Source organism: Dreissena polymorpha, chromosome 3 (genome assembly GCF_020536995.1).
Source record: "Dreissena polymorpha isolate Duluth1 chromosome 3, UMN_Dpol_1.0, whole genome shotgun sequence".
Taxonomy (NCBI): Eukaryota; Metazoa; Mollusca; class Bivalvia; order Myida; family Dreissenidae; genus Dreissena; species Dreissena polymorpha.
The window spans coordinates 38,285,159-38,429,337 of NC_068357.1; the positions used below are offsets into that span (position 1 = coordinate 38,285,159).

General features: G+C 36.0%; 3 protein-coding genes across 7 annotated transcripts; 2 read left to right on the forward strand and 1 right to left on the reverse strand.

Annotated features, from left to right (window-relative positions):
- The first annotated feature begins 5,332 nt into the window (after positions 1–5,332).
- On the forward strand, positions 5,333–9,765 carry LOC127873708 (uncharacterized). The gene has a single exon (XM_052417662.1). It carries the CDS (start codon positions 5,774–5,776, stop codon positions 7,841–7,843), a length of 2,070 nt encoding a protein of 689 aa, XP_052273622.1. The 5' UTR covers positions 5,333–5,773; the 3' UTR covers positions 7,844–9,765.
- A 4,313-nt stretch (positions 9,766–14,078) lies between these two features.
- On the reverse strand, positions 14,079–40,276 carry LOC127873699 (protein expanded-like). 5 transcript variants are annotated; one of them, XR_008046335.1, is made up of 14 exons: positions 39,972–40,264; positions 37,696–37,851; positions 36,546–36,636; positions 36,331–36,410; positions 34,546–34,625; positions 33,245–33,431; positions 29,305–29,529; positions 26,909–26,980; positions 26,432–26,603; positions 25,858–26,061; positions 24,837–24,926; positions 23,512–24,344; positions 19,357–21,005; positions 14,079–19,211 (listed from the first exon to the last, which is right to left on the reverse strand). XR_008046335.1 is itself a non-coding variant. In XM_052417644.1 (13 exons), the coding sequence occupies exons 2-13, from the start codon at positions 37,786–37,788 to the stop codon at positions 20,361–20,363; spliced, it is 2,772 nt and encodes a 923-aa protein (XP_052273604.1). In that variant the 5' UTR covers positions 37,789–37,851; positions 40,176–40,276; the 3' UTR covers positions 14,079–20,360. The 5 variants fall into 5 exon arrangements, 3 of the variants coding, with proteins under 3 accessions (XP_052273604.1, XP_052273605.1, XP_052273603.1); XR_008046336.1 differs by having other exon boundaries at positions 14,079–18,789; positions 19,080–21,005; XM_052417644.1 differs by having other exon boundaries at positions 14,079–21,005; positions 40,176–40,276.
- A 94-nt stretch (positions 40,277–40,370) lies between these two features.
- LOC127873693 (thyroid adenoma-associated protein homolog) lies at positions 40,371–94,075 on the forward strand. Its single transcript, XM_052417624.1, has 35 exons — positions 40,371–40,523; positions 42,085–42,167; positions 44,694–44,868; positions 45,204–45,315; positions 46,212–46,372; positions 48,390–48,521; positions 49,511–49,634; positions 54,087–54,673; positions 55,874–55,983; positions 56,549–56,626; positions 57,013–57,208; positions 59,328–59,421; positions 60,351–60,527; positions 60,833–60,997; positions 64,573–64,676; positions 70,276–70,454; positions 71,216–71,412; positions 72,855–73,013; positions 74,479–74,615; positions 75,609–75,734; positions 76,428–76,532; positions 77,023–77,133; positions 78,564–78,804; positions 79,877–80,120; positions 80,742–80,972; positions 84,438–84,624; positions 85,173–85,367; positions 87,846–88,096; positions 89,129–89,278; positions 89,843–89,948; positions 91,133–91,165; positions 91,381–91,587; positions 92,221–92,344; positions 93,212–93,345; positions 93,743–94,075. The coding sequence occupies exons 1-35, from the start codon at positions 40,521–40,523 to the stop codon at positions 93,800–93,802; spliced, it is 5,478 nt and encodes a 1,825-aa protein (XP_052273584.1). The 5' UTR covers positions 40,371–40,520; the 3' UTR covers positions 93,803–94,075.
- The last annotated feature ends 50,104 nt before the right edge of the window (positions 94,076–144,179 follow it).

Below are 144,179 nucleotides of genomic sequence, written 5' to 3' on the forward strand. Positions count from 1 at the left end.
CTAGTGAATAAAAGACATATTTTTAAGCTGCTTATGGCAATGTGAAATACATCAGCATTACTTTATTTAGTAAGTATGTGTTCTTGTTAAAAAATTCCATATATACTGCACGATTTTGCTTCACGCAACGTGAACTTTTGTCACCGATTTCAGACGTATTCAATGATTTATTCTTATACATTAAAATATCGGCATAAACTGCAAGTTAAACTGTCTTTTATGCACTAACGATGTTCGCAAATGTATTTCAATAACTTGAGATATTTGCAAAAACAATAAAGTGCGAAATGGCTGTTCAGCCCGTGTGTAAATCCCTGAAAACCCCGTAGAACTCCACCCTGTATACATGTCCATTTTAATGTTGGATTTTGCAATGTTAATCTTAAAATTCCACTTATCGCAATAGGTTTCTAAATTGTTTAAAGTGAGGTTATGGGCATGTTTCACTGTTGAATTGAGCTGAAAAGAATTAACAGGTCAAACGAATTAGTTAAAATATGGTAACTGTCCAATTATCTACAACTCATCTTGCTGCCAGTTTCTTAAATATATATATATATTATTTTCGATATCTTACATGACTCACCCAGTCCTCTAAGCCGAAATGATCCGTAAAACAAAATTGTGTCTTTGTGTCGTATGAACGAATCTGCATGAAAACTACATTTAGACATGTACATTCACATCTTACATCGAATCATTTCTGTTGTCAGTTGTCAAAACAAAAGTACGGTTGATATTCAAATGGATTATATTTCTCTTTCCGTGATATTATTTTAGTATGTTGATGCTGCATTAACCAATATAAGTGTATATGGAGTGAAAACACCCAAAATAAACAACGGTTGCGATAGACACCTATGTACTGTAAGATGCCCATAATATCACTTTAATGATTCTTCGAGAAACTCACGAGTTCCAGAAGTAAAGCCGCACCGTCAGCGAATAATAATAGATATAGCGATATTTGATCTGGTGTAATTCCGGCGTTTATTCCATTTGCAAATCGAATTCGATTTCGGTAATATAAAAGAGAGAAAACAATATGGGCGAGGTTATCTCCACCTTGAAAAAGGCCGACGTTACTACTGAATACGTCTGATAATTTACCAATGTATTTAACCTGTTATTTAACTTAATAGGACATTGATATAATAACTGTTCAGAGTTTATCGATGTCCACATTTATAATTGCAGGGCCGTCGTCGGACTTTTGAAAGTGGTCAGGCTCTAAGTGCCAGAGGCCTGCATGCCCCCTCCCCGTAAAATTTGTTGAAACATAAAGGCTAAATCGTGACATCTGGGAGGTTTTGAGGCCAAAGTGCACGATATTACTAAGTTACACGGCGCCGCACCAGGCTCCATATTTTCAAATGCGATAAACTAGGGAAAATAGTTTGAAAACAGTTTGTTAATTTGCTAAGTTGCAGTGCTGTAACGCCTTTAAGATTTTCCAAATACACAGCTGCGCCTTTCTCCTTGAGCAACGAACTCCTATTCAATTTTAGTAAAGAGCGTCCGTTCTTTGCTTATGAACGTGCAAAGTCATAAGGTTGTTGAGTCTAGTTTAGGACATTGTGCATCTCCGATATGTCTTAATTCTCCGAAGCGCAGAGAACGTCCTCTCGCTTGTAGCATTTGTGGCTGGCATTGTCAGTAAGATTCGTATAAGTGCCGCAACATCTGAGTAGATCACCCGCAATGTAGGTGGAAGCTTGCGCATATAGTCAAGTACGTGTGACAGTCGGATCTTGTAATTGTGTTGTTAAGAAAAGTGTGTTTTCAAGGTCTCCAATTGAACTTTCAGCGTGTCCTTGTTTACGTCATATGAATACAATTCAGTCACAAAGAGAAAGTATCCGGGCTCCCTACGCTGTAGTTGCACCGAATTTCACTAGATGATATAGATCTTAACTTATTTAGCCTCTTTAATTATTTTGTTTGATATCCCATGAAAAGTTATTGGCCGAATAAATCCTTCAGCTTTGTTGAAGTATTTTCGTGTATGTTTATTCTTGGATTTGCAAAAGAAAATAATGAATACCACAGATTGCAGACCGACGTTGGCCCAACGTCGGCATCTCGTTTGCATGATGTTGGCGTTGGCATGCTAACGTTGGGCCAACGTTGGCAACATATCGGTTGACCAACTTAGGTTGGCAACTTCTGTGGTAATATCTGCCAATATTGGGATTCATAATTTGCAGTATAAAATCATATTAATGCTTAGTAGAAATGAGCAGATTGGATTTATGAAAAGATATGAAAGTCACGAATTTGTTTCCGTAGTTTTATATTTTGTGCAGAGGGACACCATGATATAGCCCCTTTTTTCGTTATTTTTAATTTGAAGAGACAGTGTCAAAGGATTTTAATACAAGACGATCTGTCTCAGAAATCAACATCTGCACAAGCATTGCCGTCCTAGTTACGGTAAAATATTACATTGCTTAGGTTCGGCTATAAGTAAGGGTTTCTTAGACTATTCATTTCCTTCAATATGTGAACGAATGGCATATAGCATTTATCGTGTATTTTTATTATTGCAACATAGCGATGGTTATTATTTTACTCACTTTGATGTCTTTCCTCGTTTCTTGGAAAAAATGGTCTGCATCTTCCGGTATAAACATCCGTGAAAATGGAGTGTACGGTGGCTCGTTTTAACCATCGGAAAACAACGAAGTTAGAAAACGGATAGAAATACAGCGATTTTATCACTTTTGCAACAGCATCAGTGTTGTGTTGAAAATCGGCGTTTTTTTTAAATAAGGAAGCATGATAAAATATATCTGATCCAGAGGAGATTACGCAATTCATCTCCAAGCTCAGCCTTCTTTTCTCTTTTATTTTTTTTGTCAAAAAGTGGTCAGGCTATAGAATGACCGGCCGACGGCCCACGACGGCCCTGAATTGTACTCCATAATCGACCGCGATGACGTCATATGCCTTCCGGTAGTGTTTTCCTATAAGGGCATAACTAAGCAATATTGCATGGACCGTGCTACAGTTTTGATTAAAGCCGAATTGTGCATCCGTGAGAATGCCATTTGTTTCTACCAACTGTTTAAGACGTTCATTTAATATGATTGTAAACAATTTTGCAAAATAACTTAATAAAGTAATTCCGCGATAGTTATTTGGGTTTTATATGTCTCCACGTTTACATATTAGTATTATAATTCCGGATGCCCAGCTGCGGGGAAACCGCTTTTTTTTATCAAGTATGCAGTTAAACAATATTTCTTACGGCCTGACGATTGCATGGATTGTTTCAGACAATACTCATAAACAATAATGTCACGCGCACGAGCTTTATTTATTTCAACCGTCTTGTTGCCCTTATAATTTCTTCTGTCGATATAGGATAATCAAGTAAGGGGTACGAAGGTTCTGTATTTAGCCTATTATCAAATTCGTGTAAGAATGTATTGACATTAAGCGAATTTATATTTACGTCACTTTCGTGCGCTAATTTACAAAAATAATCCTGAAATTCGATTATCGGTATCGTATCTGAGTTTCGCCAAGTAGTTTTTATTTAAATGATTTCCAAAAAATGACTATTAATTAACCAGATGCATACATTAATTGTTCAATTTTGATATTAAATCAATATTCGAAAGCTCTAAGTTTGAATGGCTAATTTAAATATTCTTTAACACATACTGTTCACAGGCAAACATATTGCTGTGTGTTTCTTTGAAAGAAAAACCTGTACAACCCAGATATCTCATTTAAAGTAATTGTCTGTATGAACCCTTTGATCTAAGGACAAGCAATCGCGTGTTGTTTCAATCACAGTGAACATTTCCAAGAAAACAAATGTTTGCAACAACTACCGGTAATTGGTTTTCTAAATAAAAGAAACCAATTTCTAAGCGCAGCAAAGTTTAATAATAAACGATTTTCCGTACGATATATGTAGTTCTTACCGATGTCAATTTTTTTAGCGAGCACATTCCGGCATGCTCGTCGTTTCTTTTCAAAATATATGTTAGAGAATACAGCAACATTTCGACAGGATGTCTTTCATGTAAACTATTGGACTGCAATTCTAACATTAATATTGATTAATAATATTATTAAACCGACCCGCGTTTGATTTGACCAAAGTTGATATTAAAAACTTTCAGATCGGGTACAATATCCAATGGATTAAAAGTAATTTAACGTTGGAATTGCATGAAGGCCTTTTTTACATTAGATGTCCGGCCTATATAACAATCAAATGAAATCTACTATTCATAAACTTGAAGCAAACCTTTTGAATGCATGCCAAACACCATCAAAGTGCTGTTAAAACATCAAAGTTTACCCAAATTGCATGCGAACCTCTTGACGCTAGCGTCACATCTAGATCTTTAATGTGTATGCCATTGCAATCATCAATTACTTTCAATCCGTGTTTACATCCTTCAGAAAAATAATCTCACGTCAAATATGTGTTTGTCATTACGATTGACATCTGAAATAATTAGTCATATTGAAACGTGTGTAATAATATGTTGCAGAAAGTAGTATAGGAAAGAAGTCACACAAGTGTTCATATGTAATAATGATAACAGTGACCTTGAAACGAAGACAAATTTTCCACATTAGGGTCACAGGTACTTAAAAAACAATATTTGGTCCTTATATATATAACACATTTTTTTCAGGTACCTGTGGATAGGGCTGCTTCTAATTAAACAAATCTTACAAAATATGTTTAATTAATGACTGATTTTATCAGTAAAATATTCCATGTATGGATAAACTTATGTTTTGTTGTATATAAATAATTACGTTGTGTTGTAAGGCTTAAAGTTTTTAAAAATTGCCATATATTCACTGAGAAACTTTGAAACAGTTTTGCAAACGTATTATTATTTCCCTATCGGTGTTGCGCACCATGGACTGGGTTTTCTATCGCTTTCGTTAGTCCGTCAATCCGTCCGCACGAAATGGATCATGCAATAAAGAGTTAAGCATATTTCATTTATTTTTCATTGAAAATTTAACTGAAATATTCTGAATTTCACTTGTTGTTAAATATATCTTGTTTCACCAACAGAGACAGGAAATCAAAGTGATAGCTGGCCTTTCGGAAAAAAACATTAATGTAATATAAATTAATGTAAGCACATATATTCGGAAATTGATGTGAAAAGGTGTGTATGATTTTCCCTTTGAATAATTGAAATATATATATCACGTGGAATGCGCGTAATTCAAGAATGCACAACCTACATGTAACACATAGGTCCCTGCATGAAAGGCACGGTTTAAAATGTCGACAAAAGCCCACTTTTGAAAACTGAATACAGTAAGGTGGGTTATTTTGCAGCGTGTCTACTTCCGTTGAAATGTCAAAACACAAACATAATATTATATGAAAAACAATAAATTATTCAAAACATATGCATCAAATGAACAAAGATAAATTTATCGATTCGCACAAATGCAGCATGATATCAATTACATGTGTTGCAACAGTGGAGTCGTGTAAAGATGTCATAAATATGGATAATGTAGTTATAAACATTTTAACAATGACTGCATAGTTGTTAACATGGTTAATGCAGAATTTATGCCCGTAGCAGTGTGTGGTTTCAAGCAGTGTTAAAAGCTAAAGGAGGATGGAGGAAGGCATTACATACAATTATTTGCATTCATTTTAAAAACTAAATCGGAAGCTTTGTGGAAGATTATTGAAAGTCTGCAGAAAAGCACTGACATTTTTTTTTTCAAATTCAATATGGTTTATAGTATTGTCAAATAAACCAACATTATGGCAAAGTATATGAAAGCAGAAAAGAAACAGTTTTCTAAAAGTACTCAGGATTACATTATTAAGCCTCTGCTAAGGCAGAGAGAGACAGGTGAACTTTGTGATGTTGAATTAAAACTTAACGGAAGGACTTTTTATGCTCACAGAGCGATTTTAGCTTTGTGGAGCCCATATTTCCTCTCCATGTTTACATGTGATATGCGTGAAAAGCAAACATCAGCGATAGATTTGTCAGAATCACTCATTGTTGAAAATGATGATGCCTTTGAACAGACATTGAACTATATGTACACAGGAAATATCGTACTGAATATTTCCAATGTTGAAGACATGGTCAGGGTATCAGACTTTCTGTTAATGGATGATTTGAAAGATTACTGCAGTCAGTTTTACCTTGAGCTTGGAAATCTTGATCTTACAAACTGTCTTCGTTTAAAATACTTGTCTGAGAATCACAATTTACCAAACGTGGCTTCTGCCTGTGAAGCCATGATCAGAGCAAGATTTCATGACTATCTAATCTATCATGATGAGATTATTGAATTACCAGTGGTGTATTTGTTTCCACTATTGGAGGACCCATTTGTAATTCGTCATTGTAAGTATACCCAATTGAGAAAGCTTGTCCAGAGATGGATTGAGGCGGACAAAGACTCCAGACTTAAGTACAGTGCAGACTTGAATTCTTGCATTAAATTGTGGATTTGTGAACATATGTGGGATGTTCCTGTACATTCTAAATGCTCAACCAGCGTGATAATGCAACCCACTTCACAGATGAGAACAGCCTGTCGAGAGAGCATGTCTGCAAGTGTTGCCCTTATGGACAACTGTGACATGTTTGCCAAACCCAAAACAAGCAGTTTACCTGCAAAGTTGCCAGTCTTGTATTCAGTTGTGTGTAATCAAGGACTTAAATTTGTTAAAGTTATGGTTTACAACATCACTCATCAAACTTGGTTGCATTTTCCATTGGCCAGTGAAAAGATCATTCAGATAATGCCAGCCAGACAAACAATTGGAAACATGATATCACACAAAAATAATCTGTACATGTATCTGTGTTCCTCATTCCCATATCCCACTGACATGATGAAAATCAACATCCTCGTTGTTGACACCTTAAAGGTTCAGTCATCTTTGTACAGTTTCAAAACAGTGGATTTTTACAATCCTTGTTACAGAACAACATTGACCAACTGTCGTTCAGTGCCACCAGCGATGGTTTACTGCAATCAAAATTTGTACATTATAGGCAACAAGGAAGGAACTGGGCATTTATTTTTATGCAATCTTCACACCCAGGAGTACAAGTGTTACCAAATCCCAGGTACAAGGTTTATAAGCCTTGCCAGGGCCACGGTCAAGTCGGACCGATACATTTTTCTGTGGTACAGATATAGAACAGGGCCATCAGAAGAATTCTGCATTAAGAAATCTGTAGGATTTGCAATGTTCGATGTGAAAAGCAAGATTTTCAATACATGGGACATTGCTCCTCCTGAAGTCTCGTATGAAGATTTTGCAAATCCGTATACACTGTGTTGCAGGGATGACACCATTCTAATTTACTATCCTGGCAAGCCTACACTCTTACTTGACGAGATACGCTACAAGTGGCTGACGTCCTTGAGAAAAATGCCCGCTCCAAATCACATGACCAAGGTGAATTCGGAGTCTATTGAACCGGATTTCTCACGTTTCCAGTTGCAAGCTGCAACAGAGAGCAGCATTTTCATACTGAACAATGATGCCCCTTATACCACCTCAATGTTCGAAGTGAGTGAAAATTACCCAGAGGCTATTGCCCACACACCTCCACCAATCGATAACATTTCCATGGTGACCAGTGGTCACATGACACCTGTCCTCCTGGCTGACCTGCAGAAGTTTGATCAGTATGACGATGTGTATGCCGGGACATTGCATGTCCCCATGCGAGTGTCTGATCCTGAAACGGAAGATAGCGGGGGAACATCGAATTCTGAAAGGGAATCTGACAATGATTTTGAATATGATGAAGATATTTATGACTATGATTATGATTTAGATGCAGAGTTTGCATTTTAGTGTTGGTACATGTATGTTCATCCTTTTATTGTGCAATAGACTTGATGCAAATTTTCATAGGGCAAAGAGACGACATTTTTAGGTCAAATCTAATCTTAGTATTTTGGCTGTAAGTCATACTTACAACTGCCACATTGATTTGTTTCAGATTTTCTTATAAAATGACATTTTGAGCTATTGGAAAGTATCAAATACATTTTGGGCTATAAGAAAGGTTCCAAATAAGTTGTCAATTCATATGATTTTAGCAAATTTAGTTAATCAAAGCCTGTGTTTACATATTGTTTGTAGTTTATACAAGTATAGCATGACATGCGTTATTTATTCATGTATAAAATTACTCATAAAATGCTTACCATCATAAAAACAATAATTACTGTACTAATACCTCAGTCACAAATAGAGGCCGATCACTGTCCATCACGACATATTTTTACGCTCATTGGTCTGGTGATTAATTTTAACTCTCACTTAAAATTTTACCTGCCGTCTGGCCTGGGGAGGATTCTAGTTGAGATCAAAAAAATATAGGTCAATCAACGCCCAGCCCGACATCTGATTCATTGTACATTTGTATGTGTATTGGCAAAAATCAAGGTATTTCCCAGGGACATATACATCGGTCAGTGACCGTCTGATGGCCAGAGGGCCTCCGCGCGATGACTGATGGACGCCAGACGGAGCTTGTCATGATACACATACCATGAATCCGATGTCATGCGATAACCGTGTGTTGATTGTCTGATCTTTTTTCGATCTCAACTCCAATTCTTCCCGAAACCAACATCGGGTAAAATTTTAAGTGAGACTTAAAATTAATCCGCATGCCGCCTGATGCTACAAAATGACCTGGTGACTGCAAATCATCGGCCAGGCGCCCGCCTGATGATCGGAAAAATACGTTGTCTGCTGATCGGTCTCTATTTGTGACTGATGTATTAAAACTGAGTCACCCAGTGGACGGCGGACGGCTCCAACGTGTCTTGTCTTCCAGATGCCTGGAGATCTGACACATCGGCTGGCGACCAGATTATTTGTGACTGAGGCATAAAGGAGGTGAAAATGTATTTCAAACATGTGTGAATGAAAGATAAAAAAATAATTATTTCAACAATTGTTTTGCACCAGTTTTCTATAAAAATGTATAGTTTGAACGAATTAAACAAAGTATTTTGGAATGATACATTTTCCAATAACAGCTTTCAGAGCATATCAATATTTTGCAATCAACATTAACATGTTTGTTTGTTTCCGTATAATAAACAAATTGTATAAAAAGCAGTTTTCTTGTGTGCAATATTGTATATATTAAATGACATTTGTTAAGAATAAAGAAAAAATAGTTTAGAATTTGATATTTTGTCGACTGTTGCAAGTAGACTCATTTTTAGATAAGACTTAATTATATATTTTATAGCTTCAAGCATGTATATTGTCATCATTATATCTACACATGTATATATATTAGTGCTTTGTGCAATATGGTAGAGGATGACCGCTATTTGAAGTATTGTATTCATATCAAGATGTGCTTATGGTAAAATAATTCTGAGGTGTGTGTTTTTATGTATTTGTTACATTTGTTACAAGTTCTAACAATTCCTTGCCATAACACTACTCTTGTTAACATTACCAAAACTATCACCATCTTTTAAGAAATACTAATAATCTACTCATTTTTGAAAACAATTTTGAGAAAACTATAAAAAGTATTGCAAATATTATTAAATGTTATAAATATAAATGAATCACTTAAAAGTTGCCACTTTTTCAGGTTTGGATTCAAACATTCTCACTCAATCGTGTGCAATATAGAATATTTATGTGCAAATACAAATGTCTTATCTGTTAGTTGATATGTGTTGTTGATGGATATTTTATTCAAACTGTCTCAAAAGTATTTTATATTAAAACTTGGTTTTTACTTGCAAATAAAATTTGTGTTTTACATGTAGATGTATTATTTGTTTCCAAGCACAAGGTAAGCCTTCGAAACAACTAATGTGTTCAATGCCAGATGCCCCGGGACAAGTTAAGATTGATTTGATAAAGTAATGTGTGACCTGAAGTACTTACTTGTGTTTGTCAGAAACACAATGCCCCCTATTGCGCTGCTTTGAAGCCATATAATTGACCTTTGACCTTGAAGGATGACGACCTTCACCTTTCACCACTCAAAACGTGCAGCTCCATGTGATACACATGCATGCCAAATATCAATTTGCTATGTTCAATATTGCAAAAGTTATGACCAATGTTAAAATTTTGGGACACACAAATACAATAAATGAATGACTTGACAGACAGACAGATTGGCAAAAAACAATATACCCCCGATCGTTTGATCCAGGATAAAAAACAAGAGGGCCAAGATGACCCTAGTTCGCTCACCTGAGAGGAGTCGGTTCATTCAATCTTTACCAAATGTCAAACTTGACCTAGATATTGTCCAGACAAACATCCTGGTCAAGTTTCATCATTATTTCATCTGCGAGTCATGATCAATGTACCTATGAAGTTTCATGATCCTAGGCGTAAGCATTCTTGAGTTATCATCCGGAAACCATTTTTCAAAGTTGAGTCATCGTGACCTTGACAGCCATTGTGTGAATACGTTTTTTGGCACTGTGACCTTGACCTAGTTACCTGATAATCAATAGGGGTCATCTGCGAGTCATGATCAATATACCTATGAAGTTTCATGAACCTAGGCATAATCGTTCTTGAGTAATCATCCTGAAACCATTTTACTATTTCAGGTCACCGTGACCTTTGACCTAGTGACCTGAAAATCAATAGGGGTCATCTGCGAGTCATGATCATTGTACCTATGAAGTTTCATGATCCTAGGCATAAGCGTTCTTTAGTTATCATCCAGAAACCATTTTACTATTTCAGGTCACCGTGACCTTTGACCTAGTGACCTGAAAATCAATAGGGGTCATCGATGAGTCATGATCAATGTACCTATGATCCTAGGCATAAGCGTTCTTGAGTTATCATCTGGAAACCATTTTACTATTTCAGGTCACCTTGACCTTTGACCTAGTGACCTGAAAATCAATAGGGGTCATCTTCGAGTCATGATCAATGTACCTATGAAGTTTCATGATCCTAGGCAAAAGTGTTCTTGAGTTATCATCCAGAAACCATTTTACTATTTCAGGTCACCATGACCTTGATCTTTGACCTAGTGACCTGAAAATCAATAGGGGTCATCTTCGAGTCATGAATAATGTACCTATGAAGTTTCATGATCCTAGGCCTAAGCGTTCTTGAGTTATCATCCGGAAACCATTTTACTATTTTGGGTCATTGTGACCTTGACCTTTGACCTAGTGACCTGAAAATCAATAGGGGTCATCTACGAGTTATGATCAATGTACCTATGAAGTTTCATGATCCTAGGCCTAAGCGTTCTTGAGTAATCATCCGGAAACCATTTTACTATTTCGGGTCATCCTGACCTTTGAACTAGTGACCTGAAAATCAATAGGTGTTATCTGCGAGTCATTATCAATGTATCTATGAAGTTTCATGATCCTAGGCATAAGCGTTCTTGAGTTATCGTCCGGAAACCATTTTACTGCTTAGGGTCACCTTGACCTTTGACCTAGTGACCTGAAAATGAATAGGGGTCATCTGCGAGTCATGATCAATATATCTATGAAGTTTCATGATCCTAGGCATAAGTGTTCTGGAGTTACATGTATCATCCGGAAACCATTTTACTATTTAGGGTCATCATGACCTTGACCTAGTGACCTGAAAATCAATAAATCAGTAGGGATCATCTGTGAGTCATGATCAATGTACCTATGAAGCTTCATGATCCTTGGCATAAGCGCTCTTGAGTTATCATCCGGAAACCATCTGGTGGACGGACGGACCGACATGAGCAAAACAATATACCCCTTTTCTTCAAAAGGGTGGGGGGGGGGGGGGGGGCATAATGAGAAAACTGCCCCGCTCCCAGCAGCCATGTAATTCAACTGACACCGGAACCATTTTTCAACTCAAAATCTCGTATCAAGGAAACAAATGTTCTGAGCAAATTTCATGAAAATTGGGCCAAAAATGTGACTTCTACCGTGTTAACATGTTTTCACTATATACATATAGAGAAAAATGCCCCGCCCACTGGCGGCCATGTTTTTTCACCGATCTCGACTATTTTCGAACTCGTCGGAGACATCAATTGAACCAATGTTTTGACCAACTTTCATGATGATTGGGCAAAAATTGTGACTTCTAGAGTGTTTACAAGGTTTCTCAATAGCCAAATAAGGAAAACTGCCCCGCCCACTGGCGGCCATGTTTTTCAACGGATCGGAACCACTTTTAAACTCAACCAAGATATCATTAAGACAAACATTTTCACAAAGTTACATGAAGATTGGGCATGAAATGTGACTTCTACAGTGTTCACAATGTTTTTCTTTTTTTTGACCTAGTGACCTAGTTTTTGACCCGGCACAACCCACTGACTCGGCCGAGATTTCATTGGGACAAAGCTTCTGACCAAGTTTCATGAAGATGGGACAAGAAATGTGGCCTCTAGTGTTTACGAGCGAATGTTAACAGACGGACGGACATACGACGGACAAAGACCGGTCACAAAAGCTCAGGTGAGCTAAAAATAACGAAAGACTTATTTCACTAAAATTCCACAAAGTTCTGATTTTGTCTCAATATTTTATCATGATCCCCTAAAATCCTTTTTGGACAGTAACTAACCAGAAAAAAAAAGATTACCTTAAAGATCAAATGTATTGTTTTTATGCCCCCCTTCGAAGAAGAGGGGGTATATTGTTTTGCACATGTCGGTCCGTATGTCCGTCCACCAGATGGTTTCCGGATGATAACTCAAGAACGCTTAGGCCTAGGATCATGAAACTTCATAGGTACATTGATCATGACTCGCAGATGACCCCTATTGATTTTGAGGTCACTAGGTCAAAGGTCACGGTGACCCGAAATAGTAAAATGGTTTCCGGATGGTAACTCAAGAACGCTTATGCCTAGGATCATGAAACTTCATAGGTACATTGATCATGACTCGCAGATGAACCCTTTTGATTTTCAGGTCAAAGGTCAAGGTCACGGTGACCCGAAATAGTAAAATGGTTTCCGGATGATAACTCAAGAATGCTTATGCCTAGGATCCTGAAACTTCATAGGTACATTGATCATTACTTGCAGATGACCCCTATTGATTTTCAGGTCACTAGGTCAAGGTCACCCGAAATAGTAAAATGGTTTCCGGATGATAACTCAACAACGCTTATGCCTAGGATCCTGAAACTTCATAGGTACATTGATCATGACTCGCAGATGACCCCTATTGATTTTCAGGTCACTAGGTCAAGGTCATTTGAAAAAAAAGTTATGAGCTATTGTCATCACCTTGGCGTCAGCGTCTGGTTAAGTTTTGTGTTTAGGTCCACTTTTCTCATTAAGTATCAAAGCTATTGCATTCAAACTTGGTACACTTACTTACTATCGTGAGGGGACTGGGCAGGCAAAGTGAGATAACTTTTGCGTGCATTTTGACAGAATTATGTGCCCTTTTTATACTAAGAAAATTAAAAATTTGGTTAAGAAAAAAGTATTCTTTTTGCAATTGGGAATATAGCCGAATTTCGGCTATAAAATCGGGCCCCAAAAAAAACCTGTCTAGAATCATGAAACTTCATAGGTACATTGATCATGACTGGCAGATGACCCCTATTGGTTTTCAGGTCACTAGGTCAAAGATCAAGGTCACAGTGACTCGAAACAGTAAAACCGTTTCCGGGTGATAACTCAAGAATACTAATGCCTAGGATCATGAAACTTCATAGGTAGATGACCCCTATTGATTTTCAGGTCACTAGGTCAAAGGTCAAGGTCACAGTGACAAAAAACGTATTCACACAATGGCTGCCACTACAACTGACAGCCCATATGAGGGGCATGCATGTTTTACAAACAGCCCTTGTTTAATTTATTGATGCACTGGTTAAGGTTTATTGGTTCAGGCTGAAAAATGCTATTGTGAGGACAGCATAGTTTTATAATACAAAAAACTTTGAAATATTATTTTTAAGAGCTCATTCGAGAAGAAACTGCACTATTGAACTAGGTGAATTCCCAAATGTCATTGAGTGATTGAATTGCTATCCAATAGTTATTTGTTATGGTTAAAGAGAATATGAAATGGTAAGGTTCAATGTCATAATTTAAACACAATGCGCGAAAATAATATATTTATTGGGAGTATTTGGTTATATAAGATATATATTTTATATGTGTGTGGACCCCACCAAGTCCCTATACATATCACTAGTGGGTCTATATACATACTAGGCATCTCAAATCTAAGATTTTTTTCTGTTTCCTCTTAACAGCAAGCATAATTATACCTACAAACAATGCGTAAAAACAAATGAGCCTTGCTCTGGAAAAACAGGGCTTAATGCATGTGCGAAAGTGTCGTCCCAATTAGCCTTTGCAGTTACCACAGGCTAATCAGGGACAACACTTGGATTTTAAAGTATTTTTTGTTTAAAGGAAGTCTCTTCTTAGGGAAAATCCTGTTTAGGAAAAAAGTGGCAGATGCATTAAGCCCAGTATTCCAAAAACAAGGCTCAATTAAGTATGTGTATTAAAATTCAGAACTGATGTGTCAAAACATAAACATAAATGAATTATTCTAAAGATATTTTGATAAAACATTCCGCAAAGCATTTCACCTTTATCAAAACTATGGTAAAAACACCTTGCAGATAAAACTACAATGGCACAATAGAATGAGCAAAAAGATAATGTGATAAATGTAAAATGTGTTATAAAATAATATCATTTAGCAAGATATATTGGGTATCTTGTTTTCATTAACACACATGAACAAATAAAAAAACGTCATAATCCAGCAGTATACAGACAAAATGGTTACAAAAAAATAAAATCAACATCTATGACTCTAATAAAAATACCTGAACTGAAATGCCAATGGAAGAACAGATTATACAAAAAGGGTTTATAAATTCACGTATCCAAAGGGCACTGGTGTCACCCACAATCCGCTTTTGTCGCAAAACTTATTTCGCAAACAAATGTTTATCATGGTTAAACAAGAGTTTGCATTTAAAGTAATGAGACAGGTTTTACTCACAATATGCAGTCTACTCCAGGGCTCGAAATTAACACTCGCACACTCACAAAATGCGAGTGAAAAATACCGATTACGAGTTAAGTTTTAAGCCACTAGAATTTTTTGCGAGTGAAGAAATAGTGAAAAAAAAGAGTTATATTGCTAAATGCGCTCGACGTTGTGAACGCTAAACCGCAGGTCAATTAATAGAACCTACGAATACCCATATGCAGAAGCTCGCACCTTGTATGTAGACTGGTATACTTATAGTACATATATGCGGATGGTATTGGTACAAAGAACATGAAACAGTCGATTATCCACACATGTTCACTATAAAAGACAAAATACCTTAACAGTCATGTCATCGAAGCGAAAAATAACAAGTTTCTTTTTGCCCAAAGATTGAAATAACAATACGAAATATAAAGCAAAGTTAACCGTTGAGTTGAGAGAAAAAAAACGGAAATTAAATTCTTCCACGAAAACAGTAAAAAGTGGGAAAAAGAACTTCATAACCAAAACTTGTGGTTGATGTCATATTTTATTTAGTTTTAATAGTACTAATATAATGTCCAAACTTGCTTTTATTTATGTTTCCAGCAAATTTTGCGAGAATGTTTTTGATTTTGCAAGCTGGTATTTAAGCTGCTTACAATGTTTTGCTAGTAGAAAGAAAAGTTTAATTCGAGCCCTGTACTCATTATTGTCAAGAAATGTAAGTTATTTATTAATTGCATGAAGAATGACAAGGTTAGAGCCTGGGAACGCAGTTTTATGGCAAAATTTGACCTTTGAACTATAAGACCTTGACCTTCGAGTTAAAGAGACAAGAGTAACAAGGTCATCTTATGCTGGATAGCATTTTTGTCATGTTTATTTAAAATCCAATAATATTAGTATACGGAAAAGTTATGCATGAGAAAGCAGCTTTCAAGTTATTTTACGCCAAGTTGGACCTTTTACCTTTCTTTTTGACCTTGATTTTTCAGATAGGGGGACAGATATTACAAAAAATAGGTTGGTTGTCTTATTATGGTGGACACTGGTAACAAGTTATATAAAAATCCATCCATATATGGCACAGTAAAGGCTGACACAGCAAACTTTGCACCCACAGACTGACAGAGCAACTGCTATATCCTGCCTTATAAAAAGGGAGGCATACAAACTGGCATAAAACACATGGACGTCGGCCATGTAAAGCTTCAACACAACAGTTTGAACACTGATAATAAAAGTGTTTACAAAATTAGTACAGATACAAATAATAAACATGTGCAAGCATCATATTATTTTGCTGTCCTGTACCAGCTAGACAACCCTTTGTTACACATTCAAAAGTTAGTATACCTATCATGGGAGTTGTAGTGTGTTCTTTCTTCATTTAAAAGACACAAAATATATAAATTGTTATCCTTCCTTCATTACAAACTTCAACTTGAGGTAAGCTTTGATAGTTATATATGCAGGTCATACCAAAACAAAGCAAAATTACAAAACAGAATTTCAGAAACCAAGACCCACCAGAAATATGTTATTCAGAATGTATGCTACATTTAAGTATAGTTGTGTTATAACTTAAGGGTTCAGTAGGTATCATTTAAAAACACATTACAAGTTGTGTTCTACATTTAACCCATTGCTTGATCTGGCCTTAATCAAATTAAGTTGACACATTTTGATAAAAAATCATAGAAAACAAACCGCTGCTGCAACAGAAGGACCCAGGATCTTGCAAAACTGGATATAATGCAGCAAGCACAGCTACTGGCAAACCTGTGCACCCGAAGGAGCTACCCTATCAACTAGTCACACAAGGTTTCGTGGTCTCTTTAGCGGACAGGGTAGCTCCTAACCTGTTTGCTCGGATGAACACGTGGACTGGAGCTACTCTGGCCACTTCAGCACGAGACCCATTTTGCAGGATGCTCATCAATACAGCAATAGAGTAAATTAACTGTCTTTGTTTAAAATAACATGCAAATAATAGGTTCAATTTTCTACGTATATAAGAAATCTGCAGTCACAAAATATAGGGTTCTTGTTTTTGAAATCATGCACCAATTGATCATATTTTGACAAAACACATGATCAAGAGTGCTCAAGAAAATGGTTATATTTGTATGCACTAGATCTATCAAACAGCTACAAATTTAACTCTACTTTCCAAAAGCTAAACAAAGAAGAACATACATGTAAACCTATTGAAAATGATAATCTTTTGCAACATTTAATTACAATTGCATACAAGTTTTTTGGCCATTCTCAAAAAGTATTTACTCAACATACGAAAAACAATCCTTGGAAATAGATATATATATATAATTTCTGCTATGAATATAAACACTCTTTGTACAAATATACTATTTATATACTGTATAGAATATTGCACTATGAACTATACATAAGTGTATATGTACAACATGTCTGATGTTTAAAATGCATGAAAACTTCATGAACTTGAATATATGTGTCTTGTTCTGAGAAATCTGGGCTTAATTCATGTGCGTAAAGTGTCGTTCCAGATTAGCCTGTGCAGTCCGCACAGGCTAATCAGGGACGACACTTTCCGCTTTTATGGTATTTTTAGTTTCAAGGAAGTCCGTCCTTACCGAAAATCAAGCTTAGGCGGAAAGTGTCATCCCTGATTAGCCTGTGTGGACTGCACAGGCTCATCTGGGACGTCACTTTACGCACATGTATTATGCCCAGTTTTCTCAGAACAAGACACATATATAAGACAATAAAAATAGAAAAATTCAATCAGTTTCCCCCCAAAAGCATTTTTTTTATATCTTAGTTAGATAATGTTGAACATAATGTTTAGTATAACAGTTTTTGTTAATCTTGAGTAAAAATTGACTTCAATTTAAAACACTCTGGTATTTTGTCACAGGTGTGTGGAAATCCACGCAGTTCCAAACCAGGTATACAAATAAGTTGTGTTCTGAGAAAACTGGGCATAATGTATGAGCGTAAAGTGACGTCCCAGATTAGCCTGTGCACACCACACAGGCTAATCAGGGACAACACTTTCCACCTAAATTGGTTATTTGCTATGAAGAGACTTCATTTAAACCAAAAATGTCATAAAAGGGGAAAGTGTCGTCCCTGATTAGCCTGTGCGGACCACATGCATTATGCCCAGTTTTCTCAGAACACAACTCAAATGTATAAAATGTAAGAAAATTAAAAAACAACTGATGTAGCTAACCAAACTCATAAGCATGTCCGTATATTAAAATATCTGGAGGATATCTGCAAGAGAAGCCTCCACAAAGTGTGTATTGCTGTTGATATAAAATAAACTTACCATATAAAAATATGTACATGTGTTTGTAAAAAATGTAAACAACATTATCAAAGAACAATAATACAACTACAATTTTGATTGGCAAAGACTGGACAATAAATACAACTGTTCTGAATTTATGAATATCACATTAACCAAATCTCTGATCTTCATGCAGCAACAGAACCAAAACATAGCATACAAAGGCTGAATACAACTTTTCTCCTATCCATAAAGACAGAACCCAATAAGTATTGCAAAAAACATTGCAAAAACACAAGACATAATTTCTGGATATCATTACACTGGTATTCTATTTTCCACAGAAGTAATACAATCAAAAAGCAATTAAAGACGTCTACACATGTTTTTGGGCAGAAAAATCACACCAAAATGACAGAATTAAGAAAAACAAGGGCTGTTTGTAAAACATGCATGCCCCCCATATGGGCTTTCTGTTGTAGTGGCAGCCATTGTGTGAATACTATTTTTGTCACTGTGACCTTGACCTTTGACCTAGTGACCTAAAAATCAATATGGGTCATCTGCGAGTCACGATCAATGTACCTATGAAGTGTCATGATCCTAGGCAAAAGCGTTCTTGAGTTATCATCCAAAAATCATTTTACTATTTTGGGTCACTGTGACCTTGACCTTTGACCTTGTGACCTCAAAATCAATATTGGTCATCTGCGAGTCATGATCTATCTACCTATGAAAATTCATGATCCTAGGCGTACGCGTTCTTGAGTTATCATCCGAAAACCATTTTACTATTTCGGGTCACCGTGACCTTGACATTTGACCTAGTGACCGCAAAATCAATAGGGGTCATCTGCAAGTCATTATCAATCTACCCATGAAGTTTCATGATCCTAGGCGTATGCGTTCTTGAGTTATCATCCGGAAACCATTTTACTATTTCGGGTCACCGTGACCTTGACCTTTGACCTAGTGACCTCAAAATCAATAGGGGTCATCGGCGAGTCATGATCAATCTACCCATGAAGTTTCATGATCCTAGGCGTATGCATTCTTGAGTTATCATCCGGAAACCATTTTACTATTTCGGGTCACCGTGACCTTGACCTTTGACCTAGTGACCTCAAAATCAATAGGGGTCATCTGCAAGTCATGATCAATGTACCTATGAAGTTTCATGATCCTACCCCCAAGCGTTCTTGAGTTATCATCCGGAAACCACCTGGTGGACGGACCGACCGACCGACAGACCTACCGACCGACCGACATGTGCAAAGCAATATACCCCCTCTTCTTCGAAATGGGGCATAAAAATCACTGTCACAATAAACACTCATTTTAATCGTCTACAGACTGTTTTATGTAAACTTGTATTGGTAATTCCAAATACTGGAGTTACTCTTCAGTGTTTGGATACTTAAATATAATTTAATTTTCGTTACGATATTCCAAAAATTATCTGAAAATTAAGAGACAAAATGACATTAAATGGGTTGTCTTGACGTTCCTATATTCCTGTGTGCAACAATATCTGCCTGTTGATAACCATTAGTATGAATGTTATATTATTGAACAAAAATAAAATGCATACATTATGATACTTTTTTTTTATTGAATCATCTTAAACATCTTCAAATATGGCAAAATTCAATTGCAGCATATTTGTCACACTCACTTTTTTTCACAGAACATTTTGCATTAGATAACTGAATTTATAAAGTAGCAATCAGATCATCATAAAAGACTCTACTTTATATTATGCAGAAAATGATACAAAGCCAAACCTTGAACTCATTTTTTCTTAATACAATCATTCAGTTTAACCTATGGCTCTCAAAGTTTCATAAACAAAGATCAAGATTTAAGATCACATTTGATAATTTTAGAAGTGTATGCAAATTTAGAAGAATTTATTATAGGGGAAAATCTTGAAGTCTGAATAATAAGAACTTAAAATTAATTATTAAAGCTAAAAAAGAGATTGCTTAAAAACTTAAAGAGAAATTACAGCACTATTTGGACTAATTCAATGTACAATCAAGTACTTAAAAAAATAAATTAATAAATGGCCAGGTATCCTATCTTTTGGTTCTGTTGAAGAATTATCATGCTATTCCCACATTTTCCTTCAATAGCGACTTGTGTCTAATGTTGGCGTCTTGTGCATTATGCCCACCGCTCGTCAATTTAGGCGGAATCATGAGCTGCGATGCAATCAGTTCGGGCGAGTACCGTTCCTGGCTGGATGGAATGGCGTACGCGAATGTATTCGCCCAGGAAGTGTCAGAGCTGTACAAACTCTGCGGAACACTGCGATGGTTCTCTGACAACGGCTGACTGCCGCCAGTCAGGTTAGCCAACTGGGCATCAAGATCAAAGTTTTCACTGTGCCAGCTGAATGGCCGGTGAGAGTTGAACGAGCTATGGCCATTTTGCAGCAATCCAGTGGGGTAACCGGATATGGACAGTCTACGACCGTCGGTGTCGTGTGAGATTCTAGATATCCGAGAGTCTGTGGATCTGATGGAAGACATGTCATATGAGCCTGCTATGCTGCCTGATCGACTGTGTACAGACTGCAGGGTCTTATCAGCGATCAGTGCGGATATGAAGGGCAGGGAGAAAGCATGTGACTTGCCCCTGATCTCCTCAATCTCTGGATGTAGGACCTCCTTCTTGTTGTTCACGCTGATGTGGGTAAGCTTCTTCTCCAGGCTGCCTCCACTGTCCTCCTCACCTTCATCTGATACCTGCACAATGGAAGAAGCATCATAGGAAAAATGAGTGAAGAATCCATTAAACACAAGGAAAAAAATTGTATATTTTATTAACAGTAACCTTGAACATACTGACTAATTACAATAACAAGATAGGGTTTCATAAAAGCAACTTTTATAAATATTCAAACAATTTCAGCACAATACCGCTATTCAAACTTATGTTTTTGAGCAGAAAGAGTTTTTCTATTTTTAGTAACAGTGAAATAGGCAGACTAGCCCCAAATGCGATCCCTAGCAAGGTCTGTATGAAAGCATCCTCATCTAAAGTTAAAAACAATATTTCAAATGGATTAATTGATAGCAAATTCTTTGCCATACCCCAATTTTATAACCAGGATTTTCAACTTCATAGAAAAAGCGAATATATCAATGGTAATTAAAAGCACATGGTTCAGTAGCCAAACAATGCAGTTAAAATCCAGCAGAAAGGTGGCTCTGATCCACATTTGTGCAACTGGTCGACTGCTCACATTTCATAACACAAAAAGAGCTTGACATTGACCAGGGGTTGTATTGGACTTGAAGTCCCAATCCTGAAAATCAGCCGGGGTCCAGGGGCTGAAAGCCCCGGCAGGGTCTAGGGGTGGAACCCCTTGTAGTGGGTTCAGGGGGGCGAAGCCCCGCGAAGCAAAATAATTTTGAGCCTTTGAGGACTTCAAAAGTGCATCCTTGCTATGTCATATTGTGTTTTATTGTTAAGGTAAATGTATTGACTGACAGACTAAAAACTCTGCCGGGCAAGTACTTAGAAAATCTACTTGCCCTCAACGTAAAGCCACTTGCCCAAACATGAAATATCACATTAACTGTAAGCCTCTTTTTTTTTTATAAAGATCAAAATGATACACCACAAAACCTTTTTTTATTTTTGCTGATTTAACAAAATGATAACAGCAATTAAAGTCTATTTTAAGTCTAAATGTAGATTTGCCAATGTGCTAATTTTTGACTTACAGTTACTTGTAAAGCCGAAGCTAAATAAACTAGACATTTCTCGTCTGCTAACAGTACTGTAAACAACACCTGAACCGTAACAAAAATGTGAATTGACGTAAAGCAAAAGATTGTTGAAAATGTATGTCGCAAAATATGAAATATATATATACGGAAGCTAGATCTATATAATTTTAGTAGTTTTCTGCGTGACTGAAAACACCAACGATGTTATTTGTAACTGAAAAGTAAAGAAAAAGATAAACACAATTGCATTTGAAAGCCGATGTTTGGAATCCCAAGCCATTTACGGCGTTTCTAAAAATAGGTTTGGAAATCCATGCGCACCATGCGTAGTTAGTTTTGACTTCCGCAAACAACAAACCCCGAGGTAAATTTGTGCATTAGGCAAATCGTCCGTGATTATTTGTACTATTTAACCACATAAACACAAGATTTTCGTTGTTCTTTTTTGCACTTGATTTAGCAGAATACTTTTAAACAAAAGAAGCTCCGGAAATAACTGGCCAATCAATTTATTGCTTTAAGACATACGGTATAATACCAATAGTAACGCATGCAAACGATTGGCAGCCAGACATTTACGTTTCTGCCGAATTCGACACGGTCCGGATTAATCGCAAGTGCCTGGATTTCGCGGTTCGTCACCAAAATACTTTGTACAGAGACTTTTTTGCACCCAAATCCCCTTACCCCCCTGAAAAAAACTCCTCAGATTTACGCCGATCTCAAAACTGGTCCAGGAGCCTCCAAATCCGGATTTCCGGATTATTCCGGAATTTTACAACCCCTGATTGACAGTGATCTATGCATATCATTATCCCATACCCTGACCTATGTGGAATAACTTATAACATTTATCATCAATCTCTTTGAAAATGCCTAATGTATTCAATACCGATATTGATCCCAAGGAATAGGCTGTCATATGCCACTGGAGTGATATAAAAACACAAAAAACAAATTTTGTTTAATTGATATCCCTTGACAAATAAACTGTGTTTATGGGTAGTTGCAAATCCCTTAATATATGGTATTATCATACAAATAATTAAGTGTGAAGAAATTGCTTTCATGCATTGCAATTCTCCTCGCTGATATTTATACACCCATGAAGTTTCATGTTGAAATCTTGTAGCATATCTAGCCATTTATTTCCAAAATCCTTCTTCCATTAAGCTTTTACTGTGCAGATTCATATCAGTTGTTTTCTTCAAAGTTTATGAAAGCACAAACAGCTGTTTTTCATACTTTTTTGTGTTATTTAAAATGATTGCTAGCAAGCCCGCTTTATTTCAACAAACTCAATGATTAATTTAGAAGAATTGTCTTGTAAAAAAATGGAGTTTTGAACTGGGTATCAAATAAATGTAAAATTTTATTGTTCATCAATAAAACCCACAACATGCAATTTTAAGGCAACAAGAGTAGAAAATGGTTTGGCTCAATAAAGTCGGAGCCATTTTGTAAGCCCTGTAGTACAGTTAAAGCATTCAAATCCCCAATTAACAACAAGACCTACCTGTAGATCCACATATTCATGAACCCTATCATCCTCAGGCAGGTGTGCTACTGCCAGCTCCGTCTCGGACTGGCTGTGAAGGTGGAAGTGCTCGGCAGGTATGTCCTGCAGGGCCTTACCATCCACAAACTGCATGGGCACCAGGGACACTTCTGCCTCCTGAAGCCTTGCATCCTCCAGAACAAAAGCCTTTGAAGAATTGTGTGGCAGCATGATGACGTTCTCGTAGTCATGCGAGGTGACCGTGCTGACACTGGTGTGATGTGAGGAGTGGGACATGTCACTGCTGTAAGACTTGTTTCCACGCTGGTCAGAGGACCCCGACAGAGACAGAGGCCTGCCCATCATGGAGTCCAGATCTTCCATGTGAAATGACGCCATATTGCTCAGTGGGGGCGAGTCTGTGTAGTGAGGATGCTGGTTCATTGCTTGAAAGCTGTTTGGGTTTTGATGAGCGCGAATTTCTGATAAAATGTCTTTAAAGCTGTCTTTTCTGCTGCTGTGTGAGTGCCTACCCAACTTTTCCCTTGCACCGGTTTCAGATTGCATAGGCGAGTACAAGGGAAACAGTGTGGTATACACGCTCGAGGTGGTCTGAGGAGACTTGAAGCGTTTCCTGTAGCTGCCGCTGCTACCACTGCTCTCCAGGGAGATTCCTTCTGACTGGCCGCTGCGGTCGGAGGTGACACTTCCTGAGCTGACGTTGTTCTGGTTGGTGAGGCGGGAGTGTGGCGTGTGAGAGGTGGGGAAGGTGTAGGTGCTGTAGTGACTGTGGGAGCCATGCTCCAGGACTGGGCTCCTGTTGGAACCAGATAAGGGGGATGGCTTGTAACCTGCAAGCAGAACAAAAGTCTTAAAAATCTTTGGGTAAAATCTTCATAGCAGTTCATGTACATATGTTATGGCCCTAGTCTTTAACCAAATCAAAACTTCAAAGTTCAAATGTTTACGAATCAGAATGACCACATTTGAGCATTGATATTCTTTGCATGAGTGTTTCACATTTAAACTACTGTACGAAAAAGCTTAACAATTTTTGCAGTCAAGGGTCTTGTGATTCTTCTGCAATTAAAGGCAGCAATCCGAAACTTTAAAAATACAATTATTACATTTCCCTTAGGCTTATTGGAAATTAAAATTAAATTAGCATTACAATTAAAATAGTTTAGTCAGTTTTGAATATGTGATACACAGGTAACATATTTTCACTTTTCATGTGTACCAGATGGTTTATAGGCTTTGTGTAATTTACAAAATAAATCATGTAGTTATTACAAATAAAGAGGATGAAATAAATAGTGTAGAAAACTCTTTGTATCAAATACCTGGTAAAGTGGAAACAAGAGATGACCTGGTTTGACTAGGAGTATTCAGCAACATGGGAGGTCCATCAATAATAATCTCTTTACTGGCATCTGTAACAAACAAGCTTTTATCTATGAAATATTGAATACATGTCCATTTAGGAGAATCAAATAAATTATTTGTATAATGCATTATCTGATTACCATCAAACAAATCACAAATGATAGGAAATCTTAAATTGAGCTTCCAAAGAATTATGAGTATTTTAAAATATCAAAATGGCCAAAATTGTGTACATGGATTTTTTCCTGAAACGCAATATAAATACTTCAGTTGATGGACCAGTTCCGGAAAAATAAATTGTCTATTGTAAATTCACCAATTGCTATTTACATGTAGAAGATATATCTAATGAGTTCATATAAAGGATACATCATTAAGCAACAACTCTGACCCAGATTTGGGGTCGTATTCACCAAACAATTCTTAGACTTAAATCTAAGAATAAAGAATATTCTTTAAATTGATATATTCAATAATTTCTTGAATTTTAAGTAAAACTTAATATTAAACACCGCTATCTATGGCATTCTTCATGTAGAACAATTTGCTATTGACATAATTACCAGTGGAGGCATCTACATATTCAAACACTGAATGCCTTTTTCTTGGTTCCAAGTATTTTTTTTATTCTTAAGTCTAAGAATGGCTTGGTGAATATGGGCCCCGATCAAATTTCTAGGGTCAATAATTAGATCAATGTTGACAAAAATGTGTGCCTAATTATAACATATCCATCACATAAAGTTTTGGGTTTAAAAAGAGACTTGAAATAGTGGATTTAAAAATAGACTTGAAATAGTCTTTATGTGTCAAAATCTGATAGATTATCAATTTATGTTTTTACTGTTAAGGTGCTTTCAAATAGGCCAAAACGTGATAATAACCTATCAAAGGTGTTTCCGGGTATTCATCCTGAATTAATATTCTTTTTAATGTATTATATTTAGAGAGAACAAATTAATCAGCTCCGTTCCTTACCGTCGTTTTCCTCAAAACTGACCGTCATCTTGTCACTGGCAATGCCCGACGTGGTGTTAGAGCTGGCATCACTGACCACAGAGTAGCGGTTACCGAGCCCCATCTTCACTGCCAGGGGAGATTTGTTCATCCTATAGGAGCCCGGGGTACCAACAGTGTCCCTTGGGTCACTCGACACGTAGGATTCTCTGTACCGTCTTTTGTCTAAAAAGGAACATTTAATTTGTTTGTAAAGAATTTAAACAAAAATAAACGCTCAAATGGAAAGTCAGATATTAAATAACAAGGTAAAATCAATATTCATAAGCCCCAAATTTGATTATAAATCTGCGTCTGCGTAAAATTACAAATTATCTTCTTTTGGATGTCAAATTGTAACAAATTGTAACAAATTGTAACAGAAACAAAACGAGTTCCTGACATAATATAAAGACATAATGTATAAACTTTGTGATTCATTATAATAGCATTTCAGCTTTCCCTACCATGTCTCCTGACTCTTACACACAAATAACAAAGGTCAAGGTCCCAGTCACATACAGCAGGAACAATCAAAGTTGCAGCAACTTCTTACCTTCTTCCTCTAAATGTCTGATCTCCATCAGTTTTGGTTGTATTGCCATTTGGAACATGTGTGTATTTCTAGAAAAGGTTAGCAGGTATTTTGATTTCACGTCCGACTCTGTATAGTAGGTGAACTTGCGTCCAGCTGGCATCCCCACAGATCTAATCTCAAACTTCTTTTTCTGGAAGAGAACATTACAATTTCATTTTCAGCAAAATGTAAATGGCCCTGACTTGTATAAGAGGAATGAAATTTTTAAGAACACAACAAACATATATATACCTTTTTTATTTACTGTAAGGTTAAATCCAATTTTTATAAGTAAATTGTGTATTATTCATAATATAAAACAAACACTTATCACAAATAAGAGTCGCATGAAAATCAAATCATTCTCTAAAGTATTATATTATGTATTCAGTTGATAATATAAGAAAACTGAAATTTATACATTCTGGGATATAAAAATATTAAAATAATTCTTACATCAAATGTAAGTTTTCCAATATCTGGCCACAGAAATGTTGATATCAAGTTTTTAAATCCATCATCCATATCCTGTAAAACAACAACATACAATAGGTCATTACGAAGAAAACATTTAATATTTGAATTAATCTTACAGTGTAAACTTTAACTGAAAAATACAAGTATTATGAATTGATATGAAAAATTAATTGTTGGTATGAAACACGAGTGCATTTGTCATAAAGATAAGCCCGTAAGTACAAAAATTTAATTTGAGACTATTTTAATTCATTTATCTTCTTTTACTTTCAACTTTAAATAGTGACCTTGATCATCAACCTTAGGACTTGTTAACTGTGTGCAGATGTGCGCATCTCAGTATGCTTTGTATCTATTGAAAACATACTTAAAATTCTATATTTGCTCTATACTATGCCCTGTGCTTTTTCGCCCTTTTACCATGATTAGTGTTGCTGACATTTTACTTAATGACCTTGTTCTTGCATGTGACTTTCCACTATATCATGACTTATGCAAAGTTATTTGAAAATCCACTAATGCTGCACAAGGGTAAGCTCCAAACAAAGTGTCCAGTACAACTTTACCTTGAGGCATGATCCCAGAGCTCCAGATAAGGGCCGTACAGCCGTAAATACGCCTTTTTCATGAAGATTTACGCATTTATTTTTATAAACTGGACGTACAATTACGACATTAATATCCATTTTACGCATTTACGAAAAAAATCTGGCCGTACCGATACGTCTGCGTCAGCAAGGCGTGATTTGTTGGTCTCTAACCTAACGGCGCTTTTCGTTAATTTAAATTACCGAAAAGTTGTAGACTGGGTTTATATATTAATGTCTATTCTGTCGCGTGATTTCCTGTAACTTGTAAATCCGTCAAAAACAAAATGTCTGCGCGCAATGCTGGCTTAACTGAAAGCGGTTCAAAACAACACTTTGTTGTCATATAATGACTACATACGGTGTCGTCTAACCATCCTGACATTAAATCTGTAAACCCAGAAAAAGACATTGTCGCCCCGATATTAAACGATTTGATTGCATCGGTGGCTTAAAACGTTAGAAAACACGATGGGAAACGGATGAGACAGTGAAATAAGTGTTTATTTACTTAGCTTACTAGTTTGCTTGTGTTTTCTTGTCAAGAAAAATGAAGAAATAGTATTAGTCATGAGTTTTAATGTGTAGTTGTATTTGCATCATAATTCGGAATGGAAAACCTAATACAGTAACTGTTTAAGAAGCTACATATACTTATTATAATTGCTGCAAATGTTTCTGTAGTCAGTTATACACCCTACAATATCCAAGAACACGGGTAGTAAAGTACTACCTGTATTTTTGGATATGGTAGTACAGGTACTAATTGATTTTAAGCGTTACTCCTTTTCTTTCTGTCAGTGGCAGTACCTTTACTAATTTCACAAATCCTTATCTGAAGCTCTGATGATCCTTACATTCTACATCATGTGTTAATGTGTGACCAAATTTAACGAATGACTTTCTATTGTACCCTTAAACTTGGACCTTCTGATCATGCTGATCCCTTCTGCTAAGTTATTTGAAAATCCATCCATAATGACAAACTTATGCTCCAGACAAAATGCCAAGTAAAAATTTCTTAATTGGACTTTATTCCTTGAATTGTGACATGTACAGTTGAACATCGGACCTTATTCTTGCATGAGACATTTAGTTTCATCATGCCAATGGTATTCCTTATGGTATATATATGAAAATACATCCTTCTGGACAAATAATTTCTCTGGAAAAGTACTATTTTCCTAAACTTGACCTCTGACCCAGAATTGTGACCTTGACATTGGACTTAAGGACCTGGTTTTCATCGGGAAACTCCTTCCTATACTGTTAATTCCTATTGCAAGTGACTTGACCTTGCTGGACAAATATATCATTGACAAATATTTCCCGTTGCCCACTACCAGCATGGATATTTGCATAACACCACATTTTTTTATTGTTGTCAAATGAGGAACAACAACTGATTTAATTGCAATTAAAACAAGAGATGTGTTTGTCAGAAACACAATGCCTCCTATTACGCCGCTTTGAAATAATATTTCAATATATCATTTGGGACAGAATTTAACCAAGGTTAAAGTTTTGGGACAGAATGACAGACAGACAGTCCAAAAACAATATGCCCCCGATCATTCGATACGGGGGCATAATAAAAAGCTCAGGCTTAAGCTGATTTCTGAAATATATCTGCTATTTGGCTACCAATACTAGAATATCCTAAATGGTTGAATTTTCTCTGCATAAAGAACATAAATGCATCTTTAAATCAAATAATTAATCTAAATATTAAAAACAATCATGAAAGTCAGTACATAGGCATGGTGATCCACGAAAGCTGCAACCCACCTCATAAATTTCAATGCCTTTGGCACAGACCCCAAGCCAGGCGTTCCACGTCTTGTCTGTCTTTTTCTTCCTCAGCCGGTAGAAGTGGAGGTTGTGTGCAGCGGGGGGCTGGGACGTCTCCTTGATGAAGCGCCACTCTGCCTCGCTCTTTGACACGTTGTGGAGGTCCTTGTGAACCACCGGGGTGTTGTTCACAATGTAGTCCTCACCATGGGCCTGCACCATCTGATATGACAGCAAATATGTTCATGTCCGGCTTGAATAGATTCTTTGAAGAAGGCAACTGCTTTTCTTATAAGCTAGTCATTTACAATCTTTGATAATCTTTCTGTACCAGTAATAATTTATGCCTGAATGAACAAGTGACTTTGATAAACAAAAAACTGTCGGAGACGGATGATGCTCCCCAAAGTTTTTTTTTGTCACAATATTGCACTATATATTCAGATAAAAGGAAACGTCTAGTAGTTGGGGGGACAAGAATTGCGCTATATGTACAGTTTATAGAAAATTTCAAAGGGCCATAACTCTGTGAAAAATCATCCGACCAGAACCGGCTGATAATATGCACATCTCCTCTTGGTAGTGAAGCTTCCCATAAAGTTTAATTGAATTCTGGTCATTCATTGCCGAGAAATAGCCCAGACAAAAATTGTGCACGGACAGACGGACACACACACGGACAGACGAAGCGGCAACTATATGCTCCCCCCAAAAATTTTGGGGGAACATAAAAAAGTAAAACCCTGAAATTTATCATGACATTTGGTGCAAGTGTTGTATTTCGTACTGTTCAAACTGCTTGACTCTGAAAACATATATTTTAAATAGCATGGTTATTTTGTTACACATAAAAAATAGTATTCCCTATTAAAAGAGATGCATTCAAGCTTGTGGATGCGACCACTTAAATTAAGCAAGCTTTGAAATTGTCTTATGCAACAACTTTGAAATGTTCGGGAGCGTTCTCTCACTATTTTGTTATTGTATTTAACCACTTTGGTCTTACATGACATGCGACCACTGATTTTCAAGTATTTTGATGTCCAAATCTTGAATTTAGTGACCACTTGGGGGTATCATTAAGGAAAATCTGTTGACCATTCTTAAAACACATTTATTGTTTAAAAAATGGCACCAGTGTTTTGTTGGATTATTACTAGTTATACAACTGCAAGGTAATGAATTTTTACCTACACTAATATCTAAATAATTTTATATAATTTTAAAAATTAACTAGTTAGTTGTCTCACAGAATTAGTCTATGAACTTGATACTGACGATGATTTTACTTTTTTTTCCAGATATGTCTTTTCTTTTAATAACCATTTTATTAAGAGAACCACTTTTGGTATTCCCTTTGACAGTGTCTCTTCTAGCAATCTAGAGGGAGGGGGATTCCCCTCACTCATTTTACTTTTGATGATTAATTGTTTTACCCTCAACATTATTACATACTATCAGGTCAGTGAAATACTATACAGTGGAACCCCTCTAAACCGGACGCCTCCGGGATCGAGAGGAAATTCTGGTTTAGAGAGGATTCTGGTTTAGAGAGGACATTGACTTTTTTTCTTACTTTTGGAAGGTCAATTACGTAGCCTAATGTGCAAATAAAACACTTTCAGCAAATTTGCATAGTTTATTTATAAATAACATTCATTCATATTGCATCATATAAGAAAAACATGCTTAATCTGTTGATTTGAAAGCAATATCAATCACAACATAGATCAAACAGTGCACCCCGAAAAACACACAATTTTATACATGCATGCATGTGTTAGGTGAATTTAGTTTCTTTTCACACTGAAAAACATGTACGCCGACTTTTTTGCACGATATCCCCGATCGTCGACTTTCCTATTCGATATTTCTCTGACAGCATCTTGAGTGTAGGTTTTGGCAACATCTCTGACTCTTTTATCAGTTTGATTTTGTCTTCTAGAGACATTTCCACGCGCCATCGCTGAGAAGGAGGTTTGGACATTTTTAGTCTTAGTTATCTTAATTACCAATTTGAAAATCTAAATGAATATCTTAATGCAACTGCTTCAAGACCTCTGCAAATCAACATTTTATATGGCACTAAATTAGCAATTGTAATAAACAACACAAAATCAAATAGCATAAAGATTATTTAAATTTAGCACGGCTTCCTATATCAAAAACAAAACACACTAAAGAACTCTTTAAAAGAATGTTTGTTTTCAGTAATTATAATCAGTATTATAACATCTATTGAGCGATATGTACATCACATGACAAGTGTCTTTTAATTGTTTTGCGATGTTAACAGTTTGGAAATTTTTCGACCACCTTTATTAATTTCACGCGGCTTTAATCCGCTATTCACAACTTTTTGACACTAGGTCTGAGGTGCAATAAACCGACCCTGAGCGGTTTACAGAGGTACAATTACGTATGGAATTACCCAATTTTGATCCACAGCATGACCGGTATTCGGAATTGAGGGGATTCCGGTCTTGAGGAGATATTTTACGCATGGTTTAATAGGGAAAAAAAATGGGACCGGACAATTTGTCCGGTTTAGAGAGGATTCCGGTATAGAGAGGATCCGGTTTAGAGGGTTTCCACTGTAGTAACTGCCGTTAAATGCACTTTCCATAGTATGGCACTTACTTGACTAAACAACGAAAATATCACATGGTAACGTAGTCCTGTATCATTTAAATAATAACAAATAACATTTGCAATCCTCATGATATCCAGGGCTCAGAGCTACTAAAGTTTGATAAATAATCGATACATTCACGATTTACATACATTTGTCAGGAAGTTGTACATGCAGCATGATTTTCACGCTTTTTATCAAGACAAAGGATCAACAAGAAATACATGAGCACTGTTTATTTGAAGCAAGAATTTGTTAATTTTGTGTAAACATTAACATTGGGACATGTGTTTTGGATTACAAATTTATGTATGCTCAATAAAGAATTCAACACAACATTACAGTTGTGTGTAATCAATTTAACTATAATTGCTTAAAATGCTTAACATGTAGAATAAATGTTTTGACCATGTTACGCATGAACTGCACAATTTTTACGAGCATTACCCCCGGTTGCTATCATCAGTTTTCTAGGTAACTGGCCACAATTTTATCATGGAAGTGTAAACCATAGGGTCCGATAAGCGTGGTAGGTATAACAAAGCCAACAAACTGATACAAAACAACGCAATTACGTAAAACGTCGTCAGCATGATTTTACTGCAGGTATTGACTGACAACAAATTATGTTGCTCATTCAAAGCATGCGCTCTCAATTAATTAGCATGGATGAATGAAAAGCGCTTGTCATTGAACGATGGAGAATACGTTTTAGATACAATTAACACAGTGTCATTTGAAATTTATTAATGTCACACTCACAGAATTAGTGTTCATAATATGGAGTTCATTCTACTCTCGAACAGAAATCTAAAAAGATTATCATTCAAAAATGGAAACAGACAAACATGATTCGATTTATATGTTCGTGGATCTGTGTATAATCAGATTCATGTGCATATTCTGCTTTATTATGTTTGTCATTCTATACAGTTTACTGTATGTTAGTGAAATGGAAGATAATAAAAGGTAAAAGTATTTAATATATTAATAAATCTGTGTTAAATACAACAATAACACTAAATTATGTATGTTTATATGTGTAAATATTTTTCACAAACTTAAAAATACACTTAATTTATTTCTTCAAATCAGTCTGTTCACTCCATTTTTGCCCTTTCATAACTCCACCATATCGTTGCATGGTGGTAGGTCATATATTTCACGTGGAATCAAAAGGCATTTGGACCTACAGTTCTACAGATAAACTAAATGACAGACAGACGAATTCAAAATTATATGCCCGGACACCTTTTAATGGGCATAATTATTTGTCAATTTCTTCCATGAACAAAAAACAATTACCCATGCTGGGAAGTATTCTCGTGGATCAAAGTATTCCTGCATCTTAGAGGCAGCAGCAAAGTTGCCGAAGTCTGCCTGCAGTGCATAGCCTGCCACCTGGAAGCACCGGTCCTCAGGACAACCCTGCTTGAACTTCAGAACATTGTCCTTCAGCTGCAGGTAGTACAGGTGGCGTGTAACCTTCTCCCTGGAAACAGGAACTAACAATTGAACCTGGTTATATTTGTACCAAAGTACTGAACTTAAGAACACAGGAACTTAAACAGGTAATATAATTGGAATTTAACCTTTTCCCTATGAACAGCAAAAAATAGTGATAACACATATCAAAATAAGAAACTTAAGAACATTTAATCTAAACAAGATAGTATCAGTGAGTCCTTCACCTTGAGAACTGTAACAAAGTTATGATCACTGGCTGATATAATAAAACACATGCTCATAATGTGTGTGTTTATTAGCAAAGTTTTTAAGAATTAATTTATCAAGCTTATTTTCAAGCCTTAGAAGCAGACACTGAAATTCAGATCTTTAAAAAAGCAACAACAACAAAAAAACACTTTTTCTGTATCATAGCAACCATATTTTGCGTCGGACAACAAACCGAAACCGCATGTATATTTCCACTATGTCCCTCTATCAACATTCTCAGTTTCCTCAACCTAGTTCAAGTTTTTTTGAGTTTATTGAAACATTTTCCGAAAGTTTTCCCTATTTCTTTAAGCTTAGCAACCCAACTTTGTGTATGTCTAAAACACTGAAATAACATGCATATTCTTCACATGGTCCTATAATCACTAAGTTTCACCAACTTGAATTCTTTTTTAGTTTTCATAGGACCCAGATTCAGACCAAAAAGGCACACAGATACATGTAAACAGATAGGTGGAAAACCTTTAGTCCAATGCCTTGAAACAAGTAGGGGACTTATGCAATTTAATAATACAGTTAGAGAACTTACTGGAATTTAAATTCCTTGCTTATTTATTTTTTTAAGATGATTATTTAGGGAATATATACAATGTTTTGGCAGAAAAGGACAGATTTTAAACCCCCTAAATAAGAATAAAAATTGAATATACCCTATAAAACTAAAATGTTGTAGAATTAACTTAAGTTTTAACATGTATATATGACATAGCTTTTACATGTATAAGGAAGATATTTGTTTTAAATAAATGAACTAACACAATTAAAAAGTAAAGAATGCTTGTCATCTTAAAACACTGAAATAAATACTAAGCATATTGTCCAAACAAGAATGTATACACAATTCTGTGTTTGCCTCAATGAAACCCTACCTCAGCAGCACAACCTGATCCACATAGAACTGAACTCGAAAATGAAGCATCAAGATCGGTTTTCCATGTCCATCAAATCCCTGGAACAAAGTAACTATACAATGCCTGTTATGCATGAACATAATTTATGTTCTCAATTAATTTGTTTATTTAAATTTTCATGTCAACATGCCTATTTCTGGAAGATGCATGAGGAAAGTAAACATAAAATAATTTAATGAACAGTAATATGTACTATATTTCAATGTTATTTTCAATTAACTTCATACAATTTAAATATTCTGAGCTTAAGGCAGATACAGAGAATACAGTGACTGAAAAGATGAAACTTAACCAAATAACAAAGGAAGAACAGTTTTTATCCCCACGCTTTTCATTGTGGTTATCTCCGCCGTCCGTCCATCTGTCTGTCTGTCCTGGCCACTATCTCCTCTTACACTATAAGCACTAGAACCTTGAAACTTACATACATGGTAGCCATGAGTATATGTGCAACCCTGCACTATTTGGAATTTTGATCTGACCCCTGGGTCAAAAGTTATGGGGGTTCGGGCGGGGCCGGGTCAGAGATTTTCACTCATTTTTAATGTTTTTTGACATAAACTTCTTCATTTCTGCACCGATTTACTTCAAATTTATAATGAAGCTCTCTTATGACAATATGGTCAATCTCAAATATGCATGGTCCCATTACCAACCCTGGGGTGCCCCGCCCACATAGACCACATCCACCCAAAATTATCTTTTACTTTAATTTCTTCATTTCTAAACCGATTCACTTCATATTGATACTGAAATCTTCTTATGACAATCCGGTCAATCTCAACTATGCATGAAAATACGGTCAATCGCAACTATGCATGGCCCAATGACCAACCCTGAGGCGCCCCACCCACATAGGCCCAGGTTTTTTGGCCCTATTTTACAGCCAAAATTCGGCTATGTTCCCAATCCCAAAAAGTATACTTTTTTCCCAAAATGTAGCAAAAAATTCCCAATTTCCAAAAAAAACACAAACAAATTTTATTTTTTTTTACGAAAGAAGTGTCTAATCCGTATTTTATCTCAATTTTAATTCAATTACATTTAACAAAGTATTATATGATTTTTTTCTTTTAATTTGAATGATTATAAAGAGTTATATCAAATTTAGTATTTCCCTAATCAGTGGACTTTTCGTTTGGAATAAAAAGGCAAATGAATTTATTTTCCCAATTTCATGAAAATGCCGATAAAATTCCCAATTCCAAAGCCATGGGCTATCTTCCCAAAAAGTGTAAAAAAAAACCTGAGGCCACACCCACCCAAAATTGCCTTTTACTATAACTTCTTCATTTCTACACCGATTCACTTCTAATTGATACTGAACTTCTCTTATGACAATACGGTCAATCTCAACTATGCAAAGCCCCATTACCAACCCTGGGGCGCCCCGCCCACATAGGCCACACCCACCCGAAATTGCCTTTTACTTAACCTCTTGAATTCTACACCGATTCACTTCTAATTGGTACTGAATTTCTCTTATGACAATACAGTCACTACACCGATTCACTTCTAATTGTTACCGAATTTCTCTTATGACAATACAGTCAATCTCAACTATGCATGGCCCCATTACCTACCCTGGGGCGCCCCTGGGTCAAACATGCGTCGTGGGGATACGCGTCAACCTCTGCCGCGCCATTTCTAATTTTACATACTATTTTTTTCTTCAAACAAATTACACCAATACATAATTTGATAAACTGAAACAAAGAGGCACCAATGCCTACAAAGTCTTACATCTCCAGGACCAGACTTCCATGTCTTGTCTGTGTGCTTGGTTATCTTGTCATCGTTGGACACAAACTGGTATTCACCATCTGAATAAGGAAAGCATTCATGAAACGTTCACTATTTCAAAATACCCCTGAGTGCTTACATGTACATTAAACAGCAAATGTTGTAGTTCATCATTGGTTCACACGCAAATTTTATGTAAATGATGAAACCCTTACCTTTTTTAAATGCCAATCCAAAGTACTCTGTTTCACGGAGTGTAAGGTGAGTGGTCACTTGGTTAAACACATCTTGAAACTTGGATTTTACCTGCAATTTATATTATACAATAGATGTCATCACAGATATCTTGGACTGATGAAAAGAACCATGTCTTTATAAGAATACTATCTTTTTACAGTGGCATTTCTTATAAATTACTTAAATCATGTACTATTCCCCTAAAGTATGATATATGACCAGGTAAGATTACATTGCAGTGTATTAAAAACAAGACATGTATAAAGCACTGATGCTCCCTCATTCCACTTATAACTCCACTCATGTCAAAAACAGTCTGTTTTATGGAAAAATGTTTACTTTTGATGGCTAAGTGTGACCTTTGAAATAGTAAGATTGGTGATATCCACAACACGCTGACTCCTGATGGTGGTCATTTGTGGTAAGTTATTTTTGAGAATATTTTAAGTGTGACCTTGACCTTTGAGGTTGGGAGAACAGGGCTATTCTGAAAACAGTCTGTTATTATGCTTTGGATTTCAGGCACTTCATTATAAAATCTACTGAAACATGTATGTAGCAAAGTGAGGGTTGAGACAAAACCACATCTGTTTATGGTCAAAATACACTTTTGACCTTTAAGTGTGACCTTAACCTTTAAGTTAGGGAAACAGGTGTTGCATGCCATACCTCATCTTATGACGGTCAACATCTGTGCCAAGTAATTATAAAATACATCACTTCAGTATATGGCTAAGGTACCTCTGAGACAGGAAATTTTAGAGGGACACTGACAAACAGACAAAGCCACTTCTAAATGCTGCTTTCTTAAAAGAAGAGTGCATAACAATCTGGGATACAATGAAGGCAGCACTATATATCTCAAAAGAAGTGCAATATGTATAATTGCACCTCAAAAGTTAACTGCTTTGACAATTTAGACCTCATGAACCTTAATCCTTGTCCAAACCTTGTCTAATAGACATTTTTGTTTGTGCACACCCAAAATCAGAAAAAATATACCAATTATATTTTATATATTTGTACACTTGCTTTTAAAAAGGTTTGTTTTGGTTTAGCAAATTGATTTAAAAACAAATAATTAAATAGTTAAGCTTAAATTGATACCAAACTTGATACAGAACTTACATCAACATAGCAGATATATTCTTCTTTATAAAGCAGGTGGACACAAACAGCCTTTCTCTTCTTGCCGCTAGCAGATTGTGTCGCGTTCGACATACTGATTAACTACATTCATCGCAACCTAGACCCATCAGTAGGATGGGACCGCGTCTTCATCATCTGTAAAATAGGCATTAAATTATTCAATATATTGTAATAAAGTTATTACAGGGATAGAAGAAACATACTTTTATGGAAGATTGCGCGAATGGGCAACTACATGCATCTACAAATGTATAGTACTTTTTCGTCAGGCCAAAAAGTCGACCCAGTACCAAGTACATATCATAATCAGGGCTCACGCTGGGCTCAAATTTTAGGGAAAAGTGACTTCTCCCTGGACACTGATTTAGGGAGAAGTGAGGAGACTCTAGGGAGAGGTGGAGAGACTCGGACACAATGGTTTGCATGTAGGGCGTTACAACACACATATGTGTATCACATTATTGAAGTATGCCACTGTAGTACACATAATTTTATTTCTTTTGTGTATCTTAATTTTTCCAGCAGTTCTAATAAACCAAGTAATAATAGACACGACAGATAAATAACTAAAAGTTTACTAGCTCTATATTCAATCCATTTTGATGTAAATATCATATTATACAGACTAAAGTATTTCAAAGATATGTTTATGAAGCAGTAGATAACATAAGCTTAATAAAACTGTCAGACCAGATAAATATTTATGTTTGAAATATGACATTTAGCATATGCTTTCTTAATAATTATTTGTTATGTTTTATAGTCTTTCCAATAGCAATTTCATGTGAATACAATTCGAAATATGATAAACCACACCGTCCGCATCACCCCATCTGTATTCTTCATTCTATTTCTTCTTTAAAGAACTTAGAAACTTAAGTATAATCGACGAAAAATAATGTATCCGAAAACGACAGTCCGAAAAATCGTATGCGTTACACACATAAAACAAATTGTGCATATCGTTTGCAGCAAAAAAATGAAAATCGGAAACCTAGCAAATACGTAATTAATACACAATTTAATTGACATATTGCTTTACAATAGCATAGTTTGTGGGTAAAAAAACCCCACTAAATTATCACCTTTTAATTTCAAATGATAATTGGCAGAAAGTTGTAACATCATCGACATAGATCTAATTATTTAATCACCATCCTTTTGTTAATTTAGATCGATAGATGGAAGAATTGTAAAGTGATCAACTTAGAAATAATTTTTTTATTGTTAGGCTCCTTTTTATTTGTTTATCTTTACATATGATGTTTGCCATCGGCCGCTATACATGTATTGTTGGCAGACGACAATATCAACTGTGTATTTCCATGAGTGACCCAATATTATGTGTGAGCGAACTCAATGTTGATTGGGCAGGTACCATGTGACTTGAATGCTGACTTGACCAATATCGATCGCCAATTAGATAAGTTCGGAGGTTGGAAGAATCGGGGCAGGGTTTACCTCAAATTACCTGTCGCTCAATTGCGACACGCTCCGGGCTGCGACAGTGTGTATTGGAAAATTGAGTCAGACCTTGACATCCAGAAAACCAGATGTAAACAAATTCCGATAAGAGGGAGACTGGAAGTCGCTTTTTATCTACAATTTCTTAAATTTTAGGCGACGTTTGGCGTAAGAAAGTGACTTAGTCGCTCAAGTTGCCCCCTAGCGTGAGCCCTGATAATTAGACAAGATATTATAAAATTGCTCTCATGACTCAATGCATGTCATTTTATGAGCATGTATTGTTGTGCTTTTTAAAAATAAACTAATAAACTGCAGAAAAACATTTCCATATAATCTGTTTTTCTGATTTCAGGGCCCTCAATCTATCAAATCAGTGGCCGAATTTCGGCCGCAGTCCACCACCCGAAAAGTATACTTTTTTCCCCTTTTGGGAGGAAAAATTCACATTTAAAGCTCAGAATACAAGTTGTAGGAAAATGTGCACACAAAGAAAATGCAATATACACGAATGTTAAACAGCAAACAAACTAGAAGCATGTCATTTAGCATGTCTGTTGTATAAAAAAATAAACTGACCAGTAAAAGGGAAGCCCCTGGACAATGTGTCAGAATTAAGCATAAATCATGTTCCAACTAAACAGCTTCAAAATGGGACCTTTTTGGAATGAAACATTGCAGTCACATTGAAACCGTTTTAGCCAAAGTTAGTAACTTCGATTAACCCCTTTTTCTCAGCAAAACTTAAGAAATTATATCAAGAAACTGCATTTGGATAAGAAAGCACTTACAATTAAACTGCCTTCAACGTCACTAGTAAGCATATATAAGTACACACAGTCCAACCCCAAAATTGCACAAATATTTGTACATGCATCACCTTACGGTGCTTAGACACCTGTGGAATGTGCTTGCTACAAGCCGTTCTATTGATTACATGCACACACTTTTTGCATAAATTTGGTTAAAAGACGTAAATTGTTTTAAAGTGTCACCTGTTTAAAGTATTAAAACTGTAAAACATCATAAAATTCAATCAAATTCCACACATTCCAATTGTCACTCGTTGGAAATCCTCAGTTGTCTTCCATTAGCCTCGATTTAAATGCAAATCATTTAAACATTTATTTCATTAAGTATACACGTTTTTTTACTGTTGAAAAATTTTAATTTAAAATATTAATGTTAACATTATATCAAACAAATCAGAAAATCTTATATTATTAATGCTGATAGCAAACGTAAAGTTTGGAGATTATTATTATGAGGTTCGCGAAAATATATGACACATGAATTAAGCTTGCAAGACGAAGTTTAAACGTGTTTACTGCAATTTTTTTATGGTACACACATATATTTTTTATACGCAAGAATTTTTCTCTGTATTTGTTATACATGAATTGTAATCAATATAATTTGGACACCGGTTATTTGAACGTATGATTATTGATATTCGTACCTACTTGGTTCGTACCTCCACCCTAGTATTCATTTTGAATACTTTTTGGGATGCACCTTTACAGCTTTTGCAAAACCATTGACTACTGTCGTCAGACTTGATAAGAAAATCGTAATCACCAACGCTCACTCGCTGACATTTTATAAGAAACTGCACACCAGGGCCTTATCATCCGACGATACCTCTTTGTTGCATTTCTCGCACATTTCTTCAGAATCAGACAAAGTCTGGCGCTTTTCTATTCTTGCTTTCTTACAATTGTTTTTGGTGGCCATGACGCACATGGTCGTGCAATGTTTCTCAATTGAATTCACACAATAAAAACACTTCACGTTGCTAATCACACCACTGATTCCTAGAAAAACACTTTCAAACACAAATAATATTAATAAAACCACTTAAGTATCGATATTTTTACTAAAAACACTTAAAAAAATATCCTCTGATTTTTTTCCCCGACTGAAAGCCGCGCAGTGGTTGTTTGTCTAACCATTTTAAAATAATGATGTCTTTTGGACAGCTGAAAATTTGTCGAATAGAAAGTGATAAAAAATATTTAGACAGATTTCCCAGTCTTTCTAATATTCTTGTTATGCCCCCCTTCAAAGAAGAGGGGGTATATTGTTTTGCACATGTCGGTCGGTCGGTCCTTCCACCAAATGGTTTCCGGATGATTACTCAAGAACGCTAAGGCCTGGGATCAGGAAAATTCATAGGTACATTGATGATCATGACTGGCAGATGACCCCTATTGATTTTCAGGTAACTAAGTCAAAGGTCAAGGTCACATTGACTCGAAATAGTAAAATGGTTTCCGGATGATAACTCAGGAACGCTTAAGCCTGGGATCAGGAAAGTTCATAGGGACATTGATCATGACTGACAGATAACCCCTATTGATTTTCAGTACTGTATGTCAAAGGTCAAGGTCACAGTGACTTGAAACAGTAAATGGTTTTCGGATGATAACTCACGAACGTTTATGGTTAGGATCAGGAAAGTTCATGGGGACATTGGTCATGACCGACAAATGACCCTTATTGATATTCAGGACTCTAGGTCAAAGTTCAAGGTCACAGTGACTCCAAGCAGTAAAATGGTTTCCGGATGATTACTCAAGAACGCTTAAGCCTGGGATCAGGAAAGTTCATAGGGACATTGGTCATGACTGACAGATGACCCCTACTTTCAGGTCACTAGGTCAAAAATCAATCAAACTCAAACGTATTCACACAATGGCTGCCATTACAACTGACAGCCCATTTGGGGGGCATGCGTGTTTTACAAACAGCCCTTGTTAATACAGAATTAGCCTTGTATTCAAAGCACCATAAAAAATAACACTGTTTAACAAGCTCTTTTTATACCTGTAACAATATGGAAAAGGTACATGAACTTATAAAAAAAGAATAAAGTGTTCTACACAACAGCCTTGACATTTTCAGAACATAATGGATGAGGAAGACTGTTTATTCCGAAAGGCAAGTGAACATGATCCGAGCTTGCTGGAGAGTCTGGAGAATCACCGGTAAGAATTTTAAGTTCAAGCAATGTAGGCCTATGTATTTTTTTATGCTCCCCAAAAAAATTTTGGGGGGAGCATATAGTCGCCGCTTCGTCTGTCCGTCCGTCCGTGTGTCCGTCCGTGCACAATTTTGTCCGGGCTATTCCTCAGCAACTAATGACCGGAATTCAATGAAACTTTATGGGAAGCTTCACTACCAAGAGGAGATGTGCATATTATCAGCGGGTTCTGGTCGGATGATTTTTCACAGAGTTATGGCCCTTTGAAATTTTCCATTAACTGTACATATAGTGCAATTCTTGTCCGGGCTATTTCTCAGCAACTAATGACCGGAATTCAATGAAACTTTATGGGAAGCTTCACTACCAAGAGGAGATGTGCATATTATCAGCGGGTTCTGGTCGGATGATTTTTCACAGAGTAATGGCCCTTTGAAATTTTCCATTAACTGTACATATAGTACAATTCTTGTCCGGGCTATTTCTCAGCAACTAATGACCGGAATTCAATGAAACTTTATGGAAAGCTTCACTACCAAGAGGAGATGTGCATATTATCAGCTGGTTCTGGTCTTATTATTTTTCACAGAGTTATGGCCCTTTGAAATTTTCCATTAACTGTACATATAGTGCAATTCTTGTCCGGGCTATTTCTCAGCAACTAATGACCAGAATTCAATGAAACTTTATGGGAAGCTTCACTACCAAGAGGAGATGTGCATATTATCAGCGGGTTCTAGTCGGATGATTTTTCACAGAGTTATGGCCCTTTGAAATTTTCCATACAAAAATTCTTGTCCCCTCAACTACTGTGCCCTCAAGACGTTTCCTTTCATCTGAATATATAGTGCAATATTGTGACAAAAAAAACCTTGGGGAGCATCACCCGTCTCCGACGGTTTCTTGTAACCATTTTAAGCTCATAACATCAAGGCAGTACATGTACAGTGGAACCCTTCTTAACCGGACAATCTCAGGACCGAGAGGAAATTCTGGTTTAGAGAGGATTCCGGTTTAGAGGGGAATTGGACTATTTTACTTTCAATAAGGTCAATAACATAGCCTAATGTGGAAAAAAACATATTGGAAATCCTCGCTGCATTATTTATATAACATTCATTCATATTGAATCACATAAAAACACCACATATCACTTAATCTGTTGATTCGAAACCAAAACCAGTCACAACATAGATCAAACAGTGCACTCTGAAAAAACGAACAATGTTATATGCATGTGTTAGGTGACTTTTCAGACGGAAAAACGTGTCAAACATCGACCACGCACGATAGTCTTCTCCACCATGTTAATCATTTCCTGAACACTTCCATACATTTCAGTGTCACACAGAGAACCCTTTGTTTGTTATCAGTACATATGTAATGATAATCAGCATTATAACTTCTATTGATCGATATTTACATCACAGGCCAAGTGTATTTAAATTGTTATGCAATTTTTACAGTTTGCAAAATTGTCGACCATATTTATTAATTTCACACGTCTAAAATCCGCTATTCTCACGTTTTTGACTCTATGTCTGAGGTGCAAAAACCGGCCCAGACCGGTTTAGAGAGGTACAATTACGTATGGATCGACCCAATTTTGATCCAAAGAATGACCGGTATTCGGAATTGAGGGGATTCTTGAGGAGATATTTTACGCATGGTTTTATAGGAACAAAAATGGGACCATACAATTTGTTCGGTTTAGAGAGGATTCTGGTATAGAAAGGATCCGGTTTGAGGGTTTAGAGGGTTTCCACTGTATATGGTTTCTCTGTGAATTTGATAATTTTTATGGCCCCGGTAGGGTGGCAGTGTGTCAGTCAGTATGTCCGTCCGTCCAGAAAAAAAATAACGTTGGCCATAACTTTTTAAATATTAAAGATAGCAACTTGATATTTGGCATGAATGTGTATCTCATGAAGCTGCACATTTTGAGTGGTGGAAGTTCAAGGTCAAGGTCATCCTTCAAGGTCAAGGTCATCCTTCAAGGTCAAATTTTTTTTATTATTTCAAAGCAGCGTTCTCATGAAGCTGCACATTTTGAGTGGTGGAAGTTCAAGGTCAAGGTCATCCTTCAAGGTCAAAAGTCAAAAAAAAAGAAAAAAAAATTCAAAGCGGCGCAATAGGGGGTGTTGTGTTTCTGACGAACACATCTTTTGTTTAGATATAAAATATTTTGACAAAAAGTCATAATTCTTTATTTTTTATAAACCAAAACTAATGTATGTGAAAGGTCAGCATTATTCAATTTGCCTGTATTTGACCTAGGTGTTCTAGTTATTCTAAAGTTTCATATTTGTGTTTTTTGTAAATAAAGCATTTTATGATGAGAAGCATGTTTGTCCATGTTCTCTAACAAGAAACAAGAATATGGTTCAGTGTTGTATATTTTCATACCTTGCCTATAATGAACAAAACATGATTTAGTATGTAAAATACTTTTTTTTTATGTTTGAGTCAGTTAACATCAGGGACACCTCGAAAGCTTTTCCTTTGCTATATTTGTCTGTCTTTTTACCAGATCTCACGACATAAACAAAATCCTTAAGAGGTTGGAAGTGTTCAACCAGCAAATTCAAGGCCTCATACATTCCCCTGCATGGACTTCACCGCAGGTGCACCGTCTACTTCTGAAGTTGTTGAAGACATACTTACACACTGCTGATTCCATCAAGATCTCTAGAGCAGTGGAAAAGGTAGGCATCCTTTGTTTTCTTTTTTAACCTGTGCACATGCATTTAAATGAAAGCTGTTAAGTGTTTAGAGTTTGTTTGTATATTTTAGTTGTGTCAGAATGAGAAATTAAAAAGACGTTCAAGCTCATTTTGAGGGTAGAACCAACACTGTTACAAATGTATGTTTTGTCTTAGAGAAAATATATGTAGCACCTGCTAAATATTAATCGAACTGTACATTTCTCTATTGAAAAGCTGACGGTGTACCACACATACAGAGATGTGTTCCTGTGCATAATAACATTCGATTTAAATGAATTTATTTTCATTTCTGTATTGATGTCACTACTTTACAGGTTTGGAATCCATTTCTAAAGGAACACAGCACTTTCCTTAATGAGCATTTGACTGGCCTGGTGTTTGAAGTCTTGAATCAAGTTGATATTGATTGTCAACTATTCACAAAAGGTTAGTGTTTATTACTCGTAAATAAATATATTTGTTAAATAATACAAATACATGATGATTATATTATTAAGGAAATCTTTTTTAACCAGGTTTTCCGAAGGAAAAAACTGGTTATTAGATTGGCGAATGCGGGCGGGCTGGCTGGCGGGCTGGCTGGCTGGCTGGCTGGCGGGCTGGCGGAATAAGCTTGTCCGGGCCATAACTATGTCGTTCATTGTCAGATTTTAAAATCATTTGGCACATTTGTTCACCATCATTGGACGGTGTGTCCCGCGAAATAATTACGTCGATATCTCCAAGGTCAAGGTCACACTTTGAGTTCAAAGGTCAAAAATGGCCATAAATGAGCTTGTCCGAGCCATAACTATGTCGTTCATCATCAGATTTTAAAATCATTTGGCACATTTGTTCACCATCATTGGACGGTGTGTCGCGCGAAATAATTACGTCGATATCTCCAAGGTCAAGGTCACACTTTGAGTTCAAAGGTCAAAAATGGCCATAAATGAGCTTGTCCTGGCCATAACTATGTCATTCATTGTGAGATTTTAAAATCATTTGGCACATTTGTTCACCATCATGGGACGGTGTGTCCCACGAAAGAATCACGTCAATATCTCCAATGTCAAGGTCGCCACAACTAAAAATAGATTTAGAAAAAAAAAAAAACTTACAAAGGGGGTTAATTTTTTTTGGTCAATTCAAAAGTTCAGTTTGAGTTTTCTCCCTTTATCAGATTTTTTTTTCACAATGAAAACCTGGTTTTGTGACAATTTTGTCCCTTGTTTATATTTATTTTGAAGTTTAAACAAATTTATCATACCTCTACATTGAGGGTATCCTCAATGTACTTGCCCAGACACAACAAATGCACAATTCAATGTGAATTTTATCAGTTTCAGTATTGCTAGAGCAGAGCAAGCTAGTACAGGCAGTGTTTCAAGGAAACGTTGCTCCAGCGTGTGGCATAGTTTGTGGTCATCTTAAAAGCATTATTCAATTTCCTCCGTTGGAATTGTCTGCTGCCCAGGGACAGCTGTTATATGCCCTTGTGAAGGTCAGAATCACTTACTAAGTCTTACCATTTATAGACTGTTAAATCATAACTATTCCCTGGAATTCACGGGAAGACCTATCCACAAAGTTAAGGTTCCAACAAACAATTATGAGCAATTATTTCTTTTTCTAAGTCAGAATTACCATACACACAAAATACATTAAATCATAACTATTTGCTGCAATTTTCAGGTATACCAATGCACAAATTTAAGGTCCCAACAAACAATTATGAGCAATTATTCCTTTTCTTAGTAGGAATTACCATACACACAAAAGACATTAAATCATAACTATTTACTGAAATTCACTGGTAGACCAATCCACAAATTTAAGGTCCCAACAAACAAGTATGAGCAATTATTTCTAAGCCAGAATTACTATATACACAAAAGACATTAATATAAAATGGCACACAACCTGCGTTTGTCCTGCAATCCAGATAAATGCAGATACTACACAAAGGGGAGTACATGACATACATGTGCACTTAGCTTAGATTTGACATTGCCTGTAAAACGCTAATGCATTAAAGCTGTATCAATACCATTAATTATACCCCCACAAACGAAGTTTAGGGGGGGTATATAGGAGTTAGCTTGTCTGTCGGTCGGTCGGTATGTCTGTTGGTCTGTATTTAGTGTCCACTCTCTAATTCAAGTTGTTTTCATCAGATCTTCACCAAACTTGGTCACATGTTGTATCTTGATGATGTCTAGGTCAAGTTTGAATATGGGTCATTCCGGGTCAAAAACTAGGTCACAGGGTCAATTAGTGCGTTTTGAACATTGAGCATGGTGTCTGCTCTCTAATTCAAATAGTTTTCATCCAAGCCTCACCAAACTTGGTCAGAAGTTGTATCTAGATGATGTCTAGGCCAAGTTCGAACATGGGTCATGGCAGGTAAAAATTTGGTCACGGGGTCAGTTAGTGCATTTTAAACATTGAGCATTGTGTCCGCTGTCTAATTCAAGTAGTTTTCATCCGATCTTCACCACACTTGGTCAGAAGTTGTATTTAGATGATGTGTAGGTCAAGTTCGAACATAGGCCATGCCGGGTCAAAAACTAGGTCACAGGGTCACTCAGTATGTTTTACACATTCAGCATGGTGTCCGCTCTCTAATTCGATTAGTTTTCATCCGATCTTCACCAAACTTGGTGAGAAATTGTATCTAGATGATGTGTTGGTCAAGTTCGAACATGGGCCATGCCGGGTCAAAAACAAGGTCACAGGGTCACTTACTGCGTTTTAAACATTGAGCATGGTGTCCGCTGTTTTTTGTGAAGACAACATGCAAAAAAATATGTGTCAATGTGGCATGTGGGGGTATTTGCCACGTCTGTGACAAAGCTCTAGTTCTTGTTAGTCTTGGGGAAAGTAAGACCTTTATCATTTTGATATACATGTATAGAGATCAAAGGTCTAGGTCACAGGGGAACGCAATATGAAGAAATCTCATACATGTAGTATTAATTGCAAATATTGAAGACTTGGCTGCAAATGAGTAGCATACATGTTTTTATGCCTCCAGATCGATTGATCGGGGGTATATTGTTTTTGGCCTGTCTGTCTGTCATTGTATGTGTGTGTGTGTCTGTCACTAAATTTTAACCTTGGTCATAACTTTTGCAACATTGAAGTCTTTGAAGATAGCAACTTTATATTTGGCATACATGTGTACCTCATGGAGTTGCACTTTTTAAGTGGTGAAAGGTCGAGGTCAATGTCATCCTTCAAGGTCAAAGGTCAAAAAACAATTCCAGGGGAAGTAATAAGCTTTAAAGGGAGATAATTATCTGTACCTGCCAAATGATGAAAAAAATAAAATAAATCAAAGCGGCGCAGTAGGGGGCATTGTGTTTCTGACAAATACATCTCTTGTTCAAACATCTTTTGTAAATTTGTCTGATATATGCAAATGCCAATTGTTGTTCTGCACATACATGTGTATGCCCATTACTTAAAATTGCTGAGCATCCATTAGTTCACTATATATATAAATATTATTGTTACAGATTTGCCTGCAGTTGTTTCAAGTGTGCCGAGAACACTTCCAGCTTGCATTGTGGTCTGAAGACTGTGATGTAAAATATTCTGACCATGCTTCAGCTATAGCAAGATGTCTGATACACATTTTAAGCACTCAGGTGAGCTGTATATGAATTTCATTTGGGAATGTTCAATTTGAGGGTGTTGTGTATGTTCTTTGAATTACATTGTTTTTAGCTCACCTTAGCACAACGTGCTCATGGTGAGCTCTTGGGATCGCCTTTTGTCTGTTGTGCGTTGTGAACATTTACCTTGTTAACACTTGTTAACAGAGGCAACTTTTATTGTCAAATCTTCATGAAACTTGGTCATAACACGTGTCCTAATTATATCATTGATCAGTTCCAAAATGGTTCCGGTTGGTTCAAATATGGCTTCCAGGGGGGTGGCAGTTTTCCTTATATGGCTTTAGTACAACCTTGTTAATACAATATGTCACATTTATTGTACAATGTTCCTGAAACTAAGTCAGAACATAAGTTTTAATGATATCTTAGACGAGTTTAAAAATGGTTTCTTTTTTTTGAAAAACATGGTCACCAGGAGGTGGGGCATTTTTCCTCATATGGCTATAGTGAAATCTATTAACACTCTAGAAGTCACATTTTTAGTGCAGTTTTTCTTACATGGCTATAGTGAAAACTTGTTGATACATGTATATTAGCCACAATTATTACCAAATTTTTTTGAAACTTTGGTCAGAACCTTTTAAAAAAACAAAACATTTTAATATTCTATAAGTCACTTTTTGGTCAATCTTCATGAATCAGCTCGCACTTTTTCAGAATAGTCTAGTTCCTTTGGGTCTTAGTTGAGCGCCTTGCGCCAATGTCCCTCTTGTTTTATTTTGTATTTGTTTGGTTTAAGCAATAATACTAAAACAATATCTTGACACTTACACAATCTCTTTTTGTGATGACATATTTGTAGTATGAAAATATTATCAGTTATATGATTTCCCTTCTTACCTTTTAAGAAGAATTACCATAAGAATGTTCTTTATCATTCAAAGAAGATACTATTTTGTAAGTGCAAACTTAATTAGCATGCTATTAGATATGTTCAACATTGTGGTTTTATTGTACAGGGTTATGCCACTGATTGTGTTCTGTTATGTGGAACATCTGTGGCTTTGATGCTGAACACCTGTCCAGATCCGAATAAAGCAGCATCCATTATAATTGCAATCTTCAAGGCTGTTACTTTAGCAGGTACTATTATTTTGTTACATTAGGCCAAAACATAATAAATATGTTTTGTAAGGAACCGTACGCAACGAAGTAAATACCCAACACTAAAATTTCCAGAGATGATTATTATCGCCCGCCATAGGCGGAGGGATATTGTTTTGGCGTTGTCCGTCTGCCCGTCTTTCCGTCCGTCTTTCCATCCGTCCGTCCGGAGCCATATCTTGGAAGTGCTTTGGCGGATTTCATTGAAACTTGGTATGAGTATATATATATAAATATATATATATATATATGTATAAGAGGTTGATGCACGCCAAATGTCACTGTACAACATCTGTTAATAACAGAGTTATGGCCCTTTGTATCTTGAAAAAATGCATTTTTTGTGTGTCGGGAGCCATATCTTGGAAGTGCTTTGGCGGATTTCATTGACACTTGGTATGAGTATATATATGGATAAGAGGAAGATGCACGCCAAATGGCATTGTACACCATCTGTTAATAATGGAGTTGTGGCCCTTTGTACAGTAGACTCTGCCAATACCGGACTCTCTGAATACCCGAACTCTGCCGATTCCGAACGGTCGGGCCAGTCCCGTATTTTCTCCTTCTATTTCTTTGTTAAAAAATGTTGAATAAACCGAACTCTCTGAAAACCGGAAACCGAACGGGTATCTCCGTAAATTTGGTCATTTTCAACGTAAAATACATTGAGTATACCAGACGGTCTAAATTCTCAAGATGCCCGAGGCATGAAAATAACAATATCTAGTCAGCACAGCGAGTGCGGTGTCACACATTTTGCTCGCGCAATTATCGATAACCGGATTAAACATACCATAAAGGTGTCAAGTCGTTACCGCGCTATGGAAATCCGATTAAGTAATGTAAAACAAACTGTGAATGTCTATAAAAGACGTGCGGTAACACCAAAAAGTAATTGACTTGATCGTTTTATTAATTATTTATTATCGCCTATGATAAACAATTTAATAAAAAAATTAATGCATGCTGTTGCGACGATCACTTTCTTGTGATCTTCTCAGGTATTTTAAAAGATCTTATAGCCATGTTTTTAACGCTGAAATGGTTGTTCGTTTGTTTGTCAGATAAACTGTGAGAAATATGACTGTTAAATATTCATCCATCTGTATGCGAATTCTTTCATTGCCGTTTACTAATTTCGAACGCATCTAAAATGTCGCAGCCTCCAGCCAGAGCTTACGTTAGAAGATAAGATAAAGCTCATCACGGAATCAATTGCTCAACCAAAACCATCTCTGAAGGCACTCGGCCAGGGCTTCCAGATCGGGAAGTCAACGGTCAGCGACATCTTGAAGAAAAGGAACGTCTACAAGGAGCAGTGGGAGAAAAATGCATCTGGCTCCAAGTTCCGTTTCGACAAGGAATGCAAGTTTGACCAACTGAACGAGCTGACGTGGGAGTGGTTTAGCTGGAAGCGGGCCCAGAACTTCCCTTTGTCTGGACCTGTGATCCAGGAGAAAGCAAGCAGCTTTGCAAAGGAACTTGGATTCCATGACTTCAAGGGGTCCAGCGGCTGGCTCACCTCCTGGAAGTCCCGCTACTCAGTGAAGGCGTTCAAGGTGTCCGGGGAGAGTGCTGGGGTGGACCAGCAGACAGTCAGTGACTTCAAGAGCCGGCTTCCAGACATCATACAGGGATACAGCCTGGAGAACATCTTCAATGCCGTGACAGGCCTCTACTACAAGGCATTACCTGACAAGACCCTGGCTGTGCGCGGAGACGGTGCAAAGGGATTCATAGTGCACAAGGATAGGATAACTGTCCTCTTTGCGCCACGGGAGAGAAGCTGACACCGCTGGTCATTGGCAAGGCAGCAAATCCCCGCTGCTTGAAGAACGTGAAGAACAAGCTTCAACGATCCAGAAGTGTGTCAGAGCATGTGGATTTACGGTAGAGAACAAGGAACCCAGCGACGAAGAGTACCCGACGACGACATCCCTCTCGCGGACCTCGTCCTGTAGGTCAGGTTCAAGCTGGATGAGCTGACTTGATTTTACAATGACGACGAGACCCATGACACCGATTGGGAATCAGACATCGTGAACGGTTATAAAGAGGACGCCACCGACGCCGCCAATCCCGCAGATGCCGCCGATGACGTTGACCATCAAGAGGAAACGCCAGAAGTGCCTCCAGTGACTATCAAAGAGATCCGAGACTTTGCTCTCTGTATGCAACGGTATGGAAATGAAAAGGATGGTGACTTCCTGGCAACGGCAGACACCCTCCTTAACATTGCAGAAAATAAGATCGTAAAGGAGAAATGTGCTTTCAAGCAGAGAGTGATCTTGGACTTTTTTGTGAAATCGTAAACTGATGTGTAGGTTTTGAGATTATGAATATCTTAAAAAATAATGATGACGCTGTTTTTTGCTTGTGTGTATGTTTTATGAAATGTGGTACATGTATGTATTGAATAATAAATCGTGTATCTACAACAATCTTATATGTGTTGTCACTTGCCTATATGACAAATGTCACTTACGTACATGTATAAAGCACCACGCTCACTTTGGGATTTATCAAAACAAGTCGGTATGAATTTTTTTCTTTTTAATCGAATAAAAACACATTTTTTAAGAATGCTATTAACATAATCAGTACCTGCGTACAGTTATCAAATGGTACATGTAAATGTATATGGTTTGTTTTATTATCCCCCGCCAGAGGCGGAGTGATATTGTTTTGGCGTTGTCCGTCCGACTGTCCGTCCGTCCGTCCATCCGGCACTTTTGTGTCCGGAGCCATATCTTGGAAGTGCTTTGGCAGATTTCATTGAAACTTGGTATGAGTATTTATATGCATAAGAGGATGATGCATGCCAAATGGCATTGGACACCATCTGTTAAAAACAGAGTTATGGCCCTTTGTATCTTGAAAAAATGCTTTTTACTATAGGCACTTTTGTGTCTGGAGCCATATCTTGGAAGTGCTTTGGCGGATTTCATTGAAACTTGGTATGAGTATATATATGCATAAGAGGATGATGCACGCCAAATGGCATTGTACACCATCTGTTAAAAACAGAGTTATGGCCCTTTGTATCTTGAAAAAATGCTTTTTACTATAGGCACTTTTGTGTCCAGAGCCATATCTTAGAAGTGCTTTGGCGGATTTCATTGAAACTTGGTATGAGTATATATATGCATAAGAGGATGATGCACGCCAAATGGCATTGTACACCATCTGTTAAAAACAGAGTTATGGCCCTTTGTATCTTGAAAAAATGCTTTTTACTATAGGCACTTTTGTGTCCGGAGCCATATCTTGGAAGTGCTTTGGCGGATTTCATTGAAACTTGGTATGAGTATATATATATGCATTAGAGGATGATGCAGGCCAAATGGCATTGTATACCATTTGTTAAAAACAGAGTTATGGCCCTTTGTATCTTGAAAAAATGCTTTTTATGATAGGCACTTTTGTGTCCGGAGCCATATCTTGGAAGTGCTTTGGCGTATTTCATTGAAACTTGGTATGAGTATATATCTTCCGCCAGAGGCGGAGGAAGATTGTTTTGGCGTTGTCCGGCTGTCCATCCGTTGTCCGATTTGCACCCATCCTCAAACAAAGCATATGTTGCGGGGATATCAATTCTACGAATTTGCTTGTTCTTATGTGATTCTGTACACAATGCATACCATGTATATTTCGGCAATATGCACACTCTTGGTAAACTCTCTGAAAACCGGACGATCACGCCGCTCCCCAGACCGTCCGGTTTACAGAGAGTCTACTGTATCTTGAAAAAATGCTTTTTTGAGTGTCAAATATAACACTTTTGTGTCCAGAAGCATATTTGCAGGGGATGTCAATTCAACGAATTTGCTTGTTTTCTATGAAATCTTAATTTGTCATGTTGTCAAATTTGAATTTTTCCAATTGTACAATATAAATTTGTCAGATTTTCATTTTTCAGGTGAGTAATATTGTGATTAACTATATAATTCATACATAAAACTATTGCAGGGTGGGGCACTTTTCAGATATGTGTTGGGATTGGGGACTTTTCAGATCTGTGTTTACATATGAGAATCTTCATATATTTTGCTCACACGAAAAACCCTATGAGAGATTGTCATTATGAAGTCTTTGTTACAATTATGTAACATCTGGTCATGCAAGTATATAACCAGGTTTTTTCAAGAAGAGGGGATCTAAAGGAATCTGTATGTCACACCAATTTTAATATATTTTTGTAAACCTTGCAATTTGAGAAAGTGAATACTGTTATGCCACAGTGCACAAGGTTCTTCCATTTATGTTTGCTCAAACAATTATTCGAAATAAGAAATAACTTACCATTAATAAATAACTATTATTACTTTTTTTAACCTATAGACTTTGCTGCTAGTATTTGTGCATCAGTATACTCCTCGATATATTTTCCGCTAAAAATGTCTCTAGTTGTGATTATATTGCTTTCAGATGATAGGAACAACAGCATTGACTCTTTAAGAAATATCACAGAAATAAATGCAAGTAAAATCACAGTTATGGAAACAAAAATGAAAAATTTATCATCTGAAAGCCTGGGCCCTGTGGCATTTTGCAGAGGAGTAGTATCATGTGGACATTTGAATATCCTTTTATCACCATGGAGACCTTGCAAAGAGAACAATGAAAGCCTTTTAAGCAGAATGTATTCATTCATTGTCTTGCTATGTCAAGGCTCTATCACCCTTCATTATCAGTCGTTCCAAATTCTGTTACTGTGGTATTCAAGGTTGTCTAAAATTCCCACCGAAAAGGAGAGTTCCATATTTGGTACTGAATTTTCCTCCACTCTGGAGAGCACATGGAGTCTTTTGATTCTTAACTGGGACAGTCCTGTGGAAGATGTGCCAGAGATTGTTGTGGAGGTGTTCTCAGCTATGATGCACATTTGGAACAACAAAAAAACATTCAGTCCTAGATTTGCACAGGGAATTCTAAAGGTGCTCTTACAGACACCATGGCATGTGAAAGGGAAATACCGCATATTCGGTGCTCTTCTAAAGTTTGTTGAAACCAAGGTGCGTATTTTGTTTGTTTTTGTTGAAATCGTTTGTTGACATGCCCTTTATTTTTTGCAGAATTATTTGTTATGAAAATTGAAATTTATTAACAAAATCTTTGTGATGCAAAACTAGTTCAAGGAACCCATATAAAACTAGAAATGGCGCGGCAGAGGCCGACGCGTATCCCCACGCCGCATGTTTGACCCAAGGGCGCCCCAGGGTTGATCATGGGGCCATGCATAGTTGAGATTGACTGTATTGTCATAAGAGAAGTTCAGTATCAATTAGAAGTGAATGGGTGTAAAAATAAAGAAGTTATAGTAAAAGGCAATTTTGGGAGGGTGTGGCCTATGTGGGCGGGGTGCCCCAGGGTTGGTAATGGGGCCATGCATAGTTGAGTTTGACCGTTTTGTCATAAGAGAGGTTCAGTATCAATTTGAAGTGAATCAGTGTAGAAATGAAGAAGTTAATGTAAAATAACCTAAATTTTTTTTATAGTAAATGGATTTTTTTGGTGGGTGTGGCCTATGTGGGCGGGCGCCCCAGGGTTGGGATTGGGGCCATGCATAGTTGAGATTGACCCTAATGTCATAACAAAAGTTCAGTATCAATTTGAAGTGAATCCGTGTAGAAATGAAAAAATTATAGGAAATGGAAATTTTTGGTGGGTGTGGCCTATGTGGGCGGGGCGCCCCAGGGTTGGGAATGGGGCCATGCATGGTTGAGATTGACCGTATTGTCATAGGTGAGGTCCAGTATCAATTTGAAGTGAATCGGTGTAGAAATAAAGAAGTAAATGTAAAATAACCTAAAAAAATGAGTGATAATTTCTGACGCGGCCCCACCCCAACCCCTATAACTTTTGACCCAGGGGTCAGATCAAAATTCCAAATAGTGCACCGTCGCACATATGCTCATAGCTACCATGTGTGTAAATTTCAAGGTTCTAGTGCTTTTAGTGTAGGAGGAGATAGTGGCCAGGACGGACGGACAGACGGACGGACAGACGGACGGACAGACGGACGGACGGACGGACGGCGGAGATCACCACAATATCCCCACCTTTTTTTCAAAAAGCGTGGGGATAATTACCATTGTTTTACTATATCATAGTATCAAGTAAACACAGAGATTTTGGCCAGCTCCTGTTTAGAAAAAGAATTGTGAACTCTTCAATGTACATTGCATTCAGTTGTTTATCTCTAATTTTGCCAGTCCATGTGTGAGATGGGTGAAATCCAGTGCCAGCTGCTAAAGTGCCTGACAACCAACCATCTGTCTTCCTGCTCTACTGCACTCTACAAGTCTTTCTTGGAAAAGTTGAGGTACATAGTAAAACTCTTATCAACTTTCACGCTTGCCTAGCATGGTACATGAGAAATAATTTTCTTAAAAAATATCAATTAATATTTTGAACATATATTAGTACAGCAGAAAATTCTACTTTGTAAAAGCATCTTCAAAACTTGAAATAATGTTGGTATATAGTATGTCATTATAAAACTTGAAGTGATTTTGGTTTAAAATAATATCACATTTATAATGTTGTGTAAACATATAAAATTGACGTCACTGCTATATGCTATTTAATACTATGTTCTCCATAGAGGAGTTAATTGAAATTGAATTAGATAAACAACTCAGTACATAAGTATGTACTTTTGGAACAGTTATGCATCACAATATTTACTTTATTATATTCAACAACAGCCGTCTGAACATTTCAAGACAATATTCCGTTCTGTTCAATTAGTATATAAGCACTAATACTGTACAGTTATAATCAGTTCAGTCATGATTTTCTGCCTCTTGTCTGGGTGAAGAGTTAGCATACAAATCCCAAAGGACTTGTAAATTTGTTTGTTTGTTACATTTCTCTGTATCCTACAGTGGCCAAGATAACAGTGTGGAGCAATGGGAAGGTATGTGGCTGTCCTCCATGATAGAAGGACTCACCAGCAACGACAGGTAGGCCATATACCTTTATTGATTGCTTCTCAGTGAAGTATAGCATGTTATTGGTGATAGAAAATTAAATTTCAGCAAAAAATATCAGCAAAGGCTTATTTTTCACTGAGGACAAATATAAGAAAATATCAATATATTACATGTTTTATGCTTGAGACCCAAAGCAGTAGTTGTGCTTGCCATTTTTTTCACTGATAAAAGTAAACATTCAAAATGGTGGACTGGAGGCTTGGATAGAAGTTTGTTCTTCAAACTGCTTCTTCAAGTAAAGCACAATTTACATGAAACTTACATGAAGTTTCATATTTAATTCACAGTCAATAAGCAAATGCTGATATGTATTAGAGTTCATATGGGTGGTAGTGTTGCACATTGGATTTCTTCAGTTTGTTGCGTTACAACACAAGCCTTCACTGGATCCCAGTCACCCTGAAGCTGGTTGCCCAGGCTGCTGAAGTGATCCAGTCCTACCTGGTCTCTGAAATGGACTCTCCCATCACCCCTACTAGGCGGACCAGGCTATTGCATGCTTGGGTCATTGTGGCCAAGAATGTCCGCATTCTGACTGGGAAATCTGACCTAGTGAGTTGACTTTCAACTTTAAACATTAATAAACAAATTGAAAATATTTTTTGTTTAATAAGATTCATTTAGCAGTTGATGGGGATAACTATCAATCTTAACAAAGGTACATGAGAATGTAAAAACGGAAATGAAAATAAAAGTGGTTAAACGATTTAATTAATTTTTTATTAAGGATTCAATTCTTGTAGTTGCAAGCAATTAAATATGTTATAACTGCACTCTGGTTTAACATGGAGTTATGCATGAGGATAAAGTGTTGTCCCAGGTTAGCCTGTGCAGTCTACACAGGACACACACAGATATTTACTTGGACAGCCCCAGGTTTGATTACCTCTCGAAGTAAATTGTTAAGATCTCCTCAAAAGATAACAAAAACTGGTTTTGCAGGAGAGTACCTAGCACTATCTTTATGCTGAAATCAAGGTGTGAGTAATCAGTTTAAATATATGAGCTGTGTCATTCAAAAATGGGTCTAATTCCATATATATCTAGTGTAGCTCCCGACCAGCCTGCGCATCTGCACACACTTGTCTGGAGCTACCCTGTAGGCTAATGAGACCATGCAACAAGTGTTGACTTTACAGTGGACTGGTTAGCTCTGGACCAGACTGCAATTGGGTAGGCTGTACCCTGTAGGCTAATGAGACCATACAACCAGTGTTGACTTTACAGTGGACTGGTTAGCTCCGGACCAGACTGCAATTGGGTAGGCTGTACCCTGTAGGCTAATGAGACCATACAACCAGTGTTAACTTTACAGTGGACTGGTTAGCTCCGGACCAGACTGCAATTGGGTAGGCTGTACCCTGTAGGCTAATGAGACCATACAACCAGTGTTAACTTTACAGTGGACTGGTTAGCTCCGGACCAGACTGCGATTGGGTAGGCTGTACCCTGTAGGCTAATGAGACCATACAACCAGTGTTAACTTTACAGTGGACTGGTTAGCTCCGGACCAGACTGCAATTGGGTAGGCTGTACCCTGTAGGCTAATGAGACCATACAACCAGTGTTAACTTTACAGTGGACTGGTTAGCTCCGGACCAGACTGCAATTGGGTAGGCTGTACCCTGTAGGCTAATGAGACCATACAACCAGTGTTAACTTTACAGTGGACTGGTTAGCTCCGGACCAGACTGCGATTGGGTAGGCTGTACCCTGTAGGCTAATGAGACCATACAACCAGTGTTAACTTTACAGTGGACTGGTTAGCTCCGGACCAGACTGCAATTGGGTAGGCTGTACCCTGTAGGCTAATGAGACCATACAACCAGTGTTAACTTTACAGTGGACTGGTTAGCTCCGGACCAGACTGCAATTGGGTAGGCTGTACCCTGTAGGCTAATGAGACCATACAACCAGTGTTAACTTTACAGTGGACTGGTTAGCTCCGGACCAGACTGCAATTGGGTAGGCTGTACCCTGTAGGCTAATGAGACCATACAACCAGTGTTAACTTTACAGTGGACTGGTTAGCTCCGGACCAGACTGCAATTGGGTAGGCTGTACCCTGTAGGCTAATGAGACCATACAACCAGTGTTAACTTTACAGTGGACTGGTTAGCTCCGGACCAGACTGCGATTGGGTAGGCTGTACCCTGTAGGCTAATGAGACCATACAACCAGTGTTAACTTTACAGTGGACTGGTTAGCTCCAGACCAGACTGCAATTGGGTAGGCTGTACCCTGTAGGCTAATGAGACCATACAACCAGTGTTAACTTTACAGTGGACTGTTTAGCTCCGGACCAGACTGCGATTGGGTAGGCTGTACCCTGTAGGCTAATGAGACCATACAACCAGTGTTAACTTTACAGTGGACTGGTTAGCTCCGGACCAGACTGCGATTGGGTAGGCTGTACCCTGTAGGCTAATGAGACCATACAACCAGTGTTAACTTTACAGTGGACTGGTTAGCTCCGGACCAGACTGCAATTGGGTAGGCTGTACCCTGTAGGCTAATGAGACCATACAACCAGTGTTAACTTTACAGTGGACTGGTTAGCTCCGGACCAGACTGCGATTGGGCAGGCTGGTCTTAAGCTTTAATGGTTGCATATGGAATAACGTATGTTCGCATGATGTTGTTCCTATGTTCCTGTACATATCTGTTTCAGTCTTCCCCATTGATACGAGAGTCTCTGTACAGCGCAGATGAGGATGTCCGGTCAGATGCAATATCCACCATTTGTAACACTCTCAAGAAAGCAGGTATCGTCTCAATTTCAGCAAAACTGTTGTAAGATACGGTCTAGTTAAACAAAGCACATGAACTCCGGCCTCTCCTTAAGAATATGATTGCAATAAGAATACAAAATAAAGCTTTGATTAAATCAATCAATACAATTATACACCATTGTCCCAACACTAAGGGTAAATGACCTTGTTATTTGTTGATTTTTTTTTTCTTTTAAATGTTAAACATTTGTCTAGTGTTTTTGTGTGCTTCTATTTTAAATTAATTGACATGTCAGTTATCAATTAGCAACAATTAGAACCGGTTATAGACAACAATTGTAGTTAAAACATGCATACCTGACTAAAAAATGTTTTTAAATAAATATTTGAAGGTAAAAAATAGAAAATAGTATCAAACGGTTGTTCGCTTCACAAAAGAAGCCTCTGAATGTAATATGAATGAGCAGTAGTCTGAGGAAACAGGGGTCGTATTCCAGAAGCATCTTAAGTTAAATTTTTATTCTTATTCTTAAATCGGGAAATTTTCTTAAGTGTTTAATTTCCAATTGCATCAAGAATTACATCAAAATAACATCATTATGTCAATGATATTTTAGGAATACCAAAAGAAACATGTGATTTCTTATCTAGTAAAGAAATACAAAACATGGTAGTTTTGAACTTAAGTGAAATTATTTAAGAAATGACTTAAGATGTTTCTGGAATACCACCCCAGGGCTTTATGCATTTGTGTAAAGTTTTGTCCAAAATTAGCCTGTGCAACCTAGAATTAATGTTCGTAAAAAAGAGACCTTTGAACAAAATATTCAAGAGACATGGAAAGTGACGTCCCTAATAAGCCTGCGCAAACTGGCCAGGCTACTCATGGAGGACACTTAAGCCACATGCATTAAGCTCCATTTTTTCAGAGCATTGCTCAAATAATATTTTTGGTATTTCAGAGAGTTTATCTGAGGTAGAAAGTGGCTTGTTAAAGGACTGCCTGCCCTCCAACATAAAAGTAGACTCGGCTCCTTTCAGACAACATCTTGGATCTGACATCAGGAAGCTCCTTGTGCGTCTCAGAGACAGCTGTGTCACTTTACTGAAGAACCCAGAACAAAATCAGACTTGTCTTGGTAATTTGGTGACTTTACTATTTGCTTTGATGGAATGTTCAGTGCATATTAGTGCTTTTGAACCTTCAATATCTGACTTAATAAACGACTAAATAAATACATAGTTTTTCATGACTTCCCATAGTATTGCTGAGAAATATGTGATAACATGTATATTAACCATTTAATATTTTCAACAAAAATCTCTTGTAGCATTATTAATAAACTTGTAATTTTGGAGATAATTTAAGAAGTTTAGATACTTTAAACTTTCAGTTAATCCATTTACACCGTATTCTAAGCCATTCTTTTATTGTGCCCTCCAGACTGTGCCATCAATTTTGTTGACTGGTTACACAGACTGTGCATATCAGGGCTGTTGCCAGGCGCATGTTACCAGCGACGCAAGGGCAGCTTGGACCTACTGCATGTGGTGTATGAAACACTGATACATGTGCCTGACAGTCGACAAAGAAAGGGCTTTGTACCTGGTAAGTATTGCTGTTGGTGTACAAATAATTAAATGTGTCTTGAAATATATTTTTATGTAATTATGCCAAAGAAAGAAGGCATGTGATAGTGGCTTCATCAATCTAATGGTGGGTTTGAGTGTCAGACTGTCCAGATTTTTTTATCAGCTTTTACATCCATGGGTGGATTTTAATATAACTTTGGATTTTCAGTTCCCATGACCAGACAATTCAGAACAAAAAAAATCATGCTGTTTGGTCAAAGTAAAGGTCAAATGGCATAGATCTCTGTAACTTAAATATGCATGGAAGAATTTGAGATAACTTCTGAGCTCAGTTATTATTCCGTATGACCAGAATTTGTGTTGAATGCAGCTCCCATGCTTCTTGGTCAAACATCAAGGTCACAATTGGATGTCAAAGTTTGTGTTTTCATTTCTTTTCCTTAACTTTAACATGCCTGAAAAAGTTGAATGGTAATACATGTACTATAATTTGAGATGATTGTTAATCATGACCAGACAATGTGTCACATATATATCACATGCTCCTCAGTTTGGACACAAATTTGTCCTAAGACTATCTCTTAAATTTTTCATTGTACAAAATTTTTACTTGCAGGCATAGTACCCTATGCAAACTTTAATCATCCTTGATTAAAAATAACAAAAGTTATGCCCCTTTTTTATTTAGACATTCTATAATACCATGCTTCATAGTACAACATCAGTTATCTTTCCTACTGGAATCAGAGAATCATGATTTGTCAGTTGATTTAACTTTTATGATTTTTAGCTCACCTGTCACAAAGTGACATGGTGAGCTTATGTGACAATGTGATGTCTGGCGTCTGTATGTGTGTGCGTGTGTCCGTCAACTATTTGTTTGTGCAGACAGTAGAGGTCACAGTTTTGATCCAATCTTTATGAAATTTGGTCAGAATGTTTATCTTGATGAAATCTGGGTTGGGATTGTATTTGGGTTATCTGGGGTCAAAAACTAGGTCACTAGGTCAAAAACTAGGTCACATAATAGGTCAAATAATAGAAAAACCTTGTGTACACAATAGAGGTCGCAGTTTTCATCCAATCTTTATGAAATTTGGTCAGAATGTTTATCTTGATGAAATCTGGGTTGGGATTGTATTTGGGTCATCTGGGGTCAAAAACAAGGTCACTAGGTCAAAAACTAGGTCAAATAATAGAAAAACCTTGTGTTGACAGTAGAGGTCACAGTTTTCATCCAATCTTTATGAAATTTGGTCAGAATGTTTATCTTGATGAAATCTGGGTTAGGATTGTATTTGGGTCATCTGGGGTCAAAAACTAGGTCACTAGGTCAAAAACTAGGTCAAAAAGTAGAAAAACCTTGTGTAGACAGTAGAGGTCACAGTTTTCATCCAATCTTTATGAAATTTGGTCAGAATGTTTATCTTGATAAAATCTGGGTTGGGATTGTATTTGGGTCATCTGGGTTCAAAAACTAGGTCACTAGGTCAAAAACTAGATCAAATAATAGAAAAACCTTGTGTAGACAATAGAGGTCGCAGTTTTCATCTAATCTTTATGCAATTTGGTCAGAATGTTTATCTTGATGAAATCTGGCTTAGGATTGTATTTGGGTCATCTGGGGTCAAAAACTAGGTCACTAGGTCAAAAACTAGGTCACTAGGTCAAATAATAGAAAAACCTTGTATAGATTATAGAGGTCACAGTTTTCATCCAATCTTTATGAAATTTGGTCAGAATGTTTATCTTGATGAAATCTGGGTTGGGATTGTATTTAGGGTCATCTGGGGTCAAAAACTAGGTCACTAGGTCAAATAATAGAAAAACCTTGTGTAGACAATAGAGGTCACAGTTTTCATCCAATCTTTATAAAATTTGATCAGAATGTTTATCTTGATGAAATCTGGGTTGGGATTGTATTTGGGTTACCTGGGGTCAAAAACTAGGTCACTAGGTCAAATAATAGAAAAACCTTGTGTAGACAATAGAGGTCACAGTTTTCATCTCATCTTCATGAAATTTGGTCACAATGTTTATCTTGATGAAATCTGTGTTGGGATTGTATTTGGTTAGTTAGGTGAGCGATTCAGGGCCATCATGGCCCTCTTGTTAGATGTAGTATTTGCTTAGATTGATTTTTGTATTATTTAAGCCTTGTGTTATTTGTAAGTTGGTTAAGCCAACACACCGTATGCAGATGTTATTAAAAAGAACTTTCAAAAGTCAATTCATTATAGTGGCATCATTCTTAAATTGTAATTGCACTAAAAGCTGCTGATTTGTAGATGTAATTAAAAAGAAGTTCTAATAGTCAATTTGCAGTAAATTCATTTTTAAATTATGATTGCACAAAAAGTTGCTGATTTGTCCATAGACAAAGAACACGCATTTTCTTTTTGCAGTTCTATTTGTAGGATCACTGTAGATATCTTTGTCGCTCAGATGCATGGCTAAACAAGCACTTGACCAACTGATCTTGAATGTGTGTGAATTACTGAACATCAAAAATCATGAACTATATACTGATGAAAACAATTTGTGCCATGCTCTGTGAAAAGGGTGTTTAATACATGTGCATAAAGTGTAGTCTCAGATTAGCCTTTATTGAAGTTTTCATTTCAAGAAAGACTCTTCTTGACGAAAATCCAGTTTAGGCATAAAGTGTCGTCCTTGATTAGCCTGTGCGGACTGCACAGGCTAATCTGGGACAACACTTTAAACACATGCATTAAATCCCCTTTTCACAGAGCGCGGCTGATTTATTGACACAAACTATTTCTTAATTATACCTGTGAACTGAATTACATATTTCAGTTGGGGTCATATAAACATTATAACAATCTTAGCACAGAGCTAAAACTATTATATTTGTATGACATATATTAAAATAAATTGTTATATGTTTCTATCCCATTGTTATTCCTCAAGTTGTAGCAACACATTTTTAACCAGGTTTTCCGAAGGAAAAAACTGGTTATTAGATTGGCGAATGCGGGCGGGCTGGCTTGCTGGCTGGCTGGCGGGCTGGCGGGCGGAACAAGCTTGTCCGGGCCATAACTATGTCGTTCATTGTCAGATTTTAAAATCATTTGGCACATTTGTTCACCATCATTGGACGGTGTGTCGCGCGAAATAATTACGTCGATATCTCCAAGGTCAAGGTCACACTTTGAGTTCAAAGGTCAAAAATGGCCATAAATGAGCTTGTCCTGGCCATAACTATGTCATTCATTGTGAGATTTTAAAATCATTTGGCACATTTGTTCACCATCATGGGACGGTGTGTAGCACGAAAGAATCACGTCAATATCTCCAATGTCAAGGTCGCCACGACTAAAAATATATTTTTTTTTAAAACAAACTTACAAAGGGGGTTAATTTTGTTTGTTCATTTCAAAAGTTCAGTTTGAGTTTTCTCCCTTTATCAGATTTTTTTTTCACAATGAAAACCTGGTTTTGTGACAATTTTGTCCCTTGTTAAATATTAATTTCGCCATATTCACTAATGTGTCTAATTGAGAAATATTTGCAATAGACAGCAAGAGCTCTGATATATATTTAAATGAGTATTATATATTCGTATACCAGAGACAGCCCTGAAGGTGGTGGAGCATGCAGGTCCACGCTGGGACTTCTTCACTTCAGCAAACACACGGACACTGCTCACATGTCTCCTGGATGGGGCAGAAGAAGTTAGTATGAAGGGTCAAAGCTATTGTCATTAGCCATTTGAGGCTGCATTTTACAAGTTATATATTAAGACCAAGTAATAGAAATCTATGAATGATTTGTTGTCATCTTGTGTAATTTTTTTTTAGCTCCACTATTAACCCTTCACCTGCTGTGCACCACTAAAGTCGTTTCCCAATCTACAGACTGATACCGCTGATCGCAACAATTGTCGTTTTTGATAGTGACCTCACACCTACTTCCTATTTCCTTTGTTTACTTCTGGGACAGGTCAAATCTTTACACAAGTGCATTCCAAAGGCCCTGGGCTATGGATATGCAAAATTTCATTGGTCAATTATTTATAGAATTTTATATATGCTCAACGGAAGTTGAGCATAAAGCACTCATTCACTCTTTGCAAATTGAGAAAAAATGGCGGAAGATTATTCAATGTCTGATTATTCTGACACCGATTCTGACTCGTCTTTCTATGGTTTTGATGTGGTAGACTTTGAAAGAAATAGAGGAGTGTTAGTAGAATTACCGATGATTGACTTTGTGCCAGAAATTGACCGAGAAAATCAATTCGATTTGGAAAATGGCTGGACAAAAGAGGAAGACCTGCCATTAGTTGCACCATTTACAGGTCATTCGAAGTTGAACATTGAAATGGACAGTCAGGAGCCATTAGATTTCCTGAAATTGTTTATAGACGATGCATTGATTAATTGCCTTGTGCTGGCTACCAACAATTATGCTTCAGCAAAGTTAAATGGTCCGTTAAAACAGCACTCAAGAATGAGAAAATGGGATGACGTAACCACTGATGAAATGATGGTTTTCTTGGCACTGGCAATAAATATGGGGCTTGTTTACGGTGTACGGAAGAAACCCCCTCCGGAAGAAACCCCCTTCGCTAAAAACGGCAGGGCGGAAGAAACCCCCTTTCATAGTTTGCATACGCGGAAGAAACCCCCTCGCTAGTTTTGCATAGGCGGAAGAAACCCCCTCGCTAGATTGCATAGGCGGAAGAAACCCCCTTCCATAGCGGAAGAAACCCCCTTCCAGACGATTTAGTTACATTCAAACGCACGGTAATTGTTTACAGAAATTCACCTTCATTTTCAGAAAGTTCCAGGGGAGCATGATAGCATAATTCAATTTTTTTTAAAGACGAATTCTTCGGTTATTGAAGGAAAATATGTACCAAATATCTTTGTCACTATCGGCTCTGGGCGCTAATTTTGAGTTTTTGTTATTTTTTTCAATCTAGTACAAGCTAACGCATATAAAATGGTATAATCTCACTGAAACGAGTGCAAGACAAATTCACACGAGCATCTCATCATTAACAACTTGTGAACATACGGCCGGTACACCTCTTTACTCAGCACATAACAGTTTGGAAAAAGATTTTCGCACCTTCATTTAATTATATAAAAGGTCCGTTAATGTACCGGCTATTGTAGATAATGATGAGAAGTTGTGTCATGATCGACGCCTTTGCGGCTCGTGTGAAGTTAGCACTTCCGAATGTAAATGTTACTGCAACGTTGAAATATTTGTGCAGTGTAAATTCTATTTTGAGTTGACTCTTTTTCTCAATAAAAAGGGCGCGAAAATTATGCAGCATAGAAAGCGTGGGTGTATTGAGCGTTGTAACACAGACACAACTAGTCAGGGGATTGATGCATGTTCGAAGGGAATATTTCATCAAGTCTATAAATAGTCACTTATGCCGAAATTTATTTGATACAAGAGAAAAAATGGCAAGGTTTGTGTTAAAGAAATTATTGAGAGCTTTTATCGTTAATAGTCGGGATTTTACTACCTCTGCGGGAAAGACTTAACACTTAGGAAGGGGGTTTATTCCGCCTCTCTGAAAACACGAAGGGGGTTTATTCCGCCTGTCTGAAAACTCGAAGGGGGTTTGTTCCGCCTATGCAAAACTTACGAGGGGGTTTCTTCCGCGTATGCAAAATGTGAAAGGGGGTTTCTTCCGCTATGCCGTTTTTAGGGAAGGGGGTTTCTTCCGAAGGGGGTTTATTCCGGTAATCCTTGTTTACAAGTCAGATTTGGAATCCTACTGGACCATAGACCCTGCAACCGAAACTCCATACTTCAGCAAAACTATGACAAGAGACAGGTAAATGATTTTCAAAGAATTTAATCACATTTTATTACACAACATTACAGAATACAGGTTGTTTGTTTTACCTGAAAACAGAAACACACATGTCTGCCTGCAGTTGTTTATTTTACATATGTAACAATATATACTCATGTTATGCAAACAAAATAGTAAATAAATATTTAATTAAATGCACAGTTAACTGAAAATTTGAAATTAAAAATTTATGTTGCAAAGAATAATAGGAAGTATACAAGTACAATATCATGAATATGCCAACACACATTCCAAGAACAATTGACATGATCCGTAAAATTTATTTATGCATGATAAAGCGTACAAGAAGTGTCAATTTGAAGAAATATAAAAACAATAATATCATTAATAATATGTTTGTATTTATAAGTAAATATTTACTACAAAAACTTCTGTATTGCTCATATGAATGACTTTGCATTCATAAACTTATTTTTTTTTTCCATACTTCAGATTCATGAACATTCTCAGCAACCTGCACCTGCCGGAAGATCTAGAAGCAGATGATCCGCTGCGGAAAGTAAGGACGATGATCACCCACATGATGGAAAAGTTCAGCGATGTTTATTCACCTGAGATGCATCTGAGCTTCGATGAGGCAACATGTCCATGGAAAGGAAGGCTGCGCTTCAAGGTTTACAACCCGCACAAGAAAAATAAGTTCGGCATAAAGTTGTACCAAGTTTGTGAGGCTAGCAGTGGATATTGTTTGGGGTTTGATGTATATTGTGGAAAGACTTTAGAGTACACTAACTATTGCGAAGCAGTAGGAATTGATTGTGTGGGTAAATCAGCAACAACCTTGTGTGTGCTAAACCTCCTGACCAGATGCGACCTTCTCGGGAAGGGTCATTGCATCTTCATGGACAATTACTATACCTCACCAGAACTGTTCACTGAACTGGAACAGCATGAAACATATGCCTGTGGAACCCTTAGAGTTAATCGCATTGGTGTGCCTGAAGCCGTGCGCAGTAAGCAAAAGCTGAAAGAGGGTGAAGTCATCTACCGGAGAAACGGCAATCTGCTTGCACTCAGGTTCCGGGACAAACGGGATGTTACTATGCTCACCTCTTTTCATATGGAACAGATGTCTGTGCTGAACAAAGTAAAATATGGGACCAATGACAATGTTGTTAAGCCCTCATGCATTGTGGACTATTGTAGTCACATGGGAGGTGTTGATCTGAGCGACCAAATGAATCAGTACAATACAGTGGCGCGCAAGACCAAAAAGTGGTGGCGGAAACTGTTCTTCCACCTCATGAATGTTGCAATTGTCAATGCCTACCAGCTACCAGACAGCCAAAAGAAAGACCACAGGCAGTTCAGGTCTGCTCTGGTAGCTGCTCTGATTAGAGAATCTGGACATGTTCCAAGTACCCCAGTCAGACGTGGAAGGCCCATACTCGGGGAGATCCCAGCCAGACTAACTGGACGTCACTTCCCGGAGTACATTCCTGCCAAGCAAGGGGCCAAAAGGGCAAGGCCTGCTAGGGACTGTGTTGCTTGCAATGTTTCCAAAAAAGACAGGACTGGTTTCAAGAGGAAGCAGACATCCTTCATGTGCATGGACTGCAACGTTGCGCTCTGTGTTCCGGACTGTTTCAAAATGTTCCATACACATATGAACTACCAAAATATTTTGGTTGGCCACCTTGAACCAGACTTGGTAGAACAATAGGCAATTATAGCCTTACAATTTGGGCTAAAAAGACTGTCTTGTTGTAGAAAAACAGTGATGACCTTGAGCTGGTCTTAGCTGGTGAAAAAAACGTGTTTTTTTGTGTGATTATTACCTGTAATTTTCACCTGTACTCGTAATGTTTATAGTATGAAAAAATGAAATGTGAAATGAATGTTTTATTGAAAACAAATATTTGTGACAAACAAATAAATTTGATTTCATAATAAATTGCTTAAAAAATGACAAAGAAATAAAAAGATACTGAACGTTACTGTTTTTCTTACAATTTTTATTAGTTAATACACCTGTACAGGTAAAAAAAAATGAAAAATCAAAATTTTAAAAGTACCATCATAATCTACAATCAATGAGAAATAAGAAAAATATAGGTTTTATATACTTATCTCTTGTAATAAATTAAATACAGCCTTTTGAAATTGACCACCCATTTCAGCCTCTATTATAGGAATTAATTCAGCAGTAAAGAGGCTTATCAGTTACAGCTTACATAGCAGGTTAAGGGTTAAAAGAATAATCTGAGTTATGCTGTTCACACATTTGTTGTCATCTGTGTTATTCTATGGTTAAGGTATGTGTGCAACGTCTTCATACACCTGTATCTACATCTTGTATTAAATTGAAACTTCACACATGTGATCAGGGTAATTGTGTGAGGCCATTGACCAAGTTCCATAACTTTGACATGCAATTAAGCAAAATTATGCCCCAATTTATGCTTTATGAAAATTCAGGTTTAGATATGCGTTCAACAACTCCATTTCTATAATTACATTTAACATCAATGAATGTTGATTAAACTGTAGATATATGGCAAGCTTGCAATGGGACTCAGAATTAGGGGCCAGCTAAGTCAATGTTGCTTCTTATAAAAAATGATTATTATAAATTCTGCATTATGACTTATGTTACCATGGATATGTTTTGATGTAATTTTATATCTTGAGTTCAGGGTCATTTTACTTCAAATAGAAAAAAACAACATTTTTTTGTTCAATAACTTGAGTTTGCTTGGCAGTAGGGTACATGCACACTCAGCTTGGGACTGCATTTGAGGCTAAGGTAACTGTAACTGAAATTAACACAATTTTACTACCGGGTACTCAATAACTTCAGATTATTATAACTTGGAGGTCTAGTTTGCAATTGCATTTTGGTTCAGTTTGGTCAAGATCACTTAACTTAAAATAGAAAAATGGTTTCCCTTTATAAAACTTAATATGGATGGAAGTATTGGGCTGAAGTTTTAACCATATTTAGCATAAATGCAGAGTTAGCTTAAGATTGCATGTTGAACTAGTCAGGTCAAGATTGCAATCATGCACCCTAACTAAATATAGAAAAAAGTTTCTACTCATTACCTAGTGTTTCCCAGGTTTGCCCTTAAATTATAGGTAGTTAATATGCAGACTTGGCCTTGGATCGCGCATTGATTTAAATTGATTTTTTTTGTAAAAACAAACAAAATCTATTTGTTCTCGTCAATTTTTCTTGCAATCTATATATAATCAGGTTTGATTGTGCGTAATACTGTAATTGTTACGGATATTCATCGTTAAAGATGTAAAAATGGAATATGTTGATGTTGAATGTTAATTCAACCAATGTTCTGTGTATATGGCTTTGACTTGTGTTTTCATAGGTTTAGTGTTCTTTTGCATATTATTTTGCATGCCCTATTTTTTAACATGTGATATATATGTCCAATGTTTTACAATTACCGATATTACTTATCATCTACTTTCAGATTCGCTCCTCTGTGTACCTTCTGCTGACAAGGTTCTATAGATTGCCCCTCCAAAACAATGTGTCAACTGCAGAAGACTTGTGCTGCCACCTGGTGACAGAGGCACTGAGACTGTGTAACAGTCCCAAAGGTCAGGAAGGTCAAACAGGGGCCGTGCTGTGTAAACTGATCTTCCAAAAGTAAGTCATCAGCTCAAAGAGGAGTGTAGTAAAGTACACATTTTATAATTCCTTGTTTTTATTAGTTTTATTAGTTTATAGCTCACCTGGTCAAACTTACTCAGGGTTAGCTATTTGGGATACCATAATGCCAGTGTCCGTCCGTTTGTTTGCACCTGAATCATCTGGTAGACTTTGGCAAAATTTCACAAGAATGTTCCTTTTGGTTGTCCTCTATGAGAGTTCTTCAACTCATTCAGATTTGTTGATAAATAAGATCATTTGACCCATTGTTTTTTTTATGAAAACTTAAAACACTTTGTTAATAGCAATGCCCAGAGCTTCGATATTTGATATGTAACATGGTATTGTGATTCTTTACAAAGTTTTTTTAAAAGAAGTTAAAAGTAGCCCCAAACTGGGGGTTTTGAGTATTTTACCATTGAGCTTCAATATCTTAGTTGACTGTAAAAGGAAATTAATGTTACTTAGTTGTTGTATACATGTTCTTATAAGATAATAAAAATACCAGTCTTGCAAAATTGCTTGTCTGGTGGTCCTAACCAGCAAAAATTCATTTGGACGAGCATGTTTTCTGAATATGTCTGTCAAAACATTTGATTGTTTACATGTACACGTATGTTTTGGTCCAGCAGTTTTTTGTTTAGACCAGAAACTTTTAACAATATGCCTATTTGGATGACTTCTGTTTTTAGCCACTTTCACAAGTCTGAAATATGCACTTAAACAAAGACATCTTATTACATCCACTTCTGTTCCAGATATGTCATTGAAAGCAACTACATGTATGGCATCACAATCCGTGCCAACGGAGATGGCTACAGTGTCACCGTAACACCTGGTTGCCATGGTAACAATGAAGGGATGTTCCTTGGGAGCCTTCTCACAGAAACAAGGAGATGCTTTGCAGAGGCTGAGAAGAACCTGGTCAAGGCCTCCAAGGAGTATCCAATACATGGCAAGTGACAGAATCCTGTGAGCCTAGCTCCGGGAAAAACAGGGCTTAAAGCATGTATGTAAAGTGTTGTCCCAGATTAGTCTGTGCAGTCCGCACAGGCAAGCAGGGACGATACTCTCAACCTGTAGTATATTATGTTTAGAAGAGACTTTCTTTAAACAACAAATTGAATATAAGTGGAAAGTGTCGTACCTGATTAGCCTGTGTGGAATGCACAGGCTAATCTGGGACAACACCATATGCACATGCATTAGGCCCAGTTTTCCCAGAGCGACTCATATGATGACCTGTGTTATATGTTACAAAAGATGTTTGTGATATTTTGTAAAACATTTATGTTGTATGTTAAAAAGAATCAAGATCGAACAGGACTCATTTGTAATATTGTGCTCTGAGTCAGAAAAATACATTCCCTATAGTGCTATGAAAGCCCAAACTAAAACTTGCAAACAACCATGAATTTACAGTCACTTAAAAGCCTTTTTATGTCCCCCACTATAGTAGTGGGGGACATATTGTTTTTGCCCTGTCTGTCTGTTGGTCTGTTGGTCTGTCTGTTTGCGCCAACTTTAACATTTTGCAATAACTTTTGCTATATTGAAGATAGCAACTTCATATTTGGCATGCATGTGTATCTCATGAAGCTGCACATTTTGAGTGGTGAAAGGTCAAGGTCAAGGTCATCCTTCAAGGTCAGAGGTCAAATTATGTGGCCAAAATCGCTCATTTTATGAATACTTTTGCAATATTGAAGATAGCAACTTGATATTTGGCATGCATGTGTATCTCATGGAGCTGCACATTTTGAGGGGTTAAAGGTCAAGGTCAAGGTCATCCTTCAAGGTCAGAGGTCAAATATATGTGGCCCAAATCGCTTATTTTATGAATACTTTTGCAATATTTAAGATAGCAACTTGATATTTGGCATGCATGTGTATCTTATGGAGCTGCACATTTTGAGTGGTGTAAGGTCAAGGTCCAGGTCATCCTTCAAGGTCAGAGGTCAAATATATGTGGCCCAAATCGCTTATTTTATGAATACTTTTGCAATATTGAAGATAGCAACTTGATATTTGGCATGCATGTGTATCACATGGAGCTGCAGATTTTGAGTGGTGAAAGGTCAAGGTCAAGGTCATCCTTCAAGGTCAGAGGTCAAATATATGTGGCCCAAGTCGCTTATTTTATGAATACTTTTGCAATATTGAAGATAGCAACTTGATATTTGGCATGCATGTGTATCTCATGGAGCTGCACATTTTGAGTGGTGAAAGGTCAAGGTCATCTTTCCCAAGGTCAAGGTCATCCTTCACAAGGTCAAGGTCATATATAGGGGACATTGTGTTTCTCAAACACATCTTGTTCTGAAGTGACACTATAGGAATGTAGACATACAAAAAAACACCATAGGAATGTAGACATACATTGTCTGTCCTTTCTAGGACTTATATCAGCCCTGACTGCATGTCTCTGTGATGTGGGTGCCAGGCAAGATACAGATGTAGAGAGGGGCACTCTAGCAGTCTCACTGGCTCTGGTGACTCTATGTCAGAACATCATAGACAAGATGCTGTCCATCATGGCAGGGGTAGCTGGTCAAGGTAAGTCTCAGTCGAGGATTACACCAGTCCGGCAAGCTCAGTTGGTAGAGGACTTTACTACAGATGTGAGGGTCTGGGGTTTAATTGTTGGTCGGGCCTCATAACTTGTGTGAGGTTTTGCCATGACATTATTCTTCCCTCGCTTTGAGACAAGTAGAGGATTGTTAAGTTAGTGACATACATTTTTTCACGAAGTACTGGTCAACCAGCTGACCCTGGAAAAAGTGTCAATAGTTAAACTACTGCCATGATATGATAAAAATACTGTTGAAAATAGCAAAACATCCAAATATACAAACAATAATGGTGCTGTTTGATGGGTACTAGCAGTGAAAACCTTCAAACCGCAAGTGATTTTAAGCATCACTAGTTGAACCCTATACCATTGCTGTTCCTCAACATGTGTAACATGTTAATAAATTATTCCTTTTAAAAATCATGTGCTTTAAAACAAATAGGCTATCTGACAAAACTTAACAAACATGTTCCTTTTGTGGTCTTCAACCAGGGTTGCTCATAGAATTTTTCCTCAAAATGACACCATACATATAAATATTTAAAGAATGAATTTATAACATAAATATGTAGAACAACTCCTAAACACATTTGATTTGTGGATTTTCAAAACCTTCCACAAGAACATTCCTTGCCTGGTCCTCTGTCAAAATTGCTCACTTGGTTCTTATAAATCATGGCTTCCAGAGGCAGGGCCTTAAAAATGTATTCATGATACAGGAACTTATTGAGGCACTTTGTTATATTTGCCTCTTTTTATGATCTTTTTTTATCAGTCAATTAAAGCTCCAAATGTCTGTTATCATGTTTCAAAATATTTTCATATGTAGTATTCATTTGCCACCATATGTTTTTGTATTACAGAGGCATGTTCCTCATTTGCCACCTTACCATTGCATATTACAGAGGTATGTCCCTCATTTGACACCATGCAGTTGTGTATTACATTGGCATGTCACTCATTTGCCATCATACTCTTGTGTATTACAGAGGCATGTCCCTCATTTGCCATCATACAGTTGTGTATTACATTGGCATGTCCCTCATTTGCGACCGTACTCTGTGTATTACAGAGGCATGTCCCTCATTAGACACCATATCTTTGTGTATTACAGAGGCATGTCCTTCATTTGACACCATATCTTTGTGTATAACAGAGGCATGTCCTTCATTTGACACCATATTTTTGTGTATTACAGAGGCATGTCCCTCATTTGACACCATACTATTGTGTATTACAGAGGCATGTCCCTCATTTGCCATCATACTCTTGTGTATTACATTGGCATGTCCCTCATTTGCGACCGTACTCTGTGTATTACAGAGGCATGTCCCTCATTTGACGTCATATCATTGTGTATTGCAGAGGCATGTCCCTCATTTGCCACCATATCATTGTGTATTACAGAGGCATATCCCTCATTTGACACCATACTCTTGTGTATTACAGAGGCATGTCCCTCATTTGCTGAGATAGGAGAGGCCCTTGAGAACATTTTGCTTGAGGGGTCTGGGGACTACACAGAGGGGACTGCACTGTCCTCAGAGTACCAGTACATGTTGTCTTGGTGCTGGAACAACATCAAGGTAACATGATGCAGTGAACGGGGCTCCAGGAAATGTTTCAGGCTAAAGAGAAACGCATCCCTTGATTTAAGTTGTCAAGTTATTTTAAATTGGAACTAGAAATGGCGCGGCAGAGGCAGACGCGTATCCCCACGCCGCATGTTTGACCCAGGGGGTGCCCCAGGGTTGTTAATGGGGCCATGCATAGTTGAGATTGACCGTATTGTCATAAGAGATATTCAGTATCAGTTGGAAGTAAATTGGTGTAGAAATGAAGAAGTTAATGTAAAATGACATAAAACAAGAGATGTGTTTGTCAGAAACACAATGCCCCCTACTGCGCCGCTTTGATTTATTTAAGAAAAAATTATCATTTGGCAGGTTAATTAATTACCTCCCTTTAAAGCTGATAACTTCCCTTGGATTTGTTTTTTTTTACCTTTGACCTTGAAAAATGACCTTGACCTTTCACCACTCAAAATGTGCAGCCCAATGAAATACACATGCATGCCAAATATCAAGTTGCTTTCTTCAATATTGCAAAAGTGATGGCCAATGTTAAAGTACATAACATAAAAAAAGAGTGAAAATCTCTGACCCGGCCCCACCCCAACCCCTATAATTTTTTACCCAGGGGTCAGATCAATATTTCAAATAGTGCAGGGCCGCACATATGCTCATAGCTACCACGTGTTAAGTTTCAAAGTTCTAGTGCTGACAGTGTAGGAGGAGATAGTGGCCAGGACGGATGGACAGACGGATGGACAGACAGCGGAGATAATCACAATATCCCCACGCTTTTCAAAAAGCGTGGGGATAATTTCATAAATACTATTTTCAATGCTTCAAAAGGGTATTTTAATCACATGGTAAACATGTAAAGCATTGTAAATATTTTCTTGTGAAATTTACCACAAATCAATAGGTAAATGTTGAATCCATAATTATAATTATTTGTAAATTCACACTTTATGTACAAGCAGTGATTGGTTCAGGGTTTTGTTGAATTTGCAGGAATCATGCACAAGTCTAGGGGAGATTACTCAAAAATTGGTTACAAGAACCACAGAGTTACCTCCATCCTTTATACCCAGCATCAAGTCCACATTTCTGGCTGTGCTCACCAAATGTAGACACAAGGTATGGCATGTGTGTGTTGAGCCCCCTTACAGACGTTTGATATAGCTGTCACATTGGTCTAGTGTATGTGGGTGCATGTGTAAGGTGTAGTAGTGTGCTGCAGTTCTCCATCTCAATCTGAGTTTGTCTGGACCCTTACTTCATCCCAGTATTCAACGGTCAAGGCCCCTATTTTAATTATGAGGTATGGCATACTTGGCAAAGGCCCAACATGTTGCCATTAGACGTTACATACATACTGAAAACAACCTGAAGAAAAATTAGTATGCAATAGGTTTTCAAATATTCACCAGTTTATGCTTACACAATCAGAAGTTAATTGTCTTATGTAATTGTTGATTTGTTTTTGTTCTTGGAAATGATGGGTTTAATAAAGACTATAGCTAGCAATGTTGACATGAAACTGACCTTTATGCAGGAATTTATTAAGTTACCATTGTGATGAATACATTTATTTTTGTACTGGAATGTGGTTCAAAAAGGTAAAATAATTGTACACAAATTTACTTATAAGTTGTAATTTATTGAGTGAAAGATGTGTGTGAACAAAACTATCCATGCATATATGACTATTCAAGTGTATTGTTCATGCTTATATAGTTCATTAGAAGCCGGTTAGTGTGAGCAACTTACATTTACACAAGTAATTTTGATGAAAAATTAAGTCAAAGTGTAATCCTATATTTGTAACAGGGAGTCATAGAAGGGTGTCGTGGTGCCTTTGTCACCTTCTGTTCAGCCTTGTTCAGCAGCTCTGATGAGTCCGTGTACAGCATTCCTGCGGGAATACTGCGAGAGGTGAGTGTGCACATGACAGGTCTAGCAGTTCCTTTATTGCATGTTGATTGCAATATATACATATAGGTTGTCATTAAAAACTGTCATGGTCTCCATTGAATTTCTGCTTTGTTGCTTTTTTCGATGACTAATTGCATATTTACTAAAGTACCTGGTATACATTTTTTAGTTATTTGTATATATTGTGTACTTATGTTGATTTTGTTTGTTTCCAATTTTATGGAAGTTATGTTTTTGCACTTGTGTACTTAAGAAGGACACAATTGTAAAGTAATGTATGTCTAAAAATATTGTGGATGTTATTTTGTTTTCCAAGAATACAATATAAATGCTTTATAATGTAACTATAAAGCTCATCTCTCAATTATGGTAAATTATGGTTTCTTTGATTTACAGTTTACTTTTGATTTTTTTTTAGCAAAATAGTCTTAAATAATAAGTATGTAATAAATGATAACATATAATAATAAATAATAAATATTGCTTGCAGGTGTTGTTGAGTTTGAAACAAAAGTCAATACTGAGTTCAGTGACGCGCAGATCTGCAGGTCTGCCCATCATTGTGCAAGCCATTATTGTAAGCGAGAAACAAACCAAGAAAGTGAGTAACACACTGGAACTATTTACTTTACGATATCTGTGTTGGTGCATGTAAACGTTTTGCCAAACCATACATGTGTTCTATGTGAACATTTCATATCCATTGATGGTTATTTTAATGTTGTCTTATATACAGGCACGTGCTCTGTGAAAAAAAGGGGTTGAATTAATGTCCGTAAATTGTTCTCTCAGATAAGCCTGTGCAGTCTTCACAGCCTAATCAGAGACGACACTTTCGGCCTAAACTGGATTTTTGCTAAGAAGAGACTGTCTGTAAAATAAAAATGCCATACAAGAAGAACGTGTCATCCCTGATAAGCCTTTGCAGGCTAATCTGGGACGACACTTTGTGCACATGCAATAACCCTCTATTTACAGAGCACGGCCCATATATAAAGGGCTATGTTGTAGTTATCTTGCTAATTGTAAAGACTGTCGCAGTTTGTCTTCATTTAATGTTCTAAGTGTGTGGAGTTTCGTTTACATTTCAATTACATTGAAACTTAAATATGCTATCATCTTGAACTGTCACTGTGGATGTGTCAGCCTTATTAGCATGCTCAATTACCAACACATTTTGGAGTTATGTGCACTTTGACCTAGTCGTGAGCATTGCATAGAATGTTAATATTTTGTGTAGCAAACTTCTTCGTTTTTTCTACGCTATGTAATAACAACCCCAAATATATATCATTTCCCTAAGGTGTTGATTTTCAACACACTTTTCAAACCTAGAATTTCAGACTCCTGGTTGCCCACCATCCATCAAATGGGGAACTATGATTTTCTAATGTTGGTTTTGCTGTTTAGGAAAAATCTTTTCATTCTGTTCATATATGTTTCAATACAATGTTTGAAGGCATAATGCCCTGCTAACTTCAAATTTCGTATTAAGAAGTAATGGGACACGAATGATTTTAAATTGTCCTGTTAATGATTTTTGCTGACTTTCTCATGAGTTTTAATAAAATTTTCACAAAACTTCAGGAAATTTTGGATGGGATACTCTTGCTGAGTGTGATATTCAGACATATTTTCTCAAGAATCCTTGAGTTATGACCTTCAACAGTTTTAAATTCATTCTTCATCTTTCTTTATGGAGATGTATAAATCAACATTTCATATTAGTTCATTTGTTAACTAGATGGGTCTTAACCCTGTATGGTTATGGCCCTTTATATATATATAAAAACATTTTAGCAGATTTTCTATAAGTTATGTTCAAATGTTTTCCTCTGATCTTCACCAATGTGAATATTTTAATTTTTCAATGTTTACAAACTACACAAATATAATCAGGAACAATTTCTGTTACCATTTATAATCAGTTGATACCCTGTCAATAATTGATCTATTTTAGTGTTATATGAGTATTAAATGATATTGTTTTTTAACTACTTCCAAATTTACATTCTTTTTTGTTTTCTTCAGAACATTCTACTGTGTGAAGCCTTATTAGGACTGTTTGACCTCTGCAAACTCCCACTTGACATTGACCCAGGGGTCACTGACCTTCCCCAGGTGCACGGAATCAACATGCTCAATACACTGTTCTCAGAGGCCAGTCTTTCAGGCAGCCTGATTGGTCACACTGGTCATGTGACCATCATGGTGGTCAGGCTGTTTGGGTCCCCATCCTGGGCCGTGCGGAATGCGGCCACTCGCTTGTTCAGTAAGAGATGAATATTGATCTATATGAGATTTGTTTGTGGAAGTTTTTTACTCATTTGAAGAGATTAATTGAATACTTAAGTGCCATTTTCTAGCTTTACTTTCCGATGTGCTTGTTCAGCTTGATGGTCGGGTCTTTAAAAGACTTTTGGCCCACTATTTTTATTAATAATATGGAGGTTTATGAAATTCAAAAAATGTGTATAGAGAAGAAAAGCAATAAATCCATCTCATTGTTACACTAGATAAATTATTGCATGTGTTTAAGAAAATTAAAAAAACAACAACATGCAGTTCAATGGGCAAAATAATTCCTACCTAACATTCACGTGTATATAAGTTCATCAATACATGATTTTGTTATTTTCGCTCATTTTAGTTTAACAAACTCATGTGAGCTTTTGAGATTGTATTTTGTCCATAGTTTGTTGTATTTACCTTGTGAATACTCTTTAAGCCACATTTGTTGCCCAATCTTGATGAAACTTGGTAAGAACATTTGACCCATTTATATCTGCCAATTTTAAAAGGTGCAGGTCTCGTGAGGTCAAAAACAAGGTCACCATATACTATATCATTGAAGAAAAAACATTTTTTGCTCTATAATCATGAAACTTGCTCAGAACATGTGTTTGATATCTGACCTGAGTTTCAAAATGGTTCCAGTTCATTGAGAAAATTTGCTGCCATGAAAGTGGGCAGTTTTCTTTGTACATGTATAACTCATAGAAACCTTATGTACACTCTAGACGTCACATTTTTTTCCCAATAATGAATTATGCAACTTGTTCAGAACATTATTTTATGAACATCTCAAACAAGTTTTGAGATTGTTCTCAAAACATAAAAAACCTGCTCAGACAGTTCAGTTCTTTTGGGTCTCAGGTAAGCAACTTTGGCCCTCTTGTTAGCATTTTGGGGGGTAGGGGGCTATTGTGTCTTGTTTTACAAAAGAATCACTTTATTTTATGTTCACATTCACATATAATTCCATTCTTGACATGACATAGATTCATTTTTGAACTGATGGTCACGTAAAAGTGACGATAATAAATTAATTTTATTTTTAACAGGTACACTGGTAACAAAGCTTTTTGGCCAGAAGAAAAGTCAAGAAAACAAGCTGTGTAACTCTGTCACCTACAAGGAATTTTCAGCCTATTATCCAGAGTTGCCTCCCTTTTTGCTGGAAGTTCTTAAAGAGGCTAGCGAAAGGGATCTGCAGAATATCTGTACAATACACCCATGCCTTTTTCCTGTGTTGACCCTCCTGTCTAGTCTCAACCCAATGGACTCTCAGGATGGCAATCTGAAAGAGTAAAACAATATATGACAATGACATTTAATAAACATTCTTATCATAATAGTTGTCACAGACTAAAGTAAAAGAGAATGTTGCCTTTTTTCTTTTTATGTCCCCCAGTCTATACTGGGGGACATATTTTTTTTGCCCTGTCTGTTGGTTTGTTTGCGTCAAACTTTAACATTGGCCATAACTTTTGCAAAATTGAAGATAGCAACTTGATAATTGGCATGCATGTGTATCTCATGGAGCTGCACATTTTGAGTGGTGAAAGGTCAAGGTCATCCTTCAAGGTCAAAGGTTAAATATATGGGGGTGGACATAGTGTTTCATAAACATCTTGTTTTTTTATTTAATAAAAAAATTACATCAGTCACTTTCAGTTAGTTTACATTTAAAAAAAAAATAATTTCTAAATGAGTTTTTTAATCTTCATGCACAATTCAATTAGGAGCAAAACAAACAATATCATTGAGTGATTCAACCCGTTTTGTTTGTGTTCCTGAGACTGGTATTAATTATTTATATTAATAATGTTCTGGTATAATAGTGGTCATTGTGTAGGTGTGTTGAAAAATGTATTGGTACCATAACTTATAAGACTGTTTTGTTAAAGGGTATTACTCGTGTTTCAGAGAGATGGATGTGTACAGGAACCTTATTAAAAGGTTCACTGCTAGTCCTGTGTACCAGTTGCGTCATTTGGTGGCACAAGCCTTGGTCGCCATGGTAACGAGAGAAGACATGAAGTCAAGTCTGATGTCCTGTCTTGAAGTCAGCATCAGTTACTCTGTGAATGATGTCAACGTGAACAGTATCCACGGAGACCTTTTGTTTGTACAGAAGGTTTTGGAGTACATCGCAAGGTATGTCAGAAGTAAATTGAATGTTATGTTTATGGTGAGTTGTCCAGCAGCAAACAGATAGTTTTCAGTCAATGACTTTAGTTTTGATTGGCAAATCTTGATAAAACTTTAGATGAAGCAAGCTTGCATGATGAATAAGCTGGTGTTACGGACTTGTCGTGTTGGGTCAAGGTCTTGGTCATTGTTACCAAAAATAGAAACTGTTTATGCGTAATAACTTGTGTTTGGATGAACCTTATGATCGGAACATTTATGTGTATGATGCTTACATGCAGACCTAGCTTAGGATTTCGCAATTGTTTGAATGAAAGTAAGTTACGAAGTAAAACGTTGATAAACTGATTTCATGCATTAATTAATTTTGAAAACATGGTGCTGTTGATTCTACAAATTATGCAAAGTAATTTATATAATGGATTATATATCATTGGTTTCAAAACTGAATATATTGTTGCCTGAAGCTTTTGTTTTCAACCATTCTTTAATTATTGGTTAGATCTCTATCACTCACAGTTGAAAGTAAATGATGATGCTAAAGAAATGTGTTTTTAGTCCCTTACTGGTTTCACTGGAGGGGACTTATGGTTTTTGCTCTGTGAGTCTGTCTGTCTGTCTGTCTGTCTGTCTGTCTGTCTGTCTGTCTGTCTGTCTGTCTGTCTGTCTGTCTGTCTGTCTGTCACACTTTTCTGGATCCTGCGATAACTTTAAAAGTTCTTAATATTTTTTCATGAAATTGAAACATGGAAAGATGGCAATATGGAAATTATGCACGTCATTTCATTGTGTTCCTACGTCAAAAATTCTGGTTGCTATGGCAACAAATATATATATTTTTAAATCTGACAATGGTGGAATTTCTGACAATGGTGGAGCCGGTAGGGGACATATATTGCTTGGCAATGGTCTTGTTTCCGCGACAAGTTTTGTCAGAAACCTCCCTCAGGCTGTCAAGCGGTCATACTTTTTCCTACTTTTTCCTACTATTTCCTACTTTTTCATCAGGATCCTACTTTTTCCTATTTTTTTACCAAATCTTCCTACTATTCCTACTTTTTCATTTTCAATGGAGAATTTTTTTTTTTTAAAGAGTTTATTTAGTAAACTTGCAGGATGAATGAATCTATGGCATGACTGTATCCCTGTTAATGTGCATTCATCTAGATGAGACCTGACAACCCATGCTGACTGTCTGCTAGCACCTCTTCAGGAGCATAAATATTTATTTCTTATGTAACTTTTAAAATTATTGACAAGTTTTTTTTTAAAGTAACAATAGTGCCTTGTTTACTTACTTAGCATTTGTACACTGCAGACTTCACTACCTTACACAGTTCCCAGTGATGCAAGAGCTGAGGGAACCCATTGTTTATTCCAGTTTTATTTTGTTTCCATTGACAACAATTTGACCAAACCTTATGCATGTTTACATGATATTGCTGTTTGGAATGTAGAGATATAGAGATACATGTATTGTATGAGTGGTTATGTAATATGGAATTTATTACACAAGTTATTGGAAAAAAGATAAAACTGATGCTTTGCCGAGTTTTCATCGTTTACAAATATAATGTAATAAATTCTGTATTACATGACAACGGATATGATGTTCTATTGATATCATAGGTACATCAGGTTTATTAATTAAAGATAAATGCACAGAGCCTAAATGCCCTGATACATTTTTATGCTCCCGGTAGGGTGGCATATTGCAGTTGTACTGTCAGTCCGTTTGTCTGTCTGTCTGTGTGTGTGTGTCCGTCCGAAAACTTTAATATGGGCCATAACTTTTGCAATATTGAAGATAGCAACTTGATATTTGGCATGCATGTGTATCTCATGAAGCTGCACATTTTGAGTGGTGAAAGGTGAAGGTCATCCTTCAAAGTCAAAAGTTAAAAAATACAATCAAGGGAGATAATTTCTAAACCTGCCAAATGATATATTGAAATTTTATTTCAAAGCTGCGCAATAGTGGGCATTGTGTTTCGGACAAACACAATTCTTGTCTAATGATGCCATTGCTAGTGAGGTAACTTCAAGGTTTAAAGCGAAGTATTAAAATTATTAAACAGCATTATTACACTCCCGCAAAGTCATCAATAATGTAAAAGCCATTATTTGAAACTGGAATAAACAATGTAGTGCAACTGTTTCATTGCCCAATCAATGCTGTCATAAAAGATGTCAGGTGATAAGGTCCTATCTCCAGTTGCATAATCTGCTCTGCAATGACCAGTCATTTTGAATGTAACTTAAGTCATTATAACTGCACCCTATCGTCAATTTAAAGGTTTCACAATGTAGCTGTAGCAGAGCATTTACACTGCTTTATATACTAGTATTAATCTTGTACAACAAGTTGGTGTATCACTAAATAAATTTGGTCTTCTGCTTAAGGATATAACATACACAATATAATTACCATTTTTATATCGATACACAGAAGACCTCTAACCACTTATTTGATGATACACCAAAATGAACAGCATCTAATTACATGTATACTTCTTTATCAGGGTAGCTTTGCTTGAAACTTAATTATCATAGATACACTATAAGTGCTAAAATTCCTAGTGGGAAAACAAAGTTTAACCCTTCATGGATGGAGAAGTTGGACAACAGTGGAAAAACACTGGGATCATGGTGCAAGAGAGATACCGGCAATGAGTTTGCAAGATATTGTACTGTCTGAATGAAGTCCATCTTGTAGTAATTCTGGTGCTAATCAACTTATAAGTCATGCAGATGGATAAAAACACAGGGAAAACATGAAATACATGCATGATAATTCACAAAAGCGTTTGTTTGGAAGTGCCCAAAAGCCAAGCAGCTCTCAGGGTTGTGGGGATAAATCTATCTGTATGCAAGTACATCCATCACACAAGGAACAGGTACAAAAGGCTGAAATCTTCTGGGCCCTTAAGGTAGCTTCAAGTGGGTATCCATACAGAACTTGTGATGGCACTCCTGCTCTGTTTCAAGCTATGTTTCCTGGACCTGTGTCTAAAAAATAAGTATTATGTATTCCTACTTTTGAGGGAAAAGTTCCTACTTTTTCCTACTTTTTTCCTACTTTTCTTGCAAAAGTAGTTCCTATTTTTTCCTACTTTTTGAAAAAAGGTCACTTGACAGCCTGCTCCCTTTGTCTGTTTTTCCACTGTAGAATAATTAGATCCAAATTGTAGAATATATATATACACTTCCAAAATGGTCTTTCTGATAAATTCCTCCAATTGCTGGGTGGAGTTTGCTCAAATTGTACTTCTGGATGTGTATGTGATCATTATGGAAGGAATATTGACTGTGACTAGCTTTAGCCCTTTTTCTGTTGGCCATGTCGCTTTGTCTGCTGTAGAATATGTAGTGGATTTTGTGTTCTCCGAACGTGAGATAGTGCATAAATATCTGTCAGGAAATTCTTTAAATCTAAAAAAACTTGAACAAACACAAACACTTTCTTGACAGTGCCACCAGTGTACATGCCGTGTGGCAGGAGCTTGTAGGGAAGGCGTGGTTGCTCAACTCAACCAATGGCATTGTGTCAGGGCTCTATCTACAGATCTTAACAACCCTCCTAAAGTGTCTCCAAGATGTGGATGTACCTGCACATCTTGTGGAGGCAGTAAGCAAAATCTGCCTCCAGGATAAAAAAGTCAGTACCCTTGTTTTTTTAGATTATTTCAGTCCTATTAAACATGCAATTTAAATACTGTTGAACTTGATGGAGAAAGATCTTACTAAAATAAGAAAGAAAAAAAGATGTTATTTGCTTCTAATTGCAACACATGTAGCAAACATAATTTTCCCAGCCAATACTTGAATAAAATAAATTCAAAGGTTTTGTTTTTATCTTTTTATTCCAGCAATTTGTAAACCTTGTCTGTCTATATCTCCTGCATGCTGTTTCCAGAGTTTTGTCCTAAACGCTTGTAGATATTGACCTTAGTTTTTATATGCGAGTCTATTGACATGACTCAAAAATCAAGATAAAGTTTTGCTACAGGCCTTAGTCTTTATTATTTTTCAGGGGCATTATGTTCACAAATACAGCTATTGTTTCAATCATTATTGTTGCTTTGTGTGTACATAGTTTACATAGTTTATACCAATCATACCAATTTTTCGTGACCCTTATATATTTGGTAGGGAGACATTAACATTGACTTTTTGTTGAAATCTTTCTTCAATATGTATTTTCAGATCATTGGTGACAGCGTAGTCTGCCAGGCAGGTGTCCACTTCCTGTTGGCAGCCAGTGTGCATTCTGGGAAGAGCACATGCACTCTGATTGGCCAGTTAATGTCAGCTGACAACCTCGAGACCAGGAAAGCCTGTTTGCAATTCTTATGTGACAGCTTAGATGAGCTGGATATTGATGACCCATATGAGATCATAGTAAGTTAGACACAAATTTGTATGAGCCATGTCATGCAAAAATGAGTCTCATGCAATATGCGGTCAAGGGTTGTTTTGTCCGCAAAGAAGACCAAACAATCTTTAGTGACTTAATAGTGAACAATTCAATTCAATTCTCTCTGCGCCGTCTGGTGCTTGAGGCGACGGCAAGGGAGCGCCACTTTGTTCTGTCATCTGCTGTTGCAGGTGCTGTCTGCAGAGTGAGGCCTCTGTTCTTGAGCTCTCGCTCCACGGTTCGGCGCCACGTCTCTTTCGGTCGTCCACGGTTTCTTTTCCCCTGTGGAGTCCATCTCAGTGCCACCCTGGGTAGTGAGTTGGGTGGCACTCTGCAGACGTGGCCTAGCCATCTCCATCTCCTCAAAGCGATGGTCCCAGCAATGCTGTTTGCGCCAGCTCTTCCACGCAGTTCCATGTTCGTCATCATGTTTGGCCAGAAGACTTTCATGATCCGTCGTAGGCACTTGTTCTGGAAGACTTCCAGTTTGCGCTCGATGGTAGCAGTGGTCTTCCAGCACTCAGACCCATATAGAAGGACGCTTAGCACGTTGCTCTTGAAGATGTGGAGCTTGGTGTGCATGCTAAGACTTGTGGTCCTCCAGATGGGCTTCATCATCGCGAAGGCTTAGTTGGCTTTGCTGATCCTCGTGTTGATCTCCCTTGCACTGTCTCCATCTGTGGTGACCTTGCTGCCCAGGTAAATGGCATCGTCCACATCTTGCAGAGGCTGGTCATTGATGGTGATTGGGACGCCCACTCTGGTGTTCTTCCTCATTACCTGAGTCTTTCCAATGTTGACCCTGAGACCTATGGTGCTTGCTGTCAGTGCCAACTGTTGTGTCTTCTGCTGGATGTCCTGGTTCCTGCTAGCAAGTAGCCCGATAATTTTGGCTTAGTCCAGGTCATCTAGCAGCGAGGTCAGCGTTTTTTCTTTTTTTCTGTCTTCTTTCTTCTATATGAGACCACGTTTCTTCTGAGATCCATTCTGTCTTCTTGCTTTTTCTGAAGCCCAGACCTTCCTCTCCTGTTTCTTTCATTACTCTGTTGAAGCCTTCGATGGTCAGTGCAGCCTCATCTTCCTAAATACTGAATCTATTCTTGAGGGTTAACCTAAACTTTTCTTTCACTTTTGGGTCTTTCAACTTAACGACATCATAGCGTTGGTTCTTGATGTCTCCTGTCTTGGCTTTCCTGAGCTTCAAAGTCACCTTGGCCACCAGAAGACTATGGTCCCTGCCGATGTCTGCATGTCGCATCACACGCACGTCCTGCAGAGAGTGCCTCCACCGACCGTTGATGATGATGTGGTCGATCTGGTTCTGGGTCCTGCCGTCCGGTGATGTCCATGTTAGTTTGTGGATCTCCTTGTGCGCGAACAGGGTCCCTCCTATTACCAAGTCAGTCCGTTGACAGAAGTTGACTAGTCTCTCCCCATTGTCGGTGATCACACCCATTCCATGTCGTCCCATGGTCCTCTCTCTGTCTTTGTTGTTGCAGCCAACCTTAGCATTGAAGTCGCCGAGCAACATCAGCATGTCGTGTTGGGGGATGTCCTCTAAAACACTTTGAAGGGCGTCGTAGAATGCATCCTTGTCCTCTTCTTCCGCATCGTCTATTGGTGCGTAGGCCACAACAACAGACAGCTTGGCGTACGTGGAGTTCATCCTGACGTTCAGCAGGCGCTCGTTCACAGGTTTCCACTGTAGCATGGTGTTGGCCTTGCTCTTGCTGATGATGACGGCAACTCCTTCCCGATGGTCATTGTCAGTTCTTCCTGACCAGATTTCTTCCTGACTTCTCCGGAACTCACCTTCTGCTTGCCAGAGCCAGTCCATCTTGCTTCTGTTACTCCCATTAGGGTCAGGTTGTATCGGTTCAGCTCACTCACCACTTGCGCTAGCTTTCCAGTCAGGTAGAGTGTTCGCACGTTCCAACATCCAACTCTGATCCATCGCTTTGGCGTCAAGAGTTCCGCAATCGGGGTGGGGACGTCCTTGCGGCTTTGATCCCCATCCTTCATAAGTCCAGTTGCCTGGTCTGCTTCACTCCCGGCGCCGTTTGTCGCTTGTTCCCTTGTAGTTTCCGTAGCAAGCATTTTTTCACGGGATGGAGTTGCTAGCCCCACGCCCAACCCTCCTCCTTTTTCAGCACGGGCTTGGGACCGTCCTTGGCATAGTTTAATAGTGAACATCAAGGTCTATTCTTGATGAGCTGTACTGTTTATATTTGAAATCTTATCCACATGTTAGCTCAACTGAGAGAAAGAAATTCCTCAATTGTGACCTAATTAAGCTAAAACTTAGACTGAAAGTTAATATTAATCATATCTAGGCTAAGTTAAAAAAGGATCACAGTCAACCAAAACAAATTAACCAGATCAAATCTTTTGTTCTTTTTGTTGAACCTAGATATCAGGTGAGCACTTAAGCGCTAACATGGGACTCTTCTTGTGTGTTTCAGGACCAGCTTGCCGAAGCTTTCTGCATGGAAACTTACCTTCAAAACTGTTATCAGATCCTAGACCTGGTTGCTAGGTTGAACCTAAAGTATGACACTCGGAATTTGGATACCTTTGAGACATTGGGGAGTTGCACTCTGGACCCTCTTGTGTGGGACTTTACAGGCCACTCCTCTCTTATGATAGTGGTGGAGGCGATTGGCATAGAGCACGCTGGTTTTATGATGGAACTTCATGGGCTGCCAACAAACAGGTTTATGCAAGATTTTATGTTTATAAAATTAAATGCTCTATAAAAGTGGAGTCCATCCTTCTGTCTGTCTTACTTTACATTGACCAGGCAAGATCTCAAACACTTATGATGAAACTTGTTATGCAGCATTCCTACAGAGTGAACATGCAAATCATTGTCAACTCGTCTGGTCCTGTGACATTTCAGGGAATAACATCCCTTTGACTATTATTGTGTCATATTTTTATATTGTTTCCGCACAAGATCTTTGGAACTTATGACCCAGATTTGATAAATCTTTATAAGCACTTTCCTCAAGGGTTGACATTAGCATATTTTGGTCATTTTTAAAGGGAGATATTGCCTGTTGGATAATAGTTTCCTCCCTTGTTTGATCTAGGACATAAATTACCCAAATTTTATGAGTATCATATGCAGCATCCCTATTTAGTAGACATTCGTTTAATTTTCATGTTGTTTTGCTCTAATAATTTTAGGGAATTATTACCTGTTTATTTATAACATATGAGGTCAGAGTAACTTATAATAAGAATTAGACAAATGAAATTTTATATTCAGTATCCCTATAGGGCGGACATGCAAATATTGGCTTATTGTTCCCTCCAATCAGTTTTTGAGGTCTTATTGCCCCTTGAATGATAGTTTTTAAATACATAGTAGATCCATCCATTGACAAAGTGCACACTGGAGGTATCCTTCAGTTCCACTCATAGTCTTGTTTTATATAATTTTTATATAAGCTATTACAGTTACTTCAAAGTTTAAACTTCAAGACAAGTTTATTTCAAATTGGTATCCTATTGCAGTAATATAATAACTTTCAAGTATTTCTTGTGTTGAACATGAGTTCATGCTTGCGACTACAAGGATGCAACAAAAGGGCACATAGTTTGTTGATCTATTGGATTAAAAAAAAAAGTATTGCTGCTAGAGTAATGAAACCTAACATATTAGCCAGTGTCTTAACTTGTGCTCCGACATTTTGGTTCTAATTAAGAGACACATATCTTATTAAGTACAATTGCATTTCAGTTGCTCGCTGTCAGTTGCAGAGTTCTGTTCCCGTGTGAAGCAGTGCAGTCTGGGAACCAATGAGACTGAGCGTCTATCAGCTGCCAGAGCACTGCAGATAGCTGGTTCCAGGCTACTGTTGGTAACACCTCCTGGGAACCACACTGTGGAGTAAGAATTAATGAATGTACATTGTATCTTCAAGCTCTAGTTGATTGGTTGAGAATAAAACAATATTGTGTTTTTTTTATCTTTTAATGAAAGATGTTATTTATTGTCCCGTTCCCGTGAAACTGGAGGGGACTTATGGTTTGCGCTCTGTGTGTCAGTCTGTCAGTCTTATCAGTCTGTCTGTCAGTCTGTCAGTCCGTCACACTTTTCTGGATCCTGCGATAACTAAAAAAGTTCTTCATATTTTTTCATGAAACATGACACATGGACAGATGGCAATATGGAGATTATGCACGTCAGTTCATTTTGTTCCTACGTCAAAAATTGTGTTTGCTATGGCAACAAATGTACAAAAAATATTTTTTTACTGACAATGGTGGAGTTTCACCGGTAGGGGACCATATTGCTTGGCAATCTCTTGTTTAAGTTAAGCATTTAGAATATACAGTTGCTCGTGGTAATGTTATGTTAATTTTACCATAAAAGCCTTAATTAAATCCATAAATATCAGATTCTTGTTAAGATTAATTTTAGCATTTTTAAGTTTGTGCATGTTTCTTTCAGTTTAATGAGCGCCTGTTTTACGCTGATTCAGGATGAGGACTCAGACATTCGCACAGAAGCTTGTGTATTTGTCTCACAGATGCTAAATGATGCCAAAATATCCCAGGTGAGAAACTATTCCTTCAATCAGAGTATGAAAACTTTTCAACAGCAACAAAATTCTTTCGTTTCTTAAGGGAAGCATACAGTAATTGTACTGTCCGTCCATTCTGTAAAGCATATGTCTAGTATTGAAGGTATTTACATGAATAATTCATTTATACATAGATGGCTTTTAGATAAAATTCTTTCCTGAAGGAAGATAATTTCTCTCTGCAGTAAATACAGGATTATGGCCCTTTGTTAATTTTTCATGTGTCGTGCATAAATTAATAAAATATTGAAGGGGATTTAATAAAGCTTTATATATTGATAGATGACTAAAAGAGGAAGTCGAGAAAGACCTATTTCTTCCTTGTGAAAAAGCATGTGAAAAATGAAATGTCATAGACTGATTTAGTGCTTTGAGAGTAAATGAATTGTAAAAGTACCATTACTAGCTCTTCAATATTAGCAGAGTAATTGCTCTTTGTTAACTTTCTTGTTCACTCTTTAATAGAGCTACCATTACAATTTTATACATTATAATTAAACTTCATAGATTTGTAGAGAGCTACGTGGGTATGTGCAGAGTGCAATAACAATAACTCTGTCTTCAGTGTTTTTGGAGTTATTTCCCTTACTACTTGAGTTGTGAAGAGCCCATTTCACAGTTGTATTTTATTGTGCGGATCATTTGTCATCAAGAATTAGAGGGATTCAAATAACATTTTATAAAATCACATTGGTCTTTGTGAGGATGTGTGGATTACAAGAAACACAACTCATTTATTGATACTTGTATTTATAGAATTATTGCCTATTGTTAAATGTTCTGGTGTAAAATAAAACTGGAAGTAAAATTAATTGTAATGAACATTCATATACCACTTGAGAATTTCAAAAGTTGTTCCATAAATAAATTTAAAAAAAAAAATAAAAAAAATTGAAGGTTAAGTCACTCTTTTGGGTCAGAAAGATACATGGGTATGTAGCACAGACAATATAAAAACTTTGTAGGAATAATAATTGCCTTTCCATTGTCATCAGACATGTAGCTCTACATTATTACATTATTTGTTGTTTTTTTTTGTTCACTATTCTTATTGATTTGAATCTTATTGATATGAAATTGTGTTTTGTTTGTTTAGTATTTTAATAAGGTATGTCTGATTTTTATGAATTTTTAATAAAGTAACTTTTTTGTTTCAGTATCCAAGTTTGCATAGCAATCTGTGTTTTGCAGTAAGTCATTTTTAAAGTCAATTAGAAATTATTATATATGAAATGTTAAAAACGTATTTGTTTAATTCAACCAATTTTGTGTACATTTGTCAGACATTTAGAAACTTTTAGTTTTAAACTTAATAATTAGATTTAAGGATTAATGAAAATAAATCCTACTTTATCTTTTTCATATTATATTAAGGATTCTGTTCATCCTCTTTTATATTTCCCAGGGGTTGCTTCAGTATTTCTCAAGTGCTTTCTCAAACTACCCAACATGTGTTCAGTTTCTGTTTGACCATTTGACACCCAACAATGACCTGGCCTCAGTTCTAAAGGAGAGAGTAACAGGACGCTTTAGCCAACTGTTTGACCACGAGGACAACAGCTTCTTCGCGGAGAGGATCTACAACAGTTTTGAAGTACACAGGTGTATCAAGGTCTGTAGGCCTATATTAAGTTATTAAGTAAATAACCTATATATTTAAGCTTGAATGCATTGAAACCCTAACGCTTATTGAAGTGATTTTGAGTCTGGTTCCTATAAGAAAGTAAATATAAATAAATTGACAGTAGTCTGGCAGTTTTTTTCCTTAGTCAGGCCACCTTAAAAGGCTAAATATGGTGTCAAAGAATTGACCAATTGATTCTGTTTACTCAAGGACTGAGTTAAGGGTTTATAATCCAATGTTTAATAACAGCATGATTTAATAAATCTTTGATAAATAAAATGGCAAAGAACTCTGTTTTGAAGTTGTGTAATAATTTCAGAAAGTTAAATAAATTTTGGTTTAAAAACATTATTGCAATTAAAAAACAATCATTTGAACAGGTTGAATTGAATAATAAGAATGGTCAAAGTCATGTATAGTATAGTTTATTTCAGTGTTATTATTAAAAAGCAATCTCTATAATAAATAATTTGAAAATATATTTCTGTTGCATGAATGTTGTACTGGAAAAATGCTTCAAATAAGAGACTCAGAAAATGTGGGTCCCCTGTTTGAATGTGATGCACATCTGTCAATGTCCATCATAGTATTTTCTGCTTGTCATTGTTATTTTTCATGCAGGCTATTATGGAACAGTGTAACAAAGAAGGGAGACAACTACCAGTAACAGTAGCTAACAATCAGTGTAGCTGCCTGGTACAAAGTCTCCATACACTTCATGGCCTTCTGAACCAATCAGCACATGGTATGCGGCTTATGTCCAATGATGAAATTCGGTGGATATCAATGCTTGTGTAAATTTTGTTTGAATGCCAGTTCACACTGATTTCACTTTTAATATATATATTATTATTTAAGGGAAGGATCTTTTTCATGAAGGTTGAATTATTCTGCTTTAAAGACCAGGATTGCAGTATTTAAATAAAGTCTTTAAATTTATTGTGCTCTGGAACATTTTTATGTCAAGGATATTGTCACCATTACTAGTCATTTTTTCAATTGGTCACTCCTTCTTGTCAGGTCTATTAATCAGAAACTACTTTACAGAATTTAGAACTTTTGTAGAAGCTTCAATATGATAAGTTTTGTTAACTACAAGGACTGGATAATAGCTTATGAGCTCTAGAAGTCGCATTTTCTTCAAGCATTGTGAAATATGCATAGAACATAAGTGTTCATGAAATCATAGCCAAGTTCGAAAATACATGCTTGCGGGGCAGATTTTCTTATATGGCTATATTGAAACCTTGTGAAGTTAAACTCTCTAGGTTAAGTTTTTGCCCTATTGTCATGAAAATTGGTAAAAATATTTTGTAATTATTAATCGGCTGATTTCTAAAATAGTAACAGAAACATCATAAAAGCAACACAGAACAGCTCAGTTCCTTTGGCTTTCAGGGATTTTTGTCCTCTTGTTAATAATGATCATTATACGCACTAAGTTTTGGTTTAAAACTTTATTGTGTGTATTCCATACATTTAGAATTAAAGAGCATGAAGTATTTCCTTTGTTAATGGTTCTGTTTGTGCATGTTTACGACAAAAACATGACCAGTGCCTTTTAGTGGAAGAATCGGCAATCTCTATTTTGTTTGTATGGTTGTGTTTGCAGGAGAGGTTTTCAGCGTGTTTGATGACAGTGTTGTTGTTTCGAATACCTTGGAAGTTTTTCTCACATGTGATATAGTGAAACACTTGGATGTGGCTGAGAGTAAGACTATACGAGAATTAGTGTCAAACTTACAGGTACGCTTGTGGGCTTTTAAATAAGCGTTTTACTGTATTACTGGTTATAGTATATATATTTTGATACTTATGTTGTGTGTACAAATAAAATTTAATTAAAACTAATGCATTAAAATTCAATTTAAACTTCTGATTTTTTAAACCAGGGACCTTTTTGTCCTTGTAATCTTTTAGGTCCCTGTAATAACAAGTTTGGTCTATAAGTTTTTCAGAAATGACCTTTGTCCACCGAGACGTAACATGTGTTTGTGTGCACCTTTATGTCTATGTGTACAAATTGGGCGAATATTTATTTTTCATACAATTGTCGGCCAGTTACAAAAGCAAACCACACTTGTTGGTGTTAAATGTTTTTCTACTATAAAACTTTACAAGTTGATTTTTGTTTCGTTTTCAGATGCACAGATTGCCTCCTGCTGTTTATACAGCCCTTCCTTCAAGCCTTTCTACCATTTAAGGAGAATCAAGTTTTTTCAACTCGCAGATACGATCAGCGCCGTAGATAAGAATTTTCAACGTATAGCACTGTTGTTGACCTGAGATGCGTTTAAACAAACCCTGATTGTACAACTCAAGGAAATAATTGATAAACAATAATCGATTTAATCAATTTGAAATTTTCGGGCACCTCTTTCAATGTTAAAAACAGTTATCGATATAAATTTATTTTAAAACAAGCTTGCAGCATGAGTTAATATGTCATCATCAATTAGACAAAAAATATTTTGAACGATGCATTAGTTTTTAATTGTTATGCCCCCTTTCGAAGAAGAGGGGGTATATTGTTTTACTGGATGTCGGTCAGTCTGTCGTTATACCAGTTCTTCTCCGATCAATTATTCGTCAACGATTTGACCGATGAGCTTGATACTTGACAGGCCTTTTATAGTTGATGACCCCTATTGAAATTTGGGTCACTAGGTCAAAGGTAAAGGTTACTGTCACAGTAAGTGTGAAAATCGTTTCCAATCTATAACTCATCAGCAAATTCACCGATTGGCTTGATATTTCACATGTGCTTTGGCCTTGGACAGTAGATGACATCTATTGAAATTGGGGTCACTTGGTCAAAGGTCAAGGCCACAATAAGTGTGAAAATCGTTTCCGATCAATAACTCGTCAACAAATTGATCGATTGGCTTGATACTATCCATGTGCATTGGACTTGGACAGTAGATGATCCCTATTGAAATTGGGGTTACTTGGTCAAAGGTCATGGTCACTGTCACAATAAGTGGGAAAATCGCTTTTGATCAATAACTCGTCAACGAATCGACCAATGGGCTTTAAACTTCCCTTGTGCATCGGTCTTGGACAGAAGATGAACCCTATTGAAATTTGAGTCACTATAACAAAGGTCAAGGTCACTGTCAACATTAGTGTGAAATTGTTTCAGATCAATAACTCGTCAACGTATTGACCGATTGGCTTGATACATATGTCTCCGACCGCGGAACTCTTGTTTATACAGGCACGCCTATAGTTGTGGAAAAAATGATCTCAATTTTCCAAACATGTACGTGTTTTGAGTCCTCGATGATAGTTACATTATTATTATTGTACACATTTAAACAGAGTGAATACATCAGTTACCGGATATAAATCTTATCATCACTGCATGGCTCAAAGTGCACCGAATTCATGTGCAACTGGGAAAATTGCTTATTGCACATCACCAATATTGCAAATGCTTATGCTGATGTGACAGACCGGATTTCTCCAATTGCAATCATTTTTTTGGCTCCACGAAGGAAGAAAGAAAACGAGAAGTCCTTGTTTAAAGGGGCATTTTCACAGAGTTCGACATGTATTGAAGTTTGTCGTGAAATGCTTTATATTGATAAAAGTAAACATGGGATCTAAAAAGCTGGGTGGCAGATGTTTCTCCCCCAAGACGTTTCCTCCCCAGACGTTTCCTCCCCAGACATTTCACCCCCAAAATGGGGGTGAAACGTCTGCATAATATGTAAATGTATATTAGCAGTAGTTATTTGTAATAAATTGAAAATAAAGTATTAGTATATTAATTGAGTGCATTTAATGTGTAAAAAAACGATGTTAGTTGAGTCCTGACTAATTAAAATATATTCCCAATTCACATAATGCAGTGTTATAATGAAGATAAGCCATAAGTTATGATTTTTAAGAATGAATAATAACTATAACATATTTTGATTTTTATTTTGAGTAAATAAAGTTGTTATATGACATTAAAATTATAATTTATTACAGCAAGTATTGAATTGTAGTTCTCAAAAATAATTTTGATAAATAACTATCAGTGTGTCATAGATCTTTATTAATACCATTTACCTTCCAATTTAAAAATTAATTTAATTTGTAGCCAAAAAAATGTGACAGCATTTTCATCATTTGGCTAATATTAAATAACAACCACACCTACCATTATACAAGATATTAGGCACTTAGGGTGCAATAAACAAGCATTGATTAGATGAGCAAGTGAAGTACACAAGATAACAGCTAGATTATGGGTGCAATATACAGGCCCTTTAATCAGTTAAAAGTTAATTGAAAACTTCATAAACAAAATAATTATTTTGATAATAAATCAAGAATAAACTTCAACCAAACAATCATACATTTATTGGGGGGAAACGTCTGCACTTAAACCAAAGTGGGGGGGGGGGGAAACGTCTGGGGAGGAAACGTCTTGGGGGAGAAACGTCTAGGGGAGGAAACGTCTTGGGGGTGAAACGTCCGGAAACCTAAAAAGCTCCAGTAAAAAAAACAAGAATGAAATTAAAGAAAGAAAGAAAAGAAGAAATCCTCAACTGGGCTGTGTAAAAGTCTATCGCTTAGACCTATCGGCCATCCTTAAAATTAGTGATGAATCTTTATACTTTTTACAAACAATCCTTGTAGTATCTCCAAAATATAACGACAACAACAGAACCAAATTATTCAATCGTTTCGCGTTGCAACGCTTTATAATTTGTACGTTTTAAAATCGTCAAAAGATGCATAAAATGCATATTTTAGAGCATGGTTAATGTTCAGTATTACTGTTTCATCACAAATATCATAACTACAACGAAAATTTGCGAATCTGAAACATTTTTTGATGTCAATTTACCAAAACGTGAAAAGGCCCATTTGTTTAAAGAATTGCAGATGCGTGGCGTTTTTGTCGGAAACGGAAACGATTCAAATTTTCTAGTTTTCAAATTGTGACCATGTGTTGAGTTGACATAGAAAGAGAGAATACCACAGCCTTTGTATGTCGATTACATCGCGGTGCGTTCTACTGAAAAGTTATCATCTTGGTTTAATGTGTCGTAAACCTATGAGGAGCATAAACAAAAACAATACTGTGAAAGGCCATCATAAGGGCAGGTATAAAACCCGGAAATCTTTTAGGTAAAACCCGGAAAAGATATAAATGGTTATAAATGCATTATTATTCGTCCGATATTAATTATAATGGTACCGTTGTAAATAAGATCCTCCAGAGTTTCTAACCATGTCAAAATATTTTATTGCAGGGTCGTAGTCGGCCTGTAAATCGCGGACAAAGTCGGCCTGTTATAACTTTTTTTACACACGCAAATGCCGTAAAGAAAACCCGGAAAAGGTAAAAGGGGTTATAAAACATTATTATTCGTCCGACATTAATTATAATGGTACCGTTGTAAAGAAGATCCTCCACAGTTTCTAACCATATATAAAATATGTTATCGCAGGGTCAGAGTCGATCTGTAAATCGCGGACAAAGTCGGCCTGTTTTAACGTTATTTTACACACGCAAATGCCGTAAAGAAAACCCTGAAAAGAAAAAAAGGGGTTATATAACATTATTTATTCGATATTAATTATGATGGTACCGTTGCAAAGAAGAACCTCCACAGTTTCTAACCATGTTAAAATATTTTATGGCAGGGTCAGTGCCAACCTGTAAATCGCGGTCAAAGTTGACCGAAAAATACCGTTTTGTTTTGTACACAAAACAATGTCTTGAGGAAAACACGGAAAAGCTAAAAGGGGCTATAAAAGCACCCTTTTCTAACCGACCATACATTTTTGGTACCGTTTTTTTTTTGGTTTTCTTCCACTGTTTCTAAATATGTAAAAAATATTGTGAGAAAGCATACTATGAAATAAGGCGATGCATCAAAGCGAGCTCAATTAGTCTGTAATAGAAGAAACCACGGACTCTAGATGACAATATACAATATACGCTCCGTGAAGAAACTAACACACAACTTATATACAGATAATATTTGAATTAAATCATTAAAGGCACTTCCTAGCAGAAGAACCTGGAATTCGTAAAGACTGTTATAAAAAATAAGGAAATGAACTTTTAATTATTATTTTTATCAGCAATTCAACAACAAACGGGCCATATTAAAGGGTGTCATGTGACCTTATGAACTGAACTGCCCAAAACCCCACCAAAACAGATTGTCATACTATCCGTTGCCAGCCTTGCAACCACAATTTACCTACGAAGGTCAGATCGGGATTCGAACCCGAAACCACCCCATTAGCCATCTAAATTAGATATGATTCCGGCCTGGGTTGCTCTACCAATTAAGCTATTCTGACCTTTTGAAAAATATATGGGTAAACTGCAATTCTGTTGAATAGCATGATTAACTTGCTTAGAAAAACTTTTACACAGAATTACATGTACATTTCATTGAAATTGTTTTATGATTTAGAACGGTATATTGTCAGTTCAAAAGGTCACACGAGGTAATGTTTGAAAAGCCCACAAAAGCTTCTGTTTGTAAAATGGTGATAATTTGCCGACTGTGTAGTGAAGATAAACCCTTATTTTGCACAAATCTGAAAGAAACATATATGGTTCGAAAACCAACTGCAGATAAGAGCAACAAAACAGTCCTTGTAACTAAATAACTTCATTTTTTAAAAGTCCACAAAAGCTGCTGTTTGTAAAATAGATACAATCACCTTATTTCGGCACACATCTGAAGTATATATGGTTTGAATACCAACTGCGGATAAGAGCAACTAAACAGTCCGGGGCAATTGCTTTTTACCGGTACGCACTATAACCCAAGCCCTTATAATTAGTGTTCAGTTGCGCAAATTTAGGAATCCATGATGGCAGCGTACCGGTAAGGTGCAATCTAGCCAACATAAATTAGGAGTTAAAGCGGGACTGCACGATTTGTGTCAAATATGTTAATCAGAAATTAAACAACAAACAGGCCATATTAAACGGTTTCATGTAACCTTACGAACTGATGAATTGAACGGTTAGCCCGAATCCCCGCCCCAAACAAATTGTCACACTATCAGTTGCCAGCCTTGCAACCACAAGTTTACCTACGACGGTCAGATCGGGATTCGAACCCAAACCCACCCATTAGTCATCTAATGATACCGGCCTGGGTTGCTCTACCAATTAAGCTATTCTGACCATTTGAAAAATATATAGGTAAACTGCAATGCTGTATAATAGCATGATTAACTTGCTTAGCAAAATTTCAAAAAGATTTACATTTAATTAAAATTTCATTATGATATCGAGCGGTATATTGTAAACGAACTGATGAACTGAACTGTTAGCCCAAAACCCCGCACAAAACAGATTGTCACGCTATCAGTTGCCAGCCTTGCAGCCGCAAGTTTATCTACGAAGTTCAGATCGGGATTCGAACCCGAACCCACCCATGAGCCATCTAATAATACCGGCCTGGGTTGCTCTACCAATTGAGCTATCTGACCTTTTGAAAAATATGTAGGTAAACTGCAATTCTGTATAATAGCATGAATGACTTGCTCAGTAAAAGTTTACAGTTATTCGGACATCCCCGCTCATAGCAAAACACTATTGACTAACATAAAATCTTTTTCTTTCAAATTATAAATCTTTAATCGAAACATCTTCATTCCTTTTCATAAGATAATGTTTTATTAATTTTGCATTGCCTTCTGCGCTTTAATTTTAAATTAGGAGATTTGTGACGTATATCGTGGGTGGTCATTTCAGTGCCGAAAAAAACTAGTTTAACCTCAAAATATTTAACATACAGTCCACACAGGCTAAACAGGGTCGACACGTTTCGCTGTTATGACATTTTTCGTTTAAATGAAGTCTCTTCTTAGCAAAAATACAATTAAGACGGAAAGTGTCGTCCCTCATAACCTGTGCGAACTGCACAGACTAATCTGGGACGACACTTTACGCACATGCATTATGCCCAGTTTTCTCAGAATACGACACATAGTTTAAACGCATTTTCGATAGATTTAGCGACGACATATGAACGTGGTTTGTTTTAAACAGTAAATGATTTGTTCAAAGCATCATCAGATCGTCGCTGTTCTTCGAAAACCGCGTAAGTACATTTTTACAACTTTTCAATAGGCAAAAAAAAACATTTTTAAAATACAATAATTTAGATAGTCTATAAAAGGAACCAAATATTAAAGAGAAAACTGCGTAAGTCCATTTTTAGAATTAAAATGACCACTACAGGCTTTTATATTTTCATAAATAAAAAGTATGCCCATTTTGACTAAGACTATCTAAATTAATATATTTTAAAACTTCAAAAAATATTTAAAACATGTTTTTTGAAAAGTTGGAAAAATTGACTTGCACAGTTTTTGCAGAAACAATTAATGCACCAATGAGTGTTCAGGATTTTCTCACGTGCTCATAATTATGCCTTCCAATTGGATATGAAATCCAGTATTTTCGCAGAAAATGACCCGTGAACCCGCCGTTCTTATAAAAACAAATAACAATTTGCGCCAAATTTGACTTACGCGGTTTTCGAAGAACAGCGACGAAATGCAAAACGTATTTAGGATTGTTTGTTTGTCATGCATTATTGTAAACTTCAATAAGAGTACAATAGAGCCTATGTGGTTTAAAAAAACATTTAGATAAATTGAAAGAGCAGAATGTGGATGTGCATTTCGTTTGACCCTCTGGATTTTAATGACAAGTCGGACGTGGCATTTTATTTAACAGTAAAATATTTGTTAAAACATCGAACGGGACCTAAACGCATTTTGGATCTTGTGTTTGTCATGCATACTAGAAAACTTCCATAGGAATAAAATAACTCGCTTCTACGTGATCGCGGTTTTGTAAAAATTTGGTCAGAATGGTTAGCGTTCAAAACAAACGTTATCAATAATGGTGTGGTTTAAATTAAATTTCGAAAAAGTGATGGAAGTACAAAAATGGTTATGCATATCATTGTAAATATACCTTTAGACTTTTTTCGTTGTTTATTCTGAGTCCAATGCAATCAATGACGATTTGTACAGTATACTTATTGAATTATCTGTCTATTTGTAAATCAAGTATGAAATTTATCAAACCCATTTTGATACTTAAAATACTATCAAATCTATATGCATTTAAATACAAGCAAATTTCTGATTTCAATACACATATCTATACTTAGATTCTCACAACCATACCCATATCAGTAATTTTAGTCGAAAAACTCGCCCCGTATTTTCGGCACATCCCTGTATACCCGTATACAGGAAGTTACCCCCCCCCCCTCTTCCGGGGCTGGATGACGAAGGCATAAATTTCATTTTATTGTACGAGATAGATTAATATTTGTTATAATAGAAATGACACTTCAAAAGTAACTGTACAGGAGGATATCATTTCATTATACCTAAATAGATATCATATATCTAAACATTAAGACATAATTGTTGTACCATAATCACATACCTTTATCTCAGTGCTTGTTCATCTCAAATTACCACGTGCAGTATGGACACAACCATTTTTCATCTTGGTTTGTCATTGTGTACCCAACACATCTTTTGTGAAACCATCTTTTCAATTTGCATCTTTTATTGTCACATTCCACCATATCACCAACTATATCAGGCAACTTTCAAGTGCAAACAATCTTAATAGAACAACTTTTTGCTACTTTACACGGCATTTTTGGCATTTTTTCTATTTTTGGAAATTTTGTAAAATGTTGTTTAGTATTACATTCTAATAAATGTGTTCTCATTCTTGGTATATCATATCTGATACTTGAAAAATCTACATCATAATTGTTGTGTAACACCTCAGTAAGATTTGCAATAGCAAAATTACCACAATCTGTGTAATTAGGTTGACGTTGTACGTCGGGTATTTGTACTTGTACACTGCGCTCTCCATTTTCATAGATTTGAGCGATTTGAATTGAAATACTACTGTTTAGAGTTCTTGGAGATTTTAAATTGTCCACCACAATAACATGTCCATCTTTCTGTGATTGGTATGATAATACCCAGTGATTACTGCCGTTGTAATGTATTTGGGCGGACGGGGGATTTTGTTTCGTTAAACGTTTATTTATATCCCAGGTACCTAAATCATCATTAAAGTCCGGAGCAAGAAGTGTGTTCTGCATCCCACTGTCAAGGCGAATTGTTCTTTTAGTATTTGCTGAGATGTGTTAATTATTGGTTCGTTAAGCCACCCAGATGGATTTTTAACTAGCTCTAAATCTATTGTAGATATATTTGCAATTTCTACACTATCGTCTTCCGCGTCATCAAAGGTCATTTGATTAAAACACGTCTGTTCACTGGTAAATGAATCATCGCTGCTTTTATTTAAATGATTTTCTTCTTCGAGAACGTCTTCTGCAATTGAACTTAAATTGTTGTCAAACTTTATTTGTTTACAAGAAGTGAATGAATTGTTGGTGTTCCGGCTTCTTTTTTTAGACGTTGGTGTTTTTGGGGTTGATGCTATTAAATTGGCGAGCTTTTGTTTCAGCGGTGTGTCGCATGATTTTCCAGTTGGTGTCATGGGTATTGAATCGGGTGCTGGGTTAATTTCGAAGTCGGCTTTTTTCGGTTTCTTTTGTCCCGTTTTTTTGGCAACACGCGGTTTGCTATTTCTTCGCAGAAGCGTGAGATTTTTTACCGTCCGTTTATCACAGATTCCGTCAATATTCGAGTCATTTTAACCGCTAGTAGGTGATAACAAAGTCCAGTTGACGGACAACTACATGTTTCTTTTGGCTTGATTGTCACCAATCGTTTAGAGCCATGTATTCCCTCAACAATAAAGGTTTTCATGGATGGGATTAATTTTATTTTATCATTATTTATAATAAATTCCGCCAAAGCTTTTTGGGACATATTCTTTTCAATACCCTTCCTTAATTATTTCCAAATTATTTTTTTCTCCGTCGATGACATTTTCTCTTGTTATTAAATTGGTTTCAATCGGCTTATCAGTAATTTCACCAGATTTTGAAATGCTCTAGTGCTTCTTTCGCTTGTCTTTAAATATCATCCGGCGAACCGGATATTTGTGGTACATTAATTTCACTTCTGTCTAATCTGGCGTATTCACTGTCTTTTCTTAACTTAAAATTACCAAATCCTGCTCGACCGTATTGTATGTCCGCATAAACTGATTTTTGACACATTAGTAAGTTTAAACATATTAAATCTACCCGTAGCTCTTTCCTGTGTTGTATTGCCTTTATCATATTATTAATTGATTCGGCGGGGTTACTGGTTATTCCTGAGTAGGGATTGTATATGCTTAATTATTCTAACACCCAACGACCAGAATTATTTCAAATGGTTTGATGCAAATGTCTGTCAAAATGGTTCTTAAATTCCTGGCTCCACTCTTGTTCTATTTTAGATTTATGGTCAGTGTAATCGTCTTCAGTTGCACATTTCATTAAGTCTTGCACATGTTTAGTGTACACGGAGAAATCATCACTTTTTGCATTAGTTTTCTTAAGCCAAGTAGTTACGTCTGTTCGTATATGATTCCAGCGGTGAATAATTTGTATGTTGGGTAGCGAATTCTGAATTCGCTAATTTTATTCCGGCCTCTCGATCACAAATTAGCGGAATATGTTTTCTTTTTAAATTTGGAATATGTTCCTTTATAACACTGAAAAACCTTTCATGGAATTTTGCGTCTCGTCGTTCGTGCATCATGAATGCTACGGGCACTATTTTATTGCCTTCAAACAAAATATGTTGATATGACAGAACACTAACAAACAAGTGCCCCATTTTATAAGTTGTGTCATAAAACTGACATGTTTAGGGGTGCATCGGAGTCGAACATTAGTAATTCATTGAATTCTGTCAGTATTTATTCCAACCCCGATATGCACACCAGGGATGGAAAGACGTCGATTTGTTTGTTAAAATTGTTTAAGTCTATTGAAATTTCACATAGATTATATATTTCGTCGTTGCTATAACGTTTTTCACTTCTACTTTTGTATAAATGATTTTTTACCTGGCGAACGTGTCTTGCTGTTTTTACACCAAAATCTATACCTTTTTCAGCTTTGCATTTCAATTCTTTGTCTATAAAATTAGCACAAACGGTGACATCATCAGCACGTTACTTGATATGTTCAATAACAGAAGGATTTGTTCTTATAAACACCGTTTCCTTATTCTTAGAATTACCACGTGCTAGTGGTGTATATATGGTGGGGTCGCCAAGGTAGTGTATAATTGCAAATTTTCCATTTTCTAAGCGTGCGTATATATGCTTTTGAGAAGATTTTGAATGTTTGTTTTCGACTTAAACATCGTTGGTTTTTTATTTGGAAAGCGTGTGCGACCATCATTTATCTACATATATTTGTCCAAGCGAACGTCTTTTTTCATTGCTAATGAGTCTAAAGCTACCACAAATATATCTCCACCACTTATGTTGAAGGGCATGTCAGTTGACACCTATTTACACATTTTCCCAGCCTCACAAGCACCCATTATGTCTTCAACACTCTGTGCAGACAATGGTTCCTTCTGGTTTGAATGTACTACTGCAGTACCGCCCCCACCGGACTGTCTTTTTCTACTGTGCGGAACTTTTGTAGCATCTTCAATCCATCGGACTATCTCATTAAGTTCGAGATGAGTATATGGAGAAGCGTGATGCTCGTGTCGCGTCTCACCACCACCACCAACAACCCTACCACCACCACCCCTACCACCACCACCCCTACCACCACCACCGCCACCACCACCACCACCCCTACCACCACCACCCCTACCACCACCACCCCTACCACCACCACCCCTACCACCACCAGCACCACCACCACCCCTACCACCACTACCCCTACTACCACCACCACCACCCCTACCACCATCACCACCACCACCCCTACCACCACCACCGCCACCACCCCTACCACCACCACCACCACCGGCTGCCTTCTTATGTGACGTTACGTCTTGACCTGATAGAACATCACTGTAACGCCGGGGTCCATATTCGTATGTCGGTGTTTGATGTGTAGGCGCGGGACGGCTGGACTGACTATCAGGCCCTGGGTAAGTTGGTCTGGTTGGTTTCGTTAGAGACGTGACGGCTGGCTCTATGTTGCTTGCAACCGTGTTCGTACCATCTATGGTCAGATGCAGACCATCTCTGCTGAGGAAATAGACATTGGCTCCTGCAATGAGACCAAGCTTAGATTGTATAAAAATGAACAACTATTGTTTTTAGAGAAATGTAAAGATAAACAATAATGAGAATAGCTGTTAAGTTTTTCTTCAAAATATAAAATATCGCAATGTTTACGAAACATCCATGTGTTACGAATTTGCGTTGTTCGCCATAATTAAAGATGATGGACATTTAAGTCGAGGTCGATATTCCATGATACCACCATAGTTATGTTGAATACATAATATAATAACAATGCCACAAGATTGATCACCAATGTCAACATCTATATTTTTTCCAATGTGTGTTAGCAAAATAGTTTTTGAATTTCAAAACATCCTGATGTTGGCGGTATTGGAACCCATAACATCCCGTTCTATATTCGACCTCTCAAACTCTGCCGCACGGAAGCTTGATGTAAGTAGGCCTATAGTTTACAAACTTTAAGAGAGCGTAAAACATTGGCCAATATTTGCGTCTTTTCATATTACATATTCATTTATTTTTCAATAACAAATGTTTCACTTTGAGTTGTGTATTAGGCGGCAGCGAATCTACTGTGTATCTCATTTCTGGAGAAGATCCTATAATGAATTAACTGATAAGGATCTTGTGTATTCATTTTAGATACAATGTATTCATGGCTCAATTCTCACTATTACCGGTATGGCACAACGTACTGTGTACGAATAAACAATGCATATTAGAAACTCCAAAAACAGAAACACAGTTGAAAGCGAGTTGATACGGAGTAAACTGTATAAGTCAGTATAAGTACTTACAAATATACACAATCAATTTTTCAAAAGATGTTATTGAAATTCCGTAGTATGGTTCTGATATTCTAGATCTGGTCAGAAGATATGACCAAACATTTACAAGGGTATTTTAATGATATAATACAATAACACTAACACATACAAGCGTGTTTTTTTACATTGCCTCGATCAAAATGCTCAACCGTATTCAACATATAAATTGTTTGTTTTTTTATAAACAAGGAGACATAAATGCTTTATAAAATGAACACTTTTTCATTTACGGAATACTGTATAAATACTGTATTTGACAGTATTAGCCGTTTTACTGAGACAGTGAATTGTTATCATGAATAACAATTTACACATGAGTATATAGCCTCTGTATGGGGGAATTAGGTATTCAGATTCAGGTACAATTGGGGTTAATAGAATCAGATATTCCAACGGCCATAACTTTCTAAATAATAGACAGTATATAACTTTCCGCAATTACGCACAACTGCATGTCGCCCTGAATAATGTCCATGAGTTGAAAGAAAATCAATTGAAATTGCAAGAGGAGATGCGTTCACAAGAAATTATTCTTATACTAAGTATATTGAAGATATAATCCAAAATACCCTAATAACAACGACAATATTTACATAGCTTACAATTAAAAACCATATCAGTTAAAAATTATGTCAACCCTCCTGAACATCAACATACAACGGACAGGGAACGAGTACATGTATTTCATCCTCGATCTTATCTGTACAATGAAAACAAGTTCTGTTACATAGCTAAATATTTTCATTCCGGCCGGTCTCTAGCCTGACTACTGAATATACTAATATTCGCGAATATAAACCCGAGTTCACAGGAATGAATGATATTTACATAATTATTTCATGTTTCAAAATCAACTAGATCTAATAATTAGCACTTACTCATTTGTACAGTAACAAAAAAAATCTGTAGAAATTAAGATTTGTTTCATGAAGACTGATAACAAAATCATGATGAGAGCTCGAATATACGAATTTGAGTTTTTTGTGAACTTTACTTTAAACGAGAACATTGAACTATGAATGCATACTCAAATTCGTTGATTTTGGACCAATTCGTGCAAGTTTTGACCAGCAGCCTTGGAGCGTTCAAGTGTATGATTCCCCATAATATACTTTTAGAACTCACACTATCAGTTATGGTTATAAACTTACATTTTGGTTATATCTATACGAGCACAAATATGAATTTCCTTACTAGCTTCACACATTTGGCAGATACAATCACCGAAAAACACTCTATTTCTCGGTCGCCAATTTCTCTCTCTATATATATATATATTGTTTCAGCTTAAACTTGCAAGCATCTTAAAAAGGAGTTTAGTTGACACTAAGGTTAAATGCAAGATACGTTAACAATCTCATATTTTTGTGCAGTTATTTCAGCTCGTGGTCTTGTTTACAGTAGACGTTTAAAACGATTATACTACTAGCGAAAGGCAATATTGAACAATATTCCAGTTGCGGTCTGACATATGTTTTGTATGCTGTTTCTTTTATTTGTTTGTTATTTGTTTTGACATTTCTCTTGATAAATTTTAATGTGTTAGTAGCTTTAGATGTTTTGTTGTTTATATGCGTTTTCCAGTTGAGATCATTGCTTATAGTTAGTCCGAGATATTTTGCTTTTTCTGTTGTTTTAAGTTCTATATTATGGAGTTTATAAGGGAAATTAATTATCTTTTTCTTTTTCGTTATTCTTATTACTTCACACTTATCAGGATTAAATTCCGAAGACCAGTTATCTTCCCATTTTTCTAGTTTGTGTAGGCCATTTTGGAGTGTGTTACAATCATTTTCTTTATTAATGGTGAGGTAGACCACCGTATCATCGGCAAAGAGCCGTGCCCTACTTTTTAAGGAGTCTGGAAGGTCGTTAATGTAGGCTAGAAATAAGCAGGGCCCCAGTACGGTCCCTTGGGGTACACCTGACATGACTGGGGCTGAGTTTGATTTTTGGCCTTCAACCACTACAGTTTGTGTTCGATGTATTAGGAAAGAAGAAATCCAAGAAGTAGTGTTGCTGTTTACACCAAGTTTGAGAAGAAATCTATATAATCATATCATAATATATATACATATATATAAGTACTGTGCACCGTACTTACCGAAAAGAAAGGCGCAACTTCAAAAACGTCCCTCTCTCGTACATAAACTGGAGCTTTTTATATCCAGAATACGAGAACACTGAGTACGATCCCATACACAAATAATCAGACAAGTACTTTGGCTACTAAAGCCATTGTTAGTCAATAAAATCAAACACAACAATTCGAACACAAGGTCAATTAACACACTTTATATCAACATCGATTCATAAAATGGTTGTATGATTTATATCGTGATCAAAGCTGGACTTGTATTGCAGTTATGATTGTTTCTTAACACAAAACTTCTTATTTAAGTTTTCGGATCGGAACGGTTTGACAACAAGCTGTATATCTACCCAAGACAGAAATTTTCGATTTACAGTAAGTAAAAACAACATGCCAAGTGCAGATATACATGAGTGGCACTAACCTGTGATCGCGACCATTGTATCCTTAATTGGCAGTTGTTGTTACTGTGTCCCCGGCAAAATTTCAGGGTATTGCATGAGCCATGTCACCAAATTGACATTTTACTGGTAATATCAATGTCAAAAGTAGCAGTTACAGATGGAGTTACCGTGACTTAGTGGTCTAAGGTGCCCATCTACCTACCCAGGGGTTGTGGATTGATATGGCATCTTTTCATATTGGTATAAACACGGCCGTAGGAATATGTCCATTGTTTAAATTTTTTGGACAATGTAGAAACATCAGAGAATTTTTTGCTTTATGGTTTTAAACAAGTTAATTATTTTCGGGGGGAAAATACTGCATATAACAATATCGAGTTTGAACCAAAGTATTATTATTATTCTGGCGAAAAAGAGATGAAATTAAATTTTAAGTCTTCATTTATTCGTATTACCGTATAGGAAATAACAAAAAACGTACAGTTTTGATAGCTGATACAGCCAAAACTTGAACAATTCTCTGTTGAGTTCATTGTGTGTCATACTTAGGTAAGACGATTAATAAGCTATTCATTATTGCCCTGAATAGGAGCTTAATTTAGGTCGACTGAAAAAAAGTGCACTTAACAGCAACTTTTTGGGGAAAGAGAAGGTCTCATAATTCGTGTCGTATACAGTCGATTTGGGCTAATATTTACGTTTGAAGTCTGAGACTTTCATACTTTTCAAATTTTTAATACATAAAAATTCTGTTCAAAATTCGATTAGAGTAGTTGAAAAATAGTGTTTTTAAAGTCACTTAGGTGTAAAAAAATAGTGTTTCCAGTTACGTCTTAAAAAAGGGTAAGATAGGTCGGCATAACAGTTTTTTCTTTATATCATGCTGGAGTTATAAACCTCTTCTACAAGGGTTTGTTGTTGAAGAACCATAGCATTGTCCTGTTATATGTTATAAATCCTTATATTTATATATAATATCTTTGTAATGATGATTATTATTGTTAATTATCATAATGAAATCGTTTTGTCTCGGAAGGCTTTAGTCCGCCATGTAGCTTTCAGGGAAAGCTTTGTCCGCCCCAGTTTTTTCACGGGAGAGCTTTTGTCCGCCCCTATGAAAATGACGGTAGGGTTTTGGTTCGGGTGCCTTATATCCCGGTTATATGCATGTCAAGGGATAATGTCGAAAGAAAAGCGTGTTGCACGGAAATACTCGAAACAAACTCTTAGGGTCGGCAAGAAAAAACACGTAGGGTCGGGTAACAAAACAAACAACTTTTTTTCGCTTTAAAACTGTATCTTCAAAACAGAAAATGTCATAATTTGATAGGTAAGTAAATCAAACAACTGATACCAACCTACAGCGCACGTCTGATATTGAAAAAATACTTTTGCATATTTTTGGAACGTCATAAAAGTTCCTTTACAACAATATTATTTAATTTCCAGTCGGTGGAAAAATATTGCATTTATAATCACTTTTATCTTATCCGAACATTACGCAAAACATAATAAGGCATTATAAATCATAGAACTTATACCAACTTTGGACGCTAACAAGAGTGCTCAATAGAAATTGTACAACGTTGTTGTTACATTCATTACAAACCTTAGAGGGCCCCTCTTCTAAGATACCCTTATAATTCGTCACACAGGAAAAACTCGTCGAAATGATTTTTAAAACTCCACCATGCCACAAATTATAAAGGTTCTCACGTTTTTAAATGGGTTGAGAATGTACGTGTCTGTACATTTTTGGACGAATCAATCTTCACTGAATCGCACTACCGATTTTAAAAATAATGCGCATTATGTTGAAAAAAACCCATATAAAACCGTATCACTCTGTAAAATTATCCATGAAATTTCAAAACATCCGGGCCTAAGCGCCAGCTCGAAAGTTGCATTGGCTCATTTATTAATGCATCTAAAAAAAAAGAGGTGGCGCGCGTGATGAACGGCCGTGAAACAGTCAATTGCTTGTCGCGTATATTTATATACATAACACAGAGATTATTAGGTTAGTTTGTGAAAATACACGCGGATACACTGAAACTACACTTGGAGACTTTTCTAACGCATCACTTAATTATATCAATATGGCTCCCTTTGTTTTGAACGGATTTTGTTGATATTTGGACCCAGAATAAATCAACACATATATGATAATTCTTGAAAATTTTATTGAAATTGGAAAACAACAAAATATAAAACTTAACAAATTACAAACGTCCCTTCAAAAGTCAAATTTGCAAATTCGTACAACGTTAAATAATTACAATTTGAAAAGTAAAACGCATAAACTTACAGGTCTTAATAACTGACCGGCTTGCAACATGCCGATTGAGCCGTTGCGCTCCTGAATATTCATACGGGCCATATTGTTTTTCTTTAATTAATGCTTTGTTTTTCTTGTGTAAAAACTCACCTAGAATGATGGAATTGAAATTAAATTGGAATACCATGTATATCGCGTTTTACTACACTTTGTGTCTTTTCTAACGCAACACTTTGAAAACGTATATCTCAGTAATGAGTAAATATTTTTTATTTAAAATTGCATATGTGATAATTTGACTACATTATGTGCAAGCTTTGGATAAAATCATTCATCCGTGACGATCGGACGCTTTAGCAAATGGGGAAGGTAGCCTGCAAAATGCTAAGTGCGCGATTGCGCTCTTGAATATTCATACGAGCTACATGTATATTGTTTTGTAAATTAATTTTATGTTTTCCTTGTGTAAAAACCCACCTAAAATAATTAAATTGAAATAAAACTAGAATTATATCGCGTTTCACCATTTCCACGTGCAAAAATATGGAACCACACATATCCCACGTGCTTAAGCGTCCAATCGTCACGGATGAATGATTTTATCGTGAGCTTGAAGAGAATGTAGTCAAATGATCGTATGTACAATTTTAAATCAATATCTTTATTCATAACTGAGATATTCAAGTTTGAAAAGTGATGCGTTAGAAAAGTCCCCAAGTGTATATACCGTGAAGTGTAGATATAAGACACGTTTTTGACGATCCTGGAACAGCATCGTCTAAGGTATGATAACCATATAAAAATTCTTCACAATGGCGACCTATGTAAAACACCGAGCCAGTCCGATTGAGATAACTCGATTTTTCAGTTACTTCCCTTGGGCATTCGCCACTGCGTAGCTCGTTGATTTTCATCGATAACATTCTCCTAGCAGAGTTGTCGTTCGTGTTTCAACATTCAACAATGGCCGCCCCCGTGAGAGTCTCGATTCAAAACTTTCTTACTGCATAAATTGGCTTGTTTCGCTATTTAGAAGCTGTCATGTATGCTATATGAATTATTTATTCACTAAATCTCCGCTAATGACAACAATGGATGGAATTCGAAGGATATATTCGATGTGAATGGATCACTTTCTACAACAATGGCTTCGCCCATGAGAGACTTGATAACACTCGTGTCAAAACTTTCTTACAGCTTAAATCGGCTTGTTTCGCTATTTAGTAATGCAACCATAAATGGAATTCGAAGGATATATTCAATGTGAAATGAAGCACTTTCTGGATCTCGACATATTGACAAGGCAAAACTGGCATACTGATACTGGTATTTTTAGTTATCAATTTAAGTCACATTTTGCTTTATAAATTTTGTTCGAGCATTTTGCGACTTATTGAATGGCTATGATACCCGATATCAACAGCTCATATGGGATTTGCATATCACCAAGCTGTCCTGAAATACAACATTGATTACAAACTCTTTACTCAAATTACTGGTTTGCATGAATTCTTTCTTATTTCTATTTAAGTAGTTGATATCATAGTCCAAATAATTAGACGTAATTTACCGTTTAGTCCATGTATATCGACCTCATATTTATAGGAGTAGATATTATGTTAAAGGGGCCTTTTCACAGATTTTAACATGTTTTGAAGTTAGTCATTAAATGCTTTATATTGATTAATGTAAACATTGGATCTTAAAAGCTCCAGTTAAAAATCCAGAATAAAATTCTTTTAAAAAAAGTAGTCCGCCGCAGGGCTTGAACCAGTGACCCCCTTAGTCCTGGAGTAAAAACGCATTAGCCTGCTCGACTTTTCTGCCAAGTATAAATGGTTGACGTATTTTGTACCTAATATAAACAATCTTAGTAGTTTCACACAATTAAAAAACAAGAACATAACTCTCCAAATTATTCAATCGTTTCGCGTTGCAACGCTATATAATTTTTAAATTGTTAAAAGATTCATATAATGGCTAAATTAGACCATGGTAAATGTTCAGTAATACTGTTTCCTAAAAATAACATAACTTAAACGAAAATTTGCGAATCCGATACAACCTTTTTTCAATTTTTGTCAATTTACCAAAACGTGAAAAGATCCCTTTAAAGTGAAATGAACTGTATCCCAGTAAAAGAGACATTAAGGCGATTGTGGCCAGTTTAGATCCAGTTCAGCCTGCAGTTGCTCGAAAGCTGTTTGCTTAAGAGCGGTTTTCTGACAATGACAAATAGTTTGATTGGATACTGATTAGACTGCCCTTTTCCTGTGACCTGGCTAATTAAATTCAGAAGCCTGGTAACAGTTTAACGTTAATGTTACCAATGTGTCAGACCAGGTCCTGGATTTTGAAATCTAGGACATGCATGGTCAGAAGATATCATTTAAGATTATACATTTTTTCAAACATGTACAAATGCATACAAATATAAATAATAAAATGCACTAAGTTAGAAGGCATTTGACTTCGGCTGGTGCCTTGGCGCACCAGGTGTTTCGGTTGCAATAGTTTGACGGACTCACTACTTGCATGTGTAGTTACATTATTTACAGTATAAACAGTATTTAGCATGAACCAATGATTTTTTCAAACATAAATAAGTATTGATGTAAAATGCTTGAAGGAATAATATTTAAGGTTTAAGAAGGCATTTTCTTTTGTTTTAAAGGATATCTTTGAAAATGATATTTTTTAATGTTTTTTTTGGCAACAAGGGGTAACGCATTTAAAAAAATGAAATTAATTTTCGACAAAAACTGGTACCATGAGTAGCATGAAACAATTTTTTGTAAACATTTGTAATTGATGAAAAATGATTGCAAAAATAATATCTAGGGTCTAATAAAGCATTTTTTATTTTATTTTAATAGGTTACAAGGGGTTATGAAATTTAAAAAATGTTACTGGATTTTTAGACCAAAACTGGTACTATGATAATACTATAATGCACTTCGCCAAAACATTTATAATTGTATTGTTTATTCTTGAAAATGTATTTCCCCTATTCACTAAAAATAATACTTTTGATCAGAAAATTCATATATAATGATGATTACTTTTATTTTCAAGAAGCATAATGCCTCTTTTTACTTGTATTCAGCCACAAGTTCTTGTCAGCCACTTAAGGGTTATATGTTGCCTTTCTTTAACTAAATGCAAAATAATTCTACGCTTTGAGGCATTCATAAAATATTTTATGTCTTTACAACACCGACAGGCTAATAAATTTATATATCAAGTACTTCCATACAAACAGGACCATTCTAGGCGGGCAACCTAGCAACCATGAAACTTCATAGATACATCGATCATGACTCGCAGATGATCGCTATTGAATTTCAGGTCACTAGGTCAAGGTCACGGTGACCAAAAATAGTAAATGGTTTCCGGATGATAACTCAACAACGTTTATGCCTAGGATCATGAAACTTCATAGGTACATTGATCATGACTCGCAGATGACCCCTAATGATTTTCAGGTCCCAAGGTCAAAGGTCATGGTCACAGTGACTCAACTTTGAAAAATGGTTTCCGGATGATAAATCAATAATGCTTACGCCTATGATCATGAAACTTCTTAGGTACATTGATCATGACTTGCAGATGACCCCTATTGACTTTCAGGTCATTAGGTCAAAGATCAAGGTCACGGTGACTTGACAGAGTAAAATGTTTTCCGGATGATAACACAAGAAAGCTTACGCCTAGGATCATGAAACTTCATAGGTACATTGATCATAACTCGCAGATGACCCCTATTGATTTTTAGGTCATTAGGTCAAAGGTCAAGGTCTCAGTTCCAAAAAAACGTATTCACACAATGGCTGCTACTACAACTGACAGCCCATATGGGGTGCATGCATGTTTTACAAACAGCCCTTGTTTCAAAAATGTTTTCATGTAGTATACTTATATTGATATTTACAAAATTGATGCATATGAATGATAGACTTTACTGAAATCATTTTAATGATACTTAAATCATGACAGTGAATTAATACTGATACTTATTTAATATATTTTGCTTGATACAATCGTGTACATCTATATCAAATGAGATCATACTGTAACTTCAGTGATGAATTTCAGTGAATTAAATTAAATCCAAAATATAAGTAACTCCTATATCTCTCCCGCAGCGCGCTCACCTAAACATCTTGCTGTGTACCTATCCAGATCCAGATAAAAAGATATGATACAGAATTATGTATCATATTGTTCAGAGGGGATGATTTTACCTCTGTTGTATCAATGTATTGTTTTACTTTTTTAATCAGTGTGTTTAAAGATAAGATATATAAACATAGCTCCAGGGTCTTTGCTTCAGGCAATGAATATTTCATATCCTGATTTCTTTTTCTAATGGATATTTTAACTAGTTCCTACATTCAATACAGTCAAATATATGTTAAGTAGTATCTGTATACATTGGTAGATTAAATTTGTACATCAAATATTATTTTTTAATTGTTTTAAAAAGATATAGTTCAAATGTTCATACTAGATTAATTTAGAACCTTAGTCATGTCACGGAGATTTAGAGTCCGTGGTCATGTGGTAATTAAACACTTTTAAATATAACCACTTTTATATGGAGTCCTGACCAGATCTCAAATGCATATCCCTTTTCTCTGTCACCCTGGTCATCTCCTATCAAAATGGCAAATTATATGAAGAACCGTTCTTTATACACAATGGTTGAATGAAAAAATTGACATCCTTTTCACATGGAAATTTCACTTTGACAGTCATGGAAAAAGAGCCTGCACAACACAGATCAAAAATACTTTTTATTTGTAGATAATCCCATGTCTTGAAACTCTATGTGCATAAATATCTCAAGTCTTCATGAAATCAGGACAACAAAAATGTTTTTTAAGTCCTTAATTGACCTGGCTATAGTAATCAGATTATTATAAGCTCAATTAGTCTATTTATGTCATATGGTTTGTGTATTGTAAACATACACACAATATTGCAGGTGCATGATAGCAATAAATAATAACAAAGCCATCCATACTATAAAGGTCAATGGCAAAGCCTGTGAGAAAAATGTGAACGCATTGAGTGTATTCACACAACGTGCTCATGGTCAGCTTTTGTGATCGCTTTAACGCCGTCGTGAGCCGTCAACATTTGCCTTGTTAACTCTGTGGATGCCACGTTTATATTCCAATCTTCATAAAATTTGACCAGAATATAAGTCTCAATGATATCTTGGATCAGTTCGAAAATGGTTACAATTGGTTGAAAAACATGGCTGCAAAGGGGTGGGGCATTTTTCCTTATATTGCTATAGTAAAACTTTGTTAACACCCGAGAGGTCACATTTATTTTCCGATCTTCAAGAATTTTGGTCACACTATTTGTCCCAATAATATCTTGTTAACTCAGGTGAACGACTTTGGGCCTTTCAGGCCCTCTTGTTTGTTCATCTTACCATTTGAAGAAAAGATATCATTGCACAGATGTCTTTTACTGTTAGAATGTGTTATGCTGCATTTCTTATGTGGCTTGTTCGGGGTATATTGTTGAGCACATGTCTCTCAGTCCGTCAGTTGGTCCGTCCACCAGATGGTTTCCGGATGATAACTCAAGAACGCTTAGGCCTAGGATCATGAAACTTCATAGGTACATTGATCATGACTGGCAGATGAACCCTATTGATTTTCAGGTCACTTGATAAAAGGGTAAGGTCACAGTGACTAGAATGCTTAGGCCTAGGATCATGAAACTACATAGGTACATTGATCATAACTGGCATATGACCCCTATTGATGTTCAGGTCATTAGGTCAAAGGTCAAGGTCACAGTGATTCAAAACAGTTTAATGATTTCCGGATGATAACTCAAGAATGCTTACGTCTAGGATCATGAAACTTCATAGGTACATTGATCATGACTGGCAGATGAACCCTATTGACTTTCAGGTCACTAGTTAAAGGGTAAGGTCACAGTGACTAGAATGCTTAGGCCTAGGATCATGAAACTACATAGGTACATTGATCATGACTGGCATATGACCCCTATTGATGTTCAGGTCGTTAGGTCAAAGGTCAAGGTCACAGTGAGTCAAAACAGTTTAATGATATCCGGATGATAACTCAAGAATGCTTACGTGTAGGATCATGAAACTTCATAGGTACATTGATCATGATTTGCAGATTACCCCTATTGATGTTTAGGTCACTAGGTCAAAGGTCAAGGTCAATGTGACTCAAAACAGTAAAATAGTATCCGGATGATAACTCAATAATGCTCACGCCTAGGACCATTAAACTTCATGGGTACATTGGTCATGACTGGTATATAACCCTTATTGATTTTCAGGTCACTTGATCGAAGGTCAATGTCACAGTGATTCATAACAGTAAAAAGGTTTCGTTATGATAACTCAAGAATAGTAAGGCCTAGGATCATGAAACTTTATAGGCAAATTGATCATGACTGGCAGATGATCCCTATTGATTTTCAGATTACTAGGTGAAAGGTCAAGGTCACAGTGACAAAAAAATATATTCACACAATGGCTACCACTACAACTGACAGCCCATATGGGGGGCATGCATGTTTTACAAACAGCCCTTGTTTGTCTTATGTTGGTTAATGTTCATCTCGGTCAATTCTAGGTTAAGTTTGAAAGTAGGTCATATGTGGTTCAAACTAGGTCAACAAACCAAATCACAGAAAAGGTTAGTGAACACTCCATAGGTCACATTTTTTCCAGATCTTCATGAAAATTGGACAGAATGTTATCTCGATGCAATAAAATTCCGTTTGAAAGTTGGTAGTTTGTCAAAAACTAGGTCATTAGGTCAAAATATAGAAAACTTCCTTTACCTTTCTACAGGTCACATTATTTTCCTGATTTTCATGAAAATTGCTTACAATGTCCATCTTAATCAAATCAAAAGCTGAATTTGCAAGTTGGTCATGTGCAGGCTAAAGCTAGGTTACAGCTTAGTCAAATGATAACAAGTTTTTGACACTATAGAAGGAGTTTTGGGTGAGCGATACAGGGCTATCTTGTTTTAGAACAGCCTGTAGTAAGAAAGGGAAGGTATTGTATTGTTTCAAAAGTAACATTTTATTGTTATTGGAAGTAACTGAGCAATTATATGATGTCATAGTTTTGGTTTTTTTTGCTCACTTGTTATGATGTGACAAGGTGAGCTTTTGTTATCACTCTTTGCCTGTTGTATTTTATCAAAAGTTTATTATCAACACATAAGATATCATTTTACAAAGTTTAAATTTGGGTGTCACCTCTTTGCCAGATTCTTATTAAACTAGTCACTTCTATGTCATTTTGGGTTTCATATTCTATCAACAATTAGGGCACTAGGTCAAATATAAGAAAAGGTCTGTTAATACTTTTGTGATCTCATTATGTCTCTGATCCACTTGTAAATTGGTTAGAACATTATTTTCAATGATTTCAAAGTCAAGCTTGAAAGTAGCATATTCAACATTTAGGTCACAAGGTCTAGTCTCAGTGATTAACAGGTCACGTTCCAAAGTGGGTCATGTGCTTCCAAGCATTTGATCAATATCTAAAATCATTAAAATCTATGTTAATACTTACATTTATACCTGATCTTCATGGCAGTTGATCAGAATGTTCAAATAAATAAAAGAAGGAACTCGGTAACAAGGCTTAACTAGACCGGATAGACGCAAATAGTTTGTTCATACTCACAATGCCTTTTTTCTATATCTTCGTGAAAAATTAGTTAACACCACTAGGAAACAATCAGTAACAAAACCTTGTTTATCAATAAAGATAAATGAAAAAAAAAGGCTTTCTAAAAGTTGTAGTCTTGGATGATATATTCCTCAACTCATAATCTACGACAATCTTTTGAGAAGAAAAACAAAATTTGACTATTATTATACCCCAACATACTGTGGTTGGGGGCTAGCTAAGGAATTCTCAATTATGTTCCTCGAAAAATAATGGGTTAGCATATTGTTGCTGTTTTATCCAGTTGTCTGGACCATTACTCCCAAAAGAATTGTAAGTTCAAATATGAGATATTTAGGTAAATAAATCTCATTGAAGGGAGTGCAGTGTCCAAGAACAAAAACGATTGCACCACAACCATTAACTATTGACCTGCGGATAAATGACAAGCAATAAAAATTACACAATTGCGGTGATGTAGATTAACTTAAATGGATGCTTATTTATTTTATTCTTTCCGGTGATTTATACAGAAATATCAGTGAAATAAATTGGTATTTTACTGTTTTAAACAGTGAAAAATAACAGTGAAAATATCGATATTTTTCGCTTTTTTTTCTGGGAAAATCGATATTCCGCCGAATCCAACAAAGAGCCTCTTTATATCCATCCTCTTCAAAAGCATCGTCAAACCAGTACTTTCAGTGCTTTGATTATCTTGATTGATCAAAACCATCATTAGTTATTTGCCGTTAAATATAGCCGATAAAGCGTTGTATGCGTTTCACTAACTTTAAAAGAATCACGATATTCAGCTGTATCTCTGTGTCTTGACAGACTTCCAAACGTCTGCACGTGGATTCCGTATGAGAAATCTGCCACATCCATATATATATATATATATTGCATATAAATACGCATAGTAAATCGTGCAGGAAAAACATAATTCTGTAAAATACTTTACGACCAATTTTTCAAATGGTCTTTCAACGTAAATATAGTTGTTTACAGATCGATGTAAGTTCCAATTAAATATCCACCAGGCTGTTTTGATAACACTATGTACCGGTATTTCGTGAAATTGTACCTCTATTTTTTAAATATAGACCACCAAACTTCTTTACGCACTTGGGTTAAATCGGTGTCTGGGATCATTTTGTTGTTTGTCCCCGAAAACCGTCGCATGAACTGTCATTTCTCATGATATCCGATGTCAATAAATTTCCTACACAATTGATGCAGGACTTTATCTGGATTGACATTAGCTATAAACACGAGTCCTTAATTATGTATTTATTCAGTAAACTGCCGTGGGTCTATTGGATTCCCGCCTACGACACCTACTCTAGACCGATTCCATGATTCCCTGTAAATATAAACGTGCAATTTTATCTGTTCAATGCATCGAATAATGCCTTTAAGCAGGTAACATCTAAACTGTCGTTCAATTCGATTTTCATTCCGGAAAGAGTAGTTTAATGACAGCAAGCCACATTTTCATACGTTAATTCAGCCTTCATGTACACGTTGTCATAAATGTATTAATTCAGACAGTGTTTTTCATTAAAAAAAATGTGTTGTCGGCACAAGTGAAAGTTTGCATTGTTTAAAAACGCCCAACCTATTATCGGAATAAGGTACGCTTGAAATGATCGGACATTTATTATGTTCGTTATTGCTGCTAAATGCTCTTCAAATAATCGATGAAACATGTACCCAGCTGTTCTTGTTATGCCCGCATTTACGGTACTAGTCAAAGTAATACGGTTGTTCATTCTGTAATCTCTTTGCAGGTTTCAATTTTCTGGAGTCAAACAATTCATCTGATTCGTTTTTGTGAATTTTAAACATTGGTGTTTTTATAAAGGATACGTAATAACTCGTAGTAAAGCGATTTATATATGTATTGAATGTTCTGTTTACAGCATGGCACTTTCTAGTTTAAATGTAAAGTCATTGATTAAGCAGATTAGCTACTCCGGAGTAAGATTGATTACAGTTGTAGTCGAAGGCTGCAGCAACGAAAACTGTTATCCAGATATTTATGTTATATGTGCTCATTAAAAACACTATTCAAATATCTTCAAAGCTCACTGTTATGTATCGTCAAATCCGATATTTACTGTCATTCACGCTGTAAAACTTTGTGGCATTCGATATTCAGGGTTTTGCTATATTGACATCGGCATTAAATCCGATTAATTAATTAATTGGTTTGTTTGTTTTTCTGTATATTCCATCTGGTCCATTATTTCGATTGGATTTTCTCATACACCGCCCACTCATGTCGGATGCAGTGTTCCTGTGTACATATACTGAGGTTTCCACCAAAACCAACAAGTCTACTTGAAATCGGAAAAAAAAACATTCATAAAATATGGTTTCATCATATAAATTAAATCCAATTCGTGTACATAAAATGCGCGTGTTTCACGAGCTAAAACTAAAATAGTCAAACCAATATCATCGATCTAATTGTCACAGTTAATGGGGTATTGTAACAGTACAATACACGTGCACATTGTGTGTTTAAAGTTTTATTTGAAGATTATTTTTAGAATCATGGTCTTACTGACATACTATAAAGATAACTAGTTTCCATCAAGTAATGGATTTATTCGCAGAGCTTCTTAGTTGTAGCGTCATAAATCCGACCAGCGGTGTTTTCGACATTGTAGTAATATATTATTACGGCAAGTAAAATATTGAAATATAGCCATGTCATTAATATCCAAACAACGGAGTGTTATTTATCATATTTGCCAAATGCCATAGTGCCTTATCAATACAAAAATATAAATGTTCAATCAGAAACGTATTCCTTATCAATATAAACTTTGAGACAATCTGGATGTCCGAACTCGTAATTCATAATAATAATAATAATAATAATAATAAAAGCTTCATTTACAAGTAATAAATTCAAACAATATTTTCACCCAAACATAACACACATTTTGCCTTTTAGACAGACACAAATGAAATATCATTGATTAGAAAATAACATGACATATCATTGATTAGAAAATAAATGTGCTTTATATTGCCTTTTAAAAGCAGAGATAAAGCATGCCATTCTTATTTCAATTGGTATACTTTTCCAAATATCCATGCTATGGTATGAAAACGCTATTTTCTTATAACCTGTATTCGCTTTGGTATTAACAATATCTTTATGGGTTGCAGATCTTAAGTTATATTTGTGGTTTCGAGAAAAAATTATAATATCATTTAAATATTCTAGAGTCTGATTGTTGACACATTTATATATCAAGATTGCCGTGAGGTATTTACATCTATTATTAAACGAGAGCCAATCAAGCAGTAATAACAAATCTTTGGATGGTGTTCTATTTGGCTTTTGTAGAATGACTTTCGCTGCGCGTTTTTGTAAAACATTCAATTTTGTTAAATTGGTTTTATTAGCGTTGCCCCAGATCGTACAACAGTAATCGAAAGTGGTTAGAATATATGAATTATGAAATAATTTCTTCATATCAAAAGTGTGATAATTTGATATCTTTTTTAGCAGATGTAATTTACTGCTTATTTTAGAGCATGTTTTATCAATGTGTACTTTCCATTGCAGATGTTTGTCGATATAAAGTCCTATAATATTAATATGGCTAGTGACATTCTCAATAGCATTATTATCTATTTTTAGATCAAGGTTGATATACTTATTTTTTTTTGTTTCGAGCCAATAAGCATGCATTTTGATTAATAATGGTTTATCATCATGTTATTGAGGGTGCACCATTTTTGTATGGAATAAATATGATTTTGTAAGTTAGTCTGAATTTCTGAATGATTGGCTCCTGTAGCATATAGTGTCGAGTAATCAGCATACAAGTCTATGTCTAATTGGTTAAGAAATAACCCAATATCATTTATATAAATTAGGAACAAGAGAGGGCCCAAAATAGAACCTTGAGGGACACCATCCTTAATAGTTAGAGGGGTAGAATAATTAGTCCCTAGTTTAACGCATTGTTGTCTTTGACTAAGATAAGAATGAAAAAGTGACAAGGTACCATCCGAAAAGTGATGACGTTTTAGTTTGTATAACAGAATGCCATGATCAACTAAATTAAAAGCATTTTTAATGTCAATAAAAACAGAACCAATACATTTACCATTATCTACATCTTTTAGCCAATCATCAATGAGTCGAATCGGTGCTGTCTGGCAAGAATGATGTTCTTTAAACCCTGACTGATGTTTATTCAACACATTTGTTATACGAAATAATTCTTTTATTTCATTTGATAGATGTCTTTCGATCATTTTGGATATAGTTGTCAAAATTGAAATCGGATGATAGTTATTACAGTCCTCTCTGTTTGAGCCTTTATATATTGGTAGAACATACGCTTCTTTTAACAAATTGGGGAAAATTCCTATACGAATGCTATTATTTATTATCGAGGTAATTGGTACAACAATATGCTCTCCACAGTATCTTTTAATATTTGCACCGATCCCGTCGATTCCCGTAGCCTTGTTTACATTTAAATTGTCAATTATTTTACTTACTCACTGTATTATTCCTCAGAGGAATTGTTTTTGCGAAAAGAAATAACATTTCATGCTATATTATAGAATTGTATTGAGCATTGAAAGTGTTATTTTGGAACGAAATTCTCATTCATTATATTATTTGGATTAAGGCACATCGGCAAACGTTGATTCTTCCTAACTTTCAGTTATATTCTGCATGTATTTATCCGATTTCTTTCAATTATACAGCAATCTCGACTGCTCTCTTCCAACTCAAACCCGTCGGGTATTTCACAACTATATATTAAAATGAGAAGCACTTGTTGGCATAATGGAACAACATGGTCGCTTAAAATACAACTGCACGCAACTGATAACAGTATTTGTCTCAATTAATAACTTTGATTTGGTTTTTGCCTCGCGGAGTTGTGTTTCCCTGACATGACCAAAGCGTGGATGTGGTTCTACATGGTATGCCATAGTCATTTGGTGTTGAGAGATGTATCATTTTCAAGAGAAATATTGCAACATATTGTTTTATGTGACAATCGTACCGACCCGTGGCTCTGTTCTAATTGTATATCATTTTCCTTGAAGTAATGTTTCTATGGTCTATATGGATAGGGTAAACCTTTAATCTTTCGCAATTTAAGAAACGAAATGAGCTTACGAAAAAAAATCAATAATTCTATATGCTCAATATTCATCTTCGCTTCATGTAATTTTTACAGTTTCGCCCCAATTTCTTAATAGCAGTAAGAGCCAGTAACGTCCGTTTCCATGGTATATGTTCTGTTCAAGATAAGGCCCAATCGATGTGAGACTATTTCTAAGACAAGAATGATACAAAAAAGCCATTTGACATTTATTTGAACTAAATCTGTACATTGCAACTAACCTTTGCTATTGCCACAGAAAGGTTTACTCAAGCTGCAATCATGTTCTCGCTCAACAGAGAAGACGAGATGCCCTTCTATAAAGGTTACCCATTGCGCTGCGTTCTTTTTTTGAAAAAAAGACCTATTTTAAAATGCTATTTTCTTGTTATTAACCTGTGATCGTGTGTTGCCTCAACAGAGAAAGAGAGAGTACCAGAACCCTTGTAATTTTTTAAAAGTCGATGCGTTTTGCCGAAAAGCCATCATGTTGTTTTCATGTTATGTGAAGGGGGTCAAAACCTATTGCATCTGTCGAGGAACATGCATAAAAACAGCATCGCGGAACTCATTTCTCAATCAATAAATCCTATTGGCAGTTTATTAGTATTGGTAGCCTTGAACTTTTTTTGCTCAGATAAATCATTGAAATACTATACGCTGTATGCATGATAATTAACACCCAGTCGAACCCTAACAAAAACGTAGAATCGGACCAAGTAATTCCGTATGCCAATTCAATTATGAATATTTCCACAAGACATATGTCATCATCATGAAGTATAGTTTCTTTAACACTTTTAATACCCAATTATCGACATATTTCTATAGCTTTTTGAAATCAAACTTGGCTAAAGGTATTGCAGTAATCTAAAACGTTCTAAGTTTGTTTAGCGAATTATTAACTCATTTTTTGATGCGACCACATTGAACATTTCAGTATGTCAATATCGTGAAGTTCAATTACAAAACACGTTTTCATAGGCAGTGACTCACATATTCCTGAGTAGTTTGCCGTTAAACACACGTACTGACAAAGCATTGCAGGAGTAGTTTGCTTTTAAATATAGGCGACCAATCAGTGTATAGGATCGGTAACGTTTTATTATTTGCGATTTGCGTATTCTAAGAATGTTGTCAACACACTAAGCAATCAAAGTGAGACTGAAGCTTATGTATTGTGTTTTACGAATTGCTTGTAGAAGTACACCGATGTAATATTTTGTGCATGTTTTAGCTTTGAATAATATCAGCACTTTTAAAAGACTCATGGTATTCATCCTCATGTGTGTTTCTTTAAAGTCCAACAAACATTTGAAGGGATATGCAAGTGGATTGTTTAGAAGAACCACCCACATGTTAGCATGATTGCATTGATCCATCTGATCTAATATTTATATGTATACAAATCTTAAATCTTGCACACAAAAAAACACCAATATTTCTGTGAAATATTGAGCCATCCATCTTCCAAACGGCTTTTCAATGTTAATCGAGTTATTTAGACCTCTTTGAATTATTATGAAATTTCAACCGAGCCTTTCTGATAATGCTGAATGTATAATTTGCCCTGGCTTGTAAAGATAAAAAAGATAAAAGTAATGGTGCAACACTTGTGTGTGTCGTAACAACTTAGTGTTCATTTTTTTGCATAGTCAACAACAAACATCATATATGGAGGGGGTAGTACATAATGCCGAGTGCCTGTAAACTATGATGGTCCTCGAGTCCACCTTTCCATGAACACTGCTGAGAAAACCTAATATTTGACTTAAACGTGCACATACAATGAACCTTTTTTAATATTGATAATGCATTTACAGGAAATGTACAAACCTTTATTGAAATATTCAATATTGAATATTTCCAAATACTTATGATATTGTTACACAACTGATTTCTCAAACTGCAATCCTGTATTGACTCGACAGAGAAAAAGAGAATATACGGAATCCGGATAGGGCCAAGTTGATTGTCGCGTGTCGACCTTCGAGGTTCACGCACGACATTCAAGCGACATTCAAGCGACGCACGATATGACACTCTACATTTGAAGTCGACATGCGACAATCAAGATTTGAGTGTCGCATATCGCGCTGGGTTTTAGAGAAAAAAAATATTGCAGAAAATCTTGACTGTCGACTGAATTGTCGACTGTCATATCGTGCGTCGCTTGAATGTAGATTTTACTTTAAGTAGATATTTAAGCAGTGTTTGAATTGTAATGAAAGTTTATACTTAGATTCCAATTATTGCAAGGAAAAGGTGTGAACAAGGTAACGGCACAAGGAAAGGGTGTGAACAAGGTAACGGCACTAGGAAAGAATGTGAACAAGGTTACTGCACAAGGAAAGGGGGTACAATGTTACGGCACTAGGAAAGGATGTGAACAAGGTTACGGCACGAGGAAAGGATGTGAACAAGGTTATGACACAATGCAAAGGGGTACAATGTAACGGCACTAGGAAAGGGTATGAACAAGGTTATGGCACAAGGAAAGGGTGTGAACAATGAAACGGCACTAGGAAAGGGTGTGAACAATGTACTGGTAACGATCACTGTTATTGAAACCGAAACGATTGAGATATTGTGACGCAAACATATTATACATTGCATACCAATTTCATCTGTGTTTACATATTGGGCATATTAGGTAAAGGTCAACAGTCAAGGTTAATTATTAGTAAATATGGACAAACTGTGTCCACTTAAAATCAAGCTGTTTTGCATAGGTTAGTTTGGCCATTAAAAAAAAGTAAAAATTACCTTTCTAGTTACAATCATTTTCATGCTATACAATGAGTTGTGTTCTGTAAAAAAAGCAAGAAGCTCTTACAAGAATAAACACAGTCGAGATCGCTGTCCTGCGACAGCTCTTGTTTACGTTCTGTATTCTGCTGTGTGTTTGTTCTGTCTTAAAAGACATTTGCTTATTTGTCTGAACGAAAATACTGGCGAATAGAATAACTATTGTCATTATAAAGCTTCTCAAGTCTCATTGTTCCGAGTATGTAATTGAAGGCCGATGCAGCGGAATGTGGCAAGTCTATACTTTTTAATTAAAACCTTTCTCTTAAATATTTTGGAAAATATTATTTCTTACTTCACACATTACAAAAAAAAGAAGTCAGTTAAATGATACAGATTTGATAATAATGTATCTAACAGGCCCTGAAAACGCGATAAACGTTTAGGCATCTGTAGAACAGGGAAAGTAAACTACATTCGTACCTAGCGTATAAAGAATAAATGCTCTTCCTATCGAGTGTTTCTAAACGTTGATATCATTTCCTGATTGAAAGGCCTTGGCGCCTTAAAAAAATTTCACACCAACAATGTTATGCTGTGGATTAAAAAAAAGACATCTAAAAGATCTTTCAACTTTACTTTCATTCCGGCAAGAACATTTCAATGTCAACAAGACACAATATATATCTATACGGTATCCTACATTTATTAATCCAGAAACTGGTTTAATACAAGAAACTATATTGTCGATCCAACTGTACGTGTTCATTGGATAAAATCGCATAATCTATGATCGGCATAAGATCGGCATTTTCACTAGAAAGTGATTGCATATGCATTTGTTCGTACTCAATTATACTTTTCGATTCAAATTAAAGATGAAAAATCCACCTAGCCGTACTTTTATGCCCTTATGACATATTGCATTTTCTGTATTAGCCAATTAAAACGTTGGTTCATTCTGCAACAACTCTACGGGGTTCCGTTTCGATGCAATTACTACCTCAGATTTCATGTTATCATGTCCCTAACATCAAATAGCTCATATATTCCTTCTGCAGACAAGACCTGTCACGATTGTAATAAAAGCGTGCTTTTTTATACGTCGATCAAAACTGCATTGTAGGTCAGTAGTGTGCATACATTAACGTCAAACACAGAAACAATACACAATTGAAAGCCACTGTGTAAGAGTTTTTGTTTCTATCACATAGTATCACATAGTATCACATAGTATCGAAACTAACGAATGCAGGATATATAACGCATACCAAACTGTTTATGTCTTAACCAAATTTGATTCAATGTGGTATCCGACATATTATAAAAGCATTTCAATAAGTGTATCTTAATAAGCTTTTAATTATATATGCCATACTTTTATAATGTTTTAAAGGTGCATCGATAATGTTCATCTAATACCAAAGAAAAATAATACGTACGGTGTAAAACATACATATGCTTGTAAGCTCAATTAACCTGTTATACATCATCTATTACGTCTACGAGCAAACTTTATTAATACAGTTTGAACTGCATCATGAATTGCATATATCAATAATGAAAGGTTGCAGATAATTGATGTTTGTTTAAATTGGTCTTTCTAACAAATTGTTCATCCAATCTAGGTAAGAAGTTGATGTTTGATATATAGAAAAACTACACTATACAGTGTTCAAGGGGCCTTTTCACAGATTTTGGCATGTACATGTATTGACGTTTGTCAGTAAATGCTATATTGATAAGTGTTAACATTGGACCTAAAAGGCATCAGTAAAATAAACAAGAATAAAATTAAAGAAAGAAAAGTCCCCCTCAAGAGGGCTCGAACCACTGATCCCTGGAGTAAAAGTCTATCACTTCGACCACTCGGCCATACGTGCTCACACAATCAGTGATGTACTTTATACCATATATATGCAATTCTTGTAGTATCCCAAAATATAACGACAAAAACAGAACTCTCCAAATTATTCAATCGTATCGCGTTGCAACGCTTTATAATTTTCAGGTTTTAAATTGTCAAAAGATGCATATAATGGATATTTTAAAGCATGGTAAATGTTCAGTATTACTGTTTCCTCAGAAATATAACTACAACGAAAATGTGCGACTCTGAAACAATTTTGTTAATTTTGTCAATTTACCAAAACGTTAAAATGCCCCTTTAATAAGGAAAATATGATATTTATATTTCTAAAATATTTATAAGATCCTTGATTGATTGATAGGGTTGTCAGTGGTTGTTTATTTTAATTTGGTACGCGTAATCATATATTCACAGGTTAATGCGAAATTTATATAACATGCGATTAGTTTAATTCTTATTAAAGGCACTGTCAACCACGACGACGAAGAAAAGAAAAGTTGTAAAATATCGTATTGTTTTACAATAATTAGTTAATATTGATTAAAAAATCACGACTGGTATATTACATTACTTAAAAAAAAGTTGTTAAAGTTTCATATTTTCAGTATATTCGGTGATACATTTTACTGGGTAGGTCTACCAGGTAACTACCAGTTAACTATAAATAACGCCAGTAGATTGATCATCATCGTCACGTGGTAAACTCAGGAATGCGAATCGTGCATGCGTAGTGAATTTAATATATTTTATACATAAAATGATCAATCTTCTTGCGTTATTTATAGTGTGTATATCGTTATGTCACCTATTTTCGCGATGTACACTCGATTTCACATAGCGAAATTTTATCACCGAATATACTGAAAATATGAACTTTTTTCAAGTAATGTAATATACCAGTGATAATATTTTAATCAATATAAACTAATAATTGTAAAAAGATACAGTATTTTAGAACTTTTCTTTTTTCGTCATTCGTGGTTGACAGTCCCTTTAAGACTTGTGTTCTTACACGAACGACTGGTATACCGTAAATCCCGTATCTGATTTGTTAAGAGCGCTCTTTGATGTAATATTGAACCGCCAGACGATATTGAAATCCGGGGTCTCAACAAAACTCATACATACTATTGCATATTAAGCACATATAAATCTGGAGTCACACAATTCATACACTTCATATGATGTGTTGTTATTATTAACTTTGCTAACTTGTTCTGATAAAGGATCATACTACGTAATAAAGCGATACAGGGAATTGCATGTTTACTGCACAATTTTCTTGTTTAATGTAAAAAGGCATTGGTAAAGTTTAGTTGCAATTTTTGAATAGGATGCATCGTAGTTTTAGTCAGAAGCCGCAATAACGAACACTTTAACCCAGTTGTTGACGTTATATCTTTACATTTCATACATTGCAACAGTCACTCTAATACACGACGTCGTGTCCGACATGTTTCCACAAAAACCGATATCAACTGTCAAACGAACTGGTATTAATTGTGGCATTCAATTTCAAAGGTTTACATCCGTATTAAATCCAGTTCCTTAATTAGTTTTGTAACTGTATATTCCATCTGGTCCATTAGTTCGATTGGATTTTCTCATACACCACCCACTCATGTCGGATGCAGTGTTCCTGTGTAAATATACTGAAATTTTAACCAAATCGAACAAGCCTACTTGAAATCAGAAAAAGCATATTTCATTAAAGTATGGATTGTCCCATAAATGCTACATGATACATATATTCACCATGCTTGTATTTCACGAGCATAAACCAAAATATTCTTTAACAAATTTAGCGTCGTTAGTTAAATATTATCATCCAAATTGTAACATAAATGGAGTTTTGTTTAAGTTTGAAAAAAAAATGTTATTTTGATAAGTTTGGTTCATAAAAAAGAGCGCAGTGCTTTTGATAACTAAACATGTAAATGATAGGGCTCCGACTTCTAATGACTTTAACATTTAAGCCTTAATGCCTAAACATGTAATTATATTTAATCAAATCAGGGGAGTAATTATTGGCAGGCTTCTCCGCAATTAGAATACAGGAAAGTGTTAACAAACGTAAACAAAAACTTGTTTCACATCGCGGGTTTTATCAGAATTGTTTTAATGACATAATTCAATGATAAATAGATGTCGCTAGTTATGGCGATTAATTCTTGAAGATTCTTAACTGTGGGTTGATAAATCCGACCAACAATTAATTCGCAATAATAGTAACTAATTATTGCACAATGGTCAAGGAGGTAAAATATTGCGGTATAGTCAGGTAATTAATACCCAAAATAATTCATGTTATTTATGATATTTGAAAACAAATGCGTTGTTTTATTATTTAATATCAGTTCGTTAGTTTGTTGTCTAATTTATTAATTTTATATTGCGTTAATTTAGTACATGAACAATATTACTCTCGAAGTAAAACAACAAACAACTGTGTCTTTCGATTATATTAATGCGCAATATATACAAATTTATAGAACATAATTGATTGCTTACGTTGCTTTATTCTGCTATCAAATAGGACTGTACTTTAATGTGTTGCAGCTATGTTTTGCCTGGAAGCCATTTAGATCAGTCAGCAAATCAAAATATCGTTTGCGATGTTGTGAAGTTATTTCCGCGTTAATGATTTGTTGTATCCACAAAAATACTCTACAATGTAGATTAATATGAATAAATTGTCTGAGGTTACCTCACAAATTGTATTTAAGTATAAAAAAACATACGATTTTGCAAACGCATTGCAGGGCAGGAGATCTATAGATTGACATAGGCTTTTGGCTACAACTTAAAAAATAAACAAACCCAAGTTACACTGCCTACGTAAAATGTATCATAAGCAATGTTCGTGAGCGGACCACAAATGACCTATAAATCAAGCATATTAAACTCGCACCTTTAGACTGTTGATATATTACTGAACATTATGGCGATAAGGGAATTTTAAAGTCACGAGTTTCCAGCAAATTGATTCATTATGTTTTAAGTCATAAAAGACTTGTGTACATAATCTCGAGCTTATATGTGACGCACCTTTTCTATTTGAATTATGCTCTCATCAAACGTAATTAAAAAATGTGCGACATAAAAAGTAAATGTAATAAATTTTCTATGATTTTGACATGAGGCACTTTTTGGTGATATTGAAACACATGATCTTTTTTAATTTACGAACACATTCATTATGCTGACACATAAAGAACACAACTGAGATGACACCCTTACCAATAATATGGGATTCGAAAAAATCATCCTTAAGTTGTTTAGGCCTAACATATTTTTTTCACAAACTGTATTTAACAGTTAAAACTAAATTACCTTAAGCTCATAATTTGTCTTAAATACAATACACTGAATCTGGCACGTGTTTTTTATTAAGCAAAGGAGTGGTGGGTCGATGCAACTAGAAATTACCATTTTATATGTCTTCGGTTTACCGACATCAAAGCGAGTTTATGTTCAACAACGGATACAGAAATACATGAGAAAACACAATTCCTGTCTTTTTTAATCAGATGGATAGAAAAAAACGGATGGAGGAGAAAATAAAATTCCTGACTTTTTTCAGACGGTGTTGTTTTCAAATAATATTATGAATATATTATACATGTTGTATGCATGTTCAGTACGAAAAAATATTCGTACCCATCTTTATAAGCTGTTCGCAGTCTGAACTATTTTCCAGAGCGCCATAGAATGGCAATTTGATTATAAAGTAGCTTCGGCTTTTGATATTTAAACTTTTTTACATTGATTTATATATGTTAATATGTTTGTTTTAAACAAATTCAGTACATCTCTTCTAGTCAACATCATTCATGTTATGATATGAACCTACTAAAGACGACCTCTGTGTTTAAGGTACTGAATCGGGATACATAGGTGAACATTATCTGAACATAATTTTGGTTCCCATGGTTATTTTGTATGTTTGATGTGGATTTATACCCTCTTATGAGATCGTCAATACGAATAAATTTAGAGAAGTTGGGCAGCCTGGTCTTATAGTCAAACGGTCTTTAACTGGAATTGACAAAAAGTACGTTCCAATCAAGGATTAGTTTTCAGTTTATAATTCAGTGCTAAAATAAGCACGATTAAAGGAATTTTCTGCAAATCTTTGGGAAACTAATCTTATACAACGGAAGGAGAGTAAAACTCTCTAATATGCAGTTGTGTGATAATAATATAAGAATATTTGATACATTTCACTATAAAAATATTATTGCATTTTAATATGTGTTTTATCATCTTCACAGACAATGCAGACTATGCAGAACAGAATGAACTCATTCACAAATAATTAATTTTAGTATACTAATGATAAATCAGCAATCTCTATAATAAGCTTGCTGATAAGTTATTACTTTTCGATGCATGTCGTTTTGGAACAACAATGTGTCACAGAAGAGACTCAGTTATGGTGGATCACCTGTTTCAATGTAATGCACATCTTGTAATCTCCAGCATAGTCTTGTCTACTAGTCCTTATCCTCATTTTTGCAGGCTGTCATGGAAAGATGAGACAAAGAAATGCGAAAAACAGTCGCAGGAGCAAACAATCGATGTAGCTTTCTGGTTCAAAGTATTCGTCGACGTTCTGAACCATCTAGACATAGTATGCTAATGGTCAAAGATGCCATTAAGTGGACATCAACATTGTTGTTTAATTGTTTGGATAGCCACTCTGATTTCACATTTAATCTGTAGTAAGGAAATGATCTATTTCCATAAATAACGCATCACGCTGTTTTAAAGGACGAGAAGGTAGGGCTCAAATTTGGAATATTAATTTATTGTACTCCTAAACAAAATATGTGTGGAGCAGACGGTCCTAATTGTTCCGTCGTTTCGTTCATCAATACATCTTTCTTTTCTGTTTTTTTTCTCGGAACCAGCCGGCTAGACTCCATGTGAAGCTTACATGTAAATACTAAACATTGTGTGTAATGATTATATATCTGGCGTCAATGGATTCTCTCAAACTAATGTTACACTAAAATAAGTTGAGAACGTATTCATTTTTGGCCATATTTATATGCGACTGCTGGTCCGATCTCAAAAAGACTTTACGATAAACCTCTTCAAAAGTGGGCTAGTATTACTATAATGGTCAGCTTAGTTATCTTTTCAGATTTGTGGAACATATTCGAAAATCGAAGTTAATATATACTGTGTCATTTTTAACAGCTGGTCCGGTGTGGGTTTCAGAAAAATATCGCCTTAATGCAAAACACATTTACATAGAGCTACATAAAAATTATGTATCATATTGCCATTTCTATTCTTTGTTTAACGTTATTTTACAGTTTCTCATTCGTTATTGCATTGGCATTGCTTGGCAAATTGTATCGGGGGCATTCGTTTATTCTATTGATGTATTTGTGGTCTCTCCGATCAATCTGATTTGAAATAGTAACCAGTTTTCCCTGTAATGCACAGCGGATTGCTTTATTAGTGACACACGATTTGTAAATGTGTAATGTTTGATGAATATCTGTTCGATTTTAAACTTAAGTGTGTCCTTGTATCACTTTTCACCTAAACGAAGTAATGTTTATGCCTTTGTTCAATCGAGAGCAAAACGTGTCTATTGTCTAGGGCTCACATGAACACGACGTTTCCATGGTGAGTATTCGCGTGTATTTTTTATCCATCGTGCGTCGGGCGCAACCATGTGAACTCCCAAGAGACCGTTATTATTCCCAAATCTTCATGATATCTAGTTTAACCATTTGCATTAATTATAGGAGTTTCAAACATCGTTGGTTCAAAAACAATGTCACCAGGTCAAATTAAAGAAGAGGCTTATGAACACAGAAAGTCGCATTTTTTCCAATCAACATCAAATTGGCTTCAAAAATGTGTTCGCATGATACCTCAATTGAGTTCGGAAATGTATCATTGGGATGAACATTTTTATATATAGCTATATTGATATAATTTTAAAATTCTAGATCATGTCATTTAATTGTCATTTAACTTGCTCAGAACCTTTTTAATATAAACAAATGTTAAATGGGTTTAAACACATAACGAAATAATCAAATAGGAGTTAAGTTTCTTTGGTTCTCAGTTGGTCATGCTAGGGACCTATGCATTCTGATTTAATAATACTATTACAACCTTTCGTTGGAAACTATATAATATACATATCCAATTGAATCGCAATCAGTGTTTCCCCTGTCCATGGTCCCGTTTGTATTTGTAAGAAATGCATAACAATAGCCTTTAGGCGGTAGTATTTGGTCCTCTCAGCACATTTCTATTCTGTATGTATTGTTATTGTGTGTTCAGGATAGATTTTCGGCGTGTTTAATGACAGTTTTGTTGTTTCAAGTACCTTGAAAGTTGTTCTCACATTTGATATAGCCCATTTCAATTGAAACACTTGCATATAGCTGAAAATAAAACTATACGAGAGTCATTGTGAAATGTACATTTATGTGTGCCTTAACATCAGCATTGTATGACAGGATATGTTGTATACCATTTAAACAAATCTATTAAAACGAATGCATTGAAATTCAAGACTAACTTCTAAATGTGATAACAATTATAGTCACTTAGTTTAAGAGACTGCTCTTCTCCACCAAGTTTTTTTATGTGATACTGTGCATATAAATATCTGAATTTTGATATTGAGGTCATTTAGCTTGCTGATACATTTATATACAATCTTCGACCACAAACAAACGCTATTTTTTCACTAATAAACTGTTTTACGTTTGTTGTTTTTTTCGTTTTCAGATTTCAAATATACCTCCAGCTTTGTATTCCGCCCTTCTCTCAATTAAGGTAAATCGAGTTTTCTGACTAACAGATACGAGGGGTGACATGAACAAGAAAAGACCACGTGTAGATGCATGACCTGAGATTCTTTTTAAAAACAAGTTATTCAACCAAAATTTCTGAAATGTCCATTGTTATGCCCTAGTGCCTTTTTAAACAAAAAGGACTTTTTACGACAGACCACGATCATTTGCAAAATAGTTCTACTTAAAAAGGAAATGTGTCACTTTGTCAGCATTTTTCTTTCACTAAATTAGTATGTGTATGATTTCCGCAGTTTTAAGCATTTTCATAGTGTGAATCTGTGTGAAAATTGGTTAAATACACACTGACTGTACAACTCCGGGCAATAATTTTGTTGAATACCGAGGTAATTATAGATGTAAGCAATTTTATCTGTTTGGACAACAATTTTAATGTTTGAAAACAGTTTAATACATATATGGCTTTTATGTAAGCATTTAAAATAAGTTTTTATATCATTATCAATAATTGAAATAGTTAATTTTGAAAGTAACGTTTATTTTGTAATTTGTTATTAACATCCACGTCTCTGGTTGTGGAAAATTTATCTTATTACATGTTTGTTATTTTACACATATACACAGTGTGAATACGCAAGTTTTAGGATATAAATCGTATTATCACTACAAGTCCCACTGTTGTTTCTGAAGCGCTAAGTCAGTCAGAAAATTATTGCCAGAGTTTAAACTCAATGTCACTCGAACATACCCGTATCTCCTTGTAAGATAAGCTTTTGTAGTAGTAACAATAATACACATATTATGTTCGTCACCCGATTATACTTCATTCATACAATTCAGGCCAGACTATGTGTATATGTACCCATTTATTTTAGACTTTAAGATCTATCGACTATTATCCACAATGGGAATTGCTTCTGATAACAGCTATGGTGCTTTAGTGCATCGTTATACAAGAACATCCTTCAATAGCTGCGAGCAACCAGCCGAGTCTCATTAAATTCCAATTTGCACTTAAGAATTTAATCATAAGGCACGTTTCTATTTTTTATCGTTAAGTAATGAAATATTGAGTTATAACATAATCGATGCGCAAACATTGCTAAGGACTTAGTAGTTACGTTCCCGTTTAAACAGTTTACGACATAACACCACGATGAACAGTCCAACAAGTAGGTGCTTTGTATTTCATGTCAGCCACATGCCATACGACCGCTTTGAATTACTTAAATAGAAACCAATCATTGCTTGCAATATATTTATTAATGTTTATTTAAAAATATTTTATACAATCCAATTTTATAATTTTTGCCTTTTATGTAAATATCATCATGTACAATCATTTTATATTATTTGAACAAACATCAAGATATATTCTTTATTGACGTAAAACGATGTGAATTCATTAGTGTTTGATCAAAGTTGTGTTATGCCAGAAAAAAAAACAAATACTAATCTGTATATGTCTTTTATACATAATTCAGCTTGATCGTTGAATGTTTTTACTATTGTTTGCTTGTAAAATTGAGTAACGTCCGTTTCCATTTTATATCTGCTGAGCAGAACGAGTAACAAAGGTTGCGAGCATATTTCTAATACAAGAATTATACACAAAATTCTTTTAACATTTATGATAACATGTAAAAAAAGAGCAATTTGTTTATTATCACATGATATGTTAAAAAGAACTTTAGCTTATACTAACAATTGAGTGTATTATGCTTGTTATATATTGTTTGTAAACCATGGATGTATCAAATGCAGTGATAACTAGATATTTATTCCATGTCACATTATAACTTGTAATTAGAACACTCTCACTCTCCAGTGATAAGTGATTTATTAATTGATGTATGTAATTTGAACATTGTAATTATTTATATTCAGCACGCATGTCTGTAAAATTATCATGCATTTGTATATGACAATAAGCTTGTTATGCTTAAGTCAAAATAAATATTCTGTTCTGTTCTGTTCAATGATAACTTAATATTGAAAACTGACAATTATCTTTGCTGTTGTCAAATAAAAAATTTCTCATATTACACACCTGTGTTGGCTAGACAAAGAAAGAGAGAAAACGAGATCCTTTGTATGTAGATTACAATGCGATGCGTTTTTCCGGAAAGCTTTTGTCTTGTTTAATGTAATTTAAATAGTATCAAAACCTATTGCATATGCCGAGGAACATACAAAGAACATACATTGTGGAACTCCTTAGCCATCAATATATTTTATTACCAGTTAATGATTATTGGTCACATTGAACAACTTTTAGCTCCGATAATTTATTGAAATATTCTACGCCATACACATCAATCGGGGACTTGAGTAATTGAATGATTTACACCCAAAAGCAACAAAACAAACCTTGCAATCGGATCAAATTACTTCGCTAAATACGTAAATAATGAACATTTCCAAAAGATAAATTGTAGGTATACTTTAAAATATATGTGTTCAGTTCACTTTTCATATTAAATTATCAAAACATTTCTTCAAGTTATTTGAAATTGAATGTATTTATTGCAGTAGCATAAACCGTTCTAACTTTGTGGAGTGAACTAATTACTCATCTCTCATCGTGAGGTGCAGATACACGACACGTTTTCATCACCAGTGACCCACACATTCCCGAGTTTGTTTTGCCCTTTTACACAACCGACCAAAAGATGCAGCAGTTATTTTCCCTTAAACATAGCCGAAAAATTGGTATATGACTTTGTGACATGGCTTCAGTTAAAGAGGTTAGTGGGCTCTCATTACACAATTTATCATGGCTTGTGTAAAGCTGGGAACTTTGTGTTGACTAAAAACAATTTATTATGCAACCTTTTGCCTGAGACATATCAGAATATTTACAGTTCAAATCCCAAAGGAGTATTATTTGTGGTCTTTGTATGCTAAGAATTTCTGTCAACACACTTCTTCATCGACGATCGTCTGCAGCGCTTTTCGGGCGTTTTTCTCACTCGTTGTAGAAGCAAATAATATCACACTTTGTTCGAGTTTTATCTTAGAACAATTTTATCTATTGTAGACTCACGATATTGAATGTCACCAAGGTTTCTTTACAGTCCATCACACATTTGTTAGGATATGTACACGGATTATTTGGGATTAATAAACACATATTAGTTTAAACATATTTATTTCAAACAAGTTGACATTATTTATACATAGAATATCATACACAATACTCATACTTTCATGTTCGAAAAGGATTAGAACGAAAGACACAGTCTTATATGGTTCTTCTCCCTTGCTATATGAAACGTTACATGTTGACGGTCATAATTGGCTATGCAAGGCAAAGTGAACAATATGTTGATACAAAGAAACTCTATTTATAGAATTATACTTGCTTAATAAAATTAATATGTTGACATATTTGAGAAATGTGCGAAATAAAGAGAAAGGTTAGGAAAGGAAAGAAAGATGTTTGTGAAGACTTGTTGAGCTCGAGCGAGAAAGAAAAAGAAGTATGTGAATCGTTCTGTAGCATAGTTACGTATCAAATCGCTTACTATTTATAATAAATTTGTGAACTGCATCAGCTATTTTAGTATTGGTTAAGTAGTCGCGTGATGCGTCTCCATATATAATAGAATCGATGCATGGGGCAGAATACATTGATTTTGTATTAATGAGTTCATCACGAATGTGTATATACTGATTGCATTCAAGAAAGTAGTGTGACGTAGTTTCGTGAAGTCCACATTGACATAGAGGCGATGTGATTATGTTGCGGCTGAAAAGATGAGCATTAAGAGCGCTACACTCCGTTCTTAAACGCGTATGTAACATTTGAAAGCGCCTTTCGCCATATGAAAATAAAGGATTTGAAATCGGGCGATCACTGTTAATTAGTCTTTTGAAAGAATGGAGCGCTTTCAGCATTTTTGATGTCGTCGGAGAGACGATTCCATTCTGATACAGTAGATGGTAAGAAAGAACTTGAATATAATGATGTTTTAGCTTGACTTGTTTGTAAATGTGATGAATTTCTTATAGAGTAATTGTTACGTGAACCCACTGTTGGAGGCAAGAGAGATTGCATATAGTTTGGGACATTGGTGTAATTCATTTTATACATTAATATTAATTTGTGTTTGCATCTGCGTTGGCTGATGGTGTCCCACCCTAGCTCATTTAAAGGTCTTCAATTGAGACTTGACGTGTGCATCCAGATGTTATTCGCGCGGCTTCAGTAAGGATTTTTTAAAGTTCATCTTTTTCATATAGTGTACAATTATCAAAAACAGTGTCAGAATATTCAAGAATTGGTCTTATAAAAACATTGATTCATATTTAGAGGGGTTGAAGCTTACTAACTATTTATCTGCCCACATAGAGATTTTATCAATATCGGATTGTAAAATGGCTGCAGTTTCGTTTGGTGAGTTTACGACCATAAAAAGACTGGTATCATCCGCGAACAAGTGGATTTGTGCTTGTATATCAGTTATTATATCATTTATATACACTAGAAACATGAGAGGGCCTAACATAGAACCTTTAGGGACGCCGGCACTATTTCAGTAAGATTCGAGTGCGCTCCTGGTAAAATTACTTTCTGTTTGCGATCGGAAAGATAATTTGACAAAAAAGATAATAAATTTCTTCGGATGCCTGCTTGTTGAAGTTTGAATAATACACCTTTGTGCCATACTCTGTCAAAAGCTTTACTTATATCAAAAAAATACAACTCTAAACTCTAGGCCATTGTCTAGCGCTCTGCAAAAAGTATTATAGATATATGTTAGTTGGTTAACAGTCGAATCACCAGGCAAGAAACCAGATTGATTGGGCGCAAAGAATGAATTAGCATTCAAGAAATTAAAAATGTGTTTGTGTACTATTCTCTCAAAGACCTTCTCAGTAGTATTAAGGAGTGAAAAAGGTCGGTAGTTTGACGTTAAGGCTGGATTACCCTTTTTGAAAACCGGGCACACATTTGCAATTTTCCAACAAGCAGGCATTTTGCAGGAGCGAAGACAAGAATTAAACAAATCACACAATGGATGACTTTATTGATACATTGCCTCTTTGAGAATGTGATTATCTCTTCCATCAGGACCAGAAGCTTTTCCAATCTTAAGGCATTTTATTGAGTCAATGACTTCCTCATGAGTGGTGTGAATAGAATGAAGAATATTATCAAACACTTATTAGGATGACAACAAATCATTGACAATATTCATAGGTACATATCTTTTTAAAACACATCTTATATCGTGCAAGATAAAATAAATATATGTGACATATACCACAACCAGTCTTTCAAATGGTTTTGAATGATAATCTAGTTGTATTTCAGACCTTATTGAATCATGTCGACATTTCTAGTGGGCTGTTTATAAAAAGCGACGAGATGTATAATAACTTTGATCGGAGTTCTATACAAGGGACAAAATTGTCACAAAACCAGGTTTTCATTGTGAAAAAAAAAATCTGATAAAGGGAGAAAACTCAAACTGAACTTTTGAAATGAACAAACAAAATTAACCCCCTTTGTAAGTTTGTTTTTAAAAAAATCTATTTTTAGTCGTGGCGACCTTGACATTGGAGATATTGACGTGATTCTTTCGTGCGACACACCGTCCCATGATGGTGAACAAATGTGCCAAATGATTTTAAAATCTCACAATGAATGACATAGTTATGGCCAGGACAAGCTCATTTATGGCCATTTTGGACCTTTGAACTCAAAGTGTGACCTTGACCTTGGAGATATCGACGTAATTATTTCGCGCGACACACCGTCCAATGATGCTGAACAAATGTGCCAAATGATTTTAAAATCTGACAACGAACGACATAGTTATGGCCCGGACAAGCTTGTTCCGCCCGCCCGCCAGCCCGCCAGCCAGCCAGCCAGCCAGCCAGCCCGCCCGCATTCGCCAATCTAATAACCAGTTTTTTCCTTCGGAAAACCTGGTTAATAACAAATGATAAAAGTAGGGTGTAATACGCGCGTATTTCGTTATACTGTACCATTATTTATTTTAATGTACAACACTAGACTGGACTTCAAAGGTCCTTTACATATATCAATTTACAATAGGGCAAAATAAGTTCGATTCAAAGCTATTTTTGATGATTATGTTATTTATCCGTCAAAATGTAGCGCGAACTGTCGTACTTCGTGTTATTCGATGTCAAGTATTGTCACAGATATTAAATGCAGGATTTTATCTGTATCGATACTTGTTATACACATGACTCCGGAATGAGTTCTCATTTATGTATTTATTCAGTAAACTGTCTTGGGTCTATATAGTCGATTGGATTCTCGCCTAGCCCACCCACTCATGAACGATTCGTGATCCTGTGTAAATATATTACGTGATGTACTGAAACTATCTTCCCTTGTGGGAATTCGGAATTAGTACGGTCAATTTGTTGCATTGTAACATCACAGATAGTAAATGTATTGCGGGCTATTGTGAAAATTACTTCGCGTTTAGGGACTTTGTAATTATCCTTGTCTTATAAATGTATTGCAATATTACATCACTTCTAATCTTTGCTTGCTTACATTAATTTCCTGTCATTAATGAACTCCATCTTCACATGGGTAACAATTATTTGGGCTAAAGGTTAACGACAATGTTAGTAGGTATAAAACAATTATTTGCACTCAATTAACTACACATGAGCATTTGTAATGAAATTGTATTCTCATATTATAATTATTGCATTTGAAAATGGTAAAAGGCACTTTTACCGAATATATATCGATTATATATCTGGCGTCAATGAAGTCTCTGAAAAATATTCGAATAATATAAGTTGAGAATTGAATCATTTTTGGCCATATTTATCTGCGATTGCTGGTCCGATTTCACGAAAACTTTACGATAAACCTCTTCAAAGGTGGGCTATAATTGCTATAATTTTTAGCTCGGTTATTTTTACAGATTTGTGGAACAAACATTTTCGAAAATCGACGTTATTATATAATGTGTCATTTTTACCAGCTGGTCTGGTGTGCGTTTCAGAAAAATATCGTTCAAATTCAAAACACACTTACATGGAGCTAATAGAAACATATATATCATATTTCCAATTTTTCTTTTTTGTTTAATGTTATTTTACAGTTTCGCATTTTTATTGCATAGGAATTGCTTGACAAATTGTATCGGGAGCATTTGTCTACTAAAACAACAATTTAGTGCTCATTTTTTCACTAATAAACTATTACACGTTATTTTATTGTTTCGTTTTCAGATGTTAAATTTACCTAAAGCTGTGTATACAGTCCTTCTCTCAATTAATGTGAATCGAGTTTTCTGGCTTACAGATACGAGGGGGGTGACATAAACCAAATAAGACCACGTGTAGATGCATGCTGCTTTCCAAAACCAAGGTATGCAATCTAAATTTATAAAAGGTTCATTGTTATGTCTTAGTGCCTTATTGAACAAAAGGGACTTTTTATGACAGACCACGTGGCTGAAAAATAATCATGACCGCGAAATTTGCAAGAAGGAAAGACGCCACTTTATCAGGATTTTTCTTTGACTAAATTAGCAGGTACTGTTACCCCAGTTTGAAGCATTTACATGTTGTTAATTTTTGTAAAATTTGCTAAATACACACTGACTGTACAACTCAGGGCAATAATTAATAAATAATAATAGATGTAAGCAATTTTACCTTTTTCGACACCTATTTTAATGTTTGAAAACAGTTAACTAAATGAATTACTTTTTATATAAGCATTTAAAATACTTTATATATCATTTTCAACTAGGGATATATTATATTTTGTAAGGGACGTTATTTTTGTAATTTGTTATTCACAGCCACGTCTCTGGTTGTGGAAAATTAATCTTATACATGATTGTTGTTTTACACATATACACAGTGTGAATACGCAAGTTTTATGATATAAACCCTATTATCACTACAAATTCCACTGTGGTTTCTTAAGCTCTAAAATGTATTCGCATCAAATCCACCCGTAACTCAGAAAATTTTGCCAGAGTTTAAACTTAGTATCACTCGACCATACCCGTATCTCATTGTAAGATAAGCTTTTGTAGTAATAACAATAATGCACATATTATGTTCGTCGCCCGATTATACTTCATTCATACAATTCAGGTCAGACTATGTGTATATGCACTCATTTATTTTAGACTTTAAGATCTATCGACTATTATCCACAATGGGAATTGCTTCTGATGACAACTATGGTGCTTTAGCGCATCGTGGTAGAAGAACATCCTCCAGTAGCTGCGGGCAACAAGCCGTGTCTCATTAAATGCCAATTTGCACTAAAGAATTCAATTATAAGGCACATTTCTAGTTTTATTCGTCAAGTAATGAAATATTGAGTTATAACATAATCGATGCGCAAACATTGCTAAGGACTTAGTAGTTTCGTTTCCGTTTAAACAGTCGACGAGATAACACCACGTTTAATAGTTTAACAAGCGGGTGTATTTCCTGTCAGTCACACGACATACGACCGCTTTGATTTACTTTAATAGAAACCAATAACTGCTTGCAGTATATTTATTAATGTTTATTTTAAAACTATTTTACACAACCCAATGCTATAAATTTTGCTTTTTATGTAAAATATCGTCATGTACAATCATTTTATATTATATGAACAAACATTAAGATAATTTATATTCTCTATTTACGTAGAGCAGTGTAATTCATTATTGGAGGATCAAAGTTGTGTTATGCCAGTAAAAAAGACCCAAATACTAATCTGTATACGTCTTTTATACATAAATCAGATTGATCGTTGAATGTTTTTACTATTTTGTGCTTGTAAAATTGACAAAGGTTGCGAGCATATTTCTAATACAAGAATTATACACAAAATCCCTTTAACATTTATGATAACTTAATATTGAAAACTGACAATTATCTTTGCTGTTGCCACAGAACATATTTCTCCTATTACACACCTGTGCTGGCTAGACAAAGAAAGAGAGAATACGAGATCCCTTGTATGTAGATTACAATGCGATGCGTTTTTCGGAAAGTTTTTGTCTTGTTTAATGTAATTTAAAACCTACTGCATATGCCGAGGAACATACAAAGAACATACATTGTGGAACTCCTTAGTCATCAATATATTTTATTACCAGTTAATGATTATTGGTCACATTGAACAACTTTTAGCTCCGATAAATTATTGAAATATTCTACGCCATACAAATCAATCGGGGACTTGAGTAATTGAATGATTTACACCCAAAGGCAACAAAACAAACCTTGCAATCGGATCAAATTACTTCGCTAAATACGTAAATAATGAAAATTGCCAAAAGATAAATTGTAGATTTACTTTGAAATATAGGTGTTCAGTTCACTTTTCATATTAAATTATCAAATCATTTCTTTATGTTATTTGAAATTGAAATTGAACATATTTATTGCAGTAACATACACCGTTCTAAGTATGTGGAGTGAACTAAATACTCATTTCTCACCGTGAGGTACAGATACACGACACGTTTTCATCACCAGTGACCCACACATTCCCGAGTTTGTTTTGCCCTTTTACACAACCGACCAAAAGATGCAGCAGTTATTTTCCCTTAAA

Bases quoted from the DNA above. Each gene is read 5' to 3' on its own strand.
- LOC127873699 (XM_052417644.1), bottom strand. From the start codon at position 37,788: ATGTCGAACGCGACACAATCTGCTAGCGGCAAGAAGAGAAAGGCTGTT. The intron at 34,626-36,330 runs GTAAGACTTTGT...ACTTTGTTCCAG, and splicing joins GGAAGTCTGGTCCTGGAGAT to GGATTTGATGGACATGGAAA. The intron at 24,927-25,857 runs GTAAGGAACGGA...TGTTTGTTACAG, and splicing joins CAGTTTTGAGGAAAACGACG to ATGCCAGTAAAGAGATTATT.
- LOC127873708 (XM_052417662.1), top strand. From the start codon at position 5,774: ATGGCAAAGTATATGAAAGCAGAAAAGAAACAGTTTTCTAAAAGTACT.
- LOC127873693 (XM_052417624.1), top strand. The intron at 59,422-60,350 runs GTATCGTCTCAA...TTGGTATTTCAG, and splicing joins TAACACTCTCAAGAAAGCAG to AGAGTTTATCTGAGGTAGAA. The intron at 88,097-89,128 runs GTTTATGCAAGA...ATTGCATTTCAG, and splicing joins CATGGGCTGCCAACAAACAG to TTGCTCGCTGTCAGTTGCAG.